We start from the raw sequence: 127,763 nt of genomic DNA, 5'->3' as shown, positions 1-127,763 counted from the left end.
AACAGCGCATGGCCCACCCCCTCCCCCGTTGACACCCGACCAAGCCAGAGGGATCCCAACGTTTGTTTTTTTAAAGGGGGCCCTTTTGTCCCCTGAGGAGCCCCTCATCCCATTTAGATGTTCCCAATAGAGACCCAGCTGTAGGCTGGCGAGATTCTTGTCTTGCTCCTATTGTGAGGGGCCTGTTGTTAGTCCATTACTGCCCTGATAACTCCCCCCCCCCTCCCCACACACACAGACACTTAATCCCCCTACCACCTTCACCACTGATAAACTCGCTACTGTTATCCACAGGGACCAGGGGGGTGGGTATGGGAGGGTGAGGGGTGGTGCAAACAAGTTAGTTAATCCATTAAATACTAATTGTCTCCACCTTTCCCATGGCTTGGATAAACAACATTTTTTGAATGGGTGGTGGACAGTAGGGGGGGCACAGGGGATCCTGGGAGTTATTTAAGCCTGATTGAGAAGACCCGCTACGTACGTCTACCACAGCGCTGGGAACATCTAAGACGAGGACTCTTCTCCAAGCCCAGATCTCCTCTCCACAATACTGCATTCAAATCTCCCCATCTTACTCTAACAATTATCATCCTGTACCACTTTGTTTGGGTCAGCCTCAGGATCTGTTCACAACATTCTAAAGGACTACAGTCTCGAACGACTCAATCTTATTCTCCTTTTTCTTCGTGTTTACCCAATCGTTCGGTTGTGGAGTGTGTTCCTGGGGAGCTGTGAAGATGAGCAGCGCGGTGAGAACGGCACTGAGGATGCTGGCCGTGTGTGTGTGCCTGTCCGTAGCTCAGGCACACATATGGGCCTGGATGCTGGCCATGCCCTACACCCCTCCAGAGGGTGGGCCTCTGAGACACATGGAGAGGGAACCAGAGAGCCTGCCGCTCAGCCACAAAGCAGACTCGGTAAGTGGACACTGAATGCTCATATCCCCCACAGCTACAGCCCTTTTGGCGGGTAGATTTAGTATTGGTAACTGGGTAATGATAATAATAATTATAACTTTGTTATTACAGACAGGAACAGATAGATTGCTGGTTGTGCATAGATATTACAACCTTTTTTGTGATTTAAGACATCTGTTATCATCTGTTATCTGTAAAATTCTCTAGTCCTTAATTGCTATCATCAGACTGTCCACTCTTTCTCAGTTGACACTTACTTACCCTTAAAACTGAGTAGCATCTTTTTGCTAGCCGAAAGTGATAAAGATACTTAAATGAGGTGGAGCAAAAGCAGAACACAAGCTTCCCTGTTTCAAAATATTCTGCAGATAAGCTCTCCATCTATTTTAAAACCTCTCACAGTCCTCTCATGGGATGACCTCCTCTAAGTCCAGTCTGAGATTAGATTTACAACCTAATGTCTGCCCTCAATTTATGTTAATCACACACCGTTGTCAGCGCCGAACGAGTGTTGACACAAGAGAAGGTGCTGCTCACTTCAGCAGTCCCCCCTGGGTTGAGCTCTAGCTGGTTGAACAAACAGAGAGAGGAAATGGCGGACGGGGGATGGGGTGGTGGTGGACGTTAGGGTTCAGAGACTTTCCTGCAGCCGCTGGGAAGAAGAAAGTTTAATGTCTTGGTGTGTGTCTGGGGGGCGGGGGGGGTTGTTGATTTGTCACAAACGGATGTAAATGTTCTGCAAATGGTTTGCCGGTCTAAGAACACAGATATGTTGGACCGTTTCAGCAATTTTCTTTGCATCATTATAAACGAAACATAATTAGATCAGCTGAAACGCTACAATTTCGGGAGATCTCGCAGCAAAGACAATAATACTGACCTGACCTCCAGTTATCAAAACATATCTTTGCTAGCTTCCAGAAACACAACTGACCGTGTCTTTTTTCCACCCTTTACCTTCAGGTGGCCTGCGAGCATGACCGGGCGTGTGGGAAAGGCTTCTCCTGTGACCGCCATTTTGGCCGCTGTGTCCCACTGAGACAGGAGGGTCAGTTCTGTCGACGGGACGCCCAGTGTGTGCGCGGCCTGCACTGTATGTTTGGGAAGTGCCTGCGCAGCATCCCTGGAGGACAAGAGGGTAAGAGAGAACATCAATACCTCTCTTAGGAGACGAGGGCAAAACTTCTTCATGTACAAGTGTAATTAGTTATTAGAGTGAGTAATTGTATAGGAGTGTTAGGGAGATATATGAAGTAAAGAATCATTCAAGGATTGGATCAGTCCTCTACACACACACACAAACACTCACACATTTTCACACACTGATAGATGCACACTCATTCACATGCATACGTGCACATAAACACAAACACTCACACATAGATGCACACCCACACACACGCATACGTGCACACACACACAATCACATACACATGCACAATACCCTTTTTGCTATCTGTAGCATGCAGTGACATAGAGATGATGAGACTAATTCTTTCTCTCTCCAACTCTCTCTGTCTCTTTCTCCCTTGCTTTCTGTCTCTCTCAGGTGCCAGGTGTAAGGTGGACCGGGACTGCGGGTCCTCCATGTGCTGTGCCCGTCACCATGGTGAGCAGGTGTGCAAGCGGAAGCTGGCGTCGGGCGAGGGATGCTTCGTGCCCGACGGTGGCCTGGCCTTCAGCATCAACCAGGTCTGCCCATGTGACGAGGGACTGCTTTGCCAGGGGGGTGGAGAACTGCCACAGAGAGAGTGAGTATTCAGAGCGCGATGCTTAGGTTCATGACGTACAGTAGCTGATATATCGTTTTTTTCAGTAGCTGAACGAGAGAGGTCCAAGAACTACATGTGGTGTGTGTCCAGCTTATGGGAAAATGCATGTGTGTACAGCTGTAAGTTCAGTATGAAGAAAATGGCATTAGTCATGAGCGGCATCACTGTAGAAAATGCCACAGTCGGCAGCAGAAACAAACTGCCTCAATATTTCATGTCAATGCATTATGGGGGAAAATGAACATTTGGTCAAGTTAGAAAAATTCAGCCATGATTCCATGGTAACTTATAGAACAACCAGCCACAGATGTCGGTAAATATTGCCTTAACGACACACAGTGGAATACAATCTGATGAAGGATTGTTAAAAACTGTTCCAGAAGATTCCTCAGCGTGGAGGATTTTACATACACTTGGTAACCCAAAATCCTTTTCTGGTTTTCTTCTTTTCAGGAGAGAATTTGTGTACAGCCCTGAACCAAACACCTGGACCTGTCAAGCCTCGAAGCCCTAAAAACAAAACTTTCTACACAAATGTATTTATTTAGTGATAAGCTGGTGTATATATTCTGTGCGTATATTGTACATATTAATTAACAAAGATGTATTCTTATATTTTCTGAGAAAGATTTGAAACAATGAATGTCCATGTCCACTCTTGTGTTTACTGTGTCATAGGCTATAGATTAATGCACTCTTTTTTTCTGATGCAAACCAAAGAGGTTTGAGTCATAATAAACTCTTCTTCGTGAACAAAAAGTTTCTTCTCCTTGCTCTAGCACCATGGACTTAACCTGGCTTGAGGTTTGGTGTTGAAATGTGCACTGTATATTATTCCAAAAGGAATATTCGTGTCAACAAACGGCAATGTTCAAAATATACAATGCAGCAGTATTGGCTTAAGTTTGAGACGTAGGATACATTTCGGACTATACAACATCCTAAGTGTTTGTTTGACAGAATGATTAATGATCAATACGTTTTCTTGGCTCCGCATTGAAGAGTCTCCAAGCGAACAAAAGAATGAACAATAGTATGAGCTAAGAGATGGATCGACTCAGAGCTGTCACGCTGTATTTGAAGCTGATGTTGAGCGTTGGCCATTTGGCTCGGTTGAGTTTTAAATTTGGTTTGCTGCAAAACAGCTTTCATGACAGCATCACTGGGAAAATACCCCTTCGAAACCACATTGAATTTTGGATGGATTGAAACATTTGTTTTGGTAACATGTGGTTTGCGGGGTAAATATTCCCTATGTGCCAGACTGCATTCTGGCGCGGCAAGTCACTTTCACCCTCTGGAACTAAGGAAAGTCAGGAAGCCGTCTGCGGTAGATCAACCACTCCCGCAGGTGGCGGTACTGAGCCCTTATGGTTTTAACAATACTACCACAGAAGGAGAATGTGCTGTCAGTGTTCATGCTAATGTCAACTGGATAATTTTGTTGCAAACTTCGTTGATGCCAAAACGCAAAGATGTCGACGGCAATGAACTTTAGTTCTAAATCGTTCCGCCCTCGTGCTCCGGACAAGGGCTCTTTTCCTCTGGATCATTTTGGTGAGTTGACGATGGGTTTGTTTTTGGTTATCTAACTCACACCTCCACTAGTGGTTGTTGTCTAAGCTAGAAAGGCTAAACGTTGATAAAGTGTCTGTTTACTTTCAGTAAGATATTGGCTGAAAGATCTTATTGTTTTGAATCAGTCAATAGTGTCACGTAAGATTATTCTATTCACAGCCATGGTAACAACAGCAATTGACATTAATCACTATGTGTGCTTTGGATTTCTCTACTCATCAAGACATTTTCTTATTACACTGTAGGAGAATGCAAAGTTTTCAAAGATACATTCATGCAATGCCTCAGGGGAAACAGCTTCGATAACTCCAAGTGTCGACTGCAGTCCAAAGACTATCTAGAATGCAGGATGGACAAGTAAGTTGTCTGAATGATGATGTGAAGACTGGAATCCTGAAATCCATCTACAGTTATGGCTGTTCCACACTGAAACGGGCGAGCAATGTTGGTCAAATGCAAAACTAATACTTACATAGTATGAACGTACCGACACATTTGCGTACTGAAGAGTTGCAATCCTTGCCACAAGAATGTATGCTAAGATAAAGCCATACCTTTACTGTTCTGTAAAATATCTGTAATTTAGAAATTGTTGTTCCTGTTGTCATGGAGTCTTGTCTGTGTTCTTTAGTCAGCTGATGGCCAGGGAGCCTTTGGAAAAGCTGGGCTTCAAAGACATCATGGATGAACCCAGCAGTGAGAAGCCAGAGTCCAAACCATCAGGACAATAAGCCTGCTCTCTGAGAAACACACAGATGGGGACATGTTATCTAGTGTTCCTAAACCTTGTACATAAATTGTTAAATGTGTGTAAACGATACCCCATTACCCTAATATTGTATACATAAAATGTCAGTTGATGTAAACCTATTGTTTTTTTTTTGGCAATGCCAATGCACTGACGTGTCACAAAATACTTAAAGGCTTCAGACCAGTGAATCTGAAATATATTTATCCTGCTTGCGTACAATTTAAACTTAGCTTTACACACTTATATTTCTTTCTGTATAAATAATAATAATAATAATAGCTATTGTGTTTTGTATAGCAAAAAACATCTGGCACTGGTATTTTGCACAGACTCAGACTGGTTGTTTTGTTGAGCTTTCACTCATTTTATTGTCAATAGAACACATAAATCTGAAAATGACAAAGGCCCTCGGACACACATTGTTGCACATCACACAAGTAGACAGTTCTGGACTATAAATCATTATGGTAATAGAAATCGACGACAGCGTCATGCAGTGTGTTTGTTTCAGAAGAACTGAACCAGAAAAACAGCAACGAAAAAACAACGTGCCATCTGTATTAACTAAGAGTAGGGTCAAACTAAAAACACAGCACCTTAAAGGTTTTATCTATACAAACTCTTTCTCTTATGTACAAGTACACAATCATAATAAGTTGTACAAACACTAAAATATTCCTAAAGGATAAACACATCAACAGGATAGAGCTGCAAACAAACTTTGCTCCCTTCATAACATGGCCATCAGTGGAGAGACGGTCTTGAAGTCTCATTATAAGGCAGCTCATATAGCACTGCAGGTCACACTGATGCTCTACCATGCGCACAGTTTGGAGAAATCAGCAGGACTCTGTGACCCTGCTGCTCTTCATCGCGAAGAGTTGGAGCTGGAACGAGAGCGATGGCGTCTTCGGCCAGGTGAGCGAGATCGGGAACGGCGGCGCACTGGAGACCGTCGCCGAGGGGACCGAGACCTGGCAAGAGAGAGGAATGCAGTCACACAGACGACGGTGCCACAGAAAAGCCAATTCTCAGTTAACGTTCAAAAGTCATCGCTCTTTCAAACATGGTCACGCCTGCAAGTCGAAAGTGGACTTCAAACTGGTTGGCTTTGATAAATTCAACAAATTAATACTTGATAGTGTTTGCTGTCAAGAAATCATTTATGTTGTCCCATCCCAAAAAAAACAGAAAGCACGCCTCCAGCACACAGCCATTTGTGAACTGACCTCCTTCTCATTCGTGGGGGGGTACGACGCCACATGGGCGGAGGAGGGGGCATCCTGCGGGGTGGGCTGGGGCGGCGAGGGGGCGGGCGCACCCTGAGGGCCAGCACAGCAGTGGCCGTGATCTCCTGACCATCAATCTGACCTGCACATCAAAGATAAACACAATTATGAACAATTACATATTTGTGTATCCGTGTGTGTAGGAAAATGAGTATAGAAGCTGCATTGCAATTTTACCCTTTTGTGTTTTCCACTCACCACTTACCCTGTATCATTATCATACTACTTATCACTTGAGTCTGTGGAATATCTAGTGGTTTTCAGAACATATTCTCAGAGTTGCCTCCCAAAAGAAGGTGCTCTTCGGTCTAATTCCCTGAAGAGCTAATGGATGTATTTATTGCCAAACACCACGTGTATAACAATGTTTTAAATGGTAGCTAATTTTCATCCATAAATACTATTCCTCCATAACTGCATGAAAGTAACCAAGACAGCCTTGGCAGTTCACTTCCAAGCCATAAATACTTCACACAGCCATACATATGCTCCATGCAGCAAACTAGCCAGTGGAATTAACATAATTGCATTCTTTCTTCCCACTGCCCCTAAGGAATTCCTAACCAGAGAATTTCAGTGCCGTGAAGGTTCACCACTCACCTCCATCCATGTGTTTGAGGGCCTTCTCTGCCTCGTCGGCGGTCTCAAACTCCACGTAGCAGTAGCCCTTGGACAGGTGGGGGTGGAGTCTGTCCATGGGCATGTCAATCATCTTAATCTTCCCATAGGTGGAGAAGATCTCCTGGATGTGTTCCTTCAGAGGACATGTACAAGAGGGTGCAGAGAGGCTTGTGAGTTGGACTGTCAAACTAATGTATCAAATGATGACATGCAATATTGCTGGAGAATGATCTCTTGGACATTCTTAATTTAAATCATGACAAAAAAAGTATTGAAAGAGAACGCTTTCAGAAAACATGTGTGTATGTAATGTATGCATGGTATAATTGTGTCGGCTCCATGCGAAGCAACAGAAAAGCCAAATGATGGCATGAGTCATAATGTACTTTTACTTAAAATTGAACCTTTGACGTTAGAGCAGAATTACCTTGATGACGTTTCTGGTGAGACGGCCCAGGTAGACCTTAGTGGGCCTTGGGGTGGGGCTCCTGCGACGTCGATCTTTGTCATCTTTCTTCACAGACTTGGACCTGCAGTGCAAAGGCCACATATTCCATAACACTTCACACAACTGTTGTCTTTGTGTAGCTGCACCATACAATATTATGTTAGGATTGTACAGCTGTGTAATTAAACAGTACTAAATAGACCAATCCTGGTAGGTTAAGATACAAGTTTGTTAACTGACAGTGCAAAAAACACAGCTGTAAGTAACAGTTGAACAAATAAAAGTTTTAAAACTCAGGCATGTGACTATGAAATCCTGTGAAAAGGAGAGTGTTCAACACAAATGGACATACATAAAATCAGGCCTGCCAGATAAGTACGTTTGTATGTACATCCTGACAGAAAACCCTGGTAAATGCATAATGAATGATCTCTGGACGAAAGGAGCGCAGTCACTCATACTTGGAACGAGAGCGTCTGCGGTTGTCATGGCGACGACGGTTAGGGGTGGGTGACCCAGTGGTGCTGGAGGAGCTGGAGGACCGGGAGCTGGAGGACCCAGAGCGACTGGAGGCCGAAGATGAGCTGGATCCACTGGAGGAGCCAGAGCTGGAGCCAGAGCTGCTGCTTGAACTGGAACTACAGGGTTGTACATCCATTACCAACACACAAAGTGTCTCCCATCAATCCACAGACATTATTACATGACAGACAGACAGACAAACACAATTCAGTCAGGATAGTCAGGCCTTTCTTAAGTAGGAACAATCCTCTCACCACACGTAAACATAACATATCAACAGCAAGTCAACATGTCTGAACTGTCTCACAGACCCCAATTTCCAAACATATAACAGGACAGAATAATTGCACATGTATAACAACAGCATCGACGGCTACAGAGACTTCAGCTTGTTAAGGCCAATGCCGTGTTTTTATAAATAATGCATTATCTACACAAATAGATATGTGGAAGTATCTTTTGAAGGACAGTTTGCTAGCCTATGGTGTGGTTGTTAGAGAAACCTCACCTGCTGCTGCCAGTGGAAGCGCTGCGGCGTTTGTGACCCTTCTCCCTGCCCCTCTCCTTGTCCGCTCCGTCTTTGCTGCTTACTTTCTCCTTTCCTCGCTCTTTGGTTTTATCGTCAGAGCGATCCTTCCTCTTGGTAGGCGATGGAGCCCTGGTGAAGTGGATGCAGGAGTTATGCCATTTGTTTTACGACAACAACAATGAATCTGACTGTCACTCGAAAATAGTGTCCACAGACGTGTGGTGGTGTATGGCTACACACAATCATTTAAAGTAAGCTAGCCAGCGTTGCAATATTTGCTCAGTCAAAAAGCAGGCTCATTCATTCGTGAACTAAAGTTAACGTAACGAAATCTAATTTAACTGGGTAATATGTTAGCTTCCTGTGTTAGAAACACATGCACGTTGATGTCACAGGCTAGCCTGTTAAGCACTACCTCATATCTGTTTAATATAATCATATATGAAGGGTTTATTAGCTCACAGACATAATTAAAAGTAAGATGCTATCAGGTGGGCTGCTACTACTGATGATGGTAGCTAGCTGGTAAGAATTAGCCTTGTGTGTTATATCAAATTAACAGCTATACCTGCTTGGAATATACATCTATATAAGACTTACTAGCTTAACACCCATTGAATATTAAAGCACCCCATTCACATAAATGTGAAAATTCACTGAAAAGAGGGCGACTTACATGCTTATCGAACCTATCGAAATCCGTTGCCAAACGTCACTGTCGCCGTTTGATGACGTCTTATCTAGCAACACCCTACACGTGAAATGACTGGGGTAAATCGTCCTGAAACCATCTGTGATAGCACAGGGGCGATTAACGTTGGTTTAACAATAGGCATTTTTTAAAGCAAAATTGTCTTGAATTAAATTAATCCTGAGTAATGGAACGTCACTCTACACGCACATAATAGGTCCGTTATTAATGAGGATACAAGATGATGGGTTAGCCCACTGAACACTTCAGTGAAGGACCACAACAATGAAAGGGGATGTGACTTTAGCACTGACTGTGGTCTGCACTGCGATCGGTGGAACTTTGCAGTACGGCTACAATATTGCTATCATTAATGCTCCTACAGCGCACATTCAGCGATTCATTAATGACACTTGCTGGGAGCGCTGGTCTGTGTCACTTGAGCAAAGTCACTTAACATTGATATGGACATTCATCATCTCTGCCTTTTCCCTGGGTGGTCTATTTGGAGCGTTACTTGCTGGGCCCATGGCGGTCCGGTTCGGTCGTAAAGGCACTCTCTTGTTAAACAACATTTTTTTGTTCTCAAGCGCTCTGTTTGCGCTGACCAGTCGTGCTGCTCATTCCTTTGAGATGATCATTCTCGCTCGGCTACTTGTGGGGATCAACGCTGGTGTGAGTATGAACGTGCAGCCCATGTACTTCGGCGAGAGCGCGCCTAAGCATCTGCGTGGAGCTGTCACCTTCTCCTCTGCCGTGTTCACCGCATTTGGCATCATGCTCGGGCAGGTGGTTGGCCTGACTGAAGTGCTCGGATCAGACTCCTGTTGGCCCTACCTGCTAGCCAGTAATGCTCTTCCTGGGCTGTTCCAAGTCCTCACCCTGCCCTGGTTCCCTGAAAGCCCGCGGTTTCTGCTCATCGACAAAGGAGATAAGGAAGGCTGCAGCCAGGCATTGAGGAGGCTCCGTGGGTGCAGTGTCTCCGAGGAGGAGATGGAGGAGATCCTCCAGGAGCAGGAGCTGGCCGCAGGGGCTCAGGCGCGCTCTCTCTGGGGCTTGCTGTCCGACCGAAACCTGTGGCGGCAGCTCCGAATTGTGATGGCCGCCAGCAGTGCCATGATGCTTTGTGGCAACGACTCCATCTACTTCTACGCCTCCTACATCTTTCAGGAGGCCGGCATTCCCACAGGGAAGATCCAGTATATAACAATCGGCACGGGTGCCTGTGAGCTGACCAGCTCTATCATGTGCAACGTACTCATAGAGCGCACAGGCCGCCGCCGGCTCCTCATGGGTGGGTATGCGATGATGTCAGGCTGGGCGGTGGTTTTCACCATCGCTCTCTGCCTGCAGGGCAAGGTGCCAGGCATGCCCTACTTAAGTATGCTGTGCATCTTCGCCTACATCCTCAGTTTCGGCATGGGCCCTGCCGGGGTGACTGGTGTGCTGCCCGCTGAGCTCTTTGACCAGATGACGCGGCCTGCCGCCTACATGGTGGCCGGTTCACTCATGTGGCTCAACCTCCTCCTGGTGGGCATGGCCTTCCCGTTCATCGTTGGCAACCTAGGACAGTTCTGTTTCCTTCCCTTCTGTGGCATCTGCGTACTGGCCTGTCTCTTCATGTACTGGAACCTTCCGGAAACTAAAGGTAGGTCTCTGGCTGAGATCACTGCCGAGTTTGATAAGCGCGGCAGTGCAGAAGCCAAAGGATCAGAAGGTGGGTCTCTGGTCGAGATCACTGCAGAGGTTGATAAGCGTAGCAGTGCAGAAGCCAAAGGATCGGAATGTAGGCCTCTGGTCGAGATCACTGCCAAGTTTGATAAACACGGCAGTGCAGAAGCCAAAGGATCAGAGGAGAAAGGTAAACAAGGACAATCAAATCAAGAGGAGGCCCACCAACTCAGAGATCTTTGATCAGGGGAAGAGCCAGTGGAGATGAATCATGTACTGTGTGAAGGTTGATTCCTACTCACACAGGTATCTTTTCTGTTGTGTGTTTGTGAGGGCAATCATTTGTTGTTATTAAAGTGCTGTCCTGATCTGAATATGCAAAGAAGTTAAATTACTGAATGACTTGGAAATGCTGCATGGACTGTTCTCTGAAGTTCAAGATATTTTCATTAGAGTAAGGGTTTTAAATTATATTTGTTTATTAATTTATTTATTGATTGATTTTAACAAGGGTATATCTCATACACTTGCCTTTTGTGTATATTTAAAATGTATTTTGAAGGAATCTATCTCTATTTTTATGCCAATCTGTAATACAGTGCTTGATTACCTCTTTTTTTGTTTTTTTATTCTTGAAAAATATATATTTTTTATTATATCACATAAGTATGCTGGATAAAATTCCTGCATGTATAAATCATAAAAGCCAAATAGTACTGTGTATCTCTATAATGACGTCATTGTAAGCTTAATTGACAGTCACATCCATACATGCTGTCTGCTGCTGTACCTGAACACTAGTCAGGGGACTTTACTTGAATGCTGCGTGAAGTCTACAAAGACTGAGCAAAACTGCCTGATTAAGACTACTGCACTGTTCTGGACTGAATATCAAATTAAAGGCTATATTGCACTCCCCATGACATTTCTATGCATTCTGTGTGCTCTTGTTTGGCTTTTGAAAGGCATTTTGTGTCCATTGTGTTTTCCCCTTAGTGCTTGTCCTAGCAGAGTGTGGACAAGTGAATTAATGAAGGGGTTGGGTCCGAGCAATCAGATTGAGCAGGATTGGGAAATTGGGGTTACATTGCAACGTTTTTGAATAGGAAAAGTGGATGGTGTCATTAATCAAATTTCATTCTAGAGATCCTCAACATGTTGAGCCTCAAATGCCCGAGCCCAAGAACAATAAGGTAACAGTGGTATACCAGGGCCTGGCGAAAGGGTATCTGGTGTATTTGCTAGGCCAGTTAGGCAGTTTGCAAAATTGTATCATGTTGGAAGGACCTGAAGTCGCTATGACATTGTAATGAAGGTTTCTCTACTAACCTCTAAACTGCAAATATCCTACTTAATATGAATACTATAACTAATAGTTTGAAAAAAATAGTCAAATATAAAGTAATTGAGGAAGTATAAGCTGCATAATGCACAAAAGTGAATACAGTGCATTCAGAAAGTATTGAGACCCCTTCACTTTTTTCACATTTTTAAATGGTGCTGCCTTATGCTGAGATCATTTTGATACATTTGTTCCCCTTATCAATCTACACTCAAGCCCCAGAGAGAGCGGGCCTGAGCCCCCGCGGCCAGCTCCTGCTCCTGGAGGATCTCCTCCTTGGAGACGCTGCACCCACGGAGCCTCCTCAATGCCTGGCTGCAGCCTTCCTTCCAATACTACGAGAGTTTTGCATCTCACAAGAAAGTGTCAAAAGATGGGAAGATCTTGACTATGTGACGGCATAGTAGAGAAACCGTCATGAAGGTAATTTGCTTTGGTATATTAGTGCATACATAAAACATAAAAAACAAATAAGTACCACACATAAGAAAAAAAATACATATACTGTATATAAAATAAAATATATGAAAAATATATATAAAAGTAAAGTAAAAAGCAAAATATCAGTAACAAAAGGCTAAGTTGAAGGGCTATGTTGAGGCAAATGTGTAGAGTGACATCCAACCCATTTTAAGATTTTAATGAAGGTATTTTTTCATGAACAATTAAAAACAACTAGGAATGATAATCCTAAACAGATAGGATTTTTAGGGGTTTAATCAATACCAGGAGACGAATTTAAAGGTACGTTGCTCCTCACTGTCCTGTTATGTTGCGTGCAGCACAGGACATGAAACTGCTGAACATACCATCCAATGAACAGGATATTTAGATTGTAATTTAACTACATTTTAGTCTCATCTTTTTTTTCCATCAAGACTATTGACGCAGAGCCATAGAAAACAGAGTTGCGACACTTCCATTGACTCCCATTGTAAAAAAATGGCGGACGACACTTCCGGGTTATGGAGACGCCAAAAGTTCCCAAGTTCCAACGGAGCCCCGTTCATTTCAACTGCGCGTCAAGAACAATTGACCCTTCCGCGACCACTCCCCAAAACGGTAACTGATCAATCATAGCATAGCAACGGTTACTAAGCTCGGGACCTCAGTCAAGCAAGCCATTTTGATGAATGGAAGTCAATGAGAGAGACGTCTGCTCGAGAAGAGAAAATAAAACGTTGCGCTTATGGAGTGTGTAATTCTGACAGCCGATATCCAAAAAGGCTGGAGGGAGGGGTAACATTTGATCCCTTCCCGAAACCCAAGACCCAGAGAGAGAAATGCCTGCTGTGGATCAAACAATGTGGACGACCCCCCCATCAGCTGAATGTCAGCAACGTAAACAGAAGCACCTATGTTTGTTCCAAGAAGCTATGTCGCTAAAATCTGCCCACTGCATCGAAAACGTGAGAAAACCCTTGCTTAAAATACGATTCAGTTTTATCACCTTACATGTTTGCGTAGCGGCGACTGTGTAGATAATAAAACACATAAACATAGATGGAATGAACCTGTTAGCCTTAGCATTTGTCTGTCTACAAACACGGCATGTAATGTCGCATATTGAAAGCATATTGCAGACCCTTTTGCCTGCTTCGATCTGAGATCTTGCCGTTTTTTTTCCAAAAAATGCTTGTGATTTCTTTGGGTAGAACTGAAATTGACACAGTTGAAAACATGTTGCCACGCCATTCATACCAATGCTGAGAACCTGGGAAACGTGAATGCTTGACTGATATAGCAACCGTTGCTAAGGGGGGCGGAGTTTGCGGAAGGGTCCATTGCAGCATGGCAGAGGTTGTCGATGACGCTTTTTTGTCATAGTGTTTGCTATGGAAATTAACACTAAGCTGAAGAGAGTCCCCAGCTCCAGGACTTATCATTACGTCCAAACTCACTCTCATTCAGTCCTTTCCTGCTAATGCCTTTACTGATATATGAACCCAACACTCTCCACTGCACTCAACCTCCCAGTAGCAGGATCCAGACACACCCTCTCCAAACTGCACCTGACAAAACTACACCACTCAAATCTCTCATTAAAGTTCATTGAGCGTGTGGGTGTAGGTGTGTGTGGCGACTCTTTGTCGTTGTTGTTAAGTATTGTTGGGTAGTATGGTCCCCTGATGTGTTGTAGTACACAGTGTAGGTGGTTTCGGTATGATTAATTGCATGTGACGTTTAGAGGTCTGACCATCGGGGGAAGTCCCAACCCAGCAGCACCAGGAATGTAACATGTTTTCCTGTGTACGACTGACGTTACCTTGGAAGTCTGATAAAAGTGTAGGACTGATGAGTGAGAATGAGAGGGAGAGTTGTAAGCACACACCTATGAACTTTGTATGACACCCAGGCACGTGCACAGATTGACCCCAAGTGGTGCTCAAGCACCAGCCCTTGTGCCCTGGTTGAGAAAAAGTGCCCTTTTTTGCTGGAGACCAATTTTTTTTTTCATTCATCAATATTTTTTGAATACAAATTAGTCTCTCGTCATCAATTTCCCCAAATGTGTTTTGATATCTGATGGGGCATTTATTTGAATTTCGCCCCGACATGCTCCGCGGCATAGACATAGAATAGTATTCTTTGACTATGATCTGCGGTGCTCACAAGCCCCCTCCGCGCCCCTCCCTCCTCATCCCCCACATCAGTGTTGAGCGGCAGGCCAACCGGTGCAGCCTGACCTGCATCAGACAAACAGGTAATGACGGTGTTTGTGCAATCTCCCGATGTTGTTTGTTATAAATTAACAACAACATAAGTGCCTCTACGTCTGAAAACCGGACTGGTCCGACGTTTCCTAAAAAAATAAACAGACAACTTACTTGATTTGAAAGCATTGTCCAGCTGTTTACTGACGTTTGTCAGGTTTAATGACATTATTTGTCTGAAAGTGCATATTTTGTGTTGTATAAATGCCGTTTAGACAATTTCGAAAGTATGTTGAATTTATGTTCATAAATGTCACGAGAATTCACAGCTAGAAAATAGCAGGTAAACTATGCTAGCTCTCGGTGTCATGCTATCCTTGTCCCTCATTGTTTAACGTGATATTTGTGTATCTCTTCGTTTTGCCTGTTTTACAACGATCAAACTTGTATGAGTAATTGCAGATGGTGAAAAAGAATAAAATAAGGGAAGTGTAAGCTAGCTGTCTAATCCTGCCTAGAGGGAACACAGGCTGAGAACAGCATACTAAGTGTAATGCTGCTTATGCTTTAACCTTCAGAAAACAGTTAAATTATTATCCACAACATTGATTTATCTAATTTACAAAATTTGCAGCATAATGCCAAAAAAGACAGACTCAAGAAGCAGATGGACAGTGAACTGCAGCAAGCAGCTCAGAGTAGCCGCACCCATTTAACTTGGATCAGGCCATCAAGGAGCCAATCAAATGAGGGAGAATCAGTTACCCTACCTGAGGAGCCCAAGTTCAGATTCGATGCACAAGCATGGTGAGGTGGACCAATTACAGAAAAAAGGCACTCCAGACATCATTTGATGTATCAGACGTTAAGGGAGTGGAAGCCAGAGAGCGAGAGAGATTTAATTTAAGTAATAATTTTGGTGATGGGCGCCCTTCTATTTTTTTTTGAGCACCTGCCCCCCAAAATGTCTGTGCACGTGCCTGATGACACCACATAAGATATGCTGAATGAGTTGAAGTTCACTAATTTCATTAACTGTCTTTACACCCCCACCCACCAAAAATAAGAGAACAATACGAAACATTGAATGCCAGTCTAGTATAACTGTTTATTCAACATTTTGCACCAGAAACATTTAAAAACATACTGGTCTCATTATAACAGTATTAATAAAGAAACACAGGAACACATTTGATTGGGTGTCAATTGTTGGATGAATGATCAAAGGCCCAGCTGCTAGGTTTCTTACGTGTGAGTGATGTGTTATATTATGTGATGTGTGAGATGTATGTGCTCACAGTATCTAGATGCCAGTCACAGCAGCTTCACTGAGGATCCAATATTTAGCCAAAACCCAGGCTAGAGTGTGTGATTGAATGTGGTCTGGACCCTTAGCAGGAGGGTCATTGTGTCAGAGATGCTGTAGAAGGCCAGAGTTTCTGCCCTGTGATCCACATACACTCCTATTCTGGAGCTGGCCACTAGAGGGAGTTTAGTATCTTTATTATTGTGTCTGTGTTGAGACTCTTATTAAAGCTCTTACCCCTTCTTGTGGTTGAAAGTCGGTAACAAAACAGAGACAAATAGCTACACCGTCAAGCAATGTAATTTAATGTCATTTATTTTAAAAAACAACAATCAGAGTCTAATAGCTCTGGTTCCAAGACACAAAAAGCCAGGAACCAGGTCTGATGGCCCATCAACCTAGAAAAAAGGCCAGGAACCGCCTTCATGGTTCTAACCTGGTGCTGTGTAAACTACCTTGTTGGGGTTGAATTGGTATTTTGACTGGAAGATAAATGCTAGTACAACTTCTATACATTATCTGTCAGGTTGTGAGTGTGCAGTGGTAATGTAAGTTGGATTCATAAAACGTATTTTAGGAAATAAATGACATTGCTTGACCGTGTAGCTATTTGTACTTTGGTAGATTAAAGTGTAAATTTGGAATACAAATGCTAAAAACGTATTTTAGGAAATAAATTACATTGCTTAAACCGCCTTTTATAGTACATTTATAGTAGACTAAGATCTTTCAAAAGAGTCTCATCGGCGCGGAGTGCCAGATCGCGTCCTAGGTGAGGCGCGCCTCATTCACAAAGTGGCGAGTCTCGCCACTCGCGGAGTACCAGATCGCATCCTAGGCCTTACCTGAAGGGTCAACATCAGTCTGAGTTAAATATGACGTTGAAACAGAGACCCTGTTCAAAATTGATTCAAATGCTGTCAAACGAATGACGTTCTGACTCTGATTCTGACCGGGGCTATCAAAGTAGACCCCAAAAACACCCTGTTTGGGTGTAATAGCAATATAACATTACAGTCTTGCGGACACTGTGATAAGCCCAAAATAAAACTTATTACAGTGCATGAAATGCCCTGTATTGTTATTCCTAGGCTTCTTCTTCTTCTTCTTCTTATTCTTCTCACCTTTTTCTGCGATTAATTCAGCCCGAACCGCTTAATGTAGAAACTTCATTCAAACTTTGTCGCGTAGGTCTTGTAAAGGACACTTATGCTATGTATTTTTCACTTTTCTAAACTTTATACTTTTTAAGATATTAAATAAAAATATTTCACTCTTCTTTCCTTCTTCCACTCTTCTTTCCTTTCTTCTTTCCTTCTTCCACTCTTCTTTCCTTCTTTCACTTTTCTTTCCTTTCTTCACTCTCCTTTCTTCTTTCCTTCTTTCACTCTTCTTTCCTTTCTTCTTTCCTTCTTCAACTATTATTTCCTTCTTTCACTCTTCTTTCCTTTCTCACTCTTCTTTCTTTTCTTCTTTCCTTTCTTCACTCTTCTTTCTTTCTCCTTTCCTTTCTTCACTCTTCTTTCTTTTCTTCTTTCACTCTTCTTTCCTTCATCCTCTCTTCTCTCCTTTCTTCACTCTTCTTTCCTTTCTTCTTTCCTTCTTCCACTCTTCTTTCCTTTCTTCTTTCCTTCTTTCACTCTTCTTTTTCTTCTTCCTTTCCTAACTTTTGCATTTCATGCACTGGTATTTCCTTCAGGAAATGCATTTTCTAGTTATATTTAAAATACATTCACTCCAGCTGAAACAGTTCTACAAAGGGTAACATGTACCTATACAGCCATCTACTGGAATTTCAGTGCAATAGAACAGCAGGGTATGAATTGTAAGGCATGGTTTAGGATCTGGCATGAACACGTTTTTCTAGCATAAACACATTTGTGAACCAAAATAAGTTTGAACCTATGGTCAATTATCACACGTCTTGGTGAACTGCTGAAGATAACAAAATCACTACGCAATCTTTTAAGTTCAGATACCTTCCTCATCACTCATCACAAGACTCCAACCACACATACTTTTACTTAAGTTTTACTCTGAATTGTCTAACTCTGGCATCTTGCACTGTATTATAAAAGAAGATCAAATGCTCAATATTGAGTGACATTTATGATGTGCACACATAAGGTATTTGTTCAGGTTCTTTTTTGAACTTCTTTTATATTATAAAAGCAGATGAGCAAAATTTCACACGAGGACAAGAAATTAAGTGAACCATTCTTTTCATCCGATATATTTATATTTATTGCACTTCCAAAGAAACATATTGCAAAATAAAATATATTTTGGGGGTAAATGAGACAAATGATCAAAATGAAGTAAAGGTTGTATTATACTGTCAGAGTATCAAATTATGTAAAGGTCGTATTATACTGCCGGAGTACCAAATGATGACAGTAGAATTTGAGTGCTGGCACACGATCACGCAGTGTCCCTCTGACTGATGCCATTATCAATCGCAGATGACCGAGGCTGTCTAACCAGCACATTGCTGTCATAAATATTTCTCCAAGCACATACAGATCAGGGCATAGTTAACCCACTCAGCCATGGCATCTATATGGGCTCCAGTTCTTCACTGGTTCCACATGCAGATCAGGCCAGACAGATTGGACTGGCACTTCCAATGTCAATCATCAGAGAGGGATCTCTGTGAGATGGACATCCTGTTTCCATTCTTCAGTCCAAAGAGGAGCGCTGCTCCTTCATCAGTCAGAGCCTAAAGTAACAGAGGGGCACATTTAGGGAGCAGGAAAGAAAAAGAACGAGAGGAGTGCTGAATGCATTGGTAGTTATAAATATAAAGACTGTCTATCAGAGTCTTTTTTTGCAAGTTAAGTCTCACTTGAGATTGTGCGACTTGAGTGTGACTCGACTATCCATCTCTGTGGTCTAATATATTTCAAATGTGGCAGTGTGTAAAAAATGTAACGGTGTGTTTGGTGTTTCAGAATTCTGAATCTACCTGTGAGTTCAAGGACGAAACTGGATTTCCCTGTAAATGAGGATATTTTAGCGATGATCTATAACTAAAACATTTCACAAAAAAGGCTTTCACAGTGGTATTGTTGTCAGAGTGATGAAACATTTGATACATTTGATACATTTGGTCAATAGCTAATACTACAGACTAACATAACACTGACACGGCTGTGGACTGAGTTAGGGAATACAATAATACAGTAAATCTGTGTGTACCCGTGTATAGTTGTAGATGTTGTATAGTGGGTCCACTTTCATCCATTCTGTACTTAATAGTTCATATCCAGAGTTCTGTTGAAATTCACTGCACAAGCACGTAATCATGAAACAAACATGACCAGCCCTGAATGACTTTACCCACTGACAAACTTACAGACGTTACACAACTTTTATATCAAACCATTTGTCTTACTGGCAGATTTTAAAGCTACGCAAACCAGCCATCAGTTCATCCCTTTCTCTATCCCAAGTCTCTCTCCGACAAACACACACACCCACACCCACACCCACATTCACACCAGCACATGATATTTCCAACATAAGGTATATAAATATTTCTACGGTTAAGATGGACTCTTTGACACACACACTCACACAACTTGCTGTATCAGTTGTGTCTGTATTTCCTTTTCTTTCTGAGCGTCTCGGAGACGTCCCCTTACTGCCAAAGCAGCGCTGCTCTGAATGGAGTTGAGCTGCAGCACAGAGAGACACACAGAGGACAGGGCCAGGGAACTGAGAGGGAAGGAGGTGAGGAGAGAAAGAACAGAGAGTGAGAGAGAGAGAACAGAGAGAGAGAGAGAACAGATGAAGAGAGAGAGACATTTACATTACCCTTGTAATCACACAGAAGGCATCAGTCTAGTATGGACTCTGTGGTCACACAGAAGGCATCAGTCTAGTATGGACTCTGTGGTCATAAAGATGGCATCGGTCTAGTATGGTTTATGTGGTCATAAAGAAGTCATCCGTCTAGTATGGACTCTGTGGTCATTGTTCAACAGTCTAGTATGGACTCTGTGGTCATTGTTCAACAGTCTAGTATGGACTCTGTGGTCATTGTTCAACAGTCTAGTATGGACTTTGTGGTCATTGTTCAACAGCCTAGTATGGACTCTGTGGTCATTGTTCAACAGTCTAGTATGGACTTTGTGGTCATTGTTCAACAGTCTAGTATGGACTCTGTGGTCATTGTTCAACAGCCTAGTATGGAATCTGTGGTCATTGTTCAACAGTCTAGTATGGACTCTGTGGTCATTGTTCAACAGTCTAGTATGGACTCTGTGGTCATTGTTCAACAGTCTAGTATGGACTCTGTGGTCATTGTTCCCACCTGTTGCTGGTGACCTCTTTGTTCACGGTGATGACTCTGAGCATGCTCAGTCCATCCCTCCTCCTATAATGCACCTGGAGCTGTATACATACACTACCTGTAGACAAGAGACCTGAGACGGACCGACAAGAAAGAGTGTGAAAGAGCATGGGAAAGCACAGATGTCATAAGTGTGTCGGTTGTATCAGTTGTCTTCATTATATTAGTAAGAATCACGTGTACTTGTTACAATGTACATAAGTACTGCAATTTACAAGTGAAGACATTGATTTTATTGATATTACTACCAGTCCTACACTAACCCTAACCTCACCCTAATTTAACACTAAGACCCTAATTTTAAAGTCAAACCAAGAAACTAAGTATTAATGTATTATATGTAATACCTAAGACACATTCAATTGAAGACCAATTGAGAGCATATCAACCCTCTCCTTTTTCTGTGCATCCCTCATTGCTTACCCTGGCTGTGTTCCCTCTGGTCTCCTGGTCCATACTGGAGAGTGAGCTCAGTGTGTGGCATCACATTACCAACCTTTCTGACGGTGCAATGCCCTGCCTCCCTCTCCCCCTTCACACACCTGAGGAAGACACAGGCCAATCCAGTCCACACACTCACAATCAGTTTGATGCATAATCTTTCTTTCTTTCTTTCTTTCTTTCACTCATTGACAGTACAGGTCTTACAGTGTGGTGGGCAACATCAGAGTGACCGTGCAATGTGTAGCCTTAGTTCTGCTCTCAATAACTTCCTGAAACGCACTGTAGAGCTTATAAGGGCTGGTGATTACCACCTACAGAATAACAGACACACACAACACACAAACACACACACAATATTATACTAAATCTGACATAATATTCTGTTCTCAATCACCCAAATATCAATTTACAAATCGATGACGGACGGACGAACATACAAACACACACTCACACACACACACACACAGACACACCTCTCCTCCTGTGCTGTCTGCCAGTATCCCCAGCTCATCCAACTTGCAATCCGTCTCCTCCAGAGACATTACTGACACGGTCACCCTACGAGCATGAAGAGAAAGACAGAAAAATTACTGACACACTGTTACCCTACGAGCATGAAAAGACAGACATACAGAGACATTACTGACACTGTCACCCTACGAGCATGAAGAGACAAATTTTATGGATTCTGTAAGTGCCCTACTCAACATACTCATCCCGCATAGTTTCAATAGTTTCAATAATAATGTTCAACCAACCCTTCGCTGGCCGCGTACTCTCCCAGGTCTTTGTAGAAGATGGTGGAGGAGACGAGAGTGCAGGAGTCTTTGTCCTCTGACTCCAGATCTCCCAGGTCAGTGTTGGCCCTTCCATCCGTACATATCAGGACCTGACAAACATGGCCATCAACATGGTTAACTAGGCTATTTTTGATAGACTTTAACTTCAGTTAAATTAAACTTGAACTGCTCAAAATGTTACTTGAATCCTAGATTCTTGAAGAATAGCTTTTATTTGGAGTGATTAACAACATACAACACCTTCGACCCTGGTAGCCGAGAAGCCATTGCTATGGCAACCACAGCAGCAGGGCCTAGCGCTGTGGCACCACCTTCTTGAAGCCTGTGATTGCATGAGAGAAGCATAGCTTGGTTCTGATAAGCAGACATTTGATGATGACAGAGGAAATGAGAGCATGGTCGTGGTACTCCTGACCTAAAGTCAAATACCTGTAATGCATTGCTACACTTGGGTTGTCATCTAAGTTCACATAGTCAAGAGTTAAAGTCAACAGACCAAAAAGGGGCATTACTAATCAATACTGTACAATGCTAGCAAATTCACACAGCTACATTACAGTAAGTCATTGCCACAACCTCACATCTCATTTTACAGCATGGCATGTAAAAATACAAATTTGTTTCATTGTATGACTCATGAATATTATATAACCTGAGCTACGCAAAAGAGAAAAGGCAATCAGTGTCTATCACTATCATGACCTCCGCAGCATGCATGCAAGGGTAGGGAAGCAAAAGTGAGATGGGGTATATTTGAATCACAGGTACTCACGATACAAAAGGAATTAATGTGGAATAAATCTAGTGTCTGTAATCTGTAATGTTTTGTTTTTCTCCATTACCCAGCAATATTTTCTTGAAAGCTGTCCCTGGTTTCACTGACTGGTGGTGGTGTTGGAAAGGTAAGGCCTGCATTCTTCAGGAATTCACCATCTATTAACTCTTGCCCACAGATTTTCCAAGAGGTTGTAGTGCCATGTCCATGTAAAATAACCTAGCAACACACACAGACTAGTTGTAATCATGTGGAATGATTGTTGTCATTGAAAGCAATATTGTACGTCAATATAAAGCAAACCATCACACTAGTATTATATGAAGCCACTTATATTCCTTGTCTCACGTTAGTTACAGTTAGTTAATTTACCAAGGGCACATGACATCAGTAATGCCATGTTGTGAAGCCTATCCATAATTTATGAAAATGTTGAATAATTAAACACACCCAGGGCAAAGAAGCTGACTCTTACAATTCATGGCGGCTCTTAGAGATGTGACCACGAGAGCACTGAGATTAGTAGTTCTTGCAGTATGCACTCGTGAGTGTACTTGTGCTGGCTATGATAATGTTGTACTGAAAAGCAGCAGAGGAGGACGGAAGAACAATCACCTCATTGTTGAAGGTGACGAGAGCCACTCTGGTGTTCGGTTCTTTCTGACTGAGAGTCTGAACACACTGGAGCACAGCCTCCTGCACAAACTGTGGAAAAGGACATGAAGAGTAGGACACGTGTCCAATATTTAACCCTTAAGGGAGGATTAAAAAAGCTGCAAGACAACACTATGATATCTTAATTAATTATTTCATGCAATGCAAACGTTTGTGGCCCATAAATATACGTGTCTTTCTATTTCAAAACATATAGCATGATAAAGCAAAAAAGTCCATAGTCGATTCTCACCTCCAGACGTGTTTTGTAGATCGGTCTGTCAGTTTCTTGTACCTACAACAGGCGGCAGAAGTCATACATTCTTCTCAGAGACTAGTGCACACAAGGGACACACACGTGATGACCTCAAGGGACACTAACATGATGACCTCAAGGGACACTAACATGATGACCTCAAGGGACACACACGTGATGACCTCAAGGGACACTAACATGATGACCTCAAGGGACACACACGTGATGACCTCAAGGGACACACACGTGATGACCTCAAGGGACACTAACATGATGACCTCAAGGGACACACACGTGATGACCTCAAGGGACACACACGTGATGACCTCAAGGGACACTAACATGATGACCTCAAGGTACACACACGTGATGACCTCAAGGGACACTAACATGATGACCTCAAGGGACACACACGTGATGACCTCAAGGGACACACACATGATGACCTCAACGGACACACATGATGACCTCAAGGTACACACATAATCGCACATGCTCAGTTTAGAGTCTCCCACATACATACCCTGAAGCTTATGCTCATCGACCCAGAGATGTCAATGCAGAAGACGATGAGTGTCTCGGGGGCCTGGGCCCGCTGGTCTGGGGTCAGCAGGAAGAGGCTGTCCTGAGCTGCTGAGGGTGGGCAGGGCTGGGGAATGGGGGGAGGAGTAGAGGGGTCCCAGGACTGACAGAAGTAGCAGGACGCCACCTGGACACACAGTGATCATCAGAGTGGTGCTGTGGCCATCAAAGAGAGGGTTGTTCACTCAAACTAGTAATGCACTTGAGTCTTTGAAAAGCCGTGCATTGATGTTGAAATCAGCTATACGTTTGTCTGTAAACTGCTATATTTTAAAATACTCCCTATACTTGTAGTTACTGAGTAGTACTGATATACGGCTTTAAAAACTATATAAAACCAGACACATCCTAGGGTTTACACGTCAAAAATATGTTTATATGTGAAATGAAGTTGGGTGAAATGAGTATGGACTAAAGTTCTATTTATTGAAACTTCAGTGTTGTCATTACCACATTGTCATAGCAGGTATCCAGCACTGAGCCACACGTAGAACATGATGTTGGCTCTCCTTCCATTAACCTGTCTACAAAAACATGCTTTGGTTAACAATAGTATACGCACAGCCTCCACAAATCAACAACTCATTATTAGCACGACTAGCATGACCTTGCTTGGTCCTTTCAGGAGTTTGTTGTCTATACATTTATTTACCAAGTTAATTCAGACACAACCTGCAGTTCTAAAGACAACCTACCATTTGTATCCGTCACAATTTTATCAAGATCAACGAGTATGACATTGGGGTTGCCTGGCAATGGCTGCTTCTCCGTAGAGCCTGCGATATGGAACAACACTCATCAGTGTCATAACACAAACAAATAGCATCACAGTGGATGCTACTTCATCACCAGTGACACAACTGGGAAAACTACAGGATGAGGAGGTCCTGATGTTATTGTTGATATTGCCATCAGTGTCATCACTGCCATCGTTTCAATAATTCATTATATGGTCATCACTCACTCCAGATATACACATTTATTATTTTGAAAATCAATATCCTCAAACACAAACACACACACACACACACACACACACACACACACACACACACACACACACACACACACACACACACACACACACACCTGCATATAAACAAACACTAATCAAGATACCAACCTGATGATGGAGAAGTGTAGGGACTTGTTTTAGGAATTCTTTCAGAAATGGGGGAGAGAGGGGAGACTGCTGAAGGGAGTGGAGACAGGGGAGGGGGAGTGGAGGGAAAGATGATGGTGTACTCTGGAAATCTCGTCAAGAAGGGAGGGCGAGGAGGAAGAGGAGGGGCTGAGGAATCACAACAAATAATCATCTTGAATTTACTTACAATTCAATCTTACAATTATCATACACAAACACAACATCCCCATCCCTCCCTCACACACACACACACACACACACACACACACACACACACACACACACACACACACACACACACACACACACACACACACACACACACACACACACACACACACACACACACTCACACACACGCGCACGCACACACACACACCTTTGAGTAGGGGGGCTCTACAGTTGTCTTGTAGGGGGGTAGGGGTGGGGGGCGTCCTTATTCTGGGAGAGGGTGGAGCTGTGGGCATATAAGAGTCAATTGTCAACCTGGATACAACCAGTAACAGGTATTGCTAATCCACCATAGAGGTGCAAGGATACAGAGACGGACATTGCCACCAAACCTGGGAAGTGAAAGATAATTACCAGTCATTCAGGCACTAGAAAGGCTCTGTCTATAAAATAAACTGGTCATTCAGGCCCTAGAAAGGCTCTGTCATTGCACTGTGAAAGGTAGTTTTCTATGTTTATTTAGCCAAAATCATTTTTCTTTTCAAAGAGCAAACAAACAAATAACCAGGCCAGTAGTGCGTATGGTGGCCATTACATGAATCCCTCTTTCCTTCCCACCTGAGTGGGCTCGTGTCCTGGGTGAGTCAACCTGGAGAGTGCTGGAGGAAGGAGACGGAGGGGAGCAGAGGTCTTTGATAGGTCCAGGTGGGGGAGGAGGGGGGGTACGTGGACGAACTCTTATCACAGGGGGTAGGAGGGCTGGAGAAGAGACAGTTAATCATCATACACCATATGGACATTAAAAGGATATATTTTATCCTAATTATCAGAGACTCAGTCAAGTGAATATGGAATGTCAAACTCAGGTTTAATCGTTACGGTGATGATCATCAGAGGAGAGAGAGATGAGACCAGGCTTCACTAAAGATAGTTTCACCTAGGCTGTTTTCACTGACTGACTGTTCTGTTCTACTGTATTTAACTTAGAACACATGTGGGAGGAGGTGGTTACCAGAATGCTAATTCTTACCTAGGAGACAGAATGGCTAAGATATTCATGGGGAGGCCCTGGCCGAGGTGTCATCACTTCCCACAGTGATCAAGGCATACAGGAACTGTGACAATTTGGGTGCTTACAGAATACACAGGAAGCTATATAATTAACATTATATAACTTTTGACTGTGGACTACATTGAATAATCTATCTTATAATTTTCAGATACTATCAACATATTCTGATACAATATTTTAAAGGAGGATTGGCGTGAGGCTCACATACTCACACACACACACACACACACACACACACAAACACTCACACACACACACACACAGTAGGTCAAATGCATACACAACACAGTAGCTACTAATGAGATACATAGATGTAAGTGGCACTAACTTATACTTACAGTCAGGCATGTGCACAGACATTTTGGGGGGCAGGTGCTCAAACAAAAAAGGGCACCCATCGCCAAACTTATTTATGAAATTAAAAATAATAAATAAATAAAAAACACAGTAGGATACTTTCAACTTATATATTTATTTTTGTTTTGTTTACAAACTAACTCAAATTATCATGGGCTCCTCTGGACCAGGTACGGGTTATTGATTCTCCCTAATTTGTTTTATTAGTTGATGGCCTGAGCTGCTACCCAGAGCTGCTTGCTGCAGTTCCCTGTGCTTCTGCTTTTGGAGTCTGAGTTGATTTATCTTATCTTTTGGAGATAAATCAATTTTGTGCATAATAATCAAGAGTGACTAACATAATCTCTATCAATACAGTACACACATTTACTGTTTTCTGACAGAGTTGAAGCATAAGCAGCATTACACTACAAATATACCACAATACACCTCACTAGACTGTCATGTACGTAGCTTAACTTAAGACCTACCTTTCATTTTAATAATTCAATAATTTTAAATGAAACAAAACTAGAGAACTTGTCTAATTTGTAGAACAGTAAAACTGCCTTTATATTCTCTGCCTGCCTGCCTGCCTGCCTGCCTGCCTGCCTGCCTGCCTGCCTGCCTGCCTGCCTGCCTGTCTGTCTGTCTGTCTGTCTGTCTGTCTGTCTGTCTGTCTGTCTGTCTGTCTGTCTGTCTGTCTGTCTGTCTGCCTGCCTGTCTCTCTTCATTAAACATGCCAAATGTCAGTTAACAGCTGGACAAGGGTTCATCTATCACTAAACAACGTCGGGGGATTGCACAAACACCGTCATTACCTGTTTGTCTGATGTTGCGGGTCAGAGAAGAATAGGCCGAAGCCGTTTGGCCTGGCGCTCAGCAATGCATGAGCACTAAGTGGAGGAGGAGGAGGGAGGGGCGTGGTGGGGGCTTTTGAGCGCCGCGGAGCATGTCGGGCGAAACTCTCACAAGAACTAAAATAAATGCCCCCTCAGATATCAAAACACATTTGGGGGGAATTGATGACAGAGAGAGTCATTTTTATTCTTAAATATTGATGAATGAAGAAAAAAGTGGTCTCCAGCTGAAGGGGCACTTTTCTCATCCAGGGCATAGGCCACTTGGGGTCTGTGCACGTGCCTGCTTCCAGTATACTTACAGATGTATTAGTGCGGTGTCTCTCTCTCTCACTGTCTCAAACACATACAGTACACACTCAGACATACTGGGATGACTGGAATGGTAATGATAAATGGAATGACATACCTGAGATTTTAGGCTTTTCAATCAGTGGTGGTACGTAGACATATTGACATGCAAATTCCATCTCTCATTCCTGGTGCAATTGCAGATAATAAGGTAAACAGTGGGTGAGTTTAACTGACACGTACTTTAGCGTGTACTATAGCGTGTACTTTAGCGTGTACTTACGTCTAACTGACTTGTACTTAAGCATGTACTGAAAAATATTGCATTCATGATTTCACCACATCTAGCATTGAGGCAACATTCATGGATTCTGTCATACTGTTGCCAAGGCCCCAAATAGAAAACATTTACAGGGATATCAACAAAACACTAAAATGTTACAACACCACTCCTATCCAATAAAAGCAATCTTAGTATTAGGATGAGGCATTACAGGTCTGGTGTCAATTCTTTCTATGTTTTGAGAGGCTATGTTCTTTCTCTGTTGTAAGGCTTTATCAGACAAAGAACTCCACAGTACATTATGGTACTACTCAAACCTGCAGTTCTAATCGTACATACTGTACAGTACAACACCAAAAGTGAATTTGAATGAGGCTAACAGCTAACACAGCTAATCATATATAATACATGTCAACACAGCTAACAAAGCTTTTTGCTCTCTAAACCGTGGCATCAGGAAAGAAATACAAACAAACAGTTCAACATCTTTATGTGACAAAGTATAATTTGTGACACTTATCTAGTGTCTTACCTGTCTGTGGTGTGAGAGAGCCCCAGCCAGTGTTTGTAAGTTAGACTAGAGGGTCAGTGTGCTCGCACCTGTAGCATACTGAGTTCTGACCCGACCAGTCCAGCCAGTTTCTCAGCATCATTCCTTCTGTAGCAAGGAAGTGTAAGAATAGCACATCCAACTGGATCCAAATGCATGTGTGTCTGCGTGTTTGAGTGTGTGTGTGTATGTGTGTGTGTGTATTCACCTGTCCGCTTTGTCACCCTTTAATGCATTTGTGTGCGTGTGAGATTAAACACTGAAAACCCACACAGAAACATAACCGGCATTGCAGTTGGTGCAAATACTTTCTGCTTAAAGTTGAACTTTGCCCCCGTCCTGAGACTGAAGCATGCAGAACACACCCAAATCTGTGTTAATAATCCACAACTCCTACACTTTGTGCAGAAGATCCCAACCTCTTTGTGTAGAACAGGTTGAACATTTTGAAAGAAGTCTTTTGGCCCCAGAGAAAACTAAATAATTGAAGCACTGACCACATTTACAACTCTTTAGTGTTTTTATTTTGTAGATGTAACAGGAGAGCACTGCTCCCAGCAAAATTCACACAGCGCCTCACATCTGCTGAAGACATTCCATGCGGCCTCTGTGCGATGACGTCAGAGGAAGGAACTAGGCGTGGTCTGGAACAAGTGCTCTGTAGTTCTCAGTATTCACCACTGTCTGTGTCTGGACTACAGGGACAGGCACCACTAAAGTCTGATGTAAATACACAGTCCATGTCACCTGTCTGACATTGATTTTTTAAGTGTTATATTTGTGTCTTTGAAATTCACAGGAAAATCATATGATTTGTTTCACATAGATACATCGTTTTGTTTGGAATTCAGCTAGTACTCTCTAGCCTTCCACTCTTCAGCATCTGTAAACATCTGCAACTGACCGGGGACAAATTAGACTGTTCAAACCCAAACCAGGTTTAATTAGAAACTCTATATAGATTTATTTAGACAGTTTGGATACAGTTAAATTGCATTCATAAAAATGAAATGAATACATGCTGCATTGTTTTCATACCTCCAGGTGAGAACCTATTTTTGGTTAATATTAATGCATTACTCTCATGTGAGAGGAGGAAATATACTTTTCTGGGGCTCCAGGCACAGTGGTGCAGACAATCAGCTGTCCACATTCTTTATTCCTGGTTGCTACGGTAACAAGAACCAACATCGGGAGCAGCTGCATCTGAGCCCTCTGGCTCCCCTACTGGGCTGGAGGTCAGTCTGTGAGCTCAACGTAATGGGCTGGGTAGAATCCCTCCACACCGCCCTCCTTCATGCCTCTGCCCCAGCCCTGGTCGTCCTCCTCCTCGATCTTCAGGAACAGCTCACCTGGAGAGACAGGTAGGAGACACTTGTTCAAAGGGTACCCAGGTGAAGCAAGTGAGCCAAGCTACAAACAGAACCCCATCCATGCTCCGTGACTTCAAGAAAAGAAAAAAAGCATCCAAAGGGTCACACCACTAATCATCAGAGGGTTTCTAGACAATGGCCAACTATGCTTGAAAACACTCTTTGAATGCATAAATGTATAACATAGCACATACAGCATTCTTCCCAAACGATTTGTTATATTTTGACACCTGGAATGTGAATTTAAGCTAACATTTTCCCCCCTACAAGTCGAGAAAAATGTCTACCAGTCGCTCAGGGTTCAAACTGGATTTGCGTTCACTGAAAATAAAGTGAGAAGTTGGGGGGGGGGGGGGGGGGGGGGGCGGCACTAAACTGAAAGAGTAGAGACAAAGGAGAGTGAGAGAGAGAGGGTGAAAGGATATAGCATGCAACCATCAATGACTGAAGACATCTGTGAAATGTGCTGAGATTAATCTTTTGAGCGTGGCTCCTATTTTCTGAGAAGAATAGATAATTGTGCAGATAGCCAGGGGCAGATGGGCTCCCTTCTGAGATGGGTTCAATTCAAAATGTTACCTGCTTTGAAGGAGAGCTCATCTTCTTCTTCTCCAACGTAATCATACAGAGCCCGGACTTTCACCCCTCCAATCATCACTCTGAGTAAGGGAGAGAGATAGAGACAGAGAGAGTGGGGGGAGGAGATAGAGGGAAGAAGAGAATGAAAAACAGATTGCGTTATATTGCAGTATATTACCACCCAAAATGCCTTTAGGTCTTGTGTGTGTGTGTGTGTGTGTGTGTGTGTGTGTGTGTGTGTGTGTGTGTGTGTATGTGTGTGTGTGTGTGTGTGAAACAGCGCACAGTCTTACGTTCTCTCCTCTAGTGCTCTCTTAGGTTTCTTGCCACGCTTTGGTTTGCGCAGAGGAGGAACCCACTCCTGATGGAACACACTTAAGTCATGAGTACCATACTTAAACAGAATGGGTTAACAACAACTCAATATCTATGTAAATACAAACATCAAAGAACATGTGAATATGGATGGCCCATATTATATAGGGGGTAATGGAATTAATAGTCCTGTGGATAGATGACTGGATGATAATAATATGAGGAGGGATGGGAGAGATCATAATATGAGGAGGGATGGGAGGATGAAAAAGGGAGATATCATAATATGAGGAGGGATGGGAGGATGAAAGAGGGAGAGATGATAATATGAGGAGGGATGGGAGGATGAAGGAGGGAGAGATGATCATAATATGAAGAGGGATGGGAGGATGAAGGAGGGAGAGATGATAATATGAGGAGGGATGGGAGGATGAGGGATGGAGAGATGATAATATGAGGAGGGATGGGAGGATGAGGGATGGAGAGATGATAATATGAGGAGGGATGGGAGGATGAGGGATGGAGAGATGATAATATGAGGAGGGATGGGAGGATGAGGGATGGAGAGATGATAATATGTGGAGGAATGGGAGGATGGTACCTCTAAGCAGGGCCAGTCGGTGGGCATGCCAGGGCCGTGATTATTCTTCCACCAACGCAGATCATCTGGCTCACTTATTGACATCAGCGTGTGGTGCATCTCACTGTACACAGCCTTCACACTGAGAGGGAGAGGGATAGGGAGAGGGAAAGAGGGAGAGGGAGAGAAGAATGCATTCATTTCATAACCATTGTATAAATATATCCTGTGAGTCAGAGACACACGTGCATGCATCCATGTGACAAACATATACATACACTGTTGTTCACAATCTTTACATTAAGAAAAAATATACACACACACACATGTACCAGCATTGCACAAATATACAGGTGGAAATACATCAAGAGAGAGCTCAACTAGATACTCACCCCCCTCACAAAAACACAGACTTACACACCCCACACAAACACAGACTTACACACTCCACACAAACACACCTCTCATTGTTGGTGACGTCCAGATGACGGTGTATTGACAGGAAGGCCTGTTTGAGAAAGCTGATGCGTTTCCTCTCCTCCTCTTGTGACTTGTCAAAAATAGCCTCCATCTCCTCCATGTAGCGAGGGGCATATGAGGTCACATCTTCCAGAACTTTCTCATACTTCTCACGGGCCTGAAGAAACACCAGTCACAAACCTGTCTGTTCTCTGAGACCGCCACAGAATAGCCTGCTCATTACCAGACATCAAACATCTCTATTGGGTTTTGTGTCTCTAAGATAAAAGGTATACCTTCAAAATGTTCATGCAAGAAGCATCATTATTTTATAACATATAATATTACATGCATTATATCACATAAACCACTGATACTGATCCATAATACTGTAAATAGGGGCTGCATGAGGGAGTCATTCTTAAGCAGGTCAGCTGTGAGAGGGGCCTCACTTTCTCTCTCTCCTCGCTGTCCTTCTCTGTGGCCTTCACAATCTTGTTGAGTTTCTGTTCACTCAGGGCAGGGTTGTCCTTGGCCTCCTTCTCGCGGTCAATGGCAGTCTGCTCACGCTGGCTGGCCTTGTTGAAGACTGCACGTGCCTGCTCCAGCTAAAAACCAAACAGTAGAGATATGCTATTAAAGATGAGATGATATAACTGACAATAGGCTGAACCTAGCATCTACAGAATAGATCATTTCAAAATAAATTGACTTGAACATGGCACTGTGTCACTGGTTTATATGGGGATTTTTCTCCATGCGTTTCCCATAACAAAAAAGTTAATTGCTGCATGTACTGTATGATTCATAATATAGTACTCCATACACGGGTCAAGTAAATTACTAACTAAACTAATTAAGTAAATAAAATACTGTTTGCAGAGACATAAAATGTGATCAAGAAGTACATTAGTCATGGAGGAGTCAAAGTCAGCTCCACTCAATTAGCATCTTTTCTTTTCTCATTTGCAGTCACATTTTATATTTCCATTGTCTTACTTTTTTCAGCTTTTTGGCCCATGGCTTTTGAGCACGCGAGAACTCTGTCTCTAAGTCGTGCGCTTCGCGGAAGCCGTGGAACATCTTGCGTGGGAAGGTGTCCTTCTGCCAGGTGCGCACGCGGTCCCCTTCCTCAGCTACGAGCGACTGAGAGATGGTGGAATGCAGGACGGAGAGACGCTCAGTGGAAGTAAAGAAACACTGCCAGGCCCGCATGAGGGAGCCATACAGAGGCCCTGAGGGGAGGGAGAGAGAGAGAGAGAGAGAGAGGGAGAAAGAGAGAGGGGGGGGGGGGGGGGGAGAGACACAGACAAATATTCAAACATAACTGGAAGCAGAACACTAATGTTAATATAAACAATGAGACCAGACGAATACAAATAATTGTAATTATGGGAAAAAGTATTGCATATTAAGGAACAATATGGGTCCAATCTTGCAACAATGTCAGGTTCAACTATTTGTTGATTGACTATTTTCAGGGCAGGCTGCACAACACGAATGAGCAGTGTGCTTACAACATCCAGACTACATGAGAAGGGTTTAGACATTAAATGTGTGGTCTACAAATGTATATAGTGCTATGTATGGAATGTAAGTGGATTTTGTAAATATCAAATATTGCCAGTGTGTAGGATATCTTCTGGAAAAACATTAAAAACGTAGTATAAATGCAATCATTATAAAAACACAAAACACATCCTAAACATAAATCATGACAATTTTGATCCTTTGTATGTATGTATACAGTATAAGAATATATGAATTCTGGGTAATGGAGTTCTTGTGTAGGGCGATAAGGGCATGAGTGAGTGAGGGATGGGGAGTGAGTGAGATAAGGACGGACTTGTCTCAGAAATGTTCTTCCATTTGCTGCTCCAGAGGCTGAGCTGCTGGGCGTACTGCTTCTCCACACGGGCACGCTCCTGGAAGCAGGCCACGATGTCATTACACGCCTGGAATGAGTCAGGGGTCCTCTGCACTGTGCGCTGGTAGTTCCCAGGCTATGACAGAACATGAGAGAGAGAGACAGACCGTGAGATGGAGAGAGAGAACGGAAAATTGCAAGGCCATCATACTTCATTAAACGAGGTGTGGCCGGCAAAAAAACCCTCATTACTGTCTAAATGCTTCAATTCAGTCCCATATCCACCTCCCCCCTGTCCCTCCTGCTTACCATCCAGAAACTCAGTTTGTTGACGTCCTCCGGAGGGGCTATGGGTGGCGCTGACTCATTAGCATCCATCTGTAAAAACAGTCCAGATTACCGGAGTGCCCACATGCCAAAGCCAAGTCTGCAACACATGCTTAACACTGTACATCTTCACACAACAGCCTACACCGGCTGAGCTCCCCAGTCCCTGTCATGTGTCGTGTGGTTTAAAGGGACTAGCCTCCAGAGTCTGCGGACGCCATTTGTGCTTGTTTGTATCTACTGTACACAGCCACAGTGATCCACCCAGCTGACACAGTTGGCATTCGGAGGCTGGAATCTGTCAGGGGGGATAGAGCCCCCACTGAATTCCTCCGTGTGTGGCAGCGGCCAGCCCAAAATAAACAGCAGAGAAAGGTCATATGGCTCTCCATGCCTCTCCCTCTCCCTCTCCCTCTCTCACTCATTAAATCTCGTACTCTCACTCTTTCACTCTCTGATTCACAACCCAAACTCCGCCCATGACCTGTCACACACACACACACTCTTCCCAACTTTCTTGACTTTTCATTGTTCCCTTGCCCTGCCCCATGAAACATCAACATCTGTTTACATTTACTAGTGGATCGCTCCAGGCACTGACGCAGTGCAACCAGTAGGACAGTTAGGAGCACCCCTAAGCTGTGTGTAATATACAATGTGTATATTAAAGCTATTAATAGATAAAAAATGACAGCTTACTATACACACAGGCATAGAGATGGGCAGGGTGAAACTGGAAAACCACAATCTTAAGTAAGACTTGTGATGGCAAATGAGAACCGCAAACAGCAATCTTTCACGGTCTTTCTTCTTGTTCTACCCATTGCATACCAAGTTTTATCATTGTCTGATATTGGGTACTGGACTAACAGTCATAAATCATGCAGTTGTATTTATAATACACTCATCGTGTTTCATTTAAAGTTGATTTTTCTGGAGGACTGTTCATAATTATCTTCTATGAGATCACAGACCACATCATGTAATTCAGATGTTTCAATACTTATTTCATTGACAACTGCATAGTGAGTGTTGCTGTAGACCTCCAAAATATTTAAGCGCTTAAATTAGCGCATATGCGCCCCACCCAGCAACGGACTACACACATTTACAGGGATAAACAGACACACACACATGCCCATACAGACAGACAGTACACAGTCCCTCATATTTCTCATGCGTCTGCATGTTCACTCATCGACCTACTTTCCAACCAGTGTGTAGAGTCACACAGATCCACACACATCTTTAACTCACACAACATAGTTATGGATGTAAAACGACATCTATTACATGCAGTAAACACACAGATGAGGAGTAGGTATGACGACAACAGAGTGATCTGACAGAGACCTTGATTCTGATTCAGCTCGGTAAAGGGAAGTCTGCTACGAGGAGAGATAAAGCCTTACCTTTGAGTTTTCTCCTAGCCGCAGGTGGACGCTTTCACTCTCCTGTGGGTTTATCTGTTCTTCTTCTTCTGTCAACTTCTCTTCTTCTGTCAACTCAACTTCCCTCATTTCTGTCCCCCTCTCCGTGTCTCTCCCTTTGCAGCAGTTTGCTTCTCAACTTGGCTCAGTCAGTGTCATATGATGGCAGCTTTCTCTCTCTCTCTTGCACACTCCTCAGTCACTCTCTCTTACGCACGCTCTCTCTCTTTAACACACACATACTTACTCACATGTATGCTCACACACACACACACACACACACACACAAACTCGCAATGATGTGTTAATGAATTAGTGTGTCCTCACATGGAGGAACTGTGGAAATGTGAACTTATTTTAACCCACTCTCCCTAACAGGACGGTGCCAAGTGACGGCCAGTCATGCAAGCCAATTAGTGTGCATGTGCTTTTGTGCGTCTGCTAGTATGTGTGCGTGTCCATGTGTAACAGAGGGGTGAGGGGGCTCAGGTTCAAACAGTTCAAAGTTCAAACACAGCAAAGTGATAATACATTCTTTAAAAATAACAAAATACAAGTAACATTTCAAAAAAATAAATCCAGTAACTTCTCAAAAATCATTGCCTTATATGGGGGCCAGTTCAAATCCATGATGTGTCACGTGTGTAAAACCCAATTATTCCAGTAACGGCACACACTGTTTTAATGACTGCATTAATAATATAAAGCATGCAATTACTCTCAGTGAATTATTTCACTTTAAATGCATTTAGTGCCTAACCAATAATTAAATTGTTATTCCTAATTAGTCTGCACTTTTAATAATAATAGACTTAGAGGCAGCACTATTGTATTCGACCAAATTAATTAGAGATGGAGACAAGGTGTCTCATGTTTGATGTAGAATATGTCTGGTGCATAAACGTTGATCAAAAAAGGGTGGCTGTCCTTGAGGATGAGGTAAACATGTAAACATTAGACAATAATAGTTTGTTGATCATTTATTCAAATATCTTAATAATAACTATATATAGCATTATTATCTTTCATTAAAACAATAGAAATTCTGATATATTTCCTTACCTCTGCATACACACGTTCATACTGTATATTGTCTTCATATATAATTTAATGTATAGATTTGACTATGTTCTAAAATATTCTTTTTAAAATATATAAAGAGATGCTCTCTACAGAACCCATTCTATAAGAAACCTCCTGCAAGCAAAGAAACGCATAACACTACATATTTGTTTGATTGTAAATGTGTGTGTGCATGTTTCCTTGGTGTTTTTGCAGGTACTGGTAATGCATGGTTCAATGTTCATGCAGAATACAAGAGTGTGTGTGTATTTGTGTGTGTGTGAGTGTATGTAGGCATCCACTAAATTCACAACAAGCTGATTATGTAGAGAGCATCTCAAGGAAAAACTAAAAGCCCATCAGACCCCCGCAGGTTTCAGACTATCTGGAAGACAAAGATCCTTTTTGAGCTTGAAAAGAGTGTACATACTTAACCATTATTACTAAAACTTTAAACTATAATTATCGTCATCATTATCATGATTTGCAATTAATGACTTATTCCTCAATCCCCACGGTCAATATCAGCAGTATCAGAAGCAACATTGTTCTCACAGATTACCACAACCTTCATTCTTATTATCGTTCTCATCCGTTGAATCATCACCACATGGCCTCCGTTATGGAGTCACTATAATAGTGATTGCGATGAGGGCAATGTCCCATAACACAACATCATTAATTAACACATTGGATCCATAATGGCGTAATAATAACAATTCCATAAACTAAAACGTCGTCATCCAGACCAAATGAAAAGGTAAAGACATGTAGCAGTGGCCTAGCAAATTTCAAACAGCTTGAAGCTTTGATGTTCTTTTCCAGCCACTTCCACGGCTTGGTCACCACTGTGGTCAGAGTCTTTGTCTAGCAGATGGAATTGTGTTCATTGATTGGATGATCAGTTGAAATCACGCTGATTATTTGGGTGATCCATTGGTTCTGATCACTCTGAATGTCTCCGTTTGCTTTGTTAGTGAGGTGTGTATGTGTGCGTGTGTAACTGATGTGTGTGTGTGTGTGTGTGTGTGTGTGTGTGTGTGTGTGTGTGTGTGTGATATTGATGTATCAGTAAGTTGTGTGAAAAATATCTGCATTCGTCTGTACACGATTGTATTGGCTAAACCACAGGTGTGCAGTGAACCACGCAAGAAATCACTTGGAAAAAGAAAAAAAATCCAGCTTCTCTCTCTGCTTGCATTCCTCTCCAAGTTATGTTCAGTCATTTTTAGGTAATATTTCAGTCATCAGAGATTTCAGTTATCTCTCTAGTAGTTTGTTTGTTACAAGACTCCCTCTTCCCCCCATTCTCTCAGCTCTCAATCCCCTCATCTTTCATTCTTTCGCTCTGTCCTTCAGATGAAACAGTAGAGACAGAGAAAGGAGAGGAGAGCCTAGGAGAAAGGGAGGGCAAATCAAGAGGTGAGAAAAAATGAAGAGAAAAGGAAGATAAGAAATCGAGAATAGCAAGGGGGGGGAAGTAGAGGGGGTATCTTAACCATCTATAGACAGTAAACTCTATAGATATATGGATAGATACTCGGATAAAAAGTGTAGAATCAACAGATCTATGCACTGATAGATCTAGTTTACTAAGGAAAGTCAAAAAGGGGGGCAAACTAGGGAGGGAAGGAGGACAAATAAGAAGTCAACAAAAGTCGAGTGTCTGCCATGCTACATCAAAAAGAATACTGATGACCGAAACAAAACGACAGAGAGAAAGAGAGACACAAAGAGAGAAAGGGAAAAAAAAGAAAGAAAGAAAGAAAGAAGACTAAAGGGCAGCTCCTCCCTCTTCTACACTCCTCCCTGACGCTGTCTGCTCCCTCACTCTCTCCATGTCTCCGTCCGTCCTGCCTCACCTGTTGGTGAGTTTGCGGAGCGCCCGCTCGATGTTCATCCGGTGGCCCACCCGGCTCACTCCCAGGTCCAGGAAGTCCTCTTTAGTCAGCGACGGCAGGTGAGAGCCGTCGATCTCGTTGTCCAGGAAACGTTCGTGGTGCTCCCCGAGGTTCAAGTAGACGAGCCAATCGGCGACATCATACTTGCTCCAGTAAGGGAGGGGCTTGGTGGCAAAGGGCCTGGCAGGTGGGGGCAGGGTGAGTGGTGGGTAGGAAGGGGAGGAGCAACCCGACAAGAAGTGAGTGGGCGAGAGAGAGCGGGAGACCAGGAGTGGGTTGGAGGTGGGCACTGGGTTTGGGGAGAACAGTGGAGGGGTGCTGGGGAAGTATGGGTCAGATAGGGGGACGGGGTGAGCAGGAGGGGTGAGGGGGGGTTGGAGCTCAAATGGGGCGTTGTACATGGAGCTGGGGAAGAGAGGCAGGGAGGAGGGCCTGGGGGGTCCAGGCTGGGGCCTGTCCGTGCAGGAGATGAGCGGGCTGGGGGCCCGGCGCCGTGGGGAGTGGCCAATGTGAGACTCAGATCGTCGTAGGTCCCCGGGGGAGTTGAACTGGAACTCCAGCGCTTTGCCCCGATACTTGGTGCGATGCTTTGGGGATGTGGGATAGGGCGAGTAGGATGGAGACAGAGGGGGGTGGGAGCGAGAGAGAGAGGAAGGAGACAGGGGCGGAGCAGGGTGAGAGAGGGAGGACGGGGAAAGAGGGGGAGCATTGAGAGCGAGAGGGGAGGGTGGACACGACCAGTCTGAGTAGGAGGGTGGCTGAGTGGGAGAAGCAGACTGTAGGAGATTCAGAGGGGTCAGAGTCGGGGACATGTTGGGGTTGAGAGAAGGGGGGAGCATTGGAGGAAGGGAGGGGTGGTGTGTTGGGGAGAGGGGCAGAGTTGGGGACAGGGCCCTGTGGAGGACATGTGGGATGGAGACAGGCAGAGGGGACGAGGAGCGGACTAAAGGGGGACTCATGACTGATGTGGCGTCTTCTTGAAACCTGTCAGAGAGAAAGAACAAGGCATGCGCCCACTGTAAATTCACAACATTATTAGAGATGACTCCTATGGCAGACTTTAATGTGGCTTCACCCATTTAGCATGATTTGCAGCTACTCAACATTTTTGACAACGCAACAGAAGTTCAGTTCAGACATCTGATAGAAACGAAATATTACTGTTTAGTTTTATAGTTATACTTCTGCATTGCAAGATTGTTCTCCTGTGTGTGTGTGTGTGTGTGTGTGTGTGTGTGTGCCTGCGTGCGTGTGTGCGCATGTGTGTGTGTGTGTGCGCGTATGTGTGTGTTGATCGTCTGGGTACTCCACTAGTGCAATTCACCACCAGGGCCTATGCTTATAGACTACAGGAACAATGCCCCATTGCACCACAGCAGACATCCCCACCCTGGCCCAGATGTGTGGAATACAACACGTGTATACCCCCCCCCCCCTTGCTGACCGGTATTTCAACTAGAACACTGTAATGTACTTTTCCTGGTTTCTACATTGGATGCTGGAATGGACTTCCTGCAGGAAACCTCAGAGAAACCTTTGATTCGCCTCTCTTGGCCATTGCCGAAAGTTTGTCCGCTGCAGATCCTATCACAGCTGTGTTGTTTTGTGTAAATATCTGATGTGGCTGCCATAAAACACTGTAGCAGTATTTCTGTGTGACTGACTATCAGGTATATCATACTGAAGCCAGCGGTAAAATTCTGATACTTTTATATTTAGGTTTCCTCCGGTAGGAGGTAACCTATTGTTATTGTAGGCTTTCTTATTATTATGTTGCTGCAATGGGAGTCAATGGCAGCCCATAGAACCATATGGTAACTTTTTGTGAAATTTGGCACACTCATTAAGGACAGTCCCTTCTTCATTCACACCAAGTTTCATGGCTCTCATTACACCACTCTAGCGCCACCAACAGGGCAAAGTTGGACTTTTGTAACACACACAACTTTTGAACCGTATGACCGATTTTCAAAAATTAGGTACCATTGGATTCCCTGGATCAAGACGAATTAAACCCACCCCTTGGCGTCAATTTCTGGTTATTTAGATTTTCCGCTATTTCTAGTTTTATCAAAAACCTTTGAAAGCCTTCTCCTCCTACAATTTTGGGCAAATCTTCTTCAAAATCACCAGAGATGATCTTCAGACCTAGCCTCACAAAATTATGGAAATAATTTTGATCCTCACTACCGTTTGTCCGGTACAGCCACTCAAATTCAGCAGAAAAGCGGCCAAACAGGAAGTGAAGTCATATGTCAGCAAATATTTGAGTGAAATTTACGCCACAGGGTGTGTTTAATTCGTCTTGATCTAGGGAATCCAATGGTACCTCATTTTCGAAAATCGGTTATACGGTTCAAAAGTTGCGTGTGTTAACACAAGTCCAACGTTGACCCGTTGGTGGCGCTAGAGTGGTATAATGAGAGACATGAAACTTTGTATGAATAAAGAAGGGACTGTCCTTAATGATTGTGCCATATATCACAAAAAGTTACCATATGGTTTGTCCGGTACAGCCACTCAAATTCAGCAGAAAAGCGGTCAAACAGGAAGTGAAGTCATATCTCAGCTAATCTTTGAGATATCAACACCAAACTGGTATGTCACTTGGAAGACACTACAACATGTTCCCATGTGCAAAGGCAACTTCATATCTTGAAAAATGATTGATATAAAGCAAATTGGATACATTGTTAACGCTAAAATAATGCTTTACACATCTGCAGGTCAAAAAGTGAAACTCTGATTCAATCACAAGTTCATATGAAGACACTTGAGAGTGTTTAGTACACAAATCTGAAAAAAAGTTGACTGTAAGATAAAAAGTAGATTTTTGGTGAATATTTGAAACATGCATGCTTGACTACTTGCTAGGGTGGTTCTCTATAGAATGTCTCTCTGTCTCCTCATCCGCGCGGCTCCTAAATCTCACACACTCAGTCTCCCCTTAACACACGCGCAGGCTTTGTTTTACGCACACACATTCTCACAGACACACAGCTTGGTGTCACACACATACATTCTCACAGACACACAGGGTAAGCGCACACATACAACCTCCACTCAGTCTAAACTTCAGGGAAAAGCATTGTAAATGTTGGATTTGAAATGTAATATCCCATTGGCAAGTCTGCAGCATGGATTTTTCTATACAGTGACAAATTGTCACAAAATTACATTTTTCCCTGGTTCGCAATGTTTGGAGGAGGAAACCGCCATCGCTGCTTGCAGCTATATTTATATTTGTTATTGCCTGATACAATGTAAGAATGTAACAAAAATAAAACTCATCATTCCATAAAAACACTGCATATGGTTCCAGTCTTCAATCTCCCACAGTATCCGAGTTAGAACACAGGTAACCTTAACTGGCAAGCTAGGTAGCTACTCTTGAAAGATAAGAATAAGCCTAATGTCATATTCTGTCTGATTGCATTTCTGAAGACCCATATGAGATGGTGGTAGGCTATCTGAACACACCTGTGTCGCACTAATGGACATAAAGCACACAAAATTGACTATAACAGGAACTCACTTCTTACTAAAGTACTTATATATTTTCATATACTTAGATCTCACTTTTACCAACCATATCAAGGGAATCAACAAAATAGTCTTCTATCAGTTAAAAAAAAAAGCCGGAATCAAGGGTTTCATGTTCCAAAAAGGACAAGAAAAGCTCATTCATGCTTTTAATTCCGGTAGAGAGCTCTGCTGTAATGGCCTCTTAACTGGTCAGACTAAAATAGGGACGAAGAGAACAGAGCACATTCCTCCAGCTCTAACATCTTTATATTGGCTTCTAGTTAGTTACAGAATAGAAGTGCTGCTACAAGTCTATAAATCACTGAATGGTTTGGGTCTAGAATACATCTATGATATAAACTGAATAGGGTTCTTACATCCATGGACTCAGGTCAGCTAGTTGAGCCCAAAGTCCAAACCAATCAGGGTGAAGACTATTTAGCTGTTATGTTGCATGCAACTGGAACATACTAAGATCTTAGATGTGTCCCAAATAGCAGGTTTTATATACAGGATAAAAAAGATTCCTCTTTTCAAGTGCGTATGATTGAGCTCTAAAATGTGCACTCTATTGTTACTGCACTTTACTCTTTGTATACCTACATTACTTATATTTTAATACAAATTATCTTTGTTCCTTTATAACTACTTTATCTACTGTGTATTTACATATTAGATATATATTTATAGATACAAAGTTTGTATCCTTTGTTGATTTGCACTCTTAATCACCTTGCCTTGTTTTATTTGGATATTCCTTCTGCTTCTATATAAAGAAACTTGAATTGCCTCTGTGTATGAAATGTGCTGTATAAATAAACTTGCCTCTGTGTATGAAATGTGCTATATAAATAAACTTGCCTTGTCTAATGTCAGATCATATTTGAATGCATGTGTAACCAGTGTTGTGAGAAGACTATCCTCTTAGTGGACCCATGTAATGGTAGCCAGCAGGCACAGTGCTATATGCAGTGAGTAAACCTCACTCCCAGGAGGTTCCTTATGCCATGAGCTTCAATATGCCCTAGACCAATCACCAACTGTTCTGGTTCATGAAATACATCAGGATTTGACTAATGGGGAACAACTCAAGCAGCTAAACAGCTAAAACCAGGGTCAGGCTATTTCGGTTTCACCTCAAATTCCTTCCCCACAAAACAAGTCTGTCATTCAAGTCACAACCGGCTAGCTGTTATACGAGCATATCAAAGAACATTGATTTGTAGCTTATACTGTAGTGCATCAGTTCATTATCATAGGTGGTTGTTTTCACTCCTCAGTGCATCACCTAGCTTACATAATTGGCTTTGTTGTTCTTCTCGTTACCTTCCACAAAAATGTACAATTACAATCATGCATCACCTATAGTGGTTAGCCAGTTAGTAGCATACCATATATCCAAGCACATTGACCTGAAAAGTAACTGCATGTAATATTACAATGTCTCTTAATCCACTTTGCTATCAAGCTCGTTAACATAACGGATGACAGCTGTTGTCCTTTACATACACTACGCATATTAAATATAAATATACATATATCTGATGTGACCTATAGGTGCCTATCGGCTGTAACGTTGCTGTTTCTAACCCAAGTGAGGGGTTCACTTCCACAGAAAAACAGCAAAATATCGACTCTTTACTGGACAACTCAATACTAAACCTAAACCGGGTATTTATCTGTGGTCTTATTGCACAACAACCACAGATGTCTGCAGCATGAATACATGGAGTTGTAAAGTAGCCTGCATGGGGAGCTGATCTTCGATGCAGTAATGCCATGGCAAAACATTAATGCAGCTAGCGTATAATCAGCTAACAATCACAAACTTGTGGAGTCCATACATTTAACACGCGGGCAGATGAGCACTATTCTGCTCACCCGTGAATCTCCCCTTAAAACTACGATAACCAGACTGTGTGAGCAGAGCAAGCAGTGCCATGGAGGCAGTATAGGTGTGTTGGGGTCAGGTGTTGTGCTCTAGCTCTGACTGAGTGTGGGACGCTCCCTCACCTGCCTGAGGGGGGCTCCTTCTGGCTCTGCCAGCCCCCCATCTGCTGCAGCTTGCTGCTGAGCTCGGTGATGATGCTGGCCTTCACACTGGCCAGAGGAGAGTTCAGCCGACGGTCCATAAAAAGCGGTCCCCGCACCCCTCCCGGCTCACCCTCTTCTGATCCCCCAACCTGGCCTATCCCCAAACCACGGCCTCTTTCCTCTTCCTCGTGTGTTCTCTGTCTGTGGGGGTGCTGGATGAAGGTAGCGGCGCTAGGCTGTCGCCGTAGTGGCGGCACCGGCTTGCCACTCTGGTGGGTCCGGATGTGTGTGGCGTCATTATGCATTTTGTAAGCTGCCGAGGAGTCTAGGGACTCTCTCCTTTCCAACTGAACTCGATCTTTACCAGCCAACCTACCTCCACCAATCTCCATGATTTCTTTCCTCCTCTCCCCTCTCTCACATTCCCTCACACCAACTTTTTCCAGGTGGTGATCACTACTGCTGTGGCTGTCTAGCTCCTCAATCCCAGAATCCACCACTGCCTCCTGCCACTCTCCCTGGCTCTCAACAGCCTTAGTGGGGAGCTGATTACCAGGGTGAACTGTTGAGGCAGCAGTAGTGGTGGTAATTGCATAAGGGGCCTGACTGGTCGTCGTGGTGGCATAGGTGACGGTGGTTGTCAAGGAGGCATTTCCACGGTCCTGGCCCTGGGCTGGGGCAAAGAAGAGAGGCTGAGGGCGATGGAGGGATGGAGCAGACACAGCAGAGGTGGAGGAGGCAGGTGGGGGGTTGGAAGGGTTAAGAGAAGATGGGGGTGCAGTTGGAGGAAAGGCTTGTGGTGAGGGGAGGGAAGGCGAGAATACAGATTGTGTTAGGTTGGCCACTTCACTGTCATAAGATGTTAGACTGGATGCTGCCGAGTCTCCTGCCTGAGGAGAGGGTAAGGGGGGTGGGGGAGGATGGGGAGGATGAGGAGGATGGGGAGGATGGGGAAGATGAGGAGGCTGGGGAAGATGAGGAGGATGGGGAAGATGAGGAGGCTGGGGAAGATGAGGGGGCTGAGGTAGCATGGGTGGTACTGGTGGTTGCGGGGGCAGTGACTGGCTGGGGATGTTCAATATGATTTGGGGTGCTACCACCTGACTAATCTGTGGGGGCAGGGATTGACTCGAAAGGTTAGAATCCGATGATGAAAAAGGCATGTTGGAGGGGGGGATTTTGGGGCAAAGCTGGGGTGGAGGAATAAGCGGACAAGGGGGGAATAAGTAGGGGTGGACCACAGCGGAGGGGTGAAGTGGCTGCTCCTGCTCCTCCTGTTGCGGGTCTGACTGGGACTGAGCATGTTGCAGGGGCTGGGGCTGCTGCTGGCACAGGGCGGACTGCTGTGATTGCTGTGGCTGTAGATCAGACTGCTGCTCAGGGCCTGATTGCCTATGTTGCTGTTGGGATTGGGATTGCTGATAATGGTGCGTTTGATGTTGTGGTTGCTGTTGTTGTTGGGTTGATGTTGATGACGTTCTTCTGGTTCCACGATCCTGGTTGCCATTTGCAAACTGTAGAGGAGGTGGCAATGGGTCCTCAAATACAAACTCGTCGTCCACATCCACAGACGGAGCTGGAGGGGGAAGCACCATGAGCCCGCCTCCCCTCTCGGGCACCTCCTCAACAGCTGCCATTGGGTCTGTAGTCTGGGTAGGACCAGCTGAGAGTGGAAGAGGTGCTGTATGTGAGCTGTGATACCCTATAGAGTTGGCATTAGCATTAGTGTTAGGATTAGCATCGTTTTCCATCCGTAAGAAGGAGGGTCTGCGAGGCTGAGATTGCTGATTGGGCGCTGGCTGTGATAATGGGGGAGCTGACTGCATAGGGCCCCTCCCATAGACTTCGCCTCTCTCAGCCTCTCGTTCCCAATCCCTTTGGTACTGATTCTGGGACTGGTTTTGGTACTGGTGTTGGTACTGGTTCTGATATTGATACTGGTTTTGTAGAGCTGACTGTCTTTCCTCGTTGAACCTCACTCTCATACCCTCCCTAGACAAGCTCTCTTTGTCTCGATCCCTTCCCTCTCCGGACCAAGGCCCGCTACCAGCCAATTGCATCATCCTGGGAGACTGGGGACGGCTCAGGGGAGATGGGGCACCTGAAGCAGGGGAGGAGCCATACAGGGAGGGAGGGTGTTGGTGTTGATGTTGGTGTTGGTACATGTAAGAGGACGGCGGGTTGTGTTGTGGGTTTGGTGCTGACACGGTTGAGGGAAATGCCCCCACACTTGACAACTGTCTGCCAAAGTGTCGCTCTTCACGTCGGGTCCGCCGGTCATCCTTTAGCGCCCTTTCGCGCGCAGCAAGAGCTAATCCCAGGGGGGACGATGGATCTAGAACCTTCCCGGTGAGAGGATGGATGAAGGTGGTGGCGTGTGTGTGTGTCTGTGGTGAGGCGTACTGAGGCAGGCCAAAGGTGGGGGGCATGCTGCGTCCCTGGGTTGTCAGGTTATCCCCAGAGAACAAGCCCTCATCAATGGACTTTGAGGGACGCAGGCGGGGGGATGTATTCTCTGTTTGGGACGTGGGGACATCCTCTAACAGGTCCTCCTCTGAGGAATAGAAGAAAGAGGCACTCTTTCGCCGGGAGTCCCTGTAACGGTCTCGCTCCCGCCTTGCTGTACCCATTGTGCCACCACCTGGAGGTCCAAATGTGTCTGTTCTATCCTGGGGAAGGGACGGGGGTAAAGAGGGAGGCAAGGGTGGAGAGGAAGGGGGGCTGGAGGGCTCCACAGCCTCCTCCTGGTCAAGGTCAGGCGGTTGTTCAGCCTCTATGCTGCTGCCCTGGCTGGACCGGCCACTGCTGCTGGTGGAAGGGGCTTTGACAATGATTGTGGGAATGGGAATGGAGCTCTTTTCTGTCCCAGGATTCTGTGCGTGCGCATGGCCCCCTCGCGGTGCACGGCCTGCTCCTCCCTCCTCAATTTTAGGCTGCTTGAGCAGAGGACCCCTTCCTCCAGCTCTCCGTCCCGTTGTCTTAGCGACAGCTTGCTGGGGTGGTGGTACTGCAGTTGCCTTGGCAGTGGCCATGTTGCTAGGGGGAGTGGCACTGCTGTAGCCTCGCCTTAGCCCTCCCATTTTGCCTCCTCCCCTCCAGCCAGAATCGGACGACTCCCTGCGCGAGGGGGCCCGGCTGTGCTGGTGCGCCACAGCTGTCTGTGCATGGGGCAGGAAGTGTGAAGAGGGGTGGCTGGGCTCAGACCTCCTGCCACCCGCTGACAGTGGGGGCTCAGGGGGCGAAATTTCAGGTGGGGGTGGAATGTCCTCTGGGCCAGGCACAGACAGACTGCGTGATAGCTTCATGGTGGGGGGATGCAGTGAGCCCTTCTCCTCATCTGCCACCCCTGTCATAAAGGAGAGGAAGGTGGAGCAAGCAGATAGAGCATGATTAGACAAAAACAATTCCATCAGAAGTACTGCAGAAAAGAGTTTAATCAATCCTCACCACACAAATAACAAAACTTCAGCTCACAACCTGAATCCATTATTTGCCTATTTGTTCAGGCTAAAATTAGGTAGGCTCATATTTTATAGCAATTAAGGGCTTCTAATCATGCAGCAGAACTCTTATTTTTGCTAAACATGTACGTGTACATTTCCTCAGGGTAGGTTGTACAGTGCAAATAGCAGATTTTGCTCTACAAAGAGTTGATTTTAGGGACTGACTTAGTCAAGGCTTTTTCATGTGGAAAATGTGTTTTAGTGATTTGTAACATGGGCGATGTTGTTAGTCAAAAAACAACATGCTGTGGCTGATTTTAAAAAAATATAATTGTTTCAGTGATAGCTAAAGATGCCACTTAATATGGACCACTGTTCCAGTGAGGTCACCCATTAGGCCTGTTCAAATGTATCAGCAGGAAAAAAAATAGGACCTAGCGCAGAATGATAGCCCTGAGTCTCTACAGACATTTAATTCTCTTCATGCAGTTAAACAGAAACGGCTCTGTGTGCATATTTATCAAAGCACTGCAGTGCTGCTTACAGACACTGAAAGAAAATACATGGCTACAGTTCTAATAGAATTAAATGGCCTCTACAACTAAAGTAATGTTTAAATGTTATTGTGTTTTTTTTTTTTTTGCTTCATTAAGTCTCTGGGCTTTAATCAATAAATCTCCTCCTGAAATGAGAGAAGACTTGAGAGATCATCTGATTCATACGGTGGCCTAGAGAGCTCAACACACGGCAACCTTATCACTTTTAAGCGTCCTCTGGAAAACCCTTCTGTGTCGTTTGGTGTAATTGCAACACATTTCTGTAATGTGTTGTCTGAATTTGCAGGGTATTTCTGTAATGCGTTGTGTTGTCTGAATTTAAAGCATGGTTTTTAAGTGCTGTGCACGTGTTGTCAAAATGATGAAGACATTCTCTTAACTTGCTTGTGTTGTGTCTATTTCCATGTGTTATAAAAGTTGCAGAGTTATCAGGTCCACCGTAGAGTCATACAATTGTTATACTGTAATCAGTGTTGTTAAGTACAATAGATAAATCAAGTTCAGCTGTGAGGAAACATGCCTGCATAGAAACAGTAGCAACAATAGCTAATTTACCAGCTAATTATTAGCTTATTTATTTTTTCTCTTAAACAGTACATGATCTACCCTTTGAACACCCTTGTTGGCCAGAGGTTGAGCCCAAGTAATAAAACATGTTAAAAAACATATGATTACTAGCCTGACCCTCAAACATTTATCTAACAGTATTCACTAAAGGATACAGACACAAGCCTGCCACCAAAGGTTAATTTGATGAATAGCAACATTCCTTATGCTCATTTCGAGACTATATTTGGCTGCTACTTTGATGAAAAGGGGCCATTGAGCTAAAATTAACTTACAAAACAATGAAACGACATGGCCTCTGTCACTGTGCAGTTCTCACACCTTACAATGATAACAAATTAAACCATTTGTTAAAAACACCCCTCTAACATCTAGAGATAAAGACCTGTTTATTGATTAACAAAACCATTTATGTTGATTTATTTGAAATATATCTTACTGTTTTTTTCTATATTGACTTATCTAATTGCTTGCTTACAATAAACAAACTGCCTCCATTGATTTTATGAAAGGGTTGAAACATTAGACATATCCATTGTTTATTCGTCTATGTAGCAGCACTGTACATGTGTTCTGTGTGGTGAATATGTAAAGTGACTGCTTAGGGATAAAGCACTGAGAAAATAAAGTTCAACTCACCAATGGACTTCTGCCGAAGCATCAGACCATGCTGGGGGGCGTGGCTTGATGCAAACTGGGCATGGTCATAACCAAACCCAGACCCTGATGACATCATGCCAACACCTGATTGTTCAGCACTTGGTTGCTAATGGGTAAGAAACAAAAGACAGCCAAGGGGAGGGAGGAAGAGGAGAAGATTGTAACCCACACTCTGCAGTCAATGTGAGAATTAACAGAAAGGCATTACAACATACAGGGTCTAAATATGCCATAGTTTAAATCAAAACATTAAATCTATTTAAGAATTAAAGTAAACACACAGTTTTTCTCTGAAAGGGCATCCTCACTCTATGTATCTCTTTGAGTTTGACCTAGAACAGTATCAGATGACAACACTCTTAGTTATTGAGCATCACTGGGCCTCGTTTCCCGAACGCGCACTTAGCCTAAAAAGGACTTGAAATCGGTCGTAAGAGGGATCCTACGTTGCAGAGCGGTTTCCCGACGCGGCACTTAGCTTAAGTTTATCTTTCGTTGAGAAGAATTCTACGTGTGGTCAGGACCAGTAGTAACTTCACACTTAGCGATGCAATCCAGTAGTAACTTCACACTTAGCGATGCAATTCACCAGGGGCGTCGTTCGGCCTATTATAGAAGAAATCCAAAGGATGTTTCTGTGTATAGCACATCATGAGAATGTCATTGTTTCACCTGCCTATTCCCATCAAAATAGAAATAAAGAATACTGAGTATTTGAAAATAAAGATTATACAAAATAATATGTTATTGAACTAAGGAGATGGCTTTTCTGACTGTGTAGTTAGGCTGCAATATTAGGAAATTGACATGTCATTGAGCCGGGCTGGAAATCAATCAAGAGGGTGGCACCCGCTAGCCTATATATATATATTGAGGTATTGTTCTTATGTCGACACTTGTTTTATTGGAACTTCATTCATGAGCCTATACATGGGTTTCTTGTATACAAACATTGAAGGCTGGGCGCGCAAATCCGCGGCAGAAAGCCATCTACCCTAATACAAATGAATACAGAAAGCCCAGTTTAAATGTATTGTTTATTACTTATTTAGCCTACTGTTCCCTATTCTGTTGCCATGAATGCTTGCACACACCCTCAACATATTCCCAAACGTAACCTTGTACATTGTTGAGCCTTTTTCTATATTTGATTTGATTTGATATTTTATTTTTCCTGGTGTAGCAGGTTGGGCAACGCCTCCACCGTTCTTTCCCCCATGCAACCTGCTTTCCAGGTGTGATTAGTTCAACCTTAATGACACTGATTACCGGGTGTGCTCATATTTTGATATATAAGCGGTGTGTATGACATCGGGAAGTACTTTGCTTCTACTCGGTTTGTTGTGCTTCCTGGGTGCTCCATCAGTTGGCATGGTGGCACGGGATTGTATTTGGCATGGTTCGACTAGTACTGCTAACTAAGGTAAGCAACTTGGGTAGTTAGCTCTATCGGCCATTGTGGTGCCTTTCATGGGTCCTAATCTTGCTGTTTTATTTATCTCGCAGCGTGATCTGTTTACTGGCAAGGCCAGTGTAACGTTGTGTGCTCTGTGGGAATCCGCTAGAGGTAGGCTGATTCTTTTAATACTACCACTCTGTATTTTTAACGTGCAGTAAGCCATGAGTGACAACGCTATCGCTCTGTTTTGGTAGCTGGAGCCTAGCTGCGTCCGTGGCCTGTTCCCGAGCCGGCAGTCATTGCTGCGCCGGCGGTGACACAGAGGCTCAACAGGTGCCCCCACTCCCTATCAAGACTGCTGTTCAAAGCTGCTGTTCTGTTGCATCTTAGTTGTGTGTTTCTAAGACAAATTGGTACGCTGGCGATTAGCTGTGCTTCCTCTGGGTCTCCGCATACACGGGGCTCGGTTTACTGCCGCATGAGCTTGTCTCGTTCAGTTTGTTGCTTCCGCGCATGATTGTTTGTTTTGTTTATTACTTTGCTTTAATGCATGAGCTTGTCTCGTTTATTTCGTTGCTCTAGCGCATGGTTGTTTTTGTTTTGTTTATTACTTGGCTTTAACGCATGAGCTTGGGGTTATTTCTTGGCTTTAGCGCATGTTTTTGTTTATTGCTTGATTCAACGCATGATTCTGTTTGGTTTCTTTTCTTACCTTAACGTGATCTTGTTATTGTTTGTGTCCTTACTTAATGCATGGGGCTAGGCAGTGGTGTGCTGCTCTTCCTCTCCGCTTGGCCTGCATGTTTGTTTGGTTTGTGTTGTGACTTGTGGTGGTAGGAATAGGGAGTGTGACCGTCGTAACCTAACCAGGTGTCTTCAGCAGTGTGAGTGTGCGTGCAGACGGCTGCTGTAACCTAGGTCACGGTGACTAGGATCGCGACTCACTGCCGACCCTCCCTGGGGTTCGGGACGACTGCTGGAAATCCCCTCCGTCCTTTGTACCGTGATTAAAGCTAAGTGGCATAGCTTAATATATCTACACCATCACCTTCCCCCCCTACTGTTAGGTTCCAGTATATTACTAACCGCAGTGCCTCTCTCCTTTCTCTCTCTCTGGACAGGTGCAGTGGTCTGACTCGGGCGGCAGGCTGACCCCCAGGTGGTGGAGCTCTGCCCTTCACCTTTCATTGCTGTGTGCACAACGGTTGCCTTTATTTTGCAGTGCGTATTCGGTTTGAGCACATGTGGTGTGTGTTTTCTGGCTTTCTTCTCTCTCCCTCCCGGGAAGTCCTGCCCGCCACGGTAAGCCCTGCCCTGCTCCACCGAGCTTCAGCTAGAGACCACTGGTCCATTATTAATTCGGCCATCCCACCGGCTCCATCCCGGGGTCTAGCCCCCTGACGGCCATCGTCACTGTACACTACTACTGTGTGTTACTATATGTATGTTATGTGGTTACTGTGTGCGCTTATTGTATGCCTGTGTACTGGAAGCCATCCTGTACAACCAGTTGTGTGAGAGACAACAGCCTGTGCTGGAATTCTGTACTCTTATGTGTTTTTTCTATGTGTTAATAAATGGTATTTATGGAACCCATCTCTCTGGCCTATGAGTTACGAACCTGTGTTGTGCATTGTTAGATTTAAAGGTACAGTTAAGTCTAGTTATTCCTAGGGTGACTCCCTAGGTGGCGTAGTCGTCATTCTTCAATCTCCTGGCCACCGTCACACTGGCAAACGGATGCTTCCTCCTAGGTATACTGAACATCTTACCAACTCTGTTAGAGCAGTTCACCACACAACAAGTCCCTGTCATGTTGCCTTCCTCCACAGCTTTCTCATCCACTTCAACGTTATCTTGCTTCTTTCTGCCGCGAGATTGCGCACGCAACCAGTGATGACGTAGACGGGAAACCCATGTATACACAAGTGAGAAAATCGACTCGTCTGACATCGATGAACAGGCGACCTCCACCCTAAGAGATACTTAAGAACTCGTGCACGTGGCGCTCGTGCAGCTGACTTTAAGAAACGCTCGTAAATAGAAAGTGTTACTGAGTCTACTATGTCGCCAAAATCCACGTAGGCCGTTAAGATACGTCGTTATCGGGAAACGAGGCCCTGACCAGATCCTACTCCCATCCCCAAAGACTTCCAATGTGAACCATATTGGAAGCACCATGTCTCTCAGCCCTCCAGATATATGCTCATAAATGTTTGAGGAGTGCAGTTCATGTCAGGACTCCTGACACTCACTTCTCAGCCCACCCTCGGAGTTAGGGGGTTCTATTGCCATAGCAACGGTACCTTGTTAGTGTAATAGCCCTTATTGCGCTCTCTCCTCCCTGTGTGACCCCGCTGAGCCCCCCCCTCAGACGGGCTAATGGTGTGCTGAGCGGCTGCCAGGATCTCATCCAGCTTATCTACAGATGGGAGGGAGAGAGGGAGAGAGAGAAAAGGAGAGAGAGATGAGGAACCAGCACATGGCTATTTGCACCTGCCATCCCACATGCTGTGTGCATTACGCTTTATGTAAGGTGATGTGAGTCTGGTATATGAGTGCATTCATTTTCATTCTCTTACTCAGTGCCATTTGATAGACACTTCTCTTCTTATCAGTGGCCTGGGATGACTCGTGTTCTGAAAACCAGAGGAGACATTTGGCTGTGACCTTCAATGACTCCCAGAGCAGCGCTTCAGTCAGCGTCCAACAGCAAAAAAGCTCTCCTTTGGGAGTGATGTGTGTATGCATGCAGCATTCTAATAGCATATAATCATCAAAGTTTTTTTTGTTGAGAGGTCGAGATAAAGGTTGCACTAAATTGAATTGAATTGAATTTTTTTCAGATGGAGACATTTTAAAGGGAACAAGTAATTACCCGCTTTCTTCTTCCAGGGAGAGGCAGCTATTACAGAGGAGAGAAAATGTGTTAAAACTACTGTGCGAGGCATTTAAATGATATGATGTATGATTTTAATACCTTAGCACACTGCAGGATACATACATAGGAGGTCAAGTGACAATGACAATTATGCCGATGACTATGATGTGGATCACAATGGTGGCGATGATGATGATGGTGAGGAGGAGGAGGAGGAAGATGGGGTCATCATGGTCATATATATTCATGAGTGTGAGCAGGAGAGAGAGGAGGGTGAAAATGGAGAGATTCACACCTTTCTCCACTGGAGGGGATCCAGAGAGGGAAGCAGAGCAGAGGGGGCAGAGGGTCAGTAGGAGCACAAACACATTCTACACACACAGACCCCACACATCAGGAAACACACACTGCACACACAGACCCCACACATCAGGAAACACACACTGCACACACAGACCCCACACATCAGGAAACACACACTGCACACACAGACCTCACACATCAGGAAACACACACTGCACACACAGACCTCACACATCAGGAAACACACACTGCACACACAGACCCCACACATCAGGAAACACACACTGCACACACAGACCCCACACATCAGGAAACACACACTGCACACACAGACCCCACACATCAGGAAACACACACTGCACACACAGACCCCACACATCAGGAAACACATTCTACACACACAGACCCCACACATCAGGAAACACATACTGCACACACAGACCCCACACATCAGGAAACACACACTGCACACACAGACCACACACATCAGGAAACACACACTGCACACACAGACCCCACACATCAGGAAACACACACTGCACACACAGACCCCACACATCAGGAAACACATTCTACACACACAGACCCCACACATCAGGAAACACACACTGCACACACAGACCCCACACATCAGGAAACACACACTTCACACACAGACCCCAGACATCAGGAAACACACACTTCACAAACAGACCCCACACATCAGGAAACACACACTGCACACACAGACCCCACACATCAGGAAACACACACTGCACACACAGACCCCTCACATCAGGAAACACACACTGCACACATCAATTCTAAACAGATTATCGATTCAAAACCGATTATCGATGATCAATTCTAAACAGATAAACGATTATCGATGCATCTCAATTTTTAAAACATTTGAGTTTGCTACTCAGAGTCTCAATCACATTCCTACTTTGTGTTTGATAATTAAAGAAAATGAACAGATGAATTACCTTCTCTATTTTTTTATTAGGGAAAAAGCTTTTCCTTGTCACAATTATGACTTTCTATAAACAATGCAATAATCGATGCAGCTTGCATTTCAACACATAATGAATGTGTAAAATATATATATATATATATATATATATATATATATATTTTAATTCAAAAATCGATTATGAACTTTTCTGAATCGAGACAGAATCGTTCTAGAGGGAATCGAGAGAAATTGAAGAATCAATTTTTTCCCTAGCACACACAGACCCCACACATCAGAAAACACACACTTCACATTGAGACCCAATACAGAGTAATTTGCATATAGATATACATGTGCATGTACACAGCATGTTAATGAGTGTGACTGTATTTTAAACTTCTGCAACAAGCACAAGTGGCAAACAATTTAGTAATTTAAGTAATGTAGTAATGTTGTTATTTAACTAATGTAGTAATGTTGTAATTTAAGTAATGTAGTAATGTTGTTAAAAAAGTAATATAGTAATGTTGTAATTTAAGTAATGTAGTAATGTTGTAATTTTAGTCCTTTAACTTAGGCTGAATATGACCAATTCCAGCATGGCAGATATTACTGAATCCACGTACCCATCTCTTCGAGTTCAGAGGTCATGGATTTGGAGCGCATTGCGATGGCTGGGGGGGTTAGCCGCTTGCTCTGAGGGGGTGCTGTGGGAGAGAGAGAAGGGCTGCCATTATTACTCATTTCACAATTTGCATTTTTATCAACTGTCTCTGCTGACTATTAGGAGTCGGGAACCACACTTCCCAAGAACCCCACGAATCCAAAAGACTCTCACAGCAATGAATTCGCCAAGTACGCAGGAGGGATTCAATTTTTTCGTGTTCTGATTTACAAAAGTCATCACAGCTGGTCAGCCACTGCTTTTGTGTGTCCTCTCTCATGAGATGGCATTGGAACAAAAAAAGGCAGAGAAGAATCCCGAAGCTAAAGCCTTTCCCAGAAGAACTGAGAAAAGATTCTCTTCACAGGAGAAATTGAGACAGGGAAATGGACCTGCTTCTGGCTATCCCTGCAGCTTAGCAGAAAGAGAGGAAGACTGAGAGTACCTGACAGCGTGCCTGGAACAGGAATCAGACGTACTACACCAACGCTCTCAGTTCCATTTTATTTTTGCCTTTTTATTGGTTTCCAGCTCGCTTTCCCTGCTAATGTCCCTTTCAAAGAACCAGTCACAACCTTTTTTCCATGTAGCTTCCTGCTGCTGGCGTGCCTTCACTTCAGCTGCACACCACACAACTCACACAGTCCATAGACACAGCCCATAGACACCACACTACTCACACAGTCCATAGACACAGCCCATAGACACAGCTCATCACACCACACTACTCACACAGCCCATAGACACAGCCCATCACAGAACGAAGAGCCAATGAACGGCCTCCAGAGACTTCAGTAACTCTGCCTCTGGTGCTCTCATGAGTGTGATAATCCCATATCTAATGTGAAGCCCAAAATAAACATCACAGGCTGTAGAGCATGCAAATGAGCCCCCGGGGCTTGGTGTGACCCCTGGTTGAACACTGACCTTTCTTTTTAGGCACCTCCTCCATCTCCGGGTTCCGTGCCACCATGACAACCTTCACCGTGAGGCTGTTTCCTCCCTGCCGGATCGTATTCACCACTTGCCTGTGGCCCACCTTCACCACATTCTGCCCATTCACCTGCAAGATGGGGAGAGGTACAGAGAGGAAGAGAGAGAGAGAGAGAGAGAGAGGATAGTGTGAGTGAATGAAACAAAGGCACTCATAAGTTCCATTTGGTTTGATTTGGTACAGTATATTGCTGTATAAACGGGCACAAAATGTTAGAAGACTTCTGTAAGCACAAAGGCACTATTAAAAATCCATTGATGAATCACCCCCTATACTTTACTATAAACAAAAGACAATTATCAAACATTATGTTAAGCAACAAGTATTAATTAACACTGAAATGATAAGAGGTATAGACTGCTGAAATGAATACTGTTATAATCAAAGGCATAATTTACACTGAGAGGGTCCAGTGCTTTTTTCTCTACCATTTTATGAATGTTCTCTCAAGTACCAAAATGCATTGCATGTCATTTTGAGAGGCTGTCCAAAATAGTAAAACACATCAAATGAGAAGTTTCATTAAAAAACAATTATTTGATACAATTACATGACAAAAGCTGTTGGTAGAAAGTTCCCATTGATGCTGAATGACAAACACCAGAACAGGAACAAAAGAAGGAATCCAAAATCTACTTATATAAAATAAGTAAGGAACATCATTGGTAAACGTCAACAACCTTAGCTAAAGCAAGACTTTTCCCTGTGTTTAGATACAAAGGATTCTGGATGATCGCACTTATTCCTTGCCACTTTCCCGATCATATGGAAAAGACTCCAGCCACTTCAATCCACATAACCGTACAAGTGGAACACAACAAACCTAAACTGTACAGTGAGTGACCATGTTCTCCTTAGCCCGAAATAGTTATGTCCAGTTAGTACTGAGGACTGTGGAAAGACAATCAGGCATCCACAGAATTCACCATTTACCCATCTATAGAGAGGCACCCACCATGTGGAGAAACCCTTATGGAATAAGTGCGTGTAGGAGGTAATTGGATGATTGTGTGCAAATGAACCCAGTCACAGGATATTACATATGCTCTTGCTTAAAAGGTGATAGCTCTGGTGGTATCTTCCAGCATAGTTACACTGCACAGAAGCTGTCTGTTGATCACATGCTGAGGGTTGCGATCAGACACTGCTGTCTTGGATGTTGACATGGAATGACAGAAGACGAAGCAATCCAAAATCCTTCCACCAATCTTTCACAGCAAACCAGCGTATGGTGAAGCCTAAAGTAGTTTTGCTATGGCAACGGACATAGTGGAAGGTACATTTCCCCTGAAATACATTTGATCAAAAAGCACGATTGGATGGTTTGAAAGAGCTTTGGGCTCTGCTGGTACCGCCTCTGAACCCATTTATCACCCACATGTAATAGAGAGAATATCCACAATATGTTCAACTGCTAAGAGAACCATTTTGGGATAGTAGGATCTGGGATGATGTCCAGCCATTACAAGGATGCAATCATTGATTGGTGAATGAGGAGCAATTATATACCCTATATATAGACATAAGACAACTATAGACATTATATACCCTATTTATAAACAAAGGAGGGGTGCCGTACCCAGCATCCAATCCTTAGGATGTGTGTGTGTGTGTTAGTTATCTAGTTTCATAACAAATTCCCCAACATTAACTGACGTTTTTGTTTTTTGTTTTAATTAATGGCTAATTTTCTTTACAAGTTGAATAAAAACACTGGCCTTTCATCTTTAATAATGCATGACTCATATCTACGTTTGACTCACATCAGGCAGCGACAGCCCCCCTTACATAATGTACTGAATTGTACGGTGGCATAGGCTAATGTTCCAATGCTATTGTACAGATTTCACACGGATTATCACTAAATCCTTGTTCCAGTCACCTATTTTTGCCTTCTTATTTACCAGTAGGCAAAATGTCTGTCGAATGCCTGGCTGAAATAAAAAGGATGACCTGATTTTCTGTTGACAGCAATGTATGGGAAATAAAGTTTAACCAATGCAACCAGCGCAATATCACTCAAATGTCAAATACGTCATAAACTGTATCACCACTCAATAATTGCATTTAATGACAAGAAGAGTATTTCTTCGTTTGAATAATAATAATCAAAAACAAATACTACATTGACTACATTGAAAATACAGGCTTAAAAGTAGAAACTCCATACAACAAATGTGAACATACCTGTGACCAACTTAGAAAACCTGTGATCATTGAAACAAAACTGAGTACACCTGTGATTCCCAATTAGCCGAATTGCATGAACATGGTTATAAATGACCTGCGAACTTTCTTAATATCGGACCTACGGGTTGTGTCTATCTGCACCATGGTGCCACATGAAAAAGAAATGCCAGACGAATTGAAAATACAAAAAATCAGTCGAAGCCCCGTTGCAGCAGCAATCAGGAGGTGTGGAACGAGCCTTGGTACCGGTAATCAGAGGCCCAGTGGCCATCCTCCTAACATGACGCCACAGACTCTTGCACAATCTAGCTCTGAAAAAGACTTCAGACTTGGCAAAATCGGTGTTTCTGTGAGAGGTCAGACAGTTTGAAGGACTGTGCATAACATCGACCACTATGGATAGCGTCCAAGAAATGAAACCCTTGCTTGCTCTTCGGCTCAAAACTGCAAGATTAAACCTAAATAACATGAAAAGAACCCTAACCCAGAATATTGGGAGCACATTCTCTGGTCAGATGAGACCAAGATAAATGTGTTCGGCTCAGATGGAGTCCAGCAGGTTTGGTGTGAACCTGGCCAGCACTACCACAGTGAACACATAGTCCTGACAGTGAAGCCTGGAGGTGGGAGTGTGACGATACGGGTCTGCATGAGTGCCAAAGGTGTTGGGGAGATGACATTTATAGATGGTACCATGAATGCCTGTTGATACACCAAAATACTGGCTGAAAAGATGATGACATTCCAGCATGATTAACAATCCAAAGCACACGGCCAAAACCATGCAAGAGTGTCTAAAGAAGAGAAACTATGAGCTGGCCCAGTATGTCGCCTGACTGGAAACCTTTGGGGTGTTTTAAAGAGAAAGGTATAGCAACACAACCCCTCCAACAAAGAGCAGCAGAAAAAAGTTGAAGAATGAAGAATGAATATCCCTCCAGAAATTTTAGCAACACTGGAATCCTCCAAGCCGAGAAGTATTGAGTCATCAAAAATAAAGTTGGACATTCAAAGTATTGAACAAAATAATAATAATAATATCAGTGGTGAAAGGTGGATGGACTTTTGTTCCATTGAGATCCTGCTGTGGGGCAAGTATTTGTCTGTATTGTTAAGCTGAATTACTATTAGCAGATAAAAAGCCTAGGAAGAACAATACGCTTAGTTTTTTAAGCATTGTTCATTGATTTCTTTTTGTAGTTTAAACATTTATTCCAACATTATTTCAATTTACTTTCACATTATTAGATTTGGCGTCTGCCAGCGCCTTAACCACCCTGCCAGCCTGCCCTGTGCCACTGCTAGTGTACACAGTGTGCCTATTTTGCCTACAGGTGGGGCCCCCAGTGCTTAGTAGTTCCTTCCATATCACACAGTTTCAATGACAAAGATCAATACCAAAATCACTTGTAGTATTCTGTGAAATATTCTATCTAACAACTCATTAAGTGAGCACAAGAATGGAAGCTTTACTCAGTTCACCACAAGGTTTTTTTTAACTTCTATGAAGTATGCGGTTCAATTCCTCCATGCCATTAGCTGTATGGTATTTGTTCTGTTAAGCTGGATAATACATATTTATTTACATGTAGGAAGTTATCTAAGAATTATGGGACTCCTGACTAACACAGCAGATATTTGCAAACTGCTTTAAATTTTCAATTGGGAGTAAAAAAGGTTAAGGCAAAAAGACTAGTTGTCATCCATTATCACTTTAGGGAGCCATCTAGACACAATCTCCAACAGCTATACTGAGTGGTGTTTGGGAACAGTGGGATAGTGACTCATGCACTTGCACAAAAGCAATAGCTAAAACACCCATGCCCATCCAGTTCACACAGGCAATGTTTACCACACAATAATAATTTACATTTAGTCATTTAGCAGACGCTTTTGTCCAAAGCAACGTACAAGGGAGAGAACAGTCAAGCTACGAGCAATAGAGACCTATATGGCTCTTTTGAAATACATTAAGTCAAAAAGACTGGATTGCTTCAATGGAGATCATAATAGTTGAACATATTCATACTTGTTAATGGTCAAATGTGACAAATATTGGTGACCAAAACCAAACCAACCAATTACAACGTACTGAGGGGATTTATTGAACTTCTTCCCAATGTGTCTCCTTGCTGTACCTGGGTCCTTTACGAAACTGAGCTAATATGTTGGAAAAATTCTGACAGCTCTGTCGCAAACAATTTCCAATACAAAATATTATTCCCTTTAGTAAGATAAAAACACATTTCTGAAAGCGTAATAAAAAAACATTCCATCTATCCTTTTAATCGTGCCGCCTGTGTGGAGCCCTCCGAGTGCCTTCGGCATCCTCCCTCTTCTCATAATCCTTCGTTTGCTCGTCTCCCTCTCTTCCTAACGGCCAACAGTTGCAATCCTAATGAGCGTGCAGCCATGGATTCATCATCATCACCAGCAGCTTACCTTCAGACTGCGAACCAGGCTGACTAAGGCTGGCAAAGACGCACTCATGAGTCACTTGAAGTTAAGCACTTTCCAGCGCCAGAGAGCGCTAGCTGCAGTTCTTACGCTGGTGATTGACAGGTCCAGGGCTCGCTCGAGTCCGCTTTGTCCTTGCTCTTTCTTTGCCCTAGGGAATCGAGATTGCTCTGACATTGGTGGGCTCTGTGTAATGCCATGTGTCCTACTCCCTGCCTATGTAGAAAAGGTTGTTTCTAAGGTCAGAACAAGGTCTCTGTATCACTCAAATCAAAGGAATGTTATTTTTTTTATCTGCTAGCACATGCTCTTCGGTCAAATAAAATGTTCTGGCACACTCAGTGAGAAAAGATAACCTCCCCTAAAGATACAGACATCGGATAATTGATTATGTAGTAGTACAACATATGCAGTAATGGTTTAGATAAACTAACACCACACTGAAGATGATGTCTGTGTGGATGTTCTGTATATGCTGTTTGTAGCGATGAAGCTCTCTGAGAGTCTTTAGAGCTTGAGGTGTGAATGGCTGCCTGTCTGTGTGCATCCTGCCCCTTTCAGTGGGGTTCCTAACAGCTTCCAACTAGTCTTGGCTGTCTCGAGCGATGCCTCCACCACCTTCACACCAACCGACCCAGTCGCTGTGCATCCTTCAACCACCCACTACAGATTAAGCCTCATTAGCCTGTTTTTTTTATCAGCTCTTGCGCTTGACAACGCAGAGTCAGACACTGACTGACGGATTTCTAAGCTGTGCATTGCACTTTGCACACGATATGTATGGGCACACTTCATTAAGATGACACCATTTAATATGGTGCCCTTAAATCGTTTTTTTTTTTACGATAATAAATAGAGACTGGACGAATTGCTGTAGCATACTTCACATAATCTGACAATTATACAATTATTATATGTGGTTAAAGCTAAATCAACATTGGCATGGCAGTCCTTGATAGTATATTTACACAACAAATCCTTAACCAATGTATCCTCCATTAAGAACCATAAAGACAAACAATAACTTGCTACAGGCAGAGATCACGCTAATGCTTTTACTGCCCATTTTAGCCCATGTGTCAAACACAGAGAAATTATACAAAGCTTATAGACCTAACCCAGGAAACCCAGAGCAAGTAAGACAGAAACATACAGTGATATGGGAACCCCTGCAGGACAGTGAAACTTTACATTCACCTCACCTCAATGAGAAAGTCACCCATTCGCAGTCCAGCCCTCCAGGCCACACCCCCTTCATCCACTGACTCCAGATACTGCAGAGCAGGGAAGGCTGGCGTGGGAGTGAACTCTTCAATGGGAGTCTGAGCTGCAGGGATAGAGGGAGTATAAAGAGAGAGGGAGAAATATGAAGGGAAGCAAACAGGAGAAGGAGAGAATAAAAGACTAGTAGGGGGGAGAGGCTAATACGATTTTTTCCCCTTTTTGCATAATGTGCTATATACAACTACTTCATAACGTGCTATATACAGTACAACTACTTCATTATGTGCTATATACAACTACTTCATTATGTGCTATATACAGTACAACTACTTCATTATGTGCTATATACAACTACTTCATTTTGTGCTATACAGTACAACTACTTCATTATGTGCTATATACAACTACTTCATTATGTGCTATATACAGTACAACTACTTCATTATGTGCTATATACAGTACAACTACTTCATTATGTGCTATATACAACTACTTCATTATGTGCTATATACAACTACTTCATTATGTGCTATATACAACTACTTCATAATGTGCTACATATAACTACTTCAAATGTTTTGAGAGGAAGGGAGAGTGACTGAATTGTGTGTGCAAAAAGAAAAGAGGGAGAATGAAGGCAGGTGAGGTGGGGGACAGAAGGAGGTGTACTGGGACTCACCCTTAGCTCCTCGAAGCACAAATCCAAAGCCCTCATTGTCCTTTTTTTGCAGGAGAACGGACTTCTCCTTTATGATGTAGTCACTACTCCAGAGAGAGAGAGAGGGAAAGAGGGATAAAGAGAGAGAGGGGGAGAGAGGGAATGAGAGAGAGAAAATGTATGAGAGGGAGAGAGAGAGGGAGGAAGAACAAAACAGAAGTGCAGGAGTTATAAAGGGAGAAAGTCATTTCAGGAAACTACTCAGGCTTTCGTTTATTGCTGTGACAAATCTGCCAGCCCCCTCCCTAATGCTCCCTTATCAGAAGAAAGACTGTCTCCTCTCACCACCAGCAAGCAAGCAAGGTCTGGGGTGAATCTCCATATAACAGGCGCTCAGGAGCACACATCCACACCAGCTTACACCCAGAGCAGAGCTACCTGAGGCTTACTTCACTCATAGCTGGAGGGATGACTGCACCACAGAATGCTTTATGCCAGGGCAGGGGAATGGAGATACACTTGTAGAAAGGAAAAAGAGTACCGTTGCAGAAGACAATTGAAACATACTAGTATAAGCAAGGCTGCCTTAAAGCCTACATTTTGTCCATTGCCATTTCCAACAGATGATTATACTAATCTCACAAATCCAGCTACTGACATGACACTTCTGTCAATGCAGGATTTAAAGGGACTTGCACATACCTCCTAAAATGAGTGAGGCCAACCAGTAACCCCCTTGCTAGACAGATTAGCAGTTTGCCATCCACATTAAATATGGTGGAGGAAGAGGATCATGAGATCTCAGCAGCAGCTCCATTATCTAAACCCGTACAGTCCACATGCTGATGGCATTTTCTCCATGACTCTGATTCAACATGAGGCAGCTGTGTTCCCATGGGAACCTCAGACAGAGACAGGGAAAAGTAGGTGAGGTTAGAGCGTGAGCATGTGGGTGCTGGTTTTTTTTTTCACATACATTTTTCTCATCTCCAGGTTGGTGGGATCTGAACCCCCCCCCCCTTTGAAGCCACGCTTCCCGCCAGCTGAGGTGATTGCTAACGGTAACGGTAGCTGATGCCTGAATTAGCTTCCGCCTAAACACTTAACCAAAACCCAAGCATTGTTTGGTGCCGTGCATTCAAACGGAAAGCCCTGTCCTTCACCCCTGGGATTAACCTTCGTGTCGACTCTCTTGTGCGCTTGCCTCTCGAAAAGGCGCGTGCGGCGAGATGAAACTCAGTGTTTTTTCTCTTGTGTTCAGCTCCACGGTGACGCTGCGAGCGTTTTGTCTGCTCCGCTCCATCATGACGCTTGTGACATTGTAATTGCCCGCGGAGCCGTTTGGCCGCTCTGGGGTTTAACGCAGCGCTGGTTTTCCTGCTTTACTGTCAGACTGCATCAGGGTTAAAGAAAGCAGCTCTCAAGAGCAGGATCTGAGCCTGGATCCTACAGCTACAATTACACACACGTACACACACACACACACACACACACACACACACACACACACACACACACACACACACACACACACACACACAATCATACATACAGACACACATATACAACACACATGAACACACACACACGTACAAGCACAAATGCCCCCAATAACACACTAAACACATGCATACACACGTGAACATAAACGCACACACACACATTCACAGACACACACTTGTGCTTACAGACACACATTCACTATACACAGTGAGAGAAACACCGAAGTGGAAGGGAACACTTGTGCATACAATCTAAACACAGTCCCATCCAATCTCATAGAGCCATGTATATATTTCCATTAGTCCTGAATACCACTCCACATAGAAGCACACAGAGGGATATTGCACTCGAAGCTACAAATGTGAGAATTCCAGAGAGAGAAGTCAAATCTGAAACTGTCTCCAGAACACAAGCTTTTGGCAGCCATCTGTGACTCTCTCGCGCTCGCTCTCTCTCCCTCTTTTTTCTCTCTCTAACACCTTCCCTCTCCCTCGCTTTTTCACACCCTCTCTCTTCTCCCTCTTTGTGTAGTCTCTCTGGTCTTGTCACACACACAGTGGTAAATATAGCCAAACAAATCCCATAGATTTGCAAACGGGGCGAATACAGAAACCTCGACCATCCACCGACCCCACAACCAGCCCGCTGCAAGACTGCAACCTCTCCCACTCCACGGGCCGGCAAACAGCCACGCTCCCAAACTTCCGTCTGAAGAGAACCTGCTCAGCTGGAGCATCAGGTTAGCAGGTGCAGGGCTTAGCATCAGCTGTGGCCTCCATCCCCCTAACACACACACACACACACACACGCACACACACACACACACACATTAACCTGGAGCAGGACTTAACTCAACTGTGTCAGCACTTAGCACAGCCCATGTAGCACAATCACACACATGCATGCAAACACTAATCACTGCTTAACAGTGATCAGCAGCAATCAATGGGATGCAGTCTTAAACCCTGAACACGCTGGCTATCTCTTCCGGTGTGCATTTAGCAATGCAGTCTTAAATTAACCAGTTGAGGCTTGCAGGGACCGTGTTCAGTGCTGGCCGTGGTCAGCAGCTGATGTGAAGCAAGGGCAACTGTAATCCTCCCTGCGCTCCGTGCTGCGTGCCACACACTAGGAGTACCACCCTTAAGACTCCACAGGCACAAACCCATCACATCACAGCCAATTCCACTGATTCTCTTACAGCCATAAGGATAAGGGCTGTACAGTCAGAGGAATATCATTTGGGGATGGGATAGGGGGTGAGCTCTCAAACACACACACACACACACACACAAACACACACACACACACACACACACACACACACACACACACACACACACTCCCCCTGCCCTCCCTGCAGTATGCACAGTATGGACAGCAATTTGGACAGAGCATATGTAAACACTGACACACAAACACACATACGTGTATGCACACAAAGATTAGACACACACACACACACATACACTAACAGTAATATCGGTGTTACATTAAATGGTGAGCTGTTATTGTTAGCAACAAGCGAGTCGCTTCACAATGCACACACACAACAATCGCTACTCTCTCGTTCTGTCATTTTTAATTAGCCTACAACACAAACATCTGGATGAAAATGTCATATTGCATCTCAATCACCCACCAACTCGCACATACACACACATACACACGCACACGATGACTCATACTCACAGTGACATGCACTGGCATAAACACATGCACACACACAGTAATTCAGTGCTAAAACATAAAGATATTCATGAATACACTAAACAAAAATGCAAAGACTAAGAGAGTCCTGACACACACATACACACACTCATACCCACGCTCACTCACTCTTACACACACGCAAACAAGCATGTGCTTGCGTGTGTATGCAAATACACACATGTAGAACATCAGCTTTACAATGCCACATACATACAAACAGTCCCAATCACGCAATCCCAATAACCGTTACAAAACACCAGCCTATAGACACACACACACACACACACATACAGAGACAAATAACACAGTCATGCACCTCTTCTCTGCGTCTTTCCTTCCCTCCTCACCCCCTCCCTCCATCCTCGGCAGAGAACGAAAGAAGAGGAGAAAAAAAAAACGAGAGACGCTACCTGTAAATGAACCACACGCTTCTGTTCCGCGGGCCCAGAGATGGCCAGGAAGAAGAGAGGGAGAGAGGGAGAGAGACATCCCTCTCTCCGCAGCCCCCCATTGCCATATCCCCCCCTCCCCCTCCTCCTCCTCCTTCTTCTCCTCTCCTCCTCTTCCAGCGACAGCACAGCCAGAGAGAGCGGCGCGAGGAGAGGAGAGGAGGAGAGAGAGGCGGAGGAGGCGAGCGAGAGAGAGAGCGGGCCTAACACGCCTAGACCCTTCATGCTTAAGACAGCGCGAGAAAAGGACGGAGGGAGGGAGGGAGCAAAGGAGAGAGAGAGAGAGAGGAAGGGTGATGAAGAGGGGGAGATAGAAGGAGCGAGCGCAAAAGAGAGAGAGAGAGAGAGTGACTGAAATGGTATTCAGCAACTGCGACATGGAGAGGGAGAGGGAGAGAAAGAGAGGGGCGGGAGAAAGGGAAGGGGAGGGGGTGAGTTTGAATGAGAGAGAGCAGGAAAAAGGGAGAGAGCTGCTTTAGCATGAAAGGGGGAGAAATGAAGGGATTTGGTGTGTGGGGGAAGGGGGGCTGAGTCCAGGGAGAGAGGGAAAGAGATGGTGTTAGCCATCTCTCCACAGACAAGCGGACACACACACATATACACACTCATAAAAGACGTACACACACACGCACACACACACACACGCACATGCACACCCACATACACTCACTTCTCAAGCCTCCTCCTCCCCTGCTCTTCAGCTAATCGAAGTACAGAGACCTGGCTGTGTGGTGATGAGTCAGACTAGAGTAACCTTTTTGTCCGTGTGTGTGGGTGTGTGTGTGTGTGTGTGTGTGTGTGTTTGTGTGTGTGTGTGTGTGTATGTTCGCTCTCCTGTTGTGCATTCACTTTATCATTCATAAAATACTAAATAACCACGTCATGTCTGCAGCACAACTCTTATAGAACCCAATTTCTGCAGTGTGTGTCAGGGCTCCATTCTCCACTCCTCCACTTCTCTCTCTTTCTCTTCCTATTTCTCTCCCTCTTTCCCTCCCTCCCTCTCACAGCATGTGCATGCCACAGGTTATGAATACCTACCGAAATGATATTTTGATTTCTGAGCAAGTGAAATGAGTGACTCATGTACAGCTGCAACACTGGCACACACCAATTCTCTCATTATATTCTTCACGCCATCGTCACTTCATTAATCAACATTCATTTGGATTGGCTCAGTTATTTCTCTTGTCTATTAATTCACAACCAGGTAGGCTTCTGCTGTTTCTCCTTGAAAATATTCCATGAAGTGTCAAACCAAAACAGAATACCTGCCAAACACTATCCAGCTCCATCTGAGGACCAACCATTAACAAAACAGAGAGCTTTATGGAGACTGATTTGGTGGAGATTTCACCTTCAACCTCAACTGTAGCTTTAACTCTGTAGGTAGAATCCACCCGGGGCAGCCTCTCCTCAGTCCTCACTCACACACCTACAGTTCTAGAACATTCTGTCAGTACAAGTCTCCAACGCTCTCGCTCTGACTTCTAGGGCTTCTGCTGATCTGTGCGTGGGGTCCATCTGAGGTACCCCTGTGGAGTTCAGACGTGGCGTGGGCTGCCACACAGGAGGCGAGAGTGGAGATCTGATGTAAGATTTGGGACAAGGCCACGTGTTTCATGACAGCACAGAGCAAAGCTTCAAGCCTTTAGCCAGCAAAGTACACTGCCAAAGGGGCTCTACTGTGTGTGTGTGTGTGTGTGTGTGTGTGTGTGTGTGTGTGTGTGTGTGTGTGTGTGTGTGTGTGTGTGTGTGTGTGTGTGTGTGTGTGTGTGTGTGTGTGTGTGTGTGTGTATGTGTGTGTGTGTGTGTGTGTGTGTGTGTGTGTGTGTGTGCGTTAAATAGACTAAAACGGAAGAATGAATATCTGCATGTGTATGAAAGAGTGAGTCAGTGGATGTGTGCATGCCTGAATGAGTGTGTACTTGTGTGAAGGTCCAGTATGCGTGTATATGTATGAGTGTGTACATGTGTGTAGGTCCAGTATGCGTGTGTATGTATGAGTGTGTACATGCATGTGTGTCCAGTATGCGTGTGTATGTATGAGTGGGTGTGTACAGTATGCGTTTGTATGTACAGTATGTGTGTGTACATGTGTGTGTGTCCAGTATGCTTGTGTGTGTGTGTATGTGTATGTGTGTGCTCAGTATGCGTGTGTATGTATGAGTGTGTACATGTGTGTATGTCCAGTATGCGTGTGTATGCACTGTATGTGTGTGTGTGTACAAGTGTGTAGGTCCAGTATGCGTGTGTCGTGTGTATGTATGTGTGTGTACATGCATTGGTGTCAAGTATGCATGTGTATGTATGAGTGTGTACATGTGTGTATGTCCAGTATGCGTGGGTATGTACAAGTGTGTACATGTGTGTATGTCCAGTATGTGTGTGTATGTATGAGTGTGTATATGTGTGTATGTTCAGTATGTGTGTGTATGTATGAGTGTGTACATGTGTGTATGTCCAGTATGTGTGTGTATGTATGGGTGTTTGTATGTGTGTGTCCAGTATGCGTGTGTATGTATGATTGTCTACATGTGTGTATATCAAGTATGCGTGTGTGTGTGTATGTATGGATGTTTGTATGTATGTGTGTTTGTAAGTGTGTGTGTGTGTGTGATTGATAACCAAAGGCTGCTATGAGGCACTCTGAGATTCCTGTGAATGAAAAGTGCGTTAAAAACTAGACAGTAGGTTTTGGCACAGAATGAGTCATGGTTGTCAGTGTGTTTGTGTGTTTTTATGTGTTTTGTGCGTGTAAATTGGTTTGTGTGTCATTTTTATGTATTAAAGGAATTATTTGTGATAGATTTTGATGATTTGGTCATATAATGTTTTGTGTACTACTTTTTTGTGGATTGTTTTGGTATATTTTTTACAATGTAGTTTGTTAAAACAGGTCACATAAAGAGGTGTGGAAACAAAGTGAAGTTTCCAACAACCAACAGGTGGCGCTATAGGTGATATCAGTCAGGCATATGTACGCGTTCCGGTTGGATCCAGCGTCCACCCTAAGACATTTTTTCTGGATCAAACAATGTACGCAAGAGTTATAAGAGACTTTGTGTTTTGTGGCAAGCACTGGCAAGTTGGCAAAGTTTGAGGGTCTGCCACGCCCACACCTTCCGACTAATGAGAAAATCCAATATAACTTTTAGTCGCCCATGGCTGAAGAGTAGCCGGACCACATTTAAAGGCGTTACCATTAAAGCTGTCGGAGGAGTTCGATCAGATGCGAGGTGTGCAAACACCATCAAAACGCATCTTCCACTCAAAATGGCCGACTTCCTGTGGACCTGCCACCATGGCGTCAAGAGACTTTTTGGTGTGTCCAAGCATGATGAAGTCGTGTACCGAATTCCGTCAAGCTACGCCAAAATAACCCCAATGCGCAGGGTTTTTTGCAATGTTCTAGGGGGCGCTACAGAGCCATTTTGCTCCATCCATGGACAAAAACTCTACCAAAGATGGACGGTTACAGGCTTGATGTCCCTGGCAAATTTGGTAATTTTTTGAGCACTTTGACATACAGTACTGTGCAAAAGTTTTAGGCAGGTGTGAAAAAATGCTATGAACTAAGAATGCTTTGAAAAATGTAAACAATAAATGTTTATTTTGTATCCATTTATATGGTAAGACTGAGCAAAGCAGCAAGACACAACGTAATTATACTGCATCAGAAGGGTCTCTCCCAGACAAAGATTTCAAAGCAGACAGGGGTTTCAAAATGTGCAGTTCAAGCTCTTTTGAAGAAGACGTTGAGGATCGTAGACGCAGTGGTCAGCCAAGGAAACTTAATGCAGCTGATGAAAAACACATCAAGCTTATTTACCTTCAAAATCGGAAGATTTCAAGCAGTGGCATCAGCTCAGAACTGGCAGAAACCAGTGGTACCCAGGTACAGACATTTACTGTCCGGGGAAGTCTGGCCAGAAGTGGTCTTCATGGAAGAGTTGCAGCCAAAAAGCTCTACCCCGACAAGGAAACAAGGCCAAGTGACTGAACTAAGCACGAAAACATAGAAACTGGGGTGCAGAAACATGGCAGAAGGTGCTCTGGACTGATGAGTCAAAATTAGAAATATTTGGCTGTAGAAGAAGGCAGTTTGTTCGCCGAAGGGCTGGAGAGAGGTACAATAATGAGAGTCTGCAGGCAACAGTGAAGCATGGTAGAGGTTCCTTTCCAGTTTGGGGCTGCATTTCTGCATGTGGAGTTGGAGATTTGGTCAGGATGAATGGTGTCCTCAATGCTGAGAAATACAGGCAGATACTAATCCATCATGCAATGCCATCAGGGAGGCGTATGATTGGCACCAAATGTATTCTGCAGCAGGAACATAACCCCAAACATACAACCAATGTCATTAACAACTATCTTCAGCTTAAAGAAGAACAGAAAGTCCTGCAAGTGATGGTATGACCCCCACAGAGCCCTGATCTCTACATCATCGAGTCTGTCTGGGTTTACATGAAGAGACAGAAGAATTTTAGGAAGCCTACATCCACAGAAGATCTGTGGTTAGTTCTCCAAGATGTTTGGAACAATTTACCAGACGAGTTCCTTCAAAAACTGTGCGCAAGTGTATCTGGAAGAATTTATGCTATTTTGAAGGCAAAGGGTGGTCACACCAAATATTGATTTAATTTAGAATTTTCTTCTGTTACTTCACTGCATTTTGTTAATTTATGAAGAATTGATGAAAATAAACTGTTAACACTTCCATTTTTGAAAGAATTCTTAGTTTACAGCATTTTTTCACACCTGCCTAAAACTTTTGCACAGTACTGTATATTCCATTAAAACACCTAATTTTTGCTTTTTAATTTTTAACTAGGTGGCGCTATACATGTAATGATTGGTTATGGTATGGGTTGACATGGCCCCTTGACACAAACATACAAGAACAATTTGGCCCTCCAAGGCCCTACGGTTCTCGGGATATTCGAAGAAAACTGTGTCGCGCCACCTACTGGCCAGTTGGTGTATAATCATATAAATAAATGTATTGCATGAACCCCCCCCCCGCCCCCCCCCCCCCCCGTGAACGGAATTCCACGAAACTTAACGTGCAGTCAGAGCACTCTCGCGCGGCGGTCATGAATTAGATGAATTATTATTATGATTATTATTATTATTGAGTAGCTTTCATATGAATAGATCTTTGTAGTCCCAGTGGTCACACTTACCTGGGTGCCTCTATGCCATCATAAGCCCCCACTGTGTAATGGCGAAACAGCTTCTTGCGGGCCTTTTCACTGCGAGAGTCTGAAACCAGAACACACACACACACACACACACACACACACACACACACACACACACACACACACACACAAACACACGCACATACACTTCCTTTTTTATGTTTTTCTAGGCTCAGCTATTGGGAGTGAGTGTGGGTTTAGACATGAAAATATGTTAATAAATACAGTACAGTGTGTGTGGGTGTGCATGCATGAGAGAATGTCTGAGTCTGTACTTGTGTTTGTGAATCACCTGGTTTCTGCTCTTGGTTTTGAGGGGTGACCTCCTCCACACAGTCAGATGGAAACCAGCCAGTTCTCCCTTTAACTGTTCCCTCCCAAAAGCCTCCATCCCCCACACTGAGCACTAACACACACACACACACACACACACACACACACACACACACACACACACACACACACACACACACACACACACACACACACACACACACACACACACACACACACAAAGAGCATTTATTAACCAACAGGAATCCTCACAACTTTGCCATTAGTAGTAGAGTGATTCTGCAGGAAATCTAGCAAACCCCATGAGACCAGATGTTGCAGAACTGATTCCAATCGGTCATTTAATGAAATACCTCATTTGTCCCTATTTGCCTGGTCAGGTAAGGAGAGGACCTGTTCCAAAGTCTGCCAGACCCTGGGTTGGTTAGCACTCTTCATCTCTAAAACTATTCCTCAATTATTAAAGAAAGGGTCTAGAAATACCAAAGACATGGCTTGGAAATGTAGGGGGCACAATACAAATGTGTGCATGTGTGAGTCATGTGGGAAGTGGCTCTGATTTGTAATTCTTTGGCTAACCTTTGACCCTGTCTCCTTTGCTGAGGGCGAGGTCGCGCTCGCTTTGGGCCGGGTGAGAACACGTGGCCACAAACACACGGCCAGGGACGGCGCTGTAGAGTCTCCTGCGCTGCTGCTGCTGCTGCTGCTGCTGCTGCTGCTGATGAAGCTGCTGCTGCCCGCCACCACTGAAAAAGAAAGAGGGAGAGAGTGATGGAAGGGTGGGAGATAGAAGATGGATAGAAAGCGAGAGAGAGTGACAGAGGGAGTGATGGAAGGATGGGAGATAGAAGATGGAGGGAAAGAGAGTGAAAGAGAGAGGGTGAGAGAGGGAGTGATGGAAGGTTGGGAGATAGAAGATGGAGGGAGAGAGAGAGAGGGTGAGGGTGAGCGAGGGAGTGATGGAAGGGTGGGAGATAGAAGATGGAGGGAAAGAGAGCGAGAGAGAGGGTGAGAGAGGGAGTGATGGAAGGGTGGGAGATAGAAGATGGAGGGAAAGAGAGCGAGAGAGAGATGGTGGGTGGCAGAGAAACATTCCATTTTAATTAGGTAGGGGAGGGAGGTGGATGAAGTAAGAATTTTTCCCAAAACCAGTCTAACTTCAGCAATTAAATACCAATTAACCTGATAAACATTCCATTTAAGCAAGGGCTCTGTTCCCTATCGCAGTGGGACTGCGATGTGATTGACGGGAAATGACCTGTTCATTGACCAATCGAAGTACTTTCTATTCACTCCGGAAGGCCGAATTGCGGCAAATCACCACCCTGAGCCCGCCCCCTCAGGTGCCTATGTATTGAAGGTGACTATGCCGCTCCACCTCTTTTCGACCCTTCGAGGTCACGGACTATTGACAAAGAACTCTCTACACGCTTGCGTATCCTTTCTATCTTTGTGTGCATTATTACTCTTTCGAGTTGGTGAGTTGGATTATTCCTTACTAGCTCTGAGTGCTGCAAGGATATTTTATGCTTAAGCAAGTTGCTGTCTAGCTGGTGACCACGCTCGTCTTCGACTTGCTAGTTCACTATTGCTTACAACGTGCTACGTTGACTAGCTCTTGCTAATTGTGTCTCTTTTGCAGATCAAGATGTCCAGAGTCTATCCTGACTGTGGTCATGCCAGGGAGAAGGGTGACAGGCATCGCCGCTGGCCGCTGTGCCTTGGCAGGGGGCACGCTGAGGCGGCGTTGTCCGGAGATATCCCTCCAGCATGTGCGCACTGTGCCGCAATGACGACGGCACGAGTCACGAAGTGCCTCTCTCTATGGGAGAGAGAGGACCTGCGTCCGGGGGTGAAGCCTGCGCCGTCCGGGGTGATGTCCCCGGACGCGCGAGGCTCCCCTCGCCCTGGAAGCAGCAGTGGACCTGGTGGTTTCCTTCGGGTAACCGCTGGGTCTTTCTGCTCTTCCCCAGCGCGCTCAGTGGCCCCAGTCGCTGCTGTCTGAGCTTCACGTCGAGTTGAACGTCGACGCCGGTGGAGAGAGTCTTCTGGATGATTTGTTCGAGGTCGACTCGGATGAGGACACAGACATGGAGATGGGTGACGTGCCGAGGGCTACGAAGCCCACGGCACTCTCCCGGAACCTGGGTCACCAGCTACACGAGGTAGCGGTGAGGGCGGCGAGCCGGCTTGGTCTCCCCCTCCCCCTTCCGCCCAGCGTGCGTTCTGCATTGTTGGACGGAGAGTATTATGGTGACCCACCCCAGCCAGCTTCCTCAAACATCCCCTTCTTTGAAGAGGTACACGAGGAGTTGGAGACCTCATGGGCTGTGCCGTATTCAGGGCGCGCTCCGGTCCCGGGGTTTGAGGAGTACCTCCGCGTTAACTGCGCGAAAGAGAAGGGCTACCTCTCCTTTCCGCAGGTGGAGGACACCGTGGCAGGGTATCTCTCCCCTGCTTCCTCCACGATGAGACTTGGCCAGAAACCCGTGCTACCCACCAAGAGCGCTCGACACATGGCGGTTCTGGCCGAGAAGGCTTACTTGGCTGCGGGGCAGTCCGCCTGTTCTACGAACACGGCGGCGCTGCTCCAATGTTATCAAGCTAAGCTCCTCACGGAGCTCGTAGCTCGTCTGGGGGACGACGAGACTGTGGAGGAGTTACGGAGAGCAACAGATTTGTCTCTCCGCCTCACCAGGTGCTCGTCGCAAAGGCTGGGGCGAGTCATGGGGGCTTCTGTGGCAACACAGAGATACCTGTGGCTCTCCCTGGCCAAGCTTTCTGACAGGGAGAAAGCACCACTCCTTGACGCTCCAGTCAGCGTCAAGGGAGTGTTCGGAGATGCGGTGGGGGCCATGAACGACAAGTTCGAGGCTGAGCAGAAGAGCCGTGAGACTTTTCAGTAGTGGATGCCTCGGTCGAGTAGCTCAGAGCCGATGTTCTCTTCAGGACATACCACACCGGAACAGGGCGTGAAGCGGAGTGGGTTCCGATCCCCAGCTCCTCCAGCTAAGGTGGCCACGCGCCGCGGCTGGAACAAGAACCCGTTCCGGCCACCGGCCCAGCCTGCTAAGCCACAGCAGCAACAGCAGCAGCAGCCAGCGGCACAGACAAGCTCCGGGGCCACGCATAAACCCACACGACGTGGTACGAGAGGGCGAGGCAGACCGCAGGTGCCCTGATGTTCACCGCCCCCTGAAGCGAAAGGGTGGGGAGGTGGTGTGCCCGCCACCACCTGGGGAAGTCGCCAGATGCGCTCATGTAAACCCCATATCCAGCACAACGAAAATGTTCCCACAAGCACTACATTCCCATGTTCTCGACACTGTCCCGTTAGGCGCAAACACAAGACAAGCTTGTTTTTCCCCTCCCGCGATGCACCCGTTACATTCGCAAAACCAATTTTTTTATTCAAACCAAGAGGGGGAAACCCCAGATCTCACCCTCCTCTCTAGGAGTGGGGTCAGATCAAGGTTTAGACAGATTGGTGATGAGCGACTTAGTAGCCGACAAATTCAATATAAGCCCCAGGCTGGTAGACTGCGTTTTGAGCTGGCGTGCATGCGCAGTCTCGCCCTGGGTGCTGAAAACGATTTCAAAGGGTTACACTCTTCAGTTCGCCAGGCCTCCGCCCAGGTTCACGAGTGTAATTCAATCACGGGTGCCGCAAGATCGCGCACATTTCCTTCAACAGGAGATATATGCGTTACTCGTGAAAAGGGCTATAAGCGTAGTGTCGCCAGAGTATACCTGCTCAGGACATTACAGCAAATATTTCCTCGTCCCCAAGAAGGACGGGAATTATCGCCCTATATTAGATCTACGTATACTGAACAAGTCTCTCATGCCGCTGAAGTTCAAAATGTTAACTCCACGCCGGCTGATTCAGTTCATAAAGCCGAACGATTGGCTGATCACGTTAGATCTCAAGGATGCGTACTTCCATGTTCCGATTCATCCCAGACACCGGAGTTCCACACACTTCCATTCGGTCTCTCCCGAGCTCCAAGAGTATTCACGAAGGGCGTAAAGGCTGCCATCGCTCCATTGAGAAAAATAGGCATTCGCTTATTTAACTACCTGGACGATTGGCTTTTCGCTTCTCGCTCAGAAGCAGAGGCGGTGCGGGAGTGCCATCTTGTGGTACCGCCTCGGATTTGTTCTGAACAAAGAGAAAAGCTCGCTGCGTCCTCAGCAGACAGTGCCTTTCCTGGGCATGACAGTAAACTCTGTTTCAATAACGTTGTGTCTGTCGCCAGCACGAATGAGGCTATCAGGGAATGCGTGCAGATGTTCAGACCTGGACAGAAGGTTTCATCCCTTCGCTGTCAGAAGCTCTTGGGATTGATGGCAGCCGCAGCAGTGGCACGCCCCCTAGGGATGCTTCAGGCGCGTCCATTCCAGGCGTGGTATCTGTCATTGAAACTCGACTCCGCCAGAGACAAGTTTCGCTTGATCACGGTGGATCACAGATGCTGGCAGGCCTTGGCCGTACGGCGATCCCCGCATTTCCTCTTGGAAGCGGCTCCGCTCGGTGCAGTAGTGAGCCGCGTTATCGTCACCACAGACGCCTCCACTACAGGCTGGGGTGCGATATGCGAAGGATATTCTGTGAACAGGCTCTGGTCATCAACGCAAGCCACGTCACATATAAATGTGTTGGAACTGCGAACGGTGTTCCTAGCAGGGATTAGAAACGGTTCAAAGAACGAAAACGAAAACCGGTAAAGAACGAAATTTTGTGATGAACATAATCGAAAACCGGAACAAAAACAATTTCAGCTGTTCCGGAGTGAAAACAATATTTTCAATTTTAAATAACCGGTTAATAAAGTTATTTTTCGTTCCAAATAACCTTTCTTGAAATATTGTGGGAACAAAATAATTGTTAAAATAAATCTTGAAATAAAGTTTTATTCCGGAAGTGATGGGCTTGGCTACCTGCCCGCTAAATGTTACCCAGACCGCCTGGCTGAAGTGAAACTACTGTTGACACTAGCGAGCTGCGAGTAGCCTAACAGATCTGCAATGATTGTGCTGCCTGTGCCCGTTACCTAGGTCAGTGTAGAGCATGCCTTTTCGCCTCTGAAATATATCCTGTCTCCTTTGCGCAGCAATCTGAAGGAGAATGTTTTGGAGGACGTACTTTTCCTTAAACTGAATAAGCAATTTGGTATGTAAGCTATCTGTTGTCCATTTCAAATAGGCTAACTCTCGAGTTAATAGAAGAGAGTAGGCATAGGCCTCTAGCTATGGACATGAGTTGTGTTTATTTTGCGCGTAATGGAGAACGTTTTGTTGGAGATGCTTTCCGAATTTGAATGTAGGCCTAAATGTGACCGGCTGAGTTTGTTGTCATTTTGTTTTGAATAGCCATGGGTCTAACCTGCTGCATTTCTTGCTTTCTTTTTTTTGAACGGACTTCAGTTCGAAAGACATGTTTGCGTTTAAATGGTCCTGCAGCCTAATTTCATGTTGCCGACTGGAAACAAATACAATTTAACTGCAAGGTGATATAATGTTGTTTCATTATTTATTAGAAGTTGTAGGCAAACTCCGTTTCCACAACGTTGGAAAAGTGCGCATTGCATTTAGCCTATAGGTTTCACGCACGCACCCGAATAATGACAAACATTAAGCACGCGCACCCCCCCCTAATAATGACAAACATTAGGCACGCGACCCCCCCCCCCCCCCATGACATTTTTGAAACGAACGTTATTAACCGTTCTTTTATAAGGTTCTAACCGGTTCATAACATGAAGAGAAGCATAGCAACACTGGAACGGAACAGAAAAATAACGTTTCTGGTCAGAACGAAACTAAATGAAAAATATTTCGTTTTTAATCCCTGGTTCCTAGCGCTTCGATATTTCATTCACATTCTTGACAGGCGTCACGTTCTCGTCAGAACAGACAACATGTCCGCCATGGCCTACATAAATCGCCAAGGAGGGGTGCGTTCCCCTGCACTTCATCATTAAGCGAGCCGACTATTCCTGTGGGCAGCGAAGCGCATTCGCTCTCTCAGAGCAGTGCATATACCAGGTCATCTCAATTACGGAGCCGACCTTCTGTCGAGGGGCAACCCTCAAGCAGCAGACTGGTGCCTTCACCGTCAGGTGATCGACCAGATTTGGCTTCGGTTTTACAGGGCTCAGGTGGATCTGTTCGCGAACAGAGAAAACGCCTGCTGCCCTCTGTGGTTTTCGCTGGGAGGCGACAACCCTCCGTTAGGCGTAGACGCGCAGAGCCAGCAATGGCCCAACATGCGTCTTTACTCATTCCCTCCGATTCCTCTGCTACATCAGGTAATCCGCAGAGTGGAAGAGGAGGGTTTGGAGTTGATATTCGTGGCGCCCCATTGGCTCAATCGGCCATGGTTGGCAGATCTAATCAGACTGTCAGTGCAGCCTCCGTGGGAGCTCCCTCTGCGCAGGGATCTCCTCTCACAGGCACACGGGATGGTGTGGCAACCCAGGCCGGAGCTGTGGCAGCTCAGGTCCTGGCTCCTGAGAGGAACAGGCTCTTAGCGTCAGGCCTGTCGGATTCTGTAGTGAATACTATACAGAGCGCTCGGGCGACGTGTACCCGATCTCTGTATACGCTCAAGTGGCGCATGTTCGAGCGATGGTGCGCTGCGCGTCAGCACGACCCTATTGATTGCGCCTTGGGCATCATCTTGGAATTCTTGCAACAATTGTTTGATGAAGGAAAAGCTGCTTCTACTATCAAAGTGTATTTAGCAGCTATTTCCGCCTTCCATATTGGCATTAACGGCAAATCTCCGGGTAATCATCCATTGGCTTCGCGCTTTATGGCTGGAATAAGGCGCCTTAGAGTGCCTGTCAGGCACCTATTGCCTTCTTGGGATTTGCTAGTGGTGTTACGGGCGCTCACGGGTCCTCCGTTTGAGCCCCTAGAAACGGTGGACTTAAAGTTTGCTTCCTTGAAGACCGCGCTGCTCCTGGCACTAGTGTCAGCGAAGCGCGTTGGTGACATGCAAGCGCTGTCTGTCAGCCCATCGTGCATTCAGTTTTCGATTGCCGGGGACAGGGAAGTATTGCGGCCTAACGCAGCATACACACCCAAAGTAGTGACAACTCCGTTTCATTGAGTTGGCTGTATTCTCGCCCCCTCCTTTCGCTTCAGCGGAGGAGGAGCGCTTGCACAAGCTCTGCCCAGTGCGCGCTCTACGTTTTTATGTAGAGCGCACGAGTTTATTCAGGCAATCGGATCAGTTATTCGTATGCTTTGGTGCAAGCGCCAAAGGCAAACCCCTGGCAAAGTCGAGCCTCTCCCGGTGGCTGGTGGAGGCTATCACTTTGTCCTATACAAGTTTGTCATTGGAACCCCCGGAGAAGCTTCGTGCGCATTCTACTCGGGGGGTTTCGTCATCCTGGGCCCTGTTTAAGGGTGTGTCAGTGGATGACATTTGCAAAGCTGCAAGCTGGAGCTCTCGCCACACCTTTATTAATTACTACATGTTGGATGTGGCGGAGCCCGGTTTCCTGCAGAGTGTGTTGCAGGCGAGTGATCTGTGATCATATGCAACATGCGATGTATTATCAACTGCACGACTGTCTCCCTTTATGGATTAAAGGCGGACGGCGCAGATGGGTGTAAGTATTCATAAGCATGGGACTGGTGGTCCCGTTTCTTATATTGAATTCATTCCCATTATAAGACACACTGCCGCCGCCACATGAACCTCTATGAGGGCAAGGCGAATGGGTTGGCGTGTGTATATGTATATTGGCCGACACTGTTGCACGCGGGATTAGACACGACCAGTCAATCACATCGCAGTCCCACTGCGATAGGGAACATCTCGGTTATAGATATAGGCCCCGTCCCATTCATCTTCCCTTCACCCTACCACTTCATCGCAGTGAACTTCACTGCGGAGGGCCCCTTCACAACGGAGTGAGAAGTGTTAAGGGATTTAAATCTTTACCTGAGAAATGGGACACCACTCGATCACTCATATCCAGCTCCACTGTAGGCTACGTTTCACCAAAAACGCAATGCAAACAGTGTTCCTATGTTTGCGAATTTGAACACACGTCAGGTTTTCAGGTTCTCAGGTTTTGGCAAACATATATATACCCACATGTCATAAAATAGCGTTTTTTACATCCTAACGTTAACGTTACTCGGCTACTCTCAGACAGACGTTCATTTGTGAAAATAGCGATCTTTTTCTAACAATCATATTCTACTCAAATGTAAGGAATATTATTCTGCATAATGATCTGCTAAATATCCCGATGTGTTTCACATTTTTTAATAGTTATTTGCGAAGATATCCATAGATTTGTAAACTTCTTTTTCTGCACTGGCAGCCATCTTTCTTATTTTTTTGGGAGTCCGTTGGTAACCAAGGTGATCGCAAGGCATCCTGGGAAATGTAATCTTTCCCTTCAAACGAAGTCCGGTTCTGATCACACTCCGTTTGAAGGGGTGGTTTGAAGGGTTGAACAACACTTCCCCTTCGGTCCAAAAGAATTGGGACACCCTACCCCTTCACGCGAACGCGTAAACGAAGTGGAAGGGTGAAGTGCTAGGGTGAAGTGGTAGTAATGGGACAGGGCCATAACCTCGGTTCCATGAGTTAGGGACCAGATGTGATAAGGTTGCGTGCACAGTGCGTGTGTTTCTTCTGGAGGCTAAAAGGCTCAGAGTCTTCAGAGGTGGAGCGGCATATTCACCTTCAATATATAGGCACCTGAGGGGGCGGGCTCAGGGTGGTGATTTCCCGCAATTCGGCCTTCCAGCGTGAATAGAAAGTACTTCGATTGGTCAGTGAACAGGTCATTTCCCGTCAATCACATCGCAGTCCCTAACTCAGGGAACCGAGGTTATATCTATAACCGAGATGTTCTCTCTCACTGCCCAGAATCATTCACTCCTTCCCTCTCATCCCTTATTTCTTCCCCTCCACCCTATCCCTGCTCTTTTCTTCTTTACCCCGGTCTCCCTCTCTGAGGCTTCTGTCGTTCCTCCGTATCCCCTCTTCCCCTGGACGGTGAACGAGTGCGGGATCGAGGACTGCTGGAGCTCCTCAGAGCAAACGAGGCTCTCCGTTGGGTCTGAATGAGTGAAAGGGAAAAGAGTGAAAGGAAGAAAGAGAGAGAGAGAGAAAAAAAGAGAGAGGGAGAGGGAGAGAGCTTCGTATTTCATTTGTATGAACTATCATCATCTTCATTGCTAGCTTTTCAGCAAAAACCAATTCTCAAATTCTACAAGTCAGACGAATGTGTGTATACAGATTTATGATGTGCTACTGCACCTGTGTGGGCGCCATGTTGGCTCCAGAGGAGGGAGCCGGGGCCATCTGATCAGGAGGATTCATGGTGTTCTCACTCTTGGCCCGCAGGAGGGGGTGAGGGTGGGCATGGTGGGTGGGCACTGAGGGTGGGAGAGTCCTGGCCAGCTCAGACCGTGGAGGGGCATACTTGGGAGACTCAAGGAAGGGAACTGAGAAAGAGAGAAAAAGAGACAGAAAGAGAGAGAGAGAGAGAGAGAGAGAGAGAGACAGAGAGACAGTGTGAGAGAGAGAGGGAGAGAGACAGTGGGGTGGGGGGGTGCAGCACACTTTACCAACTACAAAGTATACCCCCAAAATAGTGACATGAAACACAAACACACAAGTCAAACTAAAACACTAGGAAATAACACACACACACACACACACACACACACACACAAACACACACAAACACACACACACACACAAACCTACCTACATCTGAGTCATTGTGATTTTTGATGATCTCTCCGATCTCGAAATGGCCAGACATTACTGCCACCTGAGAGAGAACACAGGCACCCAGAATCAAAGGCGAGGTTTACATATTCATATCCAAATAAGACTTCACCCATCAAACATTCAGTATGCACTGTGAAAGGAAAATGCAAATCCAAGTTGCCAAGGTTACCTGGAAAGGGGTTTGTCCATGCTTATTCTTAGTCTCCTTATTGGCTCCTCTATATAGGAGAACACGCACACAGTTTTCCTAATTGGTCAGAAAGACATCAGTCATGAACTTACAGCTTTTCTCGACTGCTTGAGCAGATTTCAAGCCAATTATCACTTTTAAAAATACCATAAGACTACCTACATAATGAAATTATGGGAAATGTGTCTGATCTTTTTAAATAACACATAGAAACACATTTATCTTGTTTTATTTTGAATTTACACTTTACACTTGTTTTATTTTGAATTTAATGACTTAATTACTAATTGTTAATATATATTCAATAGTTTCAAAACCAGCCATTTCCTGTCATCTAAATGATGATTATTCATAGCAAGCAGTTGTTTCAAAAGCTGTAGGGATTTCAATTACACTAGTATGAAAAGTAGCTGCAGAAGGGGAATTGGGTGTTTCACCTTATTATACAGAGCGCCAATGTGGAGTGCAGTGTTTCCTGCTGCATTCTGGGAGGTGGAGTCTGCACCATAGAACAGCAGGTGCTCCAGGTGCTGGGCAAAACCATTCTGACACGCCTGTGGGGGGAGACAGTGTAAAGGAGGAGGGACAGAGACAGGGGTGTCTGGAGCAGCTGGAGCAGCTGGAAGAAAAAATAACTTTTCCTCAAAAAACAAATGACAAGAGAACAAAACAAGAGGGGGGAACTAGGACTGAAGAGAGGAGAGGAGAGAAGGAGAGGGATTTAACAGAGAGAGAGAGAGAGAGAGAGAGAGAGAGAGAGAGAGAGAGAGAGAGAGAGAGAGAGAGATGGTCACACAAAAGAAACAGAATCCACACAGAACACACTGGAGCAGTGGTACAAAAAAGAAGCGCTTTGAGGATGGCTCTGGTCGATACAATCAACAGACCTACAGAGGGCTGTCTGAACACACACAGACTGCATTAACACACACAAACATACACACACACACACTCTCTTACTCTCTCTCTCTCATACACACACTGACTCATGTGTGTGTGTGTGTGTGTGCGTGTGTGTGTGTGTGTGCGTGTGTGTGTGTGTATGCACGCGTGCCTGTGTGTCTGTGTGCACGTGTGGGTGCGTGTGTAAAAGTGTAAAGCTGTGCACCCTCCTTATATGTTACCAATATATAAACCTACACTAACACAAAACAGGAAATAACAATCAATCGTACTTGAACCACATTGATAACAAAAATGCAGTCTCCTTTCATTGGCTAGAGAAAGCATCCCTCATAAGACAGAAGGGAGAGGAAGAAAAGGAGGGAAGCAGAAAGGGATGGAGCATCTTGTGACAGTAGGTAAAAGAAAGGGAGAAAAAACTAAAGGAATGATAAAGAGCTAGAGAGAGAGAGAAATGGAAAGAGGGGAAAGGATGGGGTGACGTGTGTGAGGAGTACCTTGTGTATTTCTTGCATTCCAAAGCCCTCTGGGTCCCTCATCTATGGAGAGAGAGAGGAGGAAGAGATAAAAGAAGAGAGAGGGAGAGAAGGACAGAGAAAGAGACAGAGGAGTAGAAGCAAAAGGAACAGATACAGAAGACAGACTGAGAGAAAGAGGAGACCAGGGTAGGAAGCAATGTGTGTGGCTGTGGCAGAATGAAGGGATTGAGCAATAGGGGAAAGAGAGAGAGAGATGGAGACTGATAGGGGGATGGAAAAAAAGAAAGACAGAGAGAGCAGGACAATCCATTACTGGTCAGATGGAGAGCAACTCACATGTGTTTAAGACAGCAGAAGAGAAAGAGAGAGGGAGAGAGAAGATAGACAGGGACACCTGGAGACAGTGTGACACCCCAACAGACACACTCAATCAGGCAGTGCGCAACCTGATAAACTTCAGCACACTGGCACACAAACAGACACACACACACACACACACACACACAAACAAAAACAAACAAACAAACACACAGACACACACACTCACACACCTGGTGTGACTCATCCCAGCCATTCTCGTCTCTGACTCCAAGTCGGGCTCGGTAGTAGAGCAGCGTCTCGCAGCACGAGGTGTCGCCCCCTGCCAGTACGGAGTGGTAGAGAGGCGTCAGTCCACAGCGGTCCTTATAGTCTGGAGATGCTCCTACAGCCAGTAGGATCTGGAAGGGGGGGGGGGGGGGGGGGGGGTCACATACAGTGCTGTTATTTAATGTGAAATACCTAGAAAATAGAGAGACTCAAGCTAACATCCCATGAGGACATCTACCATATTATGTACACTGTGTGTGTGTGTGTGTGTGTGTGTGTGTGTGTGTGTGTGTGTGTGTGTGTGTGTGTGTGTGTGTTTTACCTGCAATGCCACGTGGTTGTGTGCTCGAACTGCTTTGTGTAACGGTGAGAGTCCTTCCCTGGATCTGAAATCTAGATGGGCTCCATTAAGCACTAGGCACCGCACCACCTCTATGCCCTGAGGCATCTGCACTGCCAGAGTCAGGGGCGTCTCTGAGAGAGAGGGGGGGGGAGACCACATACATAAAAAGGCAGCATATATCCTTGCTCTACACTGTCAAGACTATTTGTACACCTTACTAACCTCAGAAAAACCCTCAAACCCTAGAGAACACATTGTGATTTTTCAAAGGTACACTCCCTACAAATTTTAGAGTACCATTCTTTTATAAACTGGATCCGTACCCTAACAACCCTAATATATCAAATATATAATATTTTTTGGGAATCTATAATTCCAGCATCCCGGGACAGGAATCATTAAACATCTTAACTAACTTAACTATTTGTTAATTATATAATTAAATATACTGACTTCAGCCTTGTTCATCCTGTTTCAGGTGTTTCAATGTTCTAATTCTTTATGTAGTTAACTGCCTTTGTTCTTAATTGTCTTCTCACCAACTTGTGGACAAACCTACGCTGTCATCTAGTTCATTATAATCAGGTAAATTGGGCAAGAAAATCAGACAAGACTCAATCTTCATCACAATTTTTCTTAGAAACCAAACACTCTAAGACACCAAGCACTCTAACAATAAATGAATGAATGAATGAAATTAATATTTAATCTATCATTTTTATAATTTTCTTCCAGAGTTCATAAAATGTCAGTGAGAAATTACTTTTCTCATTTACTTTCTCATTTCCTTGCAATGGTTTTATGTTCCCCCACAACATATTTGTTTTCCCTTACAATAGAGAGCTTTTTATTACTTAACTGAATGCCATTTTTTCTGAGAGGAGATCAAATTAATTTCCCACTATGTTCGTTGTGGGATTCTGTAAAACTCTAACTCTAGAGAATTTTGGAGAGCTGTGGTGGGAAAGTAATTTCTTCAGTATTACTTCAATCTATTTGAGCAATGGCTCCAAATGAAGCAATGCGTTTGGTAAACATTTATCATACAACAACAAAATCATCATTTCAAGACTCTCTGCTCTTTATTATTTTTGTAAAGTCTGGGCCCAAAGCCCAAACTTCCAGATGCATTGTGATGGAAGTGCACAGATTGTTTGGGGAATCTATAATTCCAGCATCTTAGGACATGAATTGCAGTCATGCAATGGTGCCCAAAGCAAACTATCGTGGAAAATAGAGAAGGGATCTATTCAGACCTCAGAAAATTGCTACAATATTGTGAATGTGGTGGAGTGAACACCTCTATAGAATCTGGTGAATTTCGACATATTTCAGTCCATTTCTGCATATTTTATTTAGTGTATCAACCTTCAATAACGCTGGAGGCAACCTGGAGATGTGGAGATGTTTTGAGTGTGTGAGCGCTCAACCTGGAGATCTGAGTGGATAGCTGTTTTGAGTGTGAGCGCTCAACTTGGGCTAAGCGGCTAAACTCACCTCCATTTTCTTGGTGGTGGTAGTTTGGGTCAAGACCTTTATCCAGTGCTTTGGTAATCCTGTCCAGAGATGCACTCTGAATGTACTCCAAAAACTTCCTCAGGTTGGCCTGAGACAAGGGAAAGCGGAGATATATCTGAATCTCAGGAAAGGTTATCTGAAAGTTCAGCCTGCTTTTTTAAATTAGCTCAAAACTATAATTTACAGTACACTTACACAGATATATTTATATACTTTCAGCTGTATTATGAGTACACTGGGAGACCATTACCTAGTCTCACACCTTGACCGTATTTTACCTGTTTATTTCTTACGATTGAACCTGCATAAACCCTCACTTGTACACCAATTATGATGACTGCATCTCAAAATCTATCATCTTCCTCTTACACCATTTCCATATGTAACCACTCATGCATACGATGTCTTACACCAGCACCTGTTCACCACTCCTTAGGATATCTCTTCCATTTCTCCTAATACTCCACCGAAGCACTTCAATATCCTTTACATTATGTGTAGCTTCACCTGAACAGTGTTTCACCTGGGCAAGCCTCATAGCTGAACTCTCACCTGTGCAAACCTTACCATTAATCTGCAAATCTCTTTCAAGCGCTTGTTATGTTCCACCTTTGTGTTAGCAGTACCTTAGTGTGTAGTTTGGTCAGCTGCTTCTCATCCAGGTTGGCCTGCTTGTATACTCTGGTCTTATACCTAAACTGTGTGCATATAAACATGTTTGTGAGCGATAAGTGGATTAAGGAGGAGAGAATGAGAGAGGGAGGGGGGGAGTAAAGATAGAGAGGAGAGAAAGATATGAACAGGATGAATGCAAAGAAAGATAATAGGTTGCAGAGTGTGAAGTAACAATGCAATGCAAGCATCATAATGAAATTAAGAAATCATTTAATCTTTGCATTGCTGCATTGCAGCAGCATGGAGAACATCACGACATGATGTGTAGAATGTATTTAGGTCTCCCTCTTTTGATAGAGCATGCATTTGACCTCAATTCCCAATCTGGATATTCGGCTTGCAGTTGTATAGGTCATTTGAGCACTGACGCACTTTTAACATGTGCATTCACACAATGCCATATTGGGACACTGACACACTTCTGCTTTTTAAGCACAAACATTTGAAACATGAAAGGAACCATCACTATACTGACCTTTACTTTTCATTTAAGGATGATTATATCCATAAACCATTAGATATCATAAGAATTGTCATATTTATTATGTTGGTGGGACATATGTCACTATCTAAATACTTATGGAGTGTGTTGTTACAAGTTATTATAGACTTTTCAAACGGTCTGCCACAAACAATGACCTTGGTAGTTTTTTTAAACAGGCTCCAAGTGTGCTCAGTTGCTCATACATTTGTGAGGACTGCCCTGTTTTCATAATGATTGCAAGTTTGGCTGATGTGTTCATTTCAAACCAGCCCATCGGAATGCCTATTTAAAATAAGACACTGACCCAAAGACCATATAGCTCAAAGACACCACAAGAGGGCACCAGAGGGGTTGGGGGAAAGTGGGTGGCTCTCAATATTTCACCACTCTCTCTCTTTCTCTCTCTCTTCTGCCTCTATCCCTCTATTCTCCACCTTCTCTCTCCTCACATCTGTCTTTCTAGCCCAGAGTTCCTCCATCCTTGAGTTCCCCTTCCCCCTTTTTCTGCTTTTCCGCTCAGCTGATGTGTGACCAGAGGGAGAGCTGTGGAATGAGGACAGAACCTACATATACCTGTGCTGCAACACACACACACACACACACACACACACACACACACACACACACACACACACACACACACACACTCATACACACTTCTGGTATCCATAGTGAGGCGGATCTCTTTTTAACCAATTAATGGTGTGTTTTCTAAAAAAACCTCATAAAGAGTCCACTGTACCGCAGCATGATGTGATTATACTGAGTAATATTTCACCATGGGCAAATACTTAGTCATGCCCTATTTTAAAGATACTTCACAGGGTGGATACTCAAGATGACAGCCTAAGTGGTATGCCTTGTGGTGAAGTTCAGAGGTAATTAGCTCTTTCATACAAACATACACACACACACACACTCATAGATAAACAACTTGTGTCCCCCATACCATTTTCAGCAAGCCCAATGTGTGTCAGCTTGTGTCAATTCTCTGGCAGCAATGTCTCCTACCATCTTAAAATAGCCAAGGCAAACTCTCAGAGGATTTTGGGGCCTGTAGTTTTACAGACACATTAGCTACCATTTTTTTGGTATAATTCATCTGAGTTTAGCACTTCAATTTGTGGAATTGATGGTTTTAAACACCTGGTCCTATTTTATCTGTAGATAGAGCACCCTTCTTTGAAAGGACTGTGGGTATTGTAGTCTGTGATATAGGGCAGATGAACTGATTGAAAGAATTGAGGGCACTCAGGTGACATTACCTCCAGGTAGGGCATTCCTTTCTCAAAGGATTGTGGGTATTCTCTCAGCGAGCGCTCTTCATCCAGGAAGTTGGCATCCCGTCCGTCTGCAGCCGGCTGGAAGAGGCCATAATTGTAAACATCCCACAGCGACTCGCCCAGGGAACACATGATCTGCAGTTTTGCACTCCACACCGTTGCATCAGGGTCGAAGCGCAAACACTTCTGTAACAGGGAGGAAAGGAGAGAGAGAGGTGAAGGGGTATACATTAGACAAGTACATTCCAGTGAGCATCTGAGGCAGCGCACGTAAGCATGTGTGTATTTGTGCATTAAATCCTTTGAGATGCAGCACAGCTGCAATGCGTATTCCTGCCTAAAGAGGACAGTAAGTGTGCACAGAAACACACAGACACAAACACATGCACACACACACACAAACAAACACACACATACACACACACAATCTCATCCCTTTGCCTCCTTACATCCCCACATTTTTGTCTCTTTCCCTTTCCTCTCTCTCTTTTACTCTCTCTCTCTCTCCTTCCGTCTCTCTATCTCCCCCCTTCATTCTGTGGCCAACACCATTGGCATGGCAACTAGTTCATTAGTGGAGCAAGGCTCCCGTTGCCGTAGCAATGCAAAGCAATCCTGGTCCCCAGGAGGAAAACTACGGAGGGGGGGTGGTGTGTGTGTGAGTGTGTGTGTGTGTGTGTGTGTGTGTGTGTGTGTGTGTGTGTGTGTGTGTGTGTGTGTGTGTGTGTGTGAGACAGATAGAGAGGGGGAGAGAGAACAGGACAGGGAGAACGAGCCAGGGAGGGAGGACCAGACTGGTAGCTTGACTCACGCTATGGTCATGTATTTTGTTAGCGTGTGTTGGTGTGTTGATTAAATTTGAATGTAAAATGCAGAGATTATTGGCTTTCTCAATTGTGAGCAAACTGTAATTAGGTTATAACAAGCTAATTCACCAGCTACACACACACACACACACACACACACACACACACACACACACACACACACACACACACACACACACACACACTTGCGATAAGAGACCTGGTGCCCAGCACTTGTTTAATTTGATCCTTCCTCTCTTTTCCCATCTTCCCCCAGCACTTTATTTCCTGTACAGGATTAATATTGTTCTTCTTGTTCTTCCCTTTGGTGCAGTCCAATAACATTGTTTCTGCAAGGTAAGCATTTGTGTGTGTGTGTTTGTGTGTGTGTGTCTGAGTATGTGTGTGTGTGTGAGGGTGGCTATACTTGCTTCAAGAGGTTAGGGATATGTAATGAGATCTAAGGGGAGAGCTGTAGCCCCTGACGCATGTATAAAACAGCCTGTGTGGGGACACACATTTGAACAGGAGTTAGGGGTGTGAGTAGGTTGTGCCTGGATGAGATAGTACAGCGCAACAGACAGAGTGGGCAATGTCTCCAGTGATGAATTAGCACACACACACACACACACACAGGGGCGGCCCTAGCACATTTGGCGCTCTAGGCGAGCTTCACTCTGTTCCCATAAATCCATGCACATGTTCGTCATTCACAATAATGTTTGATAACCCCCTGAAGAAGTTTTATTAATGTTTTCCCACGTGTTGCCTATCTGCTCATTATACACTGTTCCTCCTAAATCAGTTTGATTTCTGAAATACTGTGTTCATTAGTGTTTTCATGATAACATATTGTAGCAACCCTTAATGTGTATTGTACATCATAAGTCCACTTGCCTGCACCTTGCGGAGTCGCAATATCAATATATTCATCAGTTTGTGACGTTAGAGGTATAACGATAAGTCCTGTGATCCGGACCGTCTAGTCATGCACGCCGTTGAGGTTAAGCTTCTCACAGGATACACGCACATTCGCACCAAATGCCTCGCTATGCTAGCATGATTTAACAACACCAATATAGAACATTGCCCTCCGTTTTCGAGTTTTGGCTCATTTTGCCCTAATGATAGATTTATTTTTTATGTCGAAATATTGGTTGGAGATATAGAAGGAGCGCCAACTGATGCGTCCGGGAAAAAAAAAAAATTATAACTTTTTTTTTTTTTTTTCGGGCGCATTATTTGGCGCTCCCCCTCTAGATGGCGCTCTAGGCGGCCGCCTAACCCGCCTGTAGGAAAGGCCGCCCCTGCACACACACACACTAGGGTGACCAGACGTCCGGATTTAGGCCGAACAGTCCGGATTTTCAATGCCCTGTCCGGCGTCCGGCGCAGCATCAAGCAGGACGCATATTTGTCCTCCTTTTTGGAGTTGCACTGGGCCTAAAGAACCGCGCTCTAGAATATTTTGCTGGAACGCAGTCTAAAACATGATTGGCTTAAAGCGGTGTCTGATTAATATCTGATAGGCTTCACGTAAATTCTAACCCTATATCATTGGTTAAAAACGTAAACAAGGCTCCATGTGCTGGCTACGTCATACACTGCTGGCTACATTGACTTAACACACATAGAAGAAACATGCCTAAACGCCAGACGTCTTTCAATCCAGAGGGGGCAAAAGAACACGACTTTATATCAAAAAGCAGTCGAGACTCCTTGCATGGCTTCTGCACTTACTGTCGCTGTGACATTGACATAAGCAGTCAAGGTAAACGCGCACAAACTTTCCTCTTCTTTCTCGTGCCAGCTCTGCTAATGCGAGTGGACGTGCTTTCAATGTATCATGCTAGCATGCACTGCCGTGTGCGTTACCGACAATGTAAGTGTAATTCATGTATCTGCTAGCTTTACTTTCTTTATATTAATGGTTACAAGCAATAGCTGCTGTCATTTATCGCATACTTGTTCTAGCCTGTGTATACGACGCTAATACGGAGATCCATTTGTTTTGATATTGCTGGTAGCTTAGAGTTCAGACTGCCAGGCCATTTGTGGTCTTAGAGTGCCACCCTGTGGTATAGTAATGTAACAGCATTGCAATTACAGTGTTGCTGATACACTGATATGAATAATAGTGAATTATATTATACATGATTCATAACTGATAGCTAATTGTGTATATTGTTCAGATATTTATATATTTATGTATATTAGTACAGATTGAATATTTATGTTATATTCTGTATTTCTTTATTCTACAGAAACCACACAACCAAACAAATACTTCTTTTAATGTATGATTATTTCACTGCAAGCACTTAATGCACTTGATCAACCCGCTAGAGGTTAAACACAAATAAACCTGTTTCTACTACACCTGAAGGTTGTGGCTACTCTCCGACCGGAGTACGTAGTTAGATAAGGGCAAACCAGTGTGTAACGCATACGGACTTCACATACATCATATATCAATTACACAAGTTGTATTGTAGAAGGGAGCACGCCAGAGTCCTATGTAATTATTCACAGCACCACGAAATTCCGTGATTCCGAAATTCCGCATAGTGTCCTCCTTTTTGGTGTTATGGATATGGTCACCCTAACACACACACACACACACACATTTGAGAGAAATATGAACTGTAATAATAATAATTGTCCTGTGAGCATTCCTCCTCTCTTAACAGATCGTTTTGTCTCCTCCTCCTCTCTGTCTCTCTCTCTCTATCTCTCTCTCTCTCTCTTTTCTGGTTTGCTCAGCCTGTCTCTCCCAGAACTCATTAAAAGCTTATGAGCTCATTAGAAATGAGCATTGTATTGAGGGCAGATGATCTGACATGTGGAGCATTGTAAACGTGCTGGGACTTGAGCTCACAACCCACAACTCACAGTGGGATCCCAGGCCCTTGACCCCTCGGCTGACGACACACTGGGCAAGGTTTTGGACAAGACCTCTGAAAAACATTTAGAGAATTCCCACAATTTTTTCTGCCATTCATGCTTATCGGTCATTGCAAAAAACAAATGTAAACATAACCCCAAAACGTTGCCCAGTGTATCATAGAACAATGCTGTGAGGGTTAGGCCCTATGGATAAGGTATTTGTGTAGTAGCCTATAGCTACATTGGTTTTGGAAAAGTGCAGATTATAGAATATAGATGTAATGTTACTTGACAAAACTACTTGTGGGACTTCATGATTATTAAATCATTTTAAGTATTATTCTATTCACTGCAAAACAGAATGTGACTTCCAGCCGCATCATAAAAAGCTTAATGGTGTATTGTTGTCTGACGGACATGACGGACTTTGTCTGTCAAACATTCTGGCTTCAGTGTTCAAAGCTTATCATTAACTGCCTGCCTGGAGTGATTTGTGACATTTTAGTAATTCTGAAGTAATTACAGTCTTGAGAAAGTCTTTATTCCGTATGAAAGTGGAAGGAAACAACAGAGTTACATGTCCCTGCAAGCCTCTACAGTATTGGAGCTATGCATTCTCCAGCCCAACAAGGTCTTGACTAGGCTAGCACCAAAATCATTGCAATCATTGTACGAAACACCCGCCCGGAATATATCATCAAATATATTAAGTAATACTTCCTTTGGCATCTCGGGGTCAGCCAATGTTTTTGTCAGGAAGGAAATCTGAAAAAGTATCTACTGTCTTTAAATAGTTCATATTAGCTGGAACATACTGAAAAGATGAGTGGAAACTGGCACAAAGTGTTAAAATCTGTAGGAGAGAACAAAAGATTTTGACAGACCAGAATTCAGAAAATGTTGTAGTGAATCACAATAATCAAAGGCTTTTAGAGGTTTAGAATATGCAAAACATCCAGCATACTTCACTTGTCCTTGTGAGCTCTTCTGGATGTATTTAAGGGATGCTAACTAAGGATGTTACTGCCAAGTCCAAGTGTCTATCTATGTAACTCTACTGAACCTGCTCATGTTCACAAATGTATCACCTTATCATAAATGTTGTATTATTCATGGTTTTGTATACTATACTACGTATGGGTGGGTAATCTTATAATCTAATTTGATGTATGACTATTTTTATTGTGTCTATTCGATGTGTGTGTGGTGTTTGTAGAGGAAAACAGGTGAAACTTTTTAAAACAGGTCAATTTAGAAGAAAATGCTCGAAACACAATTATTTGCCCCAAAAGTAGTCAATACTGCTACAACTGCCTAAAACATATGCTTCCAGTGCTGGTCTGCAGGGACCTCATCTATCAATATATCTACGCTGACTGTACAGTTATCTTAGCCCTGGGCATCCGCAGGAAGCTAGGGTATTTGTGCGAGTGGCTTGTGTATGCGTGGGTGTGTGTGTATATATGTGTGTTTGTGTGTGTGTGTTTGTGTGTGTGTGTGTGAAAGTTTGTATGTGTGTTTGTGCATGTGTGTGTGTGAGTATATGTGTGTGTGTGTATGTGTGTGTGTGTGCGTGCATGTGTGTGGGTGAGTATATGTGTGTGTGCGTGCATGTGTGTGGGTGAGTATGTGTGTGTGCCACTGACCGTTTGCTTGATGTCAGGGATGCCGATGCGGAACACCAACATGGTCAGGTGAGTTTCCTCTAGCGGTGACACCGTTGTCATGCTACGCTCCATCATGTAACGCCTCCTCTGCTGCTGAGTGGTTGGTGCCTGATAAAGCTGCTGTTGATTGGCTGAAGCTGGATGCAGCTGCTTCTGATTGGCCAATTGAAGTTGAGCAAGTTCCTGATTGGTGGGGAAAGAAATCCCCCTTTGCACAACAGCCATGGAAGATTTTGGCTGTCTATCTCCCCTTTGTCGTCCAATCACAATAGCCGCTGGTCTATGTCCTTCCCCTTTGGGCTCCCTCAGCGGCCTACCCCCTCGTAACCCCAGCTCCTCTTCCTGGTCCCCCATGTCCACCATTCCGTTTTGCCTTCCTCTTCCTCCTTCTTTCCAGTCCATCCTGCCCTGCTCCTCCTCCTCCTCTTCCTCTTCTCCATCCTGCTCCTGTGCTCCAGGAAAGAAGTGTTTGGTGTTACCCAGCATCCTCCACTGCACTTCGTCACCAAGCTGAGCAGTTGTCATGGCAACCTGACATGGCTACCACCCGCCGCAGGGACGACCTCATTCTTGGAGACAGGAGGAGGGAGGGGGGAGCAAGAAAGACAGAAATTAGTTCATTTTAGTTAACCATTTGTCCCAGATACAGTAGGTAACTGATGTTGAGCTCACCAGCAGCCTCCCACCATGACTCATGCTGAAGCAACCTAATTAAGCAATGACATCAATTAAGTAATCAATTCACTAATCAAGAGCAAAGACAATCAGACCTCCAACTGTATGTTAACAAAGTGAGGACAGAGTGCAAAATGAAAATCTGTGAAAGAAGAGGAGAGAGAGACAAAGAGTGTATGTGTGTGTGTGAGAGAGAGAGAGAGAGAGAAAGGAGGAGAAAGCATACTAGAAAAGCAGAGATGTGGAGATAAAAGAGTGCCCCACATCCTAACAATACCGTTTTCCCACATTCTCTCTAGCTCTACCTCGAAGCGCGAGTGGAGTGGAAAGAGAGCGAGTGCAGAGAGAGAAGGACGAACAGAGGGTAGACGAGCCTGTAAAAGACCTAACTAACAGGGGAGAAAAGGGAAAGGCAGAAAGCACTCGAGAGGGATAGTGGGATAGAGAGACAGAGACGAAAAGAGAAATGCCTTTTTTCTATACTGCCATGTAATCACTTTTTTGTGAGAACAGAAGGAGAAATTGGGGAAAAAGGGGTGTCCACGAGAGAGTGTGTGTGTGTGTGTGTGTGATGCCAGTGATTCCCTTGTGAGGCAGGCTTGTCTGGTGCGTGTCAGTTTCTGTCTAAGGAGTGAAAACACTCTCCACGGTCTGCAGCGCCACAACTCCACCAACATTTTAACAACAAAGATGAAGTGGAGATGCAATTTTGCACACCCGCTGCACCCCAACACACACACATGCACCCTTATGAAGTCTCCTGCCCCGGGTCCTACAGTGAACACACCCACGGACTCATAGACTAGTTCACTCTAATTGCTGGTGTGAGTCAAACTGAAGTAGGAGTTTCTTTTTGACGGATCTTGGATCTATGTAGGCTAGTAGTGTAGTTGTGTTTGTATTTGATGCACCAGTGGTAGTTCTGTCCTTGTATATTATGGCTATTTAACATTCCACCAGTGAAGGTTGAGAGGAGGTGGGGGAGATGGAGTGAAAAGGAGATTGGAAGTGGACTGGTGGTCTCAGAGAGATGAGAAAATAGAAAGGCCACAAGGTGATTAGGGGAGATTGATAGAGATAAGAGTGACAGAGACAAATTCAGCAGCTCTCCTGTACAGAAAGGACAAGATAAATTGAGGGATGGAATGGACAGGAGAAAGGAGAAAGTCTTTAATTTCTTTTCTATTCTCACTGTTGAGTTCTGTGTCTATGTACATGTGTTCCGGAGTTTGCACTCAGATTACACACATTCACCAGCACAAACACATACACTGCCACGCGTGCACTTACAAAATGCTCACACATGCATACTGCCCCATATACATACTGCTCACACATAAATGCTCACACATACATACTGTTCACACATAAATGCTCACACATACATACTGTTCACACATACATTACATACTGTTCACACATACATACTGCTCACACATACATTACATACTGCTCACACATACATTACATACTGTTCACACATACATTACATACTGTTCACACATACATACTGCTCACACATACATTACATACTGTTCACACATACATACTGCTCACACATACATTACATACTGTTCACACATACATTACATACTGTTCACACATACATACTGCTCACACATACATTACATACTGTTCACACATACATTACATACTGTTCACACATACATACTGTTCACACATACATACTGCTCACACATACATTACATACTGTTCACACATACATACTGTCCACACATACATTACATACTGTTCACACATACATACTGCTCACACATACATTACATACTGTTCACACATACATTACATACTGTTCACACATACATTACATACTGTTCACACATACATTACATACTGTTCACACATACATACTGTCCACACATACATTACATACTGTTCACACATACATACTGTCCACACATACATTACATTCTGTTCACACATACATTACATACTGTTCACACATACATTACATACTGTTCACACATACATTACATACTGTTCACACATACATTACATACTGTTCACACATACATTACATACTGTTCACACATACATACTGTTCACACATACATACTGCTCACACATACATTACATACTGTTCACACATACATACTGCTCACACATACATTACATACTGTTCACACATACATTACATACTGTTCACACATACATACTGTTCACACATACATTACATACTGTTCACACATACATACTGTTCACACATACATTACATACTGTTCACACATACATTACATACTGTTCACACATACATACTGTTCACACATACATTACATACTGTTCACACATACATACTGCTCACACATACATTACATACTGTTCACACATACATACTGCTCACACATACATTACATACTGTTCACACATACATTACATACTGTTCACACATACATACTGTTCACACATACATTACATACTGTTCACACATACATACTGTTCACACATACATTACATACTGTTCACACATACATTACATACTGTTCACACATACATACTGTTCACACATACATTACATACTGTTCACACATACATTACATACTGTTCACACATACATACTGCTCACACATACATTACATACTGTTCACACATACATACTGCTCACACATACATTACATACTGTTCACACATACATACTGCTCACACATACATTACATACTGTTCACACATACATTACATACTGTTCACACATACATACTGCTCACACATACATTACATACTGTTCACACATACATACTGCTCACACATACATTACATACTGTTCACACATACATTACATACTGTTCACACATACATACTGCTCACACATACATTACATACTGTTCACACATACATTACATACTGTTCACACATACATACTGTTCACACATACATACTGCTCACACATACATTACATACTGTTCACACATACATACTGTCCACACATACATTACATACTGTTCACACATACATACTGCTCACACATACATTACATACTGTTCACACATACATTACATACTGTTCACACATACATTACATACTGTTCACACATACATTACATACTGTTCACACATACATACTGTCCACACATACATTACATTCTGTTCACACATACATTACATACTGTTCACACATACATTACATACTGTTCACACATACATTACATACTGTTCACACATACATTACATACTGTTCACACATACATACTGTTCACACATACATACTGCTCACACATACATTACATACTGTTCACACATACATACTGCTCACACATACATTACATACTGTTCACACATACATTACATACTGTTCACACATACATACTGTTCACACATACATTACATACTGTTCACACATACATACTGTTCACACATACATTACATACTGTTCACACATACATTACATACTGTTCACACATACATACTGTTCACACATACATTACATACTGTTCACACATACATTACATACTGTTCACACATACATTACATACTGTTCACACATACATACTGTTCACACATACATTACATACTGTTCACACATACATACTGCTCACACATACATTACATACTGTTCACACATACATTACATACTGTTCACACATACATACTGCTCACACATACATTACATACTGTTCACACATACATACTGTTCACACATACATTACATACTGTTCACACATACATTACATACTGTTCACACATACATTACATACTGTTCACACATACATACTGCTCACACATACATTACATACTGTTCACACATACATACTGCTCACACATACATTACATACTGTTCACACATACATTACATACTGTTCACACATACATACTGCTCACACATACATTACATACTGTTCACACATACATACTGTTCACACATACATTACATACTGTTCACACATACATACTGCTCACACATACAAAAGGGCCCAATGGTATCAAGTAATACACACACAAAATTCATCCATCTCTCTCTCTCTCTCTCTCTCTCCATCGCTCTCTCACTTTCTCTCTCATTCTCTCATTCACTCCCTCTCTCTCTCCCTCTCTTTATATGTAGGACAGAGAGAGTGTGTAGATGTATTTTCAGTGAATCACTCCCCAGAAAATTTAATTGGAGAACTTCCAGGGAACAGATTGTCCCACTTTGGTGCCCCGCAAAGAAAAGTGGAACGGCCAAGTTCAGTGCTCTCCCCTTCCATCGCTCCACGTCCTCATCTTTCACCCTCTCTTTACACACTCTGTCCATCCCAGCCTCCCTCCCATAATCGCTCCTCGGACCCATTCAGATGCTAGACGGAGAACAGACGGAGAGAGTGAGGGAGAGAGTTAGTGACTGCCTGTTCCCGTCTCTGGAGGTTGAGCCGTGGCAAAGGACCAAACCTGGAGGGGCTATCAGTTATCTCAGCTGGCCATGAGAATCTACCAACGCGGCCCACAAAGCCGCCCACCCCCTATTTCAACAGAGAATGGTGCGGTCTGAGGCGTCACTGTGTGGTACTGAAACACAGTGTATCTGTGTATGAGGAGTGTGTGTGTGTGTGTGTGTGTGTGTGTGTGTGTGTGCATGTGCATGTGCAAGTTTGTTTGACAGCAGTGTCGTGCAGAGAGCTGACTAAGTGTGCCTGTGATTCAACAGCATACTGGGACTACACATGGGCTGTTATGCACACAAATACAAACACAAACACACACAAACACGCACACACACTAACACATGTTCACAGGCATGTTCAAGAGCCCACCGAGAGCTGACTTGGAAGGCTATTTGCCATGGAAGGCATCATTGTAATTATGTATGTAAAGAAAGTTATTTAACAGGATGTATTGCAGACACGTTGGCTGAGAAACAAGCTAGCTTGTATGTCGGTATAGAACCCAGGCCTGTCAGAGCCCTGAGTAGAGAGCTACAACTAGTCTCTGCCTCTTTCTGTAGTCTTCTTTGCCAAGCAGTATAGTGCAGCTGCGATTTAATGCAGTTTGAGTCCTCAAAGCCAGCTCTGACAGCTCTGCTGCTCTCTACAGCTGTACACCCCTGGGTCTCAGGGTCAGCGTAAGCAATGCTGACATGTGGCTGGAGATGTGTGCTGCTTGTGCTTCCCAGCGCATATTCTGGTCTGGGAATCCTTGCTGCCTGACAAGCTACGGCACATAGCCATGGCTGCTTTAGGACCGTTCCCATGGCAGGTTTAGGAAGGATCCCATGGCTGCTTAAGGACGGATCCCATGGCTGCTTTAGGAAGGATCCCATGGCTGCTTAAGGACAGATCCCTTGGCTGCTTTAGGACGGATCCCATGGCTGCTTAAGGACGGATCCCATGGCTGCTTTAGGAAGGATCCCATGGCTGCTTAAGGACAGATCCCTTGGCTGCTTTAGGACGGATCCCATGGCTGCTTAAGGACGGATCCCATGGCTGATCCCATGGCTGCTTTAGGCCTGATCCCATGGCTGCTTTAGGCCTGATCCCATGGCTGCTTTAGGCCTGATCCCATGGCTGCTTTAGGCCTGATTCCATGGCTGCTTTAGGCCTGATCCCATGGCTGCTTTAGGACGGATCCCATGGCTGCTTTAGGCCTGATCCCATGGCTGCTTTAGGCCTGATCCCATGGCTGCTTTAGGCCTGATCCCATGGCTGCTTTAGAACGGATCCCATGGCTGCTTTAGGACGGATCCTATGGCTGCTTTATGACGGATTCCATGGCTGCTTTAGGAAGGATCCCATGCTACGAGTCTGTGCTTCCTCCAGCCTGCCCTTTAATGGTCATGATGTAATGCAATCATTGTTGTTGGCATTTTGAAATTAAATGTTTTCAGTGACAGACTTCCAATCAGAGAGAAAAACAAATGATGTCATGCCAGCTGAGGTTTGCAAATGCAGTAAAAGCTTATCTCTGCAACGTATCTCTGCAGGGATTATAGTCAAACCGCAGGATATTGTTGTTTCTCTCAAGAAAAAAAAACCAAAGACAAATCTATAATTTCTGTGGCAGGGAGAATCTTGCATAATATTGTATAAAGTGTGTGTAGGGTAGTTAGAGTCAGTTTAGGAGCCCACAATCCTTTACTGATCTGACTGTATGACTCGTTTTATGACATTACTTCTAAATGTTAAGTATATTCTACTAAGTGTGATATATATCTACAAAGAACTTAAACTTTTGTAGTAATGTCATCAATTGGGAGAATATACTAAACATTTAGTAGTAATGTCATTACACTTAAGTTCTTTAAGTGAAAAAAACTCAGTAATTTAAAGCCATTTCACTTAAAGTTATTCACACATTTGACTATATCTACAAATAGGTAGAATATACTTAGAAACTTAAAGTAATGTCATCACACTTAGTAAAATATATTTAACATTTAGAAGTAATGTCATAAAACTTTAATTCTTCAAGTAAAAATAACTCAGTCATTTTAAATTTTGCATTTTTTAGATGCAATTTCCAGCATTTTAACCAATTCTGGGGTGGATAGTGACAAATCCCTTTTGATTCACAGGGGACAAGATTGGCAAGATTGAGAATTGTTTTTTTTGGTAGGCAAATCATTAAAGTGTCTGGTTACTTTACCATTATCACATGCAAAGGCATGTGTAAGATGTTTTGTTATTACATGTGTTTCTGAAATTTCAGGATCTGTAAGTAAAGCAGGTAATATGAGTTTGGGTGCTGCAGTCGTAGGGCATTTTGTATAAATGAACTGATGAAGTTTTAAGTGCACACTGCATAGAGTATGAAAAGTGCGAATAATAAAAGTGAAAATGTAGACGGAGGGCTACTTAGAGTTACCAATGAACATTTATTAGCTCTGTACAGTTCCCACAAAAATAAAACACCAACACCATGTAGAAATCAATTGTAAAAATACATTTACGTTAAATACTGTTTATGTTAACCATTCACAAACAAAGAAAAAAAGGCCAACGGCCATTCAAACATAGTAAGAACGTGAAATCCTACAAAATGCTAACCGTAGTTTTAACCGACTAGCTTAAAACAAGACTGATCAGATCAGAGTAATAAGGTTTAAACAAGTGCAATCAGTTCGTTGTGCATTTCTACATCAATCCGTGGAAGCCACGACATTGTCAGCCACTTAGACAGCATACATTAAACAAAACTTAGATGTCATTTTAGCAGCACGATAACTAACGATAACTAGTGCAGGAAGATGAGCCAATCACAGATAGCAAGGCTGTCCCCACCAATGACACGCCGTCTTTGATAGAAGGTACACTACGCATACGCATGAGGGTAAAATGAACCATTTATTTCCCGAATGCCTTGCAATTACCCATTCAAAATTGGTATGGACATTTTAAACGTATCCAAATATTGGTATGGACACGTCCATAGCGTCCATACGCATTGTTACGCCCATGGGTAGAATATACTTAGAAACTCAAAGTAATGTCATCACACTTAGTAGAATATACTCAACATTTAGTAGTAACATCATAAAACTTACATTCTTTAAGTGAAAAAAAACTCAATCATTTAAAGCCAATTCACTTAAAGTTATTCGAACATTCAACTATATCTAGAAATTGGTAGAATATACTTAGAAACTTGAAGTAATGTCATCACACTTAGACTTAGTAGAATATACTCAACATTTAGTAGTAAAGTCATAAAACTTACATTTTTTGAGTGCATTGTAATTAAATTGTTTAAGTACAGTAGACTTTGTAAGAAATTGGGGCTAACAGTGTGGGTCTTGATTCTTGTCTAAGGTATACGCTTTGGTGTTTCTAATTAGAGTTGACTTCATACAGTTTTCGCATGTAGCATTTTCACGCATATTGTGTATTTCCCCAGTGAGGTGTGAGACCAGATTTAAAAGTCATTCGCATGTTCACGCCTGTGCATTGTGATGTTATTCCCTGTGACATTACATAACAAATGAATTTTAACACCAGTGTGAAAGAGGCCTAAATATGTTAGCGCTAGGCTAATTGCTGCTGTAACTCAATTGCTTAGAACTGGTCAGTAAAAACACACACATTTAAACTAAATACTAAATGACTAACACAGAGATGTTGATGGACATGAATAAAGTGTATGCCAGTTCGTTAAATGAACTGGAGTATGACAGTATGGCCCTGGAGGCAAGAGCTGATCAGAGTGTTTGCAGATCCGTCTGTGAGTCCACGCAGATGCGTCAGGCCAGAGTGTGTTCATGTTTTGAGCTGTCATTTTCAAGTGTTTAACAATGGTATCTCTTCTCTTTCTTGCTTTCTTTCTCTCTCTCTCTCTCTCTCTCAAAACACACACACACACACACACACACACACACACACACACACACACACACACACACACACACACACACACACACACACACACACACACACACACAGACACAAACAATCCACTCTCAGGGTGTATCGACTAAGAGTGTAAAAAAAGCCATGAAAAGAGCGTCTGAACTTCAAAGCGCCCAAAGCAGCAGGATTGCTATTCTATCTTAGTGAGAGAAAAGAAGAGAGAGCAGGCTATGAGGGGTTGCATGGGGCGTGGCGGGGTAGGGGGTGTTGAAAGGGAGAGAGAGTGTTTAATATAAATTACAGCATTTCTTCATAACGCTTCATCTCCAACACACCACCACTGCAGCAGGAATTCCCAAACCACACACACACAAACACACACACACACACACACACACACACACACACACACACACACACACAGACACACACAAACACACACACGTGCACACACACACACACACACACACACACACACACACACACACACACACACAAGCAGCAGGTCCTGGGGGATCCCCTGACACATTGAGGATATGACTAGGTCACACGTACAGCTTGGTGTGTGTGAGTGTGTATGGGAGTACTGCACGTATGTGTTTGTAGGGAGGGTGTTTATGTGAGTGTGGCAAGTGCGAGAGAGAGAGTGTGTGTGTGTGTTTGTGTCCGTCCCTGTGTATGTTTGTTTGTCATGGGGGTGCATAAATAAGGTTGTGTGAAAATCAGTCTCTTTTAGTAAGCCAATTTGTTAATCAAACAAACAGCGAATTAGCCAACTACTCGATTAACCCATTAACAAATCAAGTGGGCCTTTAGTTAGATGCTACACTGTGACTGTGCAGGATGCTGAACCTTTACTCTGTGTTCGTATCGATCCAAATGGCCACAATGACACACTATGACAGTGATAACCACAACACATATACACACACATAGGCAAATAGACACAGACCTTAGCTGAACTGAGCACACTAATGCTAACCTGCTTAACTTTGAGTATCCATATTAATCACAGACACACACACTAATTGAGTGTGATACACACTGACACCTAGAGACAAACACATAAGTACACTCAATTGTTCTGCAGCGCTACTGGTACTTATAATGTCCACTAATGTTGGCTTTTAAATTCTTCAATCTATTGCCTCCACGCCTCTCAAACCTATTTCTCTTGTCATTGAAGCTACCCTGTATAATTGAATTCACAATGTGTGACCTTACCATAAAGAGAACAAAGAGATACGCTCTCTCACACACACACAAACACACACACACACACACACACGCAGTCCAAGCAGGTAATTGTTTTGATGTAAGTGAATGGCTGGCACAGTCTGGCAATGTGTGACATGTGTGTAATCAGATATGATGGGGCAGCCTGTGGTGTGAATATGGGTCGGAGGGGGTAGAGTTGCCACAGCTGACAGATAGCGCTCCAGATTCCCTCAACTCGCTCTACACCAGGAGAATGAACTCATTTGGTGTGAACTTGCTCGCTCTTTCTCTCTCTCTCGTGCGCATACACACACACACACACACACACACACACACACACACACACACACACACACACAGGCTTGGGTTGTATGTCCATGTCTTGAATTGATAGATAATTGCGCGTGCACACACTTTTAATCCTCCGCTACACAAACATATAGGGAAGGTGGGAGGGAGAGAGACAGAGAGAGAAAGAGAGAAAGAGAAAGAGAGCATCTTTCTTAACAACTCTAGAGCTTGATAGCACACACCCCTCTCTGTCCTATTGCACACTTGCTTTGTGAAGCCAAGCAATTAACCAGTTTCAAACAGCTCAGCAGCTTCTCCTACACATTTTCCCCATCTTCACTCTCACTTAAGGAAAATCTATGAAAGGAAAACTGTCACTCTCAGCCACGGTCATGCAAATCATTTAAGATTAAATACCTGCATCTACCTGCGGTCCTCCTGCTCTGTCCATCTGCAGCAGCGCTCTCATACACACTCAAACACAGACAGAAGGTCCGGGGACACGGCGGGAAAAAGACACAGATCCAGCAGGACTGAGAAGAAGGGAAAAACCAGGGCTGGAGGAAGAAGAGTGAATGAAGAAGAAAAAGAAGGAAAGAAATTCACACTTTCAGCTCTATTTGAACAGCGTTCCGTGGGACCCCAGTAGAGAGCGGAGAAAAGAGAAATTCCTCAGAGTCGGACCAGTGCTCTCTTTCTCTATCACTCTTTTTTCTCTCTCTCTCTCTCCTCTCACGCTCCCTCCCTCCCTCCCTCTCTGGAAAACGCTCTCAGTCATACACCATCCCTCTTCACAGTAACATGTTCAATAAGTCCTGCTTTCCCTCCTCCTCCTCTCCCTCTTTTTCTCCCCCTCTGTCCTCTCTCACTCTTTCCAACAGACTCAATTTCCTATTCTCTTTACCATCTGTATTCTTTTATTCTTTTACTCTCCATCACACACACACACATACACACACATACACACACAAAGGCAGTAAGGGTGTGGGTAGCATATGTGAGTATAAAGGGGATAGGGACATGAGTGAGTATATCTGTCTGTGTGTGTGTGTGTGTTCTCTTTCCCCTGTCAAACTGAGGCCATCTCTCTCCTCTTTGATGCACAGATCAAACTCACTGCCTTCTCACTTGGTTCAGGTCTCTTTCTCTGCCCGTCTCTCCCTCTCTCACTCTCTCTCTCTCACAAACACACACACACACACACACACACACAGAGACACACACACACACACACACACACACACATTTCTCAGCACCTAAAACCTTTTTCACTCCACTTCTATGAGGGCCACTTACTCCTCCACCCTCTACACCTCCCTCTGTCTCTCTGTGAAGGTGTGAGAGAGGTGCTCTATCATAATTAACACTCCTATTGCCTACACCAGGGAGAGGGGGAGAGAGAGAGAGCGCACAAAATGACTTTTCATCCTACCTAAAAGTGTCAAGGTCTGCACATCAGTGTTTTGTTTTCATTAATAGGGGCAGTTAGTGTGGGTATGTAAGAGTGTGGTGGGTGCACAGTGGTATGTGTTGCAAACTCCTGTTCTATCCAACATGACCTTCCAGACGTACATATCACTGAAGGCAACACATCCAGACACATGTGCCTGCGTGCGTGCGCACACACACAGACACACACACAGGCTCACACACACACACACACACACACACACACACACACACACACAGGTACACACACACTGTTCACACACATTCAAGCTTAAATGGGTCATGGACAGACGGAGGAGAGTTTGACAGAGGAGAGGGAAGGAGGGAAAGTCCGGACTAGAGAGGCTGGGAGCCAGAGAAAGAGATGCACATCAAAAAAGATATAAAGGGGGAGAGAGGGAGGAGGTAGAGAGGAAACAAGTAACATGCACATGTATTGTCAAGAAGTGCATTGCTGTTGTACATTGCTGTGGTAAAGGTATTCATCAGTATGCCTTCACAACTGACCGCCCAGATATCATTATTAAGAGAAACAGCCCCCCAGTGTGGCCATACTGATTAGTGTCCTCCATACTCTCAGATGAACATGTAGGCTTACCAGCTGCTTATCCCCCCCTAATATCAGAGAGTACTAAACATACCATCACTAAACATCCCCTTTTCTCAGCTGTAAGTGGTGTCATCTACCTCCCGAAACACGCAGGCCTCTCTTACAAATGGGGGGTTACTCACTTCCTATTTTGGTTAGAACTCCTCTTAAGTTGACATACACTAAAGAGGCCTCAGCCTACTGTATCTGACCCTCTTTGGTTAGGTTGGGAGATCCTACTGCAGGTAAGCACAGAATGGAATGGAAAGGAAGGCAGAAGACAAAGAGGCAGGATTGGATAAGTGATGAAGCTGACCACGTAAATAAGAGGATGGAAGCATAGGAAACTGAGAGATGATATTTTTTCACGCTGACTAATTTGTGGGCATTCTCATTCCGCGAAGTGGACAGGAAGTTCTCACTGTCTTTCGCTCGGTTTATAAGCTTGTCACAGCATGCATCAAACCTCACTCCGAGAAGCTAAAACGAGCTTGGTCTATTATATTCTACACACCCAAACTGCACATTGACCACATGACAAGCCTTTTGGTGTGCTTCCTCAATCTTGCTCTGTCAACTCAGACGGTTTGTTTAAAGTGATGATTTGGTGCAAAATAAAGAAATAAGTGCTGCTACTACCCTTTCCGTATTGATATTCACTGTGGTGTTACCCTGACAAACAAACAGAACAGGTTTTTATCAAGTACTGTTGTGTATATACTAAATAGTAAATAACAAAGTCCTAAAAGCAGTGCATTACATTCCCCCAACATGGCATGGTGCTTGTTTTTGCCAAACTCAGTTTCAGTTTGTCCATGCAGGGTCTCCTATGCAGACATGCTGCTCTGCTCTGACTTCTGGTCTGTCATGTTGGCTGTGTTGGCTGTCGGTGTTTGTGTTTGCTGATCTCCAGCCTGTTCCATCACATCTCACAGATGGCTTGAGATCAGGAGACGGGGCAGGCCTCTGCTGTCAGGAGGGAGCACATCTCACGGTAGAATCAATGGAGCCGCTCCTAGCCCTTTCATCCTTTATGACATGGGTTTAAAACACAACACACGTTCCCTCACTGCAACATGTTCCTACACACATATTTGCTTCTGGAGCTGTGCTATGGACATCCTGGGAATTTAGATGTGCCAAGTTCCCTTTCCAGAGGGGCAATACAGTACATTTCTCCATGAAAAGCTCTCCAGCCTTCGAACCTCAAGGTGCCCCTCTTCAACCATATGCTGTAGATTTCAAAGGTGAAAGCATACAGTGACCATATCTGTTTTCTTGATCCCTGCGGTGTCAAGGGCATATTGGGCACTTCGGGTGCTTCCCTGTAGACACCAATGTACCTATAAATAGAAGAGGCTGGAGGGATCCACCAAGAGATCTCTATCTTAGAGATTAAAGGTGATGTAGTTTAAATTGATATATTGTATGTTACAAAACACTTCATAAAAAGCAGTAGAGAGAATAAAAGTAAAAAATACTGTAAACAGGTAGAAACAAACTTTGCCTTCACCTGGGCACTTCCAGTACCATGGACAGAGGCCACCTGGTCTGCCATGAGAGCTAGTAGACACTCAACACCTCCTTCTGAAAGAAGTATCCTCTCGACCCTAGGCACTTCAGGCCAGGCTGTAATCAGCATGCACTTCCTCTAAATGGCTGGATGAATGAGCTTCCCCTTTTCTTATTCCCTACAGACACAAAACTCCACAAGCTCCCCATATCTGCCAATTACTGCTAATAGAACTCTCCCTCTTTCACTTAGGCCCTGCCACCTCAGTCCTGTGCTCACAAATCCTCAGACATCTCCCACACAGAAGGGTCCCCGCTTGCCTAGTGATTCACCGGCAAAAATACTGCGCTCTTGTCCAATGTCTGCGTGAGACCCAAATGCCACAGAGCTCATGTCCATATGACTAAATGTACAGCACCTGAACTGCACCTTCCAGAGCAGAATGTTGATGTAGTTACTGGCACAGAATCCCTTTCATACATTCACACCACTCTTCTAAAAGAATTATTTCTATTAAAGGTTAACTGGCTGGTTAGTCAACACCTCTGATGACATGATCATATTAATGATTACATCCCATAAACTTTACTTGAAAATGAATGGACATTTCATTGCCAGCGCCCTACTGGTTTGCTGCATACAACTGCGTAGAAAGGAACACGATAGACATTATTTGGTGATGACAAGATAAAGAGAAGATGCTAAAATTAGTTATACGTTTCAGCTTAGGTATTTGATAGTGCTGGTTGGCAGATGTGTTCAGAGGGGCATGCATACAATCTGCTTGGTGTCCTCATACTTCTCAATGCCAGCTCTCTTTCTTTTTCTTTCATTTTCTCACACACACACACACGCATGCACGCACACGACCACAGACAAACACAGACACACACACACTGAACAAGAGAGAAAGGGATATGTATAGCAAGACAGAGAGAGACGTTCATGAACAAATGTTTGAGATGGAATATGTATTCTTTTATCAAAAGAGAGATGTTTACAGTAGTGTACAAAAGTAATTTGGGTGAATAATAAAATTGGTTGCACACATTACTTCTTCTTTGAGATCAGGAAGAAGATGTTGTCGGTCAGCTCATTTCAAAACATTTCCTGTGCAATTCTGTCTATTCCTCCTTCTCCAAACCACTGTTATGGGAAATTGTAAGGGTCTCTTGACTAAATCAGCTCTTAGATGAGATTTAAAAGTGTGTTTGTAGTGCTACTACAGAATTTCACTCTCGTGCCATTAATGGGATTCCAACCTTTTCCCAGATTATTCCTGGTCTCCTTGCAGTGTTGCGTCATCCTTATTGTCAGGCCATAGCAATATTGAATATACACATAAAAATTCGCCATCCGCCTGAAAACGAATGTAGTGTGCAAAAGAGTGACAGTGAAAAAAATAAATCAGAGCAGAAGAAGTAGAACAGTTGGATTGGATGTAGCACACATACAAACACACATACAGACACACACTACCATGTAGGGATGCACCAACACCAATACTGTGCTAATATATAAGATTCTCCGAAACCACGCACCAATACCATTAAGTGGCAACAATATGTGCAACTCATGGCTGGGGTCAGAAGGTGTTACCACAGTTTGGCTGAAATCACCTAATTTAGGGGAAATGGTGACATTAAATACAGTTCTTGAAAGTCTTTGATGCAATAAAAACTTAAGCTTCATGTTGATAAACTTGCCACAAAGATATGTATGGACTAAAGGTTCTTTTCAGGGACTTTTCTGAATTTCCATTTTATGCACAAAAGTTATTGACAGTTTGGAACTGTAGAATGATTTAACATACAGAATAATAGTGTACAGTTTTGTAAGGGAACGACAGTGACCAGAGAAGATCACTTCTCAGTTATATAAGGATTCCACACCTCTTTGCCTTGCCTGAAGATAAAGGATTTCTTATTAAAGGAGTAAAGGTTTTGGTCAAGACTGTCAAAGCTGAGAGAGAAGAGTTGAGAAGGGCAGAGGTGACAAGACAAAAATGTTTACGGCAAGTCACTTTAGGTGTTTGTGTTCACACTCAAATTCTCAGTAACAGGAAGCTTCTGCTCTCAACGTCTCTGCCATGCCAGGCAACATCAAAAAACCTAACCACACTATACCAAACCACACGCACACAGAACCCACAAACAACACAAACAAACAAAACAAAAAAAAGGCTTTTACGGGAAAAATTAAAACTAGACGTGCGTACCGCATAACACTGAAAAAACAAGATATTTTCAAAGAAATATCTTGAATGATAACGTTTCTGGCAACAATAAACTCACAACTTTGTTGTATATATAGACTTATGTATTGTATATTCTGAGTGAAAAATTAAGGAACTATAATTTGTGGACGTGGCGGCTGTACACTGATACACTTTCGCAACCTGTCTAGTGAATGTGAGGAGTGTGACTTTATGACAGATATATTGTTGTGCAGAGCATTTTATGATATTTACATGTATGTATAAGCAACAATATGATCTTCATTGTATAATAACTGTATTTGGAAACAATATGAAATGCCTACATTTAGGCCTCTATCACACCCACTTTGAGTTTTTTTTTCTGTCTAAACGAAAGTTCATTCACAACAGCAGTCAGCATGGAGGTTATCCTCTGCTTATTAGCCACTTCCTGGAAAAAAGTGTCTGTCTTCCTCTTTTGTATCTATTAAAGTTCTCCCTCTCATTCTTTCAGTCAGTCAGTGTGGATTGTTTTCCTTTAAATGATTCTAATTCCTCTCCAACATGAGGACACTCCTCCTCCTCACAGGTAAGATTATTCTTTCCCTCTTGCTACCTCTTTTTCTCTAAACTGAAACACCTGCATATTTACAGCAATAACTAGTAGTTAATTTCCATACCAGAACACATAATGCAAAAACAAATCCTAAATATTTACAGATAGATATTATGTACTTGTACTAAATGTAGTCTAACACATCAGAGAGACAGAGAGATCCTTTATCAGTAATGTCTCAGTGTCTCAATTTAAATGTATGATGCCTAAAATCCAGTCCCTGCTTCCGCTGGCATCCTGTATTATGCTGATATCAGATATAAATTGTGTTATGGTATGAATCATACTCGCTTACTCTTCTATGTCGATTTCAAATTCAAGTCAATTTATTGTGTTAAAGGTTAAGTTTGCTATTGTTTTCTCTATCTGCAGCTTTTGAAACAGACATATAAATTCCTATTAATGAATTTCCAATTAAACCAAATATTTAAATCCAAACGCCATAACACACATTTTATAACATAATGATAGTTTAGACAAATATTTGTCAATTAAGATGAATATGGGTATAATAAATTATCAAAAATTGGTTGTAAAATGGCTGTGTTTTTGCGATGATACAATTATTTAATCTTACCTAATTTTGTAATTTTGTGAGCAAAAGACAAAAAGGCACAAAACTTGAAAATGAAGGGGAGAAAACCACATATGGGCTTGACGCTCATAGGGGACACAGGTTCAAATCCGGTCCGTTGTTGTTTTTTTCTGCTGATTAAAGGCAAAAAAGCCCCAAATAAATCTTTGAAAATGTTTAAAGGGTCAACTTCTATTGACTACCTTGTGTTTTAATCTCCCAACTATTCAACAGCCAGACAGAAATGTATCCCGTCAAAGCTGAGGGCAGTTTTGCTCTCGTTGAGCAACAGGCAGGCTTTTTAATGTCGGGTCAATGACTATCAACTATTACACTATTAAATGTGTAATTATGATTTATGATGCTTTATATGTATACATAGAATAAACATAATACTATACTTGCACTGGTGTATAACTTTTTTATGTTATTGACAATTTGGTCAATTGCAGTGCAATAATCTACTCACTAAATTGCCTTTTCTGACATTGCAAGATAGACCAATAATTAAAAATATGGAAGGTGTTTTCTGATCGAACTTGCATAATAATTGAAGGTAGAGTCTGTGATTCTAATCCAATACAATACACAGCCCTGACACTGTAAATGGTAAACATAAAAAATTCCAGCCAATTTGACAGGAGCATGGATAGGATTGACTGTTGAGCTCAAATATCAACAACCTTTCGCCACAATCATGAACTGCAACTTGGATTAAAGCAACCCAAAAAATGGAAAAGCCTAGTTGCTTCTAGTCAAGAGTTAATTGACTTTTTGGTTGTGGTCCTGAATGTAATGAAATGTATACGCACAAACATTTATTATGTTCAATAGGTACTCCAAATTAATTGGAACTCTGCCTAATGATTCAGACGTAACATAAGCCAATGAATGTTTAGAGAGTTGAATGTATTAGCAACAGCAGAGATCCAAATGTTCAGTTTTTTGCCTAAAGTAGTACAAAGGGACCGGGTGACCTTATAGCTTGTTATGGCCGTGCTTTCCATTTGTGTTAATATATTTATTATTAACAACTTCACTACAATAAACTATCAACACATTGATAATAGGGTATAATTTCACAATGGCTTTCCCCCAAAGAAAGCAAACCGAGACTGACCAATCAGAAATGCCATAAAGCTTCAGACAGTATACTCTATAAATCGGTTTCTTTGGTGATCCAGGCACTGAAGAGACTGCAGGACATTTGTTCAAAGCACACATACACACTCTTTCTCTCTCACACACAAAAGATTTTAATCACAAAAGGACTTACCAGAATGTCTTTTGAAAGAACTGCTGAAAGGTCAACTGTCTTTGACCTGAGAAGACCTCATGTCTTACATGCATACACAATGCCTTAGTTAAATTAAAGTTAACTTGCAATCAACTTATCTGACCACATCCTCTTTGAAACTGTGTGGCCTAAAAATAACTGACAAGTACAAAATTACATTGCCAAGGTTTAAAGCAGCACTAGACTGAAACTAGCGAGCTTACTGGCCTAGATTCATGCAAAAACCTTGCAAACACTGGCAGGTTAGCCCTGATAAAAGCTTGGTGGCATACTAACTGGAGTTTTTTGGCAATATTTATCAGTGTCATGCTGTGAAAGCTTTTCTTTTGTGTGGGGTGTGCCATCCCGGACAACAAAACTGCAAAGTGCATAGCCTAGACAGGTAGTGGGAATCACCAAATGCCAACCAAACTACTTTCCCATAAAAAAAACACCTAAAAAAAATAGCCAATTTTGCTGCAGAATCTTTCTTTCACCAGTGCTGGCATCGTATAATGTAAATATTTTTGAGCAGTCAGGCCCCTATCTGTGGTGAAAGTGATTATACTCTCACAAGAAAATGCCAATATGTCTGGGCATGTTTCTAAAACTGATACATGCCATTGCATACCTGCTATGTGCAATATAATAGTACCTGTGTTTTCAGTGATAGGTTCCTGGCTCTCAGAAGTCCTGTTAATTGTGTGCATGGTGGTACATTGTGTGCTTTTCACTGTCGTTTCGTCTCTTAGTATCTTTTCTTTCTAAACAAAGGCTCTAGATTAGTCAGCAGTTCATTATTCAGCCATTCATTTTGCAGATGAACAAGGTCAGTCAGAAAGCATGGGTGTTGGTCTCTGGTTAATAGCCACTTTCTGGAAGTTTCTTTTCGATGTCTGTTTCTTACTCTCTGTCAGTCAGTGCTGATTTATTCTGTAAATGATCTTTATTCCTCTCTATATGAGGACACTCTTCCTCCCCACAGGTACGATTATCTGGCTCTTGAGCTCAATAGGATTTAAATCTGGTGACAGACTTGCACCTTTTGTCACAGTGAAAAATGGGGGTTGCATGGTTGGTGTATTTGGGCTCATATTGCATTTAAATGGTATGAAATAAAAGTTTAAAGCCGCCTTTACTTTTGATTTGACAAATGCCTGAAATAGTAAAAATAACAAAATCCACTGCGAAAGTCTGTTTGTGTGTGTGTGTGTGTGTGTGTGTGTGTGTGTATGTGTCTCTGTGTGTCTGTGTGACTGTGTGTCTGTGTGTCTGTGTCTGTGTCTGTGTGTTTCAGCAAAACCAAAGCTTTAGCATTTTGTTCATGTACACATTCTGATAGTTTTGGGGTCAATGTGTATTTGCATACCATGCTAAAAATGATGTTGCTTATGCTCCCCTACACAGCTCTGACAGTCTGCTGGTTCCTGGCTGAGGCCAAACCAAAAAGTGAGTCAGCACCTTTCAGACCATGTCTAATTAGAATTATGAACAGACTAAGCACTTTTCTAAAATCCTGGCATTCTCCAACGCAAGGGTGTACTTGCAAACAGCTACCCATTAAAGGTTAAATTGACAAACAAACAATCTGAATACTAACTAACACCTCTAACCTTTAACTTTTCTGTCTTTTCTTTCACTCTCTTGAACACACTTCTGCTCTCAGTCCGAATGGTCCCATACTATGGACAGGTGTATGCAGGTGATACTGTCATATTGGAATGTAGTGAGATTCCTTCGGATAAATGGCTCTTCAAAAATCAACGACTCGAGGCAGACAACCAGTCTCTGATCCTGCCTGCAGCATCACAAAACAACGCTGGAGACTATCAGTGTGTCACTTCAGAGAAGAGTGACAAGTTCACCCTCCGTGTTCTGGGTAAATACAAGTGAAATACTGTCACTTTCAGGCACTTCTAGCTAATGCATCTCAAAACATGCTAAGAAATAGTATTCCAATTGAATTGAGTCTTTCTGCCCCACTTAATGTCTCCATCCATTCTCTTTTCACCGCCCTTTTTCAACCCCCCACTCCAATGTCAGACCTTCTCCCTCCTGCTCTCCTTAAAGTTTTAAAGAATGCAGTGGTCTACAAGAACCATCTTGTGCAACTTCAGCTGAACGTAGATGAGGGCTTAACAAACTGGACCTGTTTCATCGCCCGCAAGGATAAAATATTTTATGTGCGGATTCCAGAAGATGAAATGACATCCAAGACAAGCATCAAATTTGATGTTGAGGTTAAAGGAGCGAACCCAGAAATTGTCTATTGCAAACACAAGACTCGAGGACGCAGCAATTCTATCAGCCTCAGGGGAACAGGTAATCTGAAAAACAAACAGTTTTATTGACAAGTAAGCAGTGATTCATTCAGCATCACAAGTACGTTGCCATGAAAGCATTCCTCTGCTTAATGTTGAATATGTCATCATGGGCTGCTCCATAGATTCACTCTTTGGTGTGGAGGGGAAGAGTTGGCAACAGTAGAACAGTGTTTCCTAACAGTAACTCCACAAGCCCAATGTAGTCTGACTTTTTTCCGGCAGCAGTGTTGTGTCTTTATTTAATACATCCAGTGTATTCAGAACGTTTTCAGACCTTGTCAAGTTCTCTACATTTTGTGATGTTTCAGACTCATCTTAAAATGGATCCAATTCTTTTTTCCTCATCAGCCTAAACACAAGTACTCGACAATGGCAAAGCAAAAACAGGCTTTGGGAATGTTTCGAAATTTCATTACAAATAAATCACAGAAATATCCTTTTAACATAACACCTTCATTTAGTACTTAGTTAAAGCACCTTTGGCAGCAATTCCTTTTAGGAATGATCCTACAAGCTTGGCTCACCTTTTTTTTGGAAGTGTATCCAACTAACAGGTGCGATCAAAATGTTCTGGCACTGCACCTATACAAAGTAAAAACGTTACTGGATTTAAATTTGGCCGCCATCTCCTTCAAGGTAGTCACCTTGTGTAGAAATACACCGCTCCAAGCACCGCACTGCCTCGCTTGGGATGCTCCCTGTGCTCATGCCACGCTTGGGAGGCTCCCTGGAAGTTCCATTCTTAACGCGGATCCAGCACCATCTGTGATGCGCATTGGATCTCCCCCACGGTGTCAAAACAGTGAGGAGGTTGAGGGAGCTGAATCAACTGTGGTAGGGGGTCCATTTCCTGACCACTCTCCCTGTCACTGCTGCAGAAGAACATCTCCACAGCATGATGCTGCCACCACTGCTTGACTGTTGGAATGGTATGAATGAGGAAATTTAGGAAGGCTGTTGGAATGGTATTGTAATGTAACAGCGAGGTTACTAGTATTGTGCTGCCACCACCTTTTTTTTAAATCGATATGGTCCGACGGTCGTCCAAAGTTCCACTCAAGACCAGCACTCAAAGTTCCTGAATAGATGTTAAAACAATTGCCTAACTTCTCTCCGTCTGGTAGCCATTGAGGCCCCTGTGTCACTGAAAGTTCAGTCCGTGGGCACCGGCGTCCCGGATACACACCTACAAAAAGAGTCCAAAAAAATACATGCAATTCCAAGCGTCCCACGTTGGTTCCAACAGTCTAAATCCTGTTCACTTGCCCCAATAAATAGTCCACGCCAGAGAACGCACACAACCAGTCCATACTCACGAAACTGATTCGAGTCGTGTGTCTCATCTCCCGTCCATCAAGCACCATGCCATTCTTAAAGCTTCTGTCCAGGTGTCTCACATCCTCAATCACGTCACCAACCACATGACAAGCAATCACGTAATTGACACTACATTCATCACAGTATTCATGAGGAGATCTATGAGATGAGTCTGAAACATCACAAAATGTGGAAACTTTCAAAGGGTCTGATAGGTGATATTTTAAGTCATCCTTATAACAATTACTTACTGATTTCAGATGAGCTCTTACAACCTTTTTTATGTCTCTTACAGAAATAGAGGTGTTGTTAGAGATCCCTGGTGATCCTGCGATGCTGGGGGAGCCTCTGACACTGAAGTGTGAGGTCCAGGGAGGTGCCGAAATTAAGAATGCTGTATTCTACAAGGATGGCACTCTGATCCAAGCTACATCCGATGGTTCCTACAAGATCTCATCCGTCACTGATAAAGACCAGGGCTCCTACCACTGCAAAGCCACCTATCGTTACACCTACACATATCCTCCTGGAGCCTTCAAGGAAGATGTGCACTCAGATCCTCAAACATTAAACATCAGAGGTACCTTATCCAAATGAAAAAGTCAAACCTAGTCCCAGTAGACGCAGCTTTGCCTAACAGGTGTGTGATTTGGTTGCAGCCCGTCCTCCATCAGCTGACATTGCTGACGATGCCTCAACTTTAGAGTGCTCCTGTTCTGAGTGTCCTGCTGATCCACGTTTCCATTGGTACTATCAAATGTCCGGTGCTGCAGAGTCAACACTGCACACAAAGGACGCCACACGACTCTACTATGACCAGCCTGGACTGTATGCCTGCCAAGCTTTCTGGGACGATGGGACCTCTCGCCGCAGTCAATTGTTTTACGCTGGTAAGTCACCACATCTTTTCCAATTCTTCTCATAGGATTTTGCCCATGTTAAAAAGGTTGAGATGTCAACTTTAGGACCTGTAGGCTTGCCTGTAACATGCCCCAGTCAGCTTGTTTGTTAATTTGAAATTATGTAATCACAGAATTTTTGTATAGGTATCGGATGGCAGGATAACAGCCTTCAAAATAGAGATCAGTTGTATTCCCCCCAAAATATGCTTTTTTTTTCTTGTTTTTTTTTCTCTAGTTTATAATTATCACTTTCTCTGTTCCCTTCAGAACCTCAGAGCGGACCTATAATCTATGTTGTACTGGCACTCATAATAGCAGGAGTGCTGTTTGTGGCCATAGCAGTTCTGTGCCGTAAAAAGCGGCGTGAGGCTTCTGCCGGGCAAAGGGGTGTGCAGATGAAGAGCATGAGGAGGAAGAAGGCTGCCGAGGAGGACGACGAAGCGAAAGATGACGCTTACCAGGACCTCAATGACCCAGACAGAAGTGACTACCATACTCTGCAGCAGGGTGATGGTGCAGATGGGGGCTATGAAGCCGTGGGGGTGGGCATGTCAGGGAATGGGGGTGAGGCTGTGGGGGGGGGCAGGTCAGGGGATGGGGGTGACGGTGGTTATGAAGCACTTAAGGCCAAAGAGCAGAGCGATGTATACCACTCTCTGCAGCCTACCGAGACACAGGGGGCAGACGGAGGGTATGAGGCCCTGAAGGGCACTAAGCAGAGTGACACCTATGACACCTTGAAGCCAACAGGAGAGGGAGGGGGAGACAAGGGGGTCGGGGCTATTGAGGGAGGCAAGGCAAGTGCTACAAGTGAAGGATCTGAGGAGAAAGGGGTGTACCAAAAACTGGGAACTGATGAGGGTGATGGGGGATATGAGGAGCTGGGAAGGAAAAGACAGGAAGACAATAAGGAGGATTGAGATGGAGATGGAGGGAGGAGGAAAATCATATCAGATAAATTGGAAGAAGAGAAAAATGATTAATCAGGCTGAAGAGATATGAATGATGAAGCACAAAAAGCATACACTCTCACACACACACCTACACAGATACATGACATACTGTATATACCATACACTCTCACACACATACCTACACAGATACATGACATACTGTATATACCATACACTCTCACACACATACCTACACAGATACATGACATACTGTATATACCATACACTCTCACACACACACCTACACAGATACATGACATACTGTATATACCATACACTCTCACACACATACCTACACAGATACATGACATACTGTATATACCATACACTCTCACACACATACCTACACAGATACATGACATACTGTATATACCATACACTCTCACACACACACCTACACAGATACATGACATACTGTATATACCATACACTCTCACACACACACCTACACAGATACATGACATACTGTATATACCATACACTCTCACACACACACCTACACAGATACATGACATACTGTATATACCATACACTCTCACACACATACCTACACAGATACATGACATACTGTATATACCATACACTCTCACACACATACCTACACAGATACATGACATACTGTATATACCATACACTCTCACACACATACCTACACAGATACATGACATACTGTATATACCATACACTCTCACACACATACCTACACAGATACATGACATACTGTATATACCATACACTCTCACACACATACCTACACAGATACATGACATACTGTATATACCATACACTCTCACACACATACCTACACAGATACATGACATACTGTATATACCATACACACTATTGCAAGTATTGACCAATTTAGAATGTAGGTGTTTAATCTCCTGAAATCTCCAAAACATGAGAAAAGCTAAGAAATGCCACACATATACATATAGTGTATGGTAATGATAAATGCATCACATGAACTCTGGCATGGCCCCTGACAAGAATCAGGATCAAGTCAGGATCTCCCCGTAGTCAACTAGCTGATGACTTCTCTGTCCAGATATTGACTAGGGTACTAGTGCACAAGATGTTTTGCTTTTAGCGTTCACCTCAATGATTTCAGGGAGGTGCAGGATAAACTCAAACAAACATAAACAGAAGATACATTAACAATGCTTAATCTTATTTAAATGTCATTATTTGCATCTTTACCAGTATTATCGCAACTGTAGATTTAAAGCAATAAAATAACAGCAGAGTTGGACATTCATATTTTAGAAGGGAAGGAGAATGAGTGCAGCAAGTTAGCAACACTGATGCTGTATATTACTACACAGACAAACACAAATCAGGGAGGACAAAATAGGAAGTGACATTTGTTAACTATTTAATAATTAAAAAGTTGGCTGTGGAGCTGGAGTTGGCTATGTTTGAGCTATTGAAAATGTGTTTTAACGGTTGTTAAATTAATTAAGTACTGCATATCAACTATTTTACTAGCACTGTGTTATAACTTTTTTGCTTTGCCTAATGCAACACGTCAGATAGCCACAATTCACATTATTGTATTTCTATAGTATGTTTAACTTGTGCAGATACATATCGTTTAATCAGCAGAGCTGGGCGGTCATATTTGAGATGGGCAAACAATTGAGTGTGTCAAGTTATCTGCAATCATCTGCAACAATGATGTTATTTGTAACTGATTACAATGGATATGTGCAATATGCAATATCAACTTCTAAACAGCAGAGGGAGATGAACCCTCTGATTCATGTATGAGTCAAGGCTTATTGAGGACTTATTTCTTAGTCTTAAAATCATAGTTTACCTGTACTTGACTCTTTCAATGCAAACTGTTACAATTACATGACAGCTGTAAACTGCAAATGGTAATTAATAAAGAATTTGTTTAGAAAAATGCAGTTTGTGTACTTTCATTTTTCAAGGAGACCAGAAATGATGTGCTATTTTGTTGAACTATCTCTCTTAAGTTTTGTTTTCTATTAGTTTCAGTGTGTCTTGAACATACTGCCAGTGACCTGCTGTTTTTTAAGCTGGACAAACACAGAGTGTAGAGAAGCAGAGCATGTGAAAGGAGTAAGGTTGGGGTGGTGTGAGAGGACCTGTTTAATGCTACAATGCCGCTTAAACAGTGGATATGGATAGATAACGACGGAGCACAAGACAAGTGCACAGTTAACACATTGCACAACAGGTTTCTGGGGAATGGCTCAGACAAGTTTGCTAAAAAGACAGCATCAGTTCAAATGTTTAGACCTCCACATGTCTGTAAGTGGAGACTGACACCAAATTATACCGATTATTACACCACTGGGGATGTCATTTCCCATTGTAGAATGGCAAGGGTACCTGTAGAGCCTTGACACAGGTATCATTTCTGGTGGCATATCTGGAGTCCGGAGAACAGCAAAACACACTAAACCTGGAAAAGACAACAGCACAGTCAGATATACCAGTCACCGCAGCAGAGCAAGCACAGGCACCCTAGCTTGCAGCCCACATTCAACCAACCAACCAACCAACCATGCAGTCCATATAGCTTTGTGAGCTACCTATTACAGAAAAGCTGTATTTCCTGATCTAAGATGGAGCAAGCAAAGACTTGGGAAGCTGGCTGCCGTAGATATTCGGGGCATACATGGTGATAGGAAAGATCTTATTTGGGCATAAGGAAGGGAATGGGTGTGTCTGGGGGTTTCGTTCAAGGTGTTAGGTGGGAGCGTGTAAAGAAGGGGAACAGTATGGGGTCCACCTAGATATGAAAGGTGTAAGGTGGGAGCGTGTTAAGAAGGGGAACAGTATGGGGTCCACCTAGATATGAAAGGTGTAAGGTAGGGGCGTGTAAAGAAGGGGAACAGTATGGGGGTCCACCTAAACATGGAGGGTATGAATTCCGGGCAGAGAGAGTCTTGTTGAATATGTTCATCTAAAATGCTAGTAGGGCCCGGCTCCAGCCATATTTAACACTCGAAAAAATAGTTGAAACTACTTTGTAAAAAAAATAATAAAATTGACCATGAACATGTGAAACCAAGTGACAGTATACAGTATACATAAAGCCACATGCCAGCAACAATGTCACTCAGTGGAGTTTATTGTCTCACCTGGTGAGGCTCTCCACGTGGATCCACGCTGCCCTAGCCCTAAATGCAGGCACGCTGACACCCTGGTGTGCAGATCTTATAATACCCAGGCAACAGTGGGGCAGGTCCTGAATACCATGGCCAATGTCCTGCTTGCTCTGCAGTGTCGATACTGCAGCCATCAGCAGACACAGTGGCTTCTGGGGTGGTTGACACAGCGCTTCAGGCTGTGGGAGTGCTGGCGAAGCAATGCAGAAATTAGAGTTGAAATTTCCAGCTAGGAACTCCAACTTCCCAGTTCAAATGTAACGCACCATAAAACATCTTGTTGCAGCTTGTAATGGACCAAGTTGTATAACATAAACAATAGCCCACCATTAATCTTCAAAACATATATTAAGGATAATTAATGAACAAAAAAACGGTCCAGTATTGCGTTAGAACACTTTAACCAGCAACTGCAAAACAGCTCAGTGATTCTTGAGACCTGGGACAAAACATGTCTGTGACATAAATCACAGTTTTTTTTATCTTAAAATGTACGTAATATATTTTAAAAGCCTCACCAAACTCATCAACAGGACAAGGGTAGCACTACAAAGTGTGTTTTGTTGTTGTCTAACATTTTGTTTTTATTCTAAATGATATGATATGTGACCAGTACCTACAAAAACCCATGTCCGAAAGCAGGTCATATCACACTGCAATGCTTTTAAAAGTCTGAAAAGTGATATAAAATTGAACTTTATCTATATCATATGTAAATAACATAGTATTTATTTCAAAAACATTAAAAAAAATAATTTTGAAACATTTTGAATGTACCTTCTGGTCAGTTGAACATGTGTCCAGAGTTTTCGTCAACACAATCAGACTGTTTTAAATTGGGGAAAAAATCAGGAATAATTTAGGGCAGCTTTAACTCAAGGACCCCTTTCCTTCCTCCTTGGTCTTCCTGGTGACATGAGAAAATTTGAGCACTGGTAAGTTTTTAATAATACTTTGTTTTTCATATCTATTTACTAATATGCACACGTCACAACCATAGCGTATCAACTCCAAAATGGCTAAAGAGTCAACATTAGAGTAAAATGTTCTGCAATCTAGTGTTTATTTATATAGATTGGCTGGACCATGATCAACAGATGATAAACAAGATGGCTCCTGTGAGAATCTTGTGTGATATAAGGAGAAATGTACTTTTTTTGTCAACACCATCAGACATCAACACCATCAAAACACCATCAAACACCATCAACATTTGTGTCTGATGGTGTTGACTTTCTCTGATGGTGTTGACTAAGGCCATTTTAGTGTCCATTTTAATCCTTTTAATGCTGTTTATGCCAAAAATATCACTTCCTATGCATTTTTATTGCTATTTCAGTTTCATGTGTCGAATTAAATCTAGTTTACACATAGAGTGTCAACTCCTTCAGATATATTTTTTATAGTTTTTTTAAAGAAAATGGTATCTGTTTCATTCCTTGAAGGATATTTGTTGAAAGACTAACACATTTCCAATGTAGATGTGTATTTTTAATGCTTAAAAATGTCTGTTAAATCTGAAGGTTAAAGACAAATGTAATTCGTGATATGATTTCAATTCTACTCATTAAACATTGACTTCTTTGGCTCTAAACTTTTGTTTTTAATGATTTAAAGACCTGTGTACATTATAAGGGGAACTGGGAAAACTAATGAGTAAAAATATTTCTGATAAGATCATTTCAAATAATTTCCATAAGTATATTTATGTTTATGATGGTGTTGACAAAAATCAAGTGCTGACCCAGCAAACATTCAATTAACATAAAAAATCTACAACTGGGAGGTTGAACCAAAACATGTTTTGATAGACAAAACTTCATTTGACATAAATGTAATCATATATTTTGGAAGTTATCCAAATATTTTTTGGGAAATTCAAAACCTGTTTTGTCCCTTATCTCAAGAATCACTGAGCTATACAATGTAATCGCATGGGGCAAGCATCTGTGTCAAAGTAAACTGATTGTTTTCACCACTAACAGGCACATAATGTTATTATAAGTGACTGTCAACATATGGATCCCTACAGAGATAGATCTGTGTCTGTTAATCTTAATAACTTTAAAGTTTCTTTTTTAAACTTATTGTTGGTAATAAAAACATTTAATACATTTAATTAATTTGATCTTTAGTTTGTTTGTGGACTGCTGAGGCAGGAGAATCGAATGCTGTTTATGTTCCCCAGCCTCCAGACTGGGACATACAGTAACCAGCACATTTAGCCTGAATGAGATGCAGGTATGTTCTACAGTTATTTGACAATTACCAGTAGGAGCTTGATCATGTTATGCTTGAATGCAATAGTATGTGATACCTTGAATCTGTTGAAGGTTAGCCTCATAATGTTCAAGTTTCAATTTGTCAGTTTGTTTTTTCCCCAAAATGACCCATTTAAGGGCTTATTTTTCAAAATGTTCTTACGGGGGGCAGGCCACCAAACCTGAACTACTACATGGTCTACTTTCCAACTAAAAAGCTTAAACTCCTTTATAAACCATTTAGGACCTATAGGTTTACTTAACCTTACACTAAAACTGAATGAGGCACTTACAACTCATTACCAGCTAACCACATGTAGCTTATCCATAGCATAGCACTCAGTCAATTTTAAAGACGAAAACATTTCTAACCATAAGTTCAACAAAAATGTGTTAAAATTCGTACTTTAGTTACACTGGCTCTGTCTTCCTGTGCAGGTACCAAATTGATGAAGATATGGTAGCTTTGTGGACAGGCGTCAATTAAATGTGAGTGCAATTTTGCATTACTGTTAATATTTTCCTCAGGAGGAAGATAATGTTGGTAAGCTTGACAACAGCACCGATAAAATGTTAAATCAGCTATTCAACACGACAGCAAATCAATGAAAGCAACACACAAAGTGTGCTGTCTACCATAATGGTCAAAATAAACATCAGTCACAAATATACTTAACTCTCCATTTGGAACTCTGATTACCAATTAACTTCACTCCAAAATTAGCGTATCAATAGCTAGTAAAAGTTGAATGTCTTTTGAGGTCTGAATAGTAGAGATTGGCAGCATTCAGACTTGTGTAACTTTAAAAGACTGGAATATGTAATCAAAGGCATTTATTTACAATATTATTAAAAAGTAATACACTCTAGCGGTGTCAGTAGACAATTCAAGTTCACAAACCAAAAGTTAAAGATGATTTATCAATGCGAAGTGGAAAACAGCAGTGGGGAATTGTGTGACCGGCTAGTTTTTTAATGAGTAGGCTAGTCAGTGCTTCTCCTGTAGGCCCACGCCGCACCAACATTTAAAACGGGAAGCTATCAAGGACTAGTCTGGGAAGTCCCGCCCCTCTTCTCCGGCCAATTTGATTTTGCCTCTGAAAAGGGTCTGGCAAAGATTGCACAGCCGTTCATTACAGCATTCTCAGGATCTCTGGGACCAATCACAAACTGGCTTTTGGCTACCTGGCGCGCCATTGGCGGATTTAAAATAACCACGTCTAGTATCAAAAGCGAAACCTAAGAGAAAAGCACAGCAAACTATAAACTGCTCTCGCGGCTGTCTTGGATGATTTCAAAGGCAAGTTTTCTTTGAAAATAGAACAGAAACTTGCTCTGAAACAATTCATACAGAAAAAATATGTGTTTGCTTTATTACCGATCGTTGTATCGTTGGTCTGATTGGTTAAAGGTGTGTCCAATTACGTGAGTGAAGTGGATCTCCATTTAGCAGTTTGCCAGACTAACTGAGCAAATGAAATGCAGTGAAGGGGCGGGGAATTCCCAGACAAATCAAGGACCACAAAGGCACAAAAAGCCACAAGTAGGTTATCTGCATCATACAAGGAAAGTTGGCTTGTGAGAAGGTGAAATCCCCTCTTCTCACAGTTTTGCACTCCCGCCAGAATGGGGTCTGACTCGCGTTACCCGCAAGAGTGGGAAAGACACGCGCCCTCATGCGCACACACACTCAAATGTCCATCCATACTGTGGGTTATTCATGATATGAAAAAGTAGAATTAACACAGGTGTTAGCAATGATAATAATAAAGTGGTTCTGCAGCATAGATATGGCACACAACTTAGAGTAGCACTTCAACATTTGAAGAAGCATCACTTTTCTTGAGGTTGGAAAACTTTTCAATGTCTTGAAGCCTGATTCATTAGAGTGAAACTATACCTGTTACTGTGAATTGGTGTCTTTTCGCTAGCTTTGTTTGAGCCCTTCGTATCTACACAGGCAGCGGGTCCTCTTTCAGGGAGTCTGCCATGTTGCACTGCCAAGTTTCTACAGTGGACAAACCATAACACTGGCTCGGGATAACGTACATATGTTTGTATGGGTGAGTGTTCAGAATCTCTCTCCCTTGGGGCAACGCGAGTCAGACCCAATTCTGGCGGGAGTGCGAAGCGGCAAGACATTAATCGAAGAGGATCATCTACATTTTTTCACGTGTGCCTGTATTCACAAGTATTTTATCTTACCACTTATAGTACTCCTATGTCTCTTAGGCCTAAATCCTTTTCACAGAGCTGTTACATTTCAATTTACACATAAACTCGCCTCATATACTAAAGTTAGTGTCCGTCCGGCCTCACTTGTAAAACCACTTTATACTTCAAGAAGCAAAAACCAGAAGTAAGCTTGGCTGTCCTGTAGTTATCAGCAAATCCATTGGTTAACATTAATGATCTGCCCATCATCTAGCTCACAAGCTCAAGTGCTTTAATAAAGACCAAAAGGGGTCTATTTGCCTTCACTATGTTAATGCTGAGATTCCATCTGCCTGCTGTGGAGAGATGTGGTAAGACTAGCGGACCTTGACACGGCGGTTCTAGAGTCTCAGTAAAGCTAGGTTCTAGGGTCTCTTGAGGTTCAGGTCAAAAGATCTGCCCTGGAATTAAAGCCAGAGCCCTTAAGCTGATTGAGCCAGTCACACCCGCCTTCCACCATGCAGCCAGTGTACAGTCTCTTCTGCATGGCATAGCTGTTTGATACGCTTCCACAAGAACACCAGTGAAATCTATGCACTGTGGCATTATTAGCTCATCAGACGACCCTGCAAGGCGGCACAAGAGATTAGCTTGCCCCTGCTACCTTTACTGTGCTCTGAATGGGGGCTGCTCTAGATGTTGGTGCTGAGGTAGAGTCATGTTACAATGTGTGGGCCACAACTGGGCCACGCCAAATCATTTTTGTCATTTTACAGTGTGTGGGCTAGGGACCAGGGACCAGGGACCCAGCCAGAAATGGGCCAGAACTGAAGGAAGTGTAGAGCCCAGAGGGGGGCCAGGCACATTTTGCTGTCTGGGTTGTCATGGTCACGAGATGACCAAGGTTCATACATGTTGTTGCATAGTGTTACCTTTAAATCTAAGTATGAGAAAAACAAACATTATGCAAAAGATTCTAAAAGAGAAACACGCTTTATGTGAGCATGTGAGCTAGCAATAAATCAGCTTACAATTGGAGGCTACCTCAGCCAGTGGAGTAGCCTACACATTAATAACAGCCTGGAGTCTTTGACTTTATATTAACACAATGAGGTGGATCAAGACTATTAAAACTCTCTTAGTTAGATTGCTTACTTAATGAGATGAGTTGTGTCCATAATTTCTATTTTCCCATCAGCTGTGTTTAATTAAATTAGTTTCTTTTCTTTTGATGTTTTTGTGGAACAACAATTAATGATAACGATGACAGATCCAGGAAGTGTACTTGTTAAAGGTCAGAGTGAGAAAGGTTATGACCCATTCCATATTGAGGGATCTGTTCAAAATAATGTGAGATTTCAGGATGGGGTTGTCTATGACCAGGTTAAACAATCATGTCCACTATGAAAAGGACATTCTGTTATGTCCTCAGCTGACATAAAGTGCCAAAAGCAGCTTTCAGTGACAGTTCATAGGAGGCTACAGGATGTGGTAGTTTGTGTGTGTATGTGTGTGTGTGTGTGTGTGTGTGTGTGTGTGTGTGTGTGTGTGTGTGTGTGTGTGTGTGTGTGTGTGTGTGTGTGTGTGTGTGTGTGTGTGTGTGTGTGTGTGTGGTGTGGTGTGGTGTGGTGTGTGTGTGTGTGTGTGTGTGTGTGTGTGGGGAAACTAGGGTCAAACGACAAAAAGAGGATGTTCTTTTTAATGTCTGCAAGACACCAATCGCCAATGAGCATGATCTGAAGATGGTCCTTTTTAGGAGATGTTATGTTGCTCACATGTCATGTCAACTAAGACAAAAGTTTGCTGATAAGATGATTGGCAAATAACTTTAGTTCCCATCTGAAACCAAAGTTAATGGCACGGCAGAATATTTAAGATACTTCCCTGACTGTCTATAATAAGTCAATTCAGGGGTTCATTTGAGCATTTATTGTGCTCTCATCAGGTGCTTCTCATGCTTACCCCTTCTTCCCCTTTTTGCTTACCAAATCATCCGACTCAACAGACCATCTATCATCACCTTGTGGACATGAAAAACTGGCATGAACTAGAAGAAAGGCTAGTTGCCAAGAACCGTCTTGCCTGCAAAACAGTCAGGATGTCCACCCAAGAAATGCCGGCCTTACACAATCGTCTAGAGTCTAGACCCAGACATATTTCCCTCTCTGAAAGCAATCACCCAAGAATCACCCTCAATGAGCATGCCTCCTTGTAAAGGGTCCTTTAAATGTCCTGT

General features: G+C 43.5%; 6 protein-coding genes across 7 annotated transcripts; 2 read left to right on the top strand and 4 right to left on the bottom strand.

The window, feature by feature from the left end:
• The first annotated feature begins 4,094 nt into the window (after positions 1-4,094).
• Positions 4,095-5,123, top strand: cox19 (cytochrome c oxidase assembly factor COX19). The gene is made up of 3 exons (XM_080836077.1): positions 4,095-4,249; positions 4,516-4,627; positions 4,902-5,123. Exons 1-3 carry the CDS (start codon positions 4,168-4,170, stop codon positions 4,999-5,001), a joined length of 294 nt encoding a protein of 97 aa, XP_080692203.1. The 5' UTR covers positions 4,095-4,167; the 3' UTR covers positions 5,002-5,123.
• Positions 5,124-5,431: 308 nt separating this feature from the next.
• LOC308363242 (RNA-binding protein with serine-rich domain 1-like) lies at positions 5,432-9,152 on the bottom strand. 2 transcript variants are annotated; one of them, XM_080836038.1, is made up of 7 exons: positions 9,107-9,152; positions 8,410-8,559; positions 7,841-8,017; positions 7,359-7,461; positions 6,911-7,064; positions 6,251-6,392; positions 5,432-5,995 (listed from the first exon to the last, which is right to left on the bottom strand). In XM_080836038.1, coding segments are annotated over exons 1-7 (834 nt in total). In that variant the 5' UTR covers positions 9,109-9,152; the 3' UTR covers positions 5,432-5,889. The 2 variants fall into 2 exon arrangements, with proteins under 2 accessions (XP_080692164.1, XP_080692165.1); XM_080836039.1 differs by having other exon boundaries at positions 7,841-8,011.
• A 254-nt stretch (positions 9,153-9,406) lies between these two features.
• On the top strand, positions 9,407-11,035 carry LOC308361546 (solute carrier family 2, facilitated glucose transporter member 11-like; the record flags this gene model as incomplete). Its single annotated transcript, XM_080833920.1, has 1 exon — positions 9,407-11,035. The coding sequence occupies one exon, from the start codon at positions 9,407-9,409 to the stop codon at positions 11,033-11,035; it is 1,629 nt and encodes a 542-aa protein (XP_080690046.1).
• Positions 11,036-19,666: 8,631 nt separating this feature from the next.
• On the bottom strand, positions 19,667-26,056 carry LOC308362744 (circularly permutated Ras protein 1-like; the record flags this gene model as incomplete). The annotated part of the gene is made up of 12 exons (XM_080835471.1): positions 19,667-19,811; positions 20,410-20,506; positions 20,872-20,990; positions 21,097-21,203; positions 21,366-21,450; positions 21,651-21,781; positions 21,933-22,014; positions 22,535-22,686; positions 23,083-23,172; positions 23,901-24,010; positions 24,655-24,735; positions 25,924-26,056. The coding sequence occupies 12 exons, from the start codon at positions 26,054-26,056 to the stop codon at positions 19,667-19,669; spliced, it is 1,332 nt and encodes a 443-aa protein (XP_080691597.1).
• Positions 26,057-29,174: 3,118 nt separating this feature from the next.
• On the bottom strand, positions 29,175-35,871 carry LOC308362357 (protein kinase C and casein kinase substrate in neurons protein 3-like). Its single transcript, XM_080834971.1, has 10 exons — positions 35,579-35,871; positions 34,149-34,217; positions 33,819-33,975; positions 32,972-33,207; positions 32,425-32,580; positions 31,975-32,150; positions 31,535-31,655; positions 30,912-30,979; positions 30,619-30,698; positions 29,175-30,018 (listed from the first exon to the last, which is right to left on the bottom strand). Exons 1-10 carry the CDS (start codon positions 35,684-35,686, stop codon positions 29,906-29,908), a joined length of 1,284 nt encoding a protein of 427 aa, XP_080691097.1. The 5' UTR covers positions 35,687-35,871; the 3' UTR covers positions 29,175-29,905.
• Positions 35,872-37,970: 2,099 nt separating this feature from the next.
• LOC308362953 (SH3 and multiple ankyrin repeat domains protein 1) lies at positions 37,971-94,334 on the bottom strand (the record flags this gene model as incomplete). Its single annotated transcript, XM_080835680.1, has 26 exons — positions 37,971-38,052; positions 38,521-39,543; positions 44,098-47,464; positions 49,325-49,451; positions 53,051-53,166; positions 53,327-53,383; positions 53,623-53,649; positions 55,492-55,572; positions 56,457-56,592; positions 62,373-62,497; positions 63,074-63,156; positions 71,904-71,982; positions 72,214-72,327; positions 72,795-72,961; positions 81,186-81,307; positions 81,508-81,695; positions 81,961-82,027; positions 82,157-82,234; positions 82,615-82,731; positions 83,578-83,619; positions 84,111-84,278; positions 84,470-84,621; positions 85,988-86,096; positions 86,635-86,706; positions 88,433-88,636; positions 93,789-94,334. 26 exons carry the CDS (start codon positions 94,332-94,334, stop codon positions 37,971-37,973), a joined length of 7,449 nt encoding a protein of 2,482 aa, XP_080691806.1.
• Positions 94,335-127,763: the final 33,429 nt, after the last annotated feature.

Source organism: Sprattus sprattus (genome assembly GCF_963457725.1).
Source record: "Sprattus sprattus genome assembly, chromosome: 3".
Taxonomy (NCBI): Eukaryota; Metazoa; Chordata; class Actinopteri; order Clupeiformes; family Clupeidae; genus Sprattus; species Sprattus sprattus.
Note: the sequence above shows the minus strand (reverse complement) of the source record. Positions and strands in the feature narration are given on the sequence as shown.

Coding starts and splice junctions, on each gene's coding strand:
- LOC308363242 (XM_080836038.1), bottom strand. Junction 7,065..7,358: donor TCACCAGAAACGTCATCAAG/GTAATTCTGCTC, acceptor TGTCCTCTGAAG/GAACACATCCAGGAGATCTT. Junction 6,393..6,910: donor CCTCAAACACATGGATGGAG/GTGAGTGGTGAA, acceptor TTTGATGTGCAG/GTCAGATTGATGGTCAGGAG.
- LOC308362357 (XM_080834971.1), bottom strand. CDS start 35,686: ATGAGGGAAGTTGAGTTGACAGAAGAAGAGAAGTTGACAGAAGAAGAA. Junction 31,656..31,974: donor GACGTCACCAACAATGAGAG/GTGTGTTTGTGT, acceptor TCTCCCTCTCAG/TGTGAAGGCTGTGTACAGTG. Junction 30,019..30,618: donor TGAGCTCTCCTTCAAAGCAG/GTAACATTTTGA, acceptor CTGTCTCTCCAG/GTGAGCTGTTCCTGAAGATC.
- cox19 (XM_080836077.1), top strand. CDS start 4,168: ATGTCGACGGCAATGAACTTTAGTTCTAAATCGTTCCGCCCTCGTGCT. Junction 4,250..4,515: donor TTTTCCTCTGGATCATTTTG/GTGAGTTGACGA, acceptor ATTACACTGTAG/GAGAATGCAAAGTTTTCAAA. Junction 4,628..4,901: donor CTAGAATGCAGGATGGACAA/GTAAGTTGTCTG, acceptor TGTGTTCTTTAG/TCAGCTGATGGCCAGGGAGC.